The sequence below is a fragment of the Argopecten irradians genome, chromosome 6, assembly GCF_041381155.1.
Source record: "Argopecten irradians isolate NY chromosome 6, Ai_NY, whole genome shotgun sequence".
Classification (NCBI taxonomy): domain Eukaryota; kingdom Metazoa; phylum Mollusca; class Bivalvia; order Pectinida; family Pectinidae; genus Argopecten; species Argopecten irradians.
The window spans coordinates 8099025-8243203 of NC_091139.1; the positions used below are offsets into that span (position 1 = coordinate 8099025).

Sequence of the window (144179 nt, forward strand, 5' to 3'; positions counted from 1 at the left end):
ACATTTGTATCAATTGAGATGGCTTCTTATATGCGATATTTTCACTACACGAGGCTCCTGCGCTATTTGCTGGTCCGATTTTGCCAAACAAACTGTTGGAGTACCTGGCATATTCACAACTGAACACGATGGCATGATTATTTGGTTCCATCAATGCAATTCACACGAGTTCTATGTCTTCTCCAGAAATATACATTTTTCTCATATTTTACTGTATTTTACTCGCAGCTCCACAAATTACATATCAACAGTAAGACTGACAGTTAGCCAGGGTATATACCAACAATTAATGAAATTAGTTCTGTTCAATTGCAGCACAGTAATGCGTTTTAGGCTTGCAAAATATCACTGTTTAAAGCCATTACATGAACCTTAATATTAATTTAATATATTTACCACAATCCGACTACATGATAATGAGAAAAAAAAACTATAAGACTTAATTCTTTTGTGAGCCAATTATGACATAACATTTTATGACGTCATCTGTTACTTGCTTGATGGTTTAGATACTTCACACAATAGTACTTGGGAGAAAAGGTATATCAATGATAGACATATCAAAATTATGATCAAATAAAACGCAAGAATATGGCAATAAAGAAGAAAGCATGTCACTCTGCAGAGTCGGGAATTCATAAACTTCCCTTGGTCTCAATTGTCGTGAGAGACAAATTACAATTTCGTTGGGATTTCACTGGAAGATTTTTTTTTCTAGTGTTAAGACTATAATTTAAGATTGATATATGACCTTGGATAATACAACAATTTTAATCATCAAGCTTGGCTCAGATTGAAATAAGAATATTGTGGTTATTTTTAAATTGTTTCTGCGTCTGTTAACGGACATCAAACTGTAACTAGCGTTTTGTAGTTTACGTCGGGTGTGTTCATTTCAACAGATCAGATTTCGTGGAAACCTATTTCGGTTGGTTCATGTTAAAACACGAAAACCATGGAAAGGAAACCACCACAAAAACACATAAGTTCACAGTACAGTTCAACTCAGGACACTTCACTTTTTGTAAAGGCGACTTTAGATGAAAAGGAAGAAATAGACCGGGATATCTCTACTGCTTCAAACAAACATTGAGTATAGTTACCAAAAAGCACTTTATATTAAATTTTCCAAATTCTACAATGCGTGAAGACGTAAAGCCGACTAAACAGAAGATAAGATCGTTCCCCTAACGTCACTGCGAAATATAAGTGAACTTCCTTATCAAAACAAACATTTAAATGATACACCGGATTCCCCGTATGCATAAATGAACTCCTTAATCATTTAAATGCGTTGGCTTTTGTGTAACTTTACCCTCTACAGCGTCCCATGTCACCATGTAAGAACTTGTTCAGTCCTATTTGGTTTCATGTTCAAATTCAACAATGTAGCTTGTTTTGTTTATCATATTTTATTACGGATAAGTTCCTCCTCGTATCTAAATCAATATTTTATCAGCATATGAATCAAGATTTCGTTTAGTCCTATTACCTCTATGATATTACAACATATTATTTATAACATCCGTAAGTATAGAAAAATGACAACCCATCCGAAAACGTCAAACCTGAGATTTTTTATTGAGGTGAGAATTATCTCCCATTGACAGACCACCAGCTGTCAATCAAGCCGCCAGAGTAGCGCAAGTGACTTTGCATTTTGTATTGTGTATGGTACGATGTTTGTTTCGACATTGAATAGGTACACGTGCGTGTACGAGCACGAGGCGTGGCTGCATATCGTCTGACGATCGGCCAATTGCCTTTCTGAAATGACGTTTGTGTTAATATTTGCTTATTAATATTTTCAGATTCTATGAAAACCGCAACCACAATTCCAGGCTTTTTTAATACACTATAATAAAAAAAGGATTTTGCTATACCTCTCTCATTTCTCTTATTTAAGTTACTTCATGTTGATACACTACCTTCGAAATGTATGTTACAGTTGCCTTTTTGTTATTATATGTCTATATTATCCATCAACCTATCTTGACATTGTTTCCTATATACTTGTTATGCATTTGGAGGAAATAAATATCTGTCAAAACTGATAACTTCATTTCATGAAACAATTGTGTCCAAAATATATATTAAGAAATTCGGGGGTCACTATATATATATATACATATGAATAACAATCACAAAAAAATCTATTCACTTTAATGCCGATATTTATCTTTTAATGAAAGTGGTACCTGAATCAGAATAGTGCTCCACTTTCATAAAAATGTTTTGAAGAACAGACAGGAACGTTTCAAAGGCAACCGGATGTTTTTTATGAAAAGACAAATCAGCCGGTGGTTTTGAAACCAGCATGAATAAACATGCATTTATGCACTGCGCGGGCAAAACGAATGACAAATTCTGTACGTTGGTGGTATGGAGCAATGTGTCATTTACATGTTAATTACATTATAATACATAAATCGATCTCCGAATATCAATAGTTCCCGTTATACAGTATAGACGGGTTGGCATTATTGTCGATCTGTTTTCTTATGAGTCTGTACTGGGGTGTACCCAGTTCCTTTAGTTTATGCTGTACAAAAAACCTAAGTTCCTTTTATTCAGAAAATGACATATGGGTGTTTTTTAAAAAGATCGTATTTCGGTCTTTGTTAATGCGTTTTTATTTTCGTTCTAAAATTCGAACTTTTCTGTATTGTATCTACAAGGCAATGCGGTTCTTTACGCTCTAGACTTTTATAGTGATTTGCAGTATTGAATGAGTTTTAAAGTTTACTTATTACATAATAATGGTAAGACAGACTCGGTCACACAGAATGTAAAAATGGTAAATATTACGACTACAGAGTAAACTGTTTAAAGATATTTCAATAGATTTTTCATAACTCTCGAAGGTACGTTCTCCAGAAATGGAGCATTATGTAATACAAAGTAAACAGTAGAAGTAGTATATTCGTCGAATTGATAATGAAACAAGCATGTAATAATCGTAATGGGGTATCATTACAGATGTCGATCAAATACCCCACTGTCAGTCATCACTCAATAGCTAATAATTTTCATGCATACCGAATGATATCCGGTCTTCAGAAGCCTCTATCTTGGACTTCATGGATAAAAACAAAGGATCTCTTAAGGTTAACACGGAACATTTGATTCTATATTTGACTCCTAGTATAACAATTTTAAGTTACAGACAAAATAATATCATTTATCAGATTCTGTAGATTTCTGTAGAAGGATATATATATATGTAGTTGCCTTTTAATAGACCTGACGGAGTTGTCTAACTTTTGCTAAAGCTATATATTTTAGAAGTAAAACGTCGAGTACGTAACATATTATTTATATATGAATCGTCTGTCTACATATTATATCACCAAGTCATAGCCATCCTCGATACCCCAGGGGTTCCTATCACTTATTATCTCTACATCCCTTGGCTATCTCATATTAAAACTGAGGCAACAGAACAGAACAAGTAATTTCGTCCTATGATGCACATCAAAAGAGCCATATAACGGTACACTGTTGTTGACTGTGTAGCTTATGTATTCAAATATTTTTTGCTGGCCTAATATGATTGGTTCAGAATTTTCCCTCTGAGCTGCCATCAGTTTTACTATGAGATAGTCCAGGGGTATCGGGGATGAGTCATAGCTGTCTCTAGCCTATTATAATCGGACATAAAAACATAAATATAAAATGACTAAGAATAGTCTGCACTCAAAACCATTCATCAAAGACAAACTTTGGATTTAGGCAAAAAATACAAAGCTTTATATTCTCCGTTGACAAAATATTTCATACATTTAAGCATTGAACTGAATTCAGTTGGAAATAATAGGAGCATAAATGTCAATGGACAACGGATTCATGTTGAATTTGCCCTTGTCCAATTGGCATTTATAATTCCATGAAAATTGTCAACTGAATGAAGTTCAATATTTGCATTTGATAACAATTTCAAAATAAAATCGCGAAAGATTTTGCAACCATAATAAATAAACGATTCATTCTCGTCAGCCATCTTCCGTCAACTCTGGAACGACAAAAGGATATACCTATTGTACAGAATAATTTATGTGTCAATGATATACCTAATGTGCACGTTGTACGAAGTGATCTTCTGTTCTCCCTGCTCTTTGATTCCGTTTCCTACCTTAGAAAAGGAATTTATCACTTCATACCGTAGCATGAAAATTGAGATTTGCCTCCCTTTATTCAATATTCAGTATTTAATGTACATTTCATTTCGACAAAATTTTTCAACACATTATCTCCCTTCGATCGTGCAAAATATTTAAAACTGTTTTCTTGTTTGTATTTATAAGAGAGGTTTCTCAATATAAAAAGCTTATTAAGTTTGGTAAGTGTTCTTACAGGAAAACGTGTGCAGATATTATTTTACATTTAATTTTTGTTTTTCATCCACAGATGTTTCTTGACTGAAACTTTTTCGTATGTGATTGACGTTTCTGATAGAAGACATTTCATTTTGGAGTCTAAAGGTAGTGATTGTTCCTCTGAGAACGTCACTTAGTTCTAAATGTATAATCAACGCATTTAAACAGTATGTGTTCCATACTTGATAATGATAATAAACATTATTCAAGTAAAACAACTTTCAAAACATATAACAAAAATCAAATAAGTATGAACATTGAAACGAAATACAAATTCCATATTGCATATTCCAGTCAGCAATTATGAAGGGTTTTAGAATTAAAGATGATTCGTGGTGCATTTACACCGTTATTGTACCCCAGCAGTAAGTTACATGGAAATAAAAACATTTGAATAATTATCAAATAAAAAATAGATATTATTTCTTCAGCGCATATGTAAGTGAATTATTCATCAGTATATCTTTAGTGCAAAAAGTGGACTCTATGGGCGGACACGATATTGTCTACTGATTTACAGGGTTGTTTCCCCTTTTATTGGCATTAAAATGTACATTTGAAAATTAGATCGCATAAATCTTAAACAATTTTACTCTCACGTTTATTTCACGAAAAGTACCTTTTGCGATACCATCGAACTGCCAAACCAGCCAGGCGTGTCTGTAGTCTGTACCCCAAATCAAACATCAGGTTCACCCAGTCGAAGTGTTTTCCATAAAGTGACGAAGAAGGAGTCGTTAGACTGATGGATTTCCTGATTAGAAATGATTTGTGACATAATTGATGTTGACAACAGTTGTAGATCAAAAGTACCTCAACACTATTACTTTGTGTGTTTCTACAATTTAAGTGACTGTGAAAAAAATGAAACTCAAAGTTGTAAATCCTATGGAACGTTTCTCCTTGGGTAATGACCTTCACGCTGCATTCTGAAGGCTTTTGTTTAGAATCTAAAAATGAAAAACTTAATACGCACTTTCTTCGGACTGACACCTTGTGCAATACTCAAAACATATCAAATAATAAATCTGATATAAAAAAGTAAAACAAAATCAAAGAATATTTTATATTATTCAAGTGGATTGTTTTCATCTTTCCCTCAGATAAGTATATAATAATTAGACTATTCAGCATTAGAGAGTAAAAAACCTTGATGTTAAACAACTTCAAGCCCATAACATCTTATCAGTTATATATATAAACAAATCAAACAGGACAGAGAAAAGTTTTCACAGATGATAATAGTAGTTCTACCCATACATCTTGTGCTAAACTTATGCTGTCAATAACGTACTTAGTATTCATCATAAAATTATAAGGCTGAAACATATATGTCTGTTTAGGGTTACATTGGCACAAGAAATAGGGTCGGTAGGTCGGGATATTTTTTTGTATTTTTTTAAGTGTCTTTCACTCTAAAGTAATGGCTGGAACTGGAGTCTGAGATCGAAATCCCGACATTTATAAAAAAAAATCATAGAAAAGTGGGAAAAAATAGAGTCGGAAGTAAAAAAAAAAAGAATAGGTTCGGTCGGGTAACCTTAAACAGGCATAATCATCCTATTTACCTTGTGAAATTCTATATATCTACACTTATCACAGACCGTAAAATGTGTCTTTGAAGTTTAATTAAAATGGATACTGATAATAAGCGTACAAATCATATCTTAGGTATGATGAATCGTACAGAAAAGTAAGCTCTGATTTTGGCAAAATATTACATACCGGTTTGGGGATGTGGTGTTGAGTACTTTTCCCGATTTGGTAGTTTTTTCCTGTAAGGATAGTATTACCGTTACATCCTTTGTATAGAAAAAAGTAACATGAAAAAATGTGAAATACCCATTTTGAACCTGAAATACCCATTTTGAACCTCTTTGTGCCACTTTTAATAATAGCATCAAAAAGCATATCTCAGTGTATCCTCAGTGTTGATTTTGTCTCATTTTTTATAATTGGTTGTCGTGTAGATATCGGCAACAGAAATCACAGGGATGCTAGTAATGTCAGTTCATCAGCATGGAAAATACTGACTGGTTCACATCATGATGTGGCTTTGAACAATCAGGACAAATTTGAACTTGAACTTGATTACTTTTTAAATGTTCCTATTGTTCCGTTTACACCATAAGTTTTGTTGTTGTTGTTTTTTTTTGTTTTTTGTTGTTGTTTTTTTGTTGTTTTTTTTTTTTTTTTTTTTTTTTTTTTGTAATTTTGTGCTGTTGCATTGAACCCATATTCGACATTTTATTGATATAGTTGATGTCTCTAATGCATACATACTCGTCCTGATCAGCTGTGTCTATTCTCGCTTTTATTTTTATGGATCGCCATATAATTTATATAATTGTAATTCGCAGAAATCCAACCTGATTGGTGTTTTCGAATCTTGATAACAATTATGCTATAACGTTGACTTTGTTTCTTGTAAGTTTTAAAAAGATAATAACATTGACTACGCCCTGCCACAAAATCCGAACCAAAATAAATGCACACTGTATTGCTTCATACTTTAGGAAAATTTAGCATCCAATTGTCTAAAGACTTTTAAGACTGTTTATCTGATCTCAAATAAGTTAGGTTTGCACTATCATTGCAGTGAATAAGGCCTCTGATACAATTTTTCGACAAAAATTACACACAATATTGCACATAAGAGACTTATACGATATTAGCTATTTAAAAGATGCTAAGCAATATTAACTAATACCTCCAATGGTTAAAACTATATAACATTCGTGAAAACATTTATCAGTTTCTTTATTAAAAATAAACTTGAAATTAAATATTACAAATATTTACACTATTGAACAAAACAATGTGCAAGAAGACACAAATACAAACCAATCTTCAAATTGTGGATATAAATATTTGAATGTACAATTCAAAAGTGTGCATAGAATACAAACCTTTTATATTCAACAGTAGTAACTTTCGATATACAAATAGAAATTTAACGTACTCAATATAAATTACGATTTTAGTATATAAAAATAAATGTATCCTTTCATTTAGCATTTACATTATTCAGCTGACACACCAGTGGATTGATATAAAAACAGTTGGGTCTCCATAAATATAGTGATATCTTCGCTTCTATACATAAAATAACACGCAACGAATTTACTTTGTTATAAGCGGAGTGCGTTTTACACCTATCTTAAAATATAAAGGCACCTTGACGGTGAATGAATATTACTCTATTATATACATGGATTCGGTTTAAGCGTATTCATTATAAACGTGTTTTACTGTAATTTATGGTAGTCTCGAAACCAGCCTAAGCTTTTTTAGTTGATAAACACATTACGTAAATAATCGTATCTGTATTCAGACCAGCTGAAGCCAATAACATGGCCATGATACAGTTACGACACATAAAGCTAAGGATTATTTACATTCCTGTTTACGGGACATTGCTTGCTGCAAACAAGTTTACTATCGCGAAACACAATTTTTGCGTAATTTTGCGAAAAAGAAAATTAACTCGAGTTCAAAAGTTTCGCTAATGATTACGTAAAACGTATGTATGAACGTTCACTTGGCATTAAGAACCCTTGACCACAAATGTATGTATTCATGAACGAAATAACGAAGACGCAATATATCGTATACGTGAAAAGGGATATTGTCAGAAAGGGTTGTTTTCCATATAGGGACCGCAGAATCAAGCCAAAATTGAATATCTGGAAATCTCCTTTTGGGCACCAGATTTCATACAGGGTTGAATGTTTCGGCTGCTGATTGGGTATTCAAGGCGGACCAGTTTCAAATATTTCAATGGTACATGTATGTGAGACGACCTTCTTCAAAATTAGACTGGGTGACATGACTTGAAAAATCCATTTAAACTGGACAGCACCAAACGTTAACATTGTCGTCTATGGGAAAGAAGTCTCTATAACACTGAATCCTTATAGACATATGTCGTTAGGATGTGAATTACTTTATGTTGTAAATATTGGGCGAAGAAGTAATTCCAATAGTGTGGACAAAATGTTGTCGAACATTCGAGGCGATCTGTTCCACAAAAAGAACAAATAGAATTACATATTAAAGACGGTCATGGACGTTCACAAAAGCACAAACAATGAACACATATAGAACATACAGATAAACTACATGGACAATGGCGATGCTTGTTGTCTGGATGATTCATTTGGTCAGTCGCTATAACTAGTAGGGATAATACACACACAATTGTATGAATTACCTATGCATCAAAGGATTACATAGAATTGTCCTCGAACACTTTAACTCTTTAATATGCATATCACATGATCGTGATTGCAGGACGGGAAAGGGTTCCTTCCGATGCAATATTCAGCAGTTTTGACGGATGCCATAGGCGACGAATTTTCGTTGCAACGTTTTTTTTAGGAATATAATCGCACTTACTCAGTGTTGAACACGTGATCATCAAGCGGACGCCCTTATCTGTCATGTTTTTGGCTTTATTTGGGAGTCGTAAACTTTAACAACATTGATTATATTTAAAACATGGAAATTTTATCACTTGACCAGGACGAGGCCCACCGACATGGAATATATAATTAGCGTAATAAATCTTTTGTTACATAAAGAGTCTTTACTTTAGTTTACATGCATCTGTAGCATGCCATTATTCATCAAAAAATAGGAAACGCGATATCAGCCATATATTTCGAGATTTAATCCTTTAGAGTACATAATATGCAAATTAGATGTTCAAGATTGAGCCTTAGCATTTCAAATTATTACAATTTTTGAATATATATTTATGTTGTTGCTTGTAATAGAAAAAAAGACAAAAGCTGCAAGGGCACTTTCAAAACTGTGGTAAGACTCGTCGTGGCAAGTGATCATTAAAGTTTATACAATTTTCTATTATCCACTGCAAAATTATATCGGTAAAAATATACGACATACAATATACTCATTTGATCACGAATTGTTGAAAACTATTTTCTTAAAAAATCATAATATATATTGTTAAATGATTATCCTAAGTAGAAAAAAAATGAGAGAACGAACGGAGCAAGTTATTTTGAGTAATAAAACAAAAATAATATCTTTTCTAGTAAACATATCACAATTTACCAACAGCATTCATTGAAACAAAACAAAAAAGAAAAACTGAATTCGATTGTAAATATCTTTTATAATCTCTACAGCATTATTTTCAAATTCAGAGTACGTTTGCATTGTTTGGGATTACTGCTCTGAACAGTCAATAGAATTTTTGAAATATTTTATTTAAAACAACCGAAATGGGAGCAATTGCATAATCACTGAAATTAATGTATACTAATACAAAATTATTACTAAACTGCTTTTACAAATCTCGATTAAGAAGTTTAAAACCAAAGAAGACAATGTTATCACGTTATTATGTTTGTATGTGTTCTAAATGACAAATTAAATTATTTATCATATCGTTATGGCTCTTGATTGACTATGACATTTGTAAGCATTCATATTTACTTTCCCTCTCGTTGCTCTTTCCATTTCTACAATGTCACCATGTCCACATTTTTTTCTGAAATATAGGTCATGTTCCCTATCAATCGATCGCTACCCTATTCCGTGTATATCCAGATATTGATCATATTGTAAAACCTATCTTAACGACCACCTTTGTATAAAGACCACCTGCTGAATAAGACCACTTTTCTAGGGTTCCAAATGACTACTTTCAACGCAATTTAACCTGTGTATAAAGACCACTTGACTATGAAGACCATTTTTCCCCTATCCCTTGGATGGTCTTTATAGACACGATTGACTGTGTATTGTTTTTATTCGATAAAGTTTTGATTGGTTTGATTAGTTTAACGTCCTATTAACAGCCAGGGTCATTTAAAGACGTGCCAGGTTTTTTGGTGGAGGAAAGCCGGAGTACCCGGAGAAGTACCTGGCAACTGCCCCACATGGGATTCGAACTCGCGACCCAGAGGTGGAGGGCATGTGGTAATATGTCGGTACATCTTAACCACTCGGCCACCGCGCCCCCATTCGATAAAGAAAAACTATAAGCATTATATTTTTCATATCGTTATTAGTACATGTGCATATGTAACTTGAACTGCTTGATAATGATATTAGATCGTTATTGATCAACTACTCTTGGGATTCAATTTTCAACGTTTCACATTCTTGTACATAATTAAAATTTTATTACTAAAAAATACACACAGCAATTTTCAAGTCAACAATACTATCCTATTTATCATCTGGATGGTGATCATCCAGCCCCGGGAGAGGGCTGATATAGGCATTGCCTGTTGCCCAATCCCAATTGTAATATCACAATAAAAATATTCTGAAATAAAAATCCTATTTATCATCATAACTTGGTATTTAGTAAGTCAGCTACCTTGCTTTCACACGTAAGGACTATACCCCTCTCCAGTTAATGTACGTCATATCAAAATACTCGCTGCAGTCCATTTCATACGACTAATTCATGTGGAAAAAACACCTATTGTGCTTTAACCTTGGCGCGTAACCTTACAATATTTTCGTATTCTAAATATTTGCATAATTAGAGATAATATCTTGATATCAAATGCATTTATCTCTATAATGTATTTGTGAGTGAATATTAAAATTAGGGTGTTTGGTCGTGGGCGGATCTGATCTCGCTTTCGGACACACTACAATTTCATTTCTTATATCTGTAGTTACAATTCACAGCTTCCTGAAACCTCCATGTTGTTCTATTATACTTATTATTTAAAAAGTTAGATATGAATAAATTAATCATTATATGACCTGCAATGTAAATCTCTATATCCTACATCATCAGGTTTTTTGTAACTTTCGTTAACGTTTAGTTGCTGAGCACATACGGGGAGACTCGGATCAAACACATGTGTTGGTATTTATTTGTTTCATTTTCTTGTGGTAGGTGTACGTGTATTCCGATTTGAAAGAATGTTATGTTTGATGGTAAAATTCCACACCACCATTCGAGTTAAACTTCATTTTGGACATAAGGTCATCTAAGATTCAAATGAAGCACACATACATTGTACATTATTTTTTTTTTATTTTTTTTTTAAATGTGATAAGAAATTGTTTTCTTATATAACAAACGTGAATCGTTACCTATGATGAGCTATCATCATAACATTTATTTGTACAAGTATATGGTGTAAAGATAGTACAATCAACTATAACACCCTAACATGTGCAATGACGTCATGGTCAGTCGAGTCATATGTTCTTTCACTAAACAACAGATTGTTATTGTTGAATTACTCGTATGTCTGTGTTTTTATGTAACTATTCACGCTTATCGATAAGAAATTAGAGTTAATTCTCTATATACTACAGCAATGCCATGATATGCGGAACTAAATAAAAGTATACAGTTGCTGACTTGGGTTGAAGGCAACAGATGTTGTGTTTGACCCGAAGAAAAACTGTTGCCCGAAGCCGAAGGCCGAGGGCAACATTTTGAGAGAGGGTCCAACAAATCGACTGGCCGAACACCCAGTCGATAACTGTTTTGTTACACCCATTGACTCAAAACATTGCATCGGCGTCACGAATTGTGTCTGTGAGGTCACTCCGGTCCAACAGCACATTTTAACAGTCGATTTTAACAGTACTTTGAACCGCTCGACGGAACAGTTCATTTATTGGCATTTTTGTCAATAGAGTTTATACAGAAACTAATTTATAGGGATATAACAATTCTCAATGAACAATTGCTAAGTACTTACATCTATATTCACGACAACATAATCATGACACACACATGATACCATGCCGATGACGTCTTAACGAGTCAAAGGGTTCAATGTGATCCCGATTGATAAATATGATTTTACGAATGAGTGAGTCAATACTATTACTAAAATATTCCTAATAACGAAATCTCCTATGCTGAATAGGTGTTTAAAAAGACATTGCTTTGTTTGGTCTCTTGTTAAATGCGTATGGCAGTGACAAGATTTAGATCGCTTTCCCATTCACTCGAATTCCTCCATTAAATAGAGTTCATTATATAGGACAAACTTGTCATTCATTTCTGGAACTGACATCAGCTAGAACTTTTACTGTCAAATATCGTCATGTTGTTATGAAACGGCATCTTTATGATAAATGTTTGTAGTAGGTTAAAAAAAAGGAATAATGAAATGTTAAAATGATACATTTTTTATAAAAGATATAATAATCGATTCATACCATATACTGTTTTAAATATGACTGGTCCTACATGCAAAATAGAACGTTTCTCTTACCCAGTAGCCTGTAGATGTTAATTCTCACTGTTAAATTAAACAAGATGCAAGTATACATAAGGTTGTAAATTACAAACAGGTAGCAGAATATATAATTCACGGGTGTATCTGACGCCTTACTTCCAATCACGCTCAGGACGTGAGTATCTGCATGTAAACGTGACTGATAAATTTCTTCCAGAAATTATGTTTACAAACACCAATTAAATGCATTGTAAACATATTTTATAAAATTTGTCATATAGTACTAATGTTGACGGTTTTCGTGTTGAGAGGTATCCATGTCAACAGTCAGAATCACTCGGCCGGTCTATCGTGTTTTGGTCTATAGCTGGGTTTTAGGAGCATCAAACCTACTTTTGATGCCTTATATCTTAGCTGTCTAATCCAGTGACAGCTAAAAATCAGTTAGTTCCAAAAATAGTCTGTGCCCTGTAATGTTGATTTTCATATACTTATTTTAACAAAACCCGAAACGGTTGTGGTTTTGTTGTTTTTAGTGATGTTGGTGTTTATGCATGAAGTTCTTTGTACTAGTACAGCACGAAGTTATCATTATCTGCATAGAAGTTTTTATAATATATTTTAGCAAGAATTTACTTTAATGCAATGACTAAATCAAAAGCCATATATACACTGCATAACTTTATTATGAGATAAATGCAATCAGAAGATGGAAAAGCATATCGCCATGAACAGTGTGAACATAAAGTGACAACATAGTCGAACTTCCAAATTTCATGGTGGACATAACGTATCGAAATACCTGGACGAATCCCATCAAACTAATGCCAGAAGAACATGAAAACTTCCTATGAAAGTTATACGGCTAATTGATGAGCTGCAGGAGCATTATAAACTAGGCTATGGCTTCATAGACAAATAGAATTCTTCCATATAAACATGACAGTATAAAATGACCAGAATCATTAAGTATTTTGAAATAGTTGTTTGGGTTGGATTAACTGCTTATGAATAACCAAGATCATTTAAGGACGTGACATGACCTTGAGATGGAGGAAGCCGGAGTACTCACATTGCAAACAGCGCCCATCGGTCAGTAACTGTCATCTGCCCGTCACCTGTGGTCCTTGTTGAATTATGTGGGGCCTCTTAACATTGAATATCTTGAAGCAAATATTGATCTATATAAAAAAAACTTACTATTTAGTAGTTGTTACCATCGCCAGCTGGCAATGTGCCTTCGATTTAAGGATATCACTAAAATAAGAACGATTGAAAGAAGTGATAGATCCGGGAGCTAAGTCGATTAGTCAATTAACGACATTATTCCATGTTATCGATATTTAAGATAAATATTTGAGATTTTTTTTTAATGGAAATTTAGGGCAATTACGCTACAATACGACTGATAAAAAGCATTTTATTGGCCATAGTGTTACCATAGTAATACCAAGACATCACTGAATACAGCGACATAATGTTTAAGGTAAAAAATGAAGTCCTCTAAAATTATTTGAAAATTATCTGGATTGTGTATAGCTGTAATTAGTATTGGAATAATAAAATGTCCTTTCTCCTTATACATAGGACTGTATGCATCTATGAATTTGTCTCCTCTCTAATAACTCAGAAATACATTTTGTGTAAACTACATTGTGAAGCATTTTCTCGTGAAATGAAGTTCGAAGTATTTGTTTTGCTTGATATTTAATGAACCAGAACATTTGTGAGTGACGTTAACTACGAACACGACACGGATGAGTGAACTATGATTGATATACAAGTAGAAACCTCATCAACATAGTGTAATAGTGTAACAATACAACATATACTCGCCTTCGGCTACTTAATACATGTTTTCTATGATATACTACACCTGACCTTGTCTAACAAATCATCGTAAACATAATTAAGATAGGAATCACTTTTCTCACGCCATTGACTTTCCAGATGATAAATATACTTTCGTTTGCCACATACTTTACTTTAAAGGAAATGAATTCAGTAATATCTTACCTTTGATAAGTGTGAAAGTCACTGACCTGTCTGAAATAGACCGTTTACCTATGATGTCCTGACCTTTGACCTTGAGCCTGAACAGGTATTACGCTGACTATAAGTCCCTTTGTGGTCTGTATCATACTGAGGCAATCTGTCACTGGCTCTCTTTGAAATTTGATTCTTATCGCATAAATCATAATATATTTCATCCATGAAAAGCTCCGAGAGAAACTTAGAGGGTAACTTAATTGAATTTAGAACATTAACGTCAGACGATGGTTTTAATACAGACGATCGTATGGGTTGTTTATGAAGTGTGTTAATATACAAGAGAATATACATGTACTATATTGTACATTTACAGGCAATACCAAAAGGCAAAGTTATTCTTTTCACGAAAAAGAAGGAAAAGTTGAACTTACATGTTTTACATTTATAATATCAGCCTCATCTAATATGTTATTACGTCAAAATTATTTTCTATATATGTGATATAATAGAATAATCTATGTGATCATTATTTTGAATCTGCATTGAAATCATTATAGAGTCTAAATATATCTTAATATTGAGATATATATCTGATGATTCATGTAAAAGACTTTAAGTCACGATAAAAAAAAATCTTGTCATTATTTTCGCTATGTTTTAATGGCAAGCATATGTTTTATCAGAAATAAAAATTAAAGCAATAACATGTGAGAATTATTATTATGTTTTCTTTGATATTCTGTAAACCCATTTCTCAAACGTCAGTAATAAATTCAGAAATATACCGAGTACAGAAGAAGGGGAAGCAAGGGTCGAAAATCAAAGTAAATTTGAAAACGAAAATATGCCAATAAAACAGACCACAATATATTGAAATTATTATTATAGTCAGATGGACGCGTTTGGTTTACTTTTTAATCTTGATAAAAGAAATACAGGAATAACATTGTATCCCATATTTCAAGTTTGTATGACAGGTCCTCAGACAAAAACATTTACACTCGAATTAATTGATGCCATTGGTTACTGCCGGGTTTCAGAGAGCACCAGTTCATCACGGAAGTTCTGTATGAAATGTTTAACTAACGTCAAGGGTCGTCGATCATATTAAGAATATTGAGCAAATATGCTCGTTTAAATCTTTACACGTTTGTAAATATGTATTTCAGAAAACATTCTTCCGTTTGCAAGCTAAAGTTAGGAAACAAATACCACTGCGGTGTTAGAAGTTAAGACTACACGAAAACCCTTCGTCAGGGATAGCGAGTACTTATAAGGATGTGCCTATTGGGAATACAAGATAACTGTGCAGAATATAAAACGGTGAGCCAACTGTCTTTCGCGGCTTCTAAATGTTAATTTCGCTATCTCAGCTTCAAAGCAAGTTCGCGGGGATAACGCGGAATGCAAATTTATTATAAATTCATTTCAATACATATTTGGTATTTATTCATTCGTGGAAATACACTTTTTGCGAATTCACGTAGGTTGCAAAATTTGGGAAAGTAAATTGCACACGAAAGACAGTTGGTTTCAGTATCGGAATGAGGGAGGGATACAATAGGAAATCGATATCTATCTCATTAGTTTCTAAATAAAATTTTGAAAATGTGTTTTTAACCTGGTCAATGATATCCTATAATCTAAAAAGACACCTATGCATGCATAGCAAGAGCAATAATATCCGAAGAGAAATGCAGTGTTCCACATAACTTTTCGCAGCCAGTGTAAATACATGTGATATTATATTACCTTATAGTGATTTGTATGGTGCATTATTAGTATTGGATAATAGACCCCAGTAATAAAAGTCGATGTTAGGTTATGTATGTGATGGCATTATTTGAAAAACTGATAACTAGTGCCCTACTTCTTTCACTGATGTAATGTATTACATTTTGACACTTGAGATAGGTGAATTCAACACTAACGAGACTGCCTATTATAAACCCATAAAGTGATTCAGAATCCCGATAGGTAGGATTTAATGCTTTATATAAATTCATTGTTCTCGTAATCATCTTTATTTAGGTAATACGGATGTAAAAATTATCAAACCAAAATAGGTAGAATTTATTTAAATCAGATGTTTCCTGTCAAATGCACATTGCTCTTGTATAGTCCATGTGTCTAGATGTTATTGTATGGTCCACGCTGTAAATTATAAGTGGCTCCGATGGGCGTGTGCAATGTATCTATCATACTCCAGCCTACCCTGGGGAGCTCAGCTCTGACACAACCGGTCTCCTGTTACAGGACTCTCTACTCGATCCTATCCAAGGTAGCTATAATATAAAGGAGTGAGTGTTGTATAATTATAGAGCGGGTCCGGACCTATTATACGGACCGTCTTATTAAATATTGGGGGTTATGGATATATAACCCACAAATAACCTTGGATTTAATTGGATATAAATGTTTGACCGTATTCCATTTTGTCATAGCTGTAGTTTTACTGAAGTTGACGTTATAATTTGTAACATAAAATCATAATCAATGGAATATATTATATACTTATAACATGAACAGATTCGAATGTATATTTGATCGCTGAATAAACTAATCTCAGAACTTACAAAATAATACCTATTCATTTGAAACAAAGATTTCATGTATCACACATTGTCAAAACAATCCTGTTCTGTGACAATAAAATCCAATGGTATTGAGTCTGTATAAAATAACGATCACTTTTCTTTCATCCTAAGTAATTAGCAGTAATTCAACCTTTGCCTCTGTCTTCCATAGTGGTGATGACTTGGTCTTGCTGGTGCATATTTCCAGTTTGGTTTCCTAGCCATTCTGTTTGATACTGTATGATGCAGCACTACTTCTTGTCATATCTGAAAAAAATAGTATATAAACAGTATTACCACTAAATGAAACATATGTACATTCTGAATTACGCACCAACACAAACTTATGGGATACAGTTCATCGTTCCTCTTTTGTTTCAACATACAGGTTTTGTATTACATACCATTGTTCCTCTTTTGTTTCAACATATAAATTCTGAATTACACACCAACAAAGGGATATGAGATATTGCTCATCCTTCCTCTTTTGTTTCAACATATACATTCTGAATTACACACCAACAAAAGGATATGAGACACAGTTCATCTTCCCGATCTATTATTTCATTATTTCATTATTGCTACTTCTCAAATTTTCTATTATCTTGAGTTCCCATGGTAATTTTCAAAAATATTTTCTACAGAAAGTCTTACAATGGTAAAACAGCTGCATGTTTTATATTCATAATTTAGCTTCATGTTGTGCTTATGAATAAATTCATATTCAGATTTTCTATACAGTTTGTGTTTGTGTATTATGTAGATGCTATTACGATTGATAAAAGGTGTATGAGATATGATTATACAAAAATTCAGTAATGGGGGATGACCTTATCTCATCTTCATAACAAAACACTAAATAGAGTTTACTAGTGGTGTTAAGTTTCTTTTCACTCTTTCATGCCATATTTTTAGTAATCAGTGGAACTTTGGTATGATTGACAGATATGGAAATTGAGGGAAGCCGTCAATATTTGTCTATAAAAGCATCGCAGAGTATGGCTTGTAATTGTTCAAGGGAAAAGAATTTCATTTTTTAATTTATACATATAATCATTCAGAAATTTTGAATCATATGTCATGTATTCTTCTCTGCCTAAACTATCTAAAATTATATCATATTAGTATATCTGTGGGTTCCCATTTATGTATAAATGGGTTCTATTTAGAACATCCAATTAATGATCATGCATCCGTGTCGTATTTGCCGCAAATACTCAGACGCAGACACATTATAATTAGACCAGGTGTTTGACATGGGATTACATTACATCGTCTCTTACTCCGTATACCTTACATAAAAATATCAGCAGGTAGGACAGACCACAGTGTTGTGTCGTTTCTTATATTCATATTATGCAGAGTCAGATGGCGAAATATAAAATATGTTAGTAATAAGAAATAAAATAATTGTGTCGACATATTCAGATAATCTCCATAAAATGTTATTTTAATCCATTGTAGCACTACATGATCATGTAGATGCTAATTACCGTTTCACCTGTCTGAGAATCGGTGAAGAAATGCATAACAGTAGGCAATTTTGTATTAAGGAATAATTCTTTTCTAACAGTAAGTCTTAAGCATGGCTAAAAATTGTAATTAGAGTCCCTGCTTAGGGCAAGACTCTTGACACCGAGAACACAACTCATCGGTAAACAAGGCATAGCAAAACATATGTAAAAAATTATCAAATTACCCATGAGTAAGTTAGCGTGAGTAGCGAAAACAGAACTATTGGCAACTCAGCATTTTAATTCTTTGAATAGATTTGTTCACGCGACAAAACAATTGCGTGAAGTTGTCTAGATTATCGTGACAATGGTGGCTTGTTAGAGCTGACCGGGTAGAGCGCTGAGGGGAAGGTTTAATACTATGTACAGTGTGTAATGCATATACTATGTACAGTATGTAATATAGACTCTCATTGAAGGGGTAGATAACTTATCTGCTTCTTCTGTATCACCTAAACTCCCAATAAAGCAGTGATGACGTAGGTATATACATCCAACATAACACCTTGATGACAATTAAAGACATATTACTACTTTGAAAGGACAGACTAAACAAAAATGTTGCTCCTGGTACAGCTGTCGAGGCTGGAAAATTTTGTTTAATGACAAATGCAACACCAACATTGTTTGTTCCTTTTCAGATGGTGATAAAAGTTTCCTTTAACGAATACAACTTCAAAATCGATATATTTCATTATGTGTTGGGTTTTCGTTAAAAATGTATTGTGATATTCTACAACTTCAAAATCGATATATTTCAAGATGTGTTGGAGGTTCGTTTATGATGTATTGTGATATTCTAAATACTAGAATATGAAGTAATACGATAAAGTTACTCAATGAATGGGTAAAAATTCTAAATAAGAATCGAGCTATGATGAATTTTACGAAAGTTATATAAAAAGATGCTTTGAAAAAGGAACGTATCATAACTCATAGTTCCGCCAGTTAATTACACTTTTGACGAATCATGTAAAAACGTACAAGTAATTTTGTAATCGTAATCGGCTCCGTCAAAGCGAAATACAAAAAAAGCAAAACCAGAAATAGAAGAGCATCATAGTTGTGTTCTAGGATAAATCTTCTTCAGATGAGTTCCTGGTCATATTTTTTTCTTATTGAAGTACATATTAACTCGGCTACCTTCAGAAACAAAATAGTAAAAAATGTTTATTTTTATGGCTGAAAATAATCAATTGACGTATCGACCAAATATCAGTAATAAATTTTCTTGAAAGAAGGTGACAGAGATAATCAAAGCAATAAACTTTCATGTAAGGTGTTTCTCTTTGGGAAAAGTTCATGCTTCCTATACGGCATCAATCATTTAATCTAGGGCGATGATTTTTATGGAGTTTTAGGTTTAAAGGATTTGGTCGAAACAAACGCTTTCAACTGTAATGTGAGAGCTAGGTAGTGCAATTTCTAGTTTCATCATTGCCTTCCTGAGATAATCCGGACCAGAGATCTGACAAAGGCAAAATCGACTACAATGTCATAACGTAGAATGTTAGATGTCCGCAGACAATAAATCAATCATATTTCTAAATTTAAATGCAGATTTTAAGATTCACTTTAATTTGTATTGTGAAACGTTGCATCAGTAAAATGTGATCTTGATATATGAAATATTTCCCCTTGGTATTCTTACGGATCTGCTGTGGTGAAAATTCAAAATTTTCTGATGACTTACATTTTTTCTTGTATATGTTTTTGGAAATAGGAATTCATACAAAAGTTAAAAATGTAATAAAAATAATATGATGGTTTTCTTGATTTTAAGCTATTATTAATCAAAGATGGCTTTTTGTCGTAAATTGTGATTTTACCGGAAATTCACTGTTTTGAGCATACACATGAAAAACTACAGCAATATTTTGCAAATTAGTTGTCTGATAAGTATGAATATTCGCAAAATTGACAAAATAAATGTTTTCTTTAAGACAATAATAAGATCACAGTCAGCTCATTATTTTTGCTTAGAACAGCTGTTTATGTTACCCTTCTATTTTTTAAAGATGAAAATACCTACCGTAGTTTTGGCAGATTCAACGCTCCACAGAAAAAGTTCCAATGACTGACTTTTTCTAAAATTTTGCACTTCAAAAGATAACAAGTAGCCGTTTCTAATAAAAATGTGTGCTTGATTTTTGTCCCGATACAAAATTTGTTATTTTTCAGCATTTTTTTTTTTTTGCTAAAAATTAAAATCACTTTATCTTCAATAAAATGTAAAAAAAATTGAACCAATGGGTTATGATTCCAACCTTAAATGCTTATCGTTTTCATCTCAGTGAACCTAAAATAGATTTACAGCAAAATTTTACTTGATAGAGCCAAAACTGTTGTAGCACCGGCAAGTTAAGTAAAAATATTGAAGTAAAAAAAAATGAGGAATTTTACCTCTCTAAAAAATGGCCGCCATATTGGTAATTTCTTTAAATTATTGTATAAGATATTCTACAAAAAATAGAAGTCTATTTTTTTTACATTTACCATATGGCAACTTGCTACAAATTGAGACAATTAGTTTTTGAAAATCACAAAAAAAAAATTTGATTGATGTTGAAACGAGATTTTTACGAGACTGAAACCTCACCAGAGCAGATACTTGAATGATCTAATAAAGTCTGTTATTTTTTTCTCTAAACGATTTGAGATTTAATAGCACGTGTTGCAATTTTAATAACTAAACCATGTATGTGATGAGGTTGGAGATTATAATCATTCAGCCAATCAGATTGTAACCAATATAGTAATTTACGTCGGCGAATACTTCGTCACTGAAATCGGACAAAAGAGGGGTCAGTAAAACTAGCTCATTAAAAACTACGTTATCTTATTACAATAAATTCAATCAAGTTTGTAGTGTCATAATGAAATATTGTATAGTTTAAGTTTCATGCTGGGTTTATATTACTGTCTGGAATTTCTTTTAAAACCTTTCACGATGGCTTTTGCTTCTGCACTACTTTACCGAAATTCGGCGAAAGAATCATCAAAGTTGACATTAAAGAAATGATGTCAAAATCATATAAATCATGAAACATGAAACTAGTTTCACAGCAATTACGATATTGCTCGAGATATATTAGCATAATTTGCGGCCATTGCATAATACTTCACCGGCATTTGACTTCTACCAACATGCCGACATGCCGACATGGATGATGCAGGAATAACATGTATCAGATTGCATGGATTATATCCAAACATGCTGACAGTAAGTCATAGAAACATTGGAGCCATAATATCGTCTTTCTGAAAGTTGTCATCGAAAAACGATCGTGCAATAAACAACTACACATTATAATTTAATGGTTTATCCGCGCAGTAATAGGTGTATATTTAAATAATATCTTTACATTCTGGAATTCTGAAAGAAGTGGGGCATATCGGGTAACTTGGAAGGACGACGACCTTTTTTAAAACATAAATTAGCTGCGCTAAGTGTTTCTCACATGCAATCCATTTGGCACCTCTCGTTAACCGCCATTAAATCTTTGAGGAAAGGATGTGGCGTGTAACCATCTGATTTTATCATAATATATGACTCGTGAATAAAGAACAGTATTACTTTTTACATCCACTGTAAATACGAAAATACGACACACAAGTTGTCTACATTTAACAAAACCTAGAAGTCACTAAGAAAAAGGCAAAAACTGAAAATACAGCATACCATTTTGTTTTTTACGAGCCAATGACACTACAGGATTTATGTGAAAAGCACAAAGGTGACAATAGCCGAAAATAATTGGATGGTGTGTCAAGGGCCCAGTTTCAGCAACATTCCTTCACTATAAAGAATCCCTTAACTCAAAATTTCCCATAGGAAACAATAACAGAAGTAAGGAAGAGCTCCTTAACTTAGGATTTCCTACTTAACTTCTTAGTAGAAGTTTTTCTATCGAGAATTTCAATTTAGGGAATTCCTTCTTAAAAAATAAAATTTAAGAATGGTGATAAACTGGACCCAGGATTTCCATACACTGAAATAATGCATTATAATTACTTTGTCTTTTTTGTTCTTTTCAAACAAATCCAACGGGACCACAAATAACCAAACTAAAGGTTTTACTTCCATTTTGCTGACTTACATGTATGTATCCTAGTGTTTTCCTCCAAAGGTATGATACTTTAATATTAGCCTTTCGGTTTGTACAAGTGATGTCTGTGATAGTTTTCAATAGCATGACAGAAAATTACAAAGATTTAGACATAGAGAGAAAATCATCGTTAAAAAAGGTTATATAAAGAAATGAAGACAAACTCAAAACTTAATTTTAAATACAGTACCCAAGACCGATTGAAAATTTTAAAAACTGCAAAGTCAGGATGACAAAAATTGTCAGTAAAATCATAAATACAAAAAAAAGAACATGAATTTTACTTTGCACAAACTATTTCCATGTGGATTACAGTAACGTCAATATATATAGACCATGTAGGAAAAGCATTAAAAGATGTGGAGTGTAAAATTTTAGATTGGAAAAGCGATTTGTAATCGGAAAACACACTTACAGCGTTGTAACTACACAAAGACGAACTATGAAGAAAATGACGATGAGTCGACCAAGTCATAGGCCAGAATACAGGGAGAGGTAAAGTATGGTATGGTTAAAAGACTATTTCATATTTGAGTATGAAGGATAGGGATATTCTTCCCGAGGGTCACAAAATGTTGTAAAACCCGAGGTTTGCCGAGGATTTTAAGACATTTTGTGATCCCGAGGGTGGAATATCCCTATCCTTCATATTCAAGTATGAAACAGTATTTTTCTCTCATACATCATCTCTCTCATCCGACACTTTTTCTTGTCTATGTAAATGACATACCAGACATGATCAACTTTACCATCAAATTATTCGCTGATGACGCAAAACTGTCCAAAGGAATCCACTCTGACCTTGACAGACTTGATCTCCAAACTAACATCAATAACATGCGTGAATGGACACCAAACTTGGTTGATGAAGCTGATGGTATATATTTTGTTAAAATTGGCATATTTATAAATTCAGGAAGAGCTATTAAAAAAATTTTAATATTTTTTCTTTTTTAAGATCTTTTTTAAATGTTGAAATCTTTTTTAAATGTTGAAATCTCTATCAGAAATATAGGTGTGGAATATAAATATTCATTATTGAACCTTCCTATTTAAATTTAATTTATATAAATTAAATGTAATCAATGTATTTGCTGCTTTGCGTTATGTTTAAAAAATATTAATCAATTTTAAAACTGTATTAAAGCCTTAAAATATTTTAACGACGAATGAGTAACTGATACTGGAGATGCTTTATCGAGGTTTCCCATTATTGCTATTGTAATTTAATCTACACTAGATAACAAAGGTTGAAGTGAATCATCTATTCTGGGTGTCAGTGTATTTGGCTGAAGAACTTACACAAACTGCCGATCAGCATCACAACACACTCAATTAGAATGTAGATACTATTTCTACCTGGGCATTCTAAATATGTGAAGGATAATGAACGATTGTATTGTTTTTATAGGTATTATCGTAGATTATTTCACTACATATTCTATTACATTTATCTAAACATGAAGTAATTATCCTACCAAGTCCTCGGAAGGTTACCAGATCTATATCTGATGAACGTCAGGTTTAAACATTATGTAATGTTACGTGCCAAACATCTTTGACAGTGGTATCCCTGTTGTTCTTGTGGTAAACGATAGCCTTAATTTTTCCGACGTCCGAGTTTTTTCATGGGTTGTTGAGTTCGACTTAAGCGTTTTAATGTGTCAAACTATAGATAAAATCAATCAACTGGTATGACACAACGAGTGCAAATACCTACAGAGTAACGATATCCTTTACATTTCTACAAGCATATTCTTTTCTGAATGTTTTTCGGTTAAAAAAATAGATGAAACCGAGATAACAATAATGTCATTATCCATATCACTTACGTATATACATGGACAAGATGCTCCGAAAGAGTTACCGTTATGTATTTATCGATCTCATCATCATGGTCACAATGGCAACAAAAACACAAGACACATCACAAAGTACCGAGAAATCTTACCCAAAATGACACAGATACAGAGAATCATTCTTGTCAGCAGTTACCATCTTTAAACAAGGTAATCGGAAAATAATGAAAAAAGACAGAAAACCAAATTAATTTGGACACATCATCAATTTAGTTTCCTGATGATTGGATGGAGGTACCGGAAAGTGAAAATGTCAATTGGTGGTAATATGCATGCATGGTAATATACCAGATTTAGTTGTATGGGGAAAAGTAAACTGTCCACAATGACTTGGTAGGTTGACTATTAACAGTCAATGTCATTTAAGACAGACCCCTCGTGAATGTGGTGTGATGCATGCGTGTGTGGAGGCTGAACACTTTCTTTTGGAGACTGCAGTAAGTTCGTATTGTGAGTCTTTGTAATCGCGAAACTTTTTTTATAGTGCTATCTCACTGAAGCGTGCTACCAGAGACAGAGAACAACCACATCCAGTCTGGTCACATTCCTGACACCTATTAAAGCAGTCGTTCCATTCCTTTATGATGTCGCACAGAACATTAGCATAAACTACCACTTGTATGGACTGTGATGTGTCTCGGCTAGGGAACAGAACCTAGAGGCTTCCTCACTGTGACGAACGCTCAACTCATAGTCAGACATGAGGCAGTGAAAGGAGACGTTCGGAAGAAGAAAGGCAATTGGATTAAATGAAAAGATAAGATCCTAATATTATTAAAATCATGCAATGAGCGCAGCAGGTACGATTCTTACACCCACCTCACAGAGCCATCCACAAACACTAAGATAAGGACACAACAGTTGAGAGATATAAAAGGGATGAATATTTGAATTTCAACATTATTTCTGTAGAATACAAGAACAATTATATATGTTTAACGACGATAACTATATCATGATATATTATCTCTAGCCCTGAAAGTATGGAGGCCAAATGATACAAAAGACATCTACTTTTACTGTTCTATCGTTGGTCTGAGTGTCTTGGGCTAGGCGTATTATAACAATACACCTAATTATAATTTGATTTGGTCAGCACTGCTTTTGTTACTGTGTTTAAAATGTTAGTGAATCCCATTGAAAATGTTAGTCTACAGATTGGAGACCCCTTATTGTTTGTAAAGTGTAGCGTGTCATTTAATATGCAAATGGCAATGTGTCAGTCAAACAACGTGAGATGTGAACTGGCGAATGTAATTGTTTACTCTGACAAACAAACCCGGGTGGTGAGAAGGACCTAGGTCACGTGACTACAGACACGAGACAATGATCTGTGACATCACTTCTTGTTGCCTTATTATGGGGTTTATCAGATAACACAATATAAAGAAACAATTTGGAGCGGGAAATATTGCTAAAATAGCCGTGAGAATTATCTGTTGTATATATATATATATAGGACAGAGGGGTGATCACTTCTGAGGTGAAGGTCACTTACATTGTACAATCAAGACTATAGGTATATGTATTCAAATCTACAAGGTGCTGACATGTCCACGTCTGTTAAGTATGTATAGTGACTCCATTGTTCTATTGTTTTGTATTCTTGCCATATTCATTCGGAACAAACATTGGCCTTTAATGACAAATACAATTTTACACCTCGATAAGAGTGCAGTGTCGGAATATATATATAGATATATCGTGCCATTCTGTAGCACGCATGCAACTGCTCAATAGGACCCTCGTCAGTGATGGCTATTGGCCTGAAAGTTATATTTAGAATCCCAGATAGTATTACTGGGAAACTTTGGAAAATATTTCTGCAAACCTTCACTTCTAACAATGACTATTAACTTGACCTACCTACTGGAGCAAAATGACGTGTTCATATTACTCGACATAAACACAACACACGTTTCCTGACTCAATAGACATAGCAATACCCCAACAGTGATGTATAGAAAATCATTGTCGCTGTAGACATCCCCTACTGGTACTGTTAAAGAAATACAACACAAGTATGTAATTGAAATTGTACAGTGTAAAGGGTTGAACAACTCAGAGAAACTTTGTCTGACATCATGTAACATACCTCCCGTCTAGTCACCATTACAATGTCCCTTCTGTAGAATTTTACCCGTATAAAGTCGATCATATATTCCAATGGAATAATAACTTTAAGTTGATCCAGATGATCCAGAGGAGTGAACGTTCACTGCTTAATCGACAATGCATGAACACTGATTTGCCAAACTGACAATCAGTTACCGATTACAGAATTAGACTCACTTTCATAATATCCACCTTCAAGCTTAGTTTAAACCTGTATCTCTTTGAACCGATTTCAATACCACATTCTGATATGTTTTCTCAGAGAGATAAATGCCAACATAAACATCAATAGAAGAAGTAAAAGAAGGAATACTGCTGCTTCCAATATATTTCGGAAGAAAATGCAACACAGATTCCAACTGAGCCTCATTTGAAACCATTGAATGAAGGTAGACGGTCACATGGATAGTCTTGCAGACCAGAAACAAATATACATAGGGATTGGAAACTCCTTTATTGTCTTTCCTTGCGACAGAGGGACCTCAGTTTTATTAGGAATGAATACTAGTAACTACTTTTAAGTTTATTCATTTAACATGATATTTGTGCATAAACATTAAACAGTATATCATGATCTGCTATGACAGTATTTCCGATTAATATGTTTTAATATGACCTTTGAAAACATAAAAATAAGCAATTGTGTGAGTATATATAAACCCTTAGCACAAACAGAAAAACATTTGCCGATCGTAAAAATGGTGGAGTTGCCGATCGTTTCTGGGCAGACTTTCTGTGAATTAACACTAACCATATATACTATTTCAGCTTATACTTTGGGCATCTCGGTTATTGGATAACATCACTTTTCCAAAAGTGTATTTAAACTCATTACTCTTTAACGATGCTCCATCGCTGACAAATGGATTTTTTTTATTATCAAAAACAGGAGATTTAGTATTTTTCTCCAGCTACAAAAGTTACTCACTTTACATCATTACTCATTTGAAAAGTTTGAGCTTCTAATTTTACTTCAAGTTAACGCTATTAAAAATAATTGATTGCATCCCAAAAAAATTCCGAGGCACTACGGTCTTTATGGAATGAACTACTTGTTGCGGATACACCAAAAGCAAGATAGATTATTTTATATTTTTGTGTTAATTAGACATATATATACATGATTACACACAAATTATTGTTCATATAATGAACATCGTTTATGCTCTGTCGGCGGTGGAGCATCGTAAACGTTGGTGCCAGAGAACAATCAGTCCACCAAATGTTTCGTGAGGTTTAAAGAGAAGCATACAGCTGCAAGACACCATGATCATCCGTCACCAATGTTAAACCTCGCGCTTTTATGACTTTCCCAAGAGTTCCTTCATCATAGATATTTCATATCCGATTAATGCAAGTCAGAATAAACAATCGTATCTATACGAGGTCAAGCTATTCATTAATTCATTAACAAGTAAGGATGAATTCGAATCTCTGTAACTGAATGCAATGAATGTTTCACTCATTTACAGAACATGGTCATGATGAATGACCTTCTGTTAACTTCAAAACAAAGCAAAACAAATAGAAAATGTATGAAAACGTTACCAACAAGACCTAGTCCTCAACATAGAATAAACGATTAAACATGAAACAATATTTAGCTCTCCCCCCCCTTCAATTTATGAAACCTTTGTCGTAGTTTCAACACTAAAAATGAAACAAAACTAACTAACCAAATTTTTTCTTCTGTAAAAGTACTAAACATTAACGTATCAACCACTAAACTTGCCTCCTCTATAAGTACTAAGTATTAAATAATCAACCACTAAACTTGCTTCCTCTATAAGTACTAAGTATTAAATAATCAACCACTAAATTTGCATTCCCTGAAAGTACTGACCATTAAATTATAAATCACTAAACTTGCCTTATCTAAACGTACTCATCATTAAATTACCAACCACATGACGGATGTCCTTGCCCCATTGTCAACCATTACTTCAAATGAAAACAATTTCGAAATGAAAAAATGACAACCAGGTATTGGTTGAGTTACGTATAAGGTTTATTAACCATTGTAGAAAAAAGTCCATACTGTCACGTACGGAGGTTAATAGTAAGAAAATAACATTGATACAACAAATCTACCTTCTGACTTGATAACCAAGGAAAACTATGGATCAAATGTCGAACTGTTCCCATATGAAAATAAACAAACTATTACTTATGTAGAAATTCCCCTCGCGTACCACAGAAGATTACATGAATCCTGACTTTCACTATTTGACGTTCACAATTTTGCAGTGTGATACTTTCTGTCATCTGAAATTTCTTGCACATTATATCACTGATACCTCATTTTGTATATTACGGGTATTCTTGTCCTGATTTGACCAAGATTTTTTGCGCCTGTTGCCATATATGATTAAGAAGACGCTTGTTTCTTGGAATGCCTGGTCTGTTTTTGTTGTTGCCGTAATGTTTATGTTTTGTTTACATTTTTCTCACGTTGATTTGATCTTACTGTTTTGTTGGCGTCGTTATGTTTATTTTCATGAATCGATTTTGTTGACAATGTATATCAATTCGCAACCCTTACATTTAAACCGTGACACAGCTTAGTTCCTTGAATCATGTGCTCGTTCTCCACTTGATGTTATTGTTTTCACGAGAATGACAGGTGACAGGCCTTTGTTTACTTTCACTCTTACATAATTTATATTTCGATCATCTCTTTGAATATTAACGCCCCGTGGCGTCTGAATATTTAAGTGACGATTTGGACAAATACAAATACATGCGCTTGATAAAATATATCATTCGCAATTATTATACATAACTTGTTCGCCGTATTTGTTATTGAACTCTTGAATGCTTTCAATATTTTTGTTCGTATACTTTTTTTAATTACATTCATTATATCATAAATCATATTCCCTTCGCGCGCCCCTGTCCGCGCCTCACAAGACTTCTAAAACATGTTCACTCATGCTTGACCAAAGCATTACGGCTCCAATGCACTAAGATCTATACGCTACAAGTTCACCACACACACACCGCCTTCCAAGCCTTGTTGACAACAGGCACACATTTTAATCCAAGCACGAATGAATATTAAAAATGACTGAAATTTTATTCAGGCAGAGGGAGTCGTATACAATTGTTTTACCCCAAAGTCACAGACTGTAGGAACTGACCAATTCCAATGTCCAGTAAACGATCACCCCAGTAGAACGTGCGCGGAGACTAGTCACCCTAGCAAGCCCATTACTCTATACAAAAGCCTATTTACCTGTGGGACGATTCGCTCTATGCCACTGGTATTTACCTGCATGCTACTGTAGGTCGACGGTCGTATGTGTCGCTTTTCCCTGCGAGTCCCAGAACACATGGTGCTGACACGATGGAGTTTATCATGGCAATGAATGTCTGGGAGTAACATTGGACTAGAACAGGTTTAGTGAATACCTGATTTACTAGAGAACTTGAAATACTAGTTTTTCCGGGTTTGGACACAATGAACGGGAGACCAAACGCAGCCAAAGAGGCCACGAAACGTAGATCTACCAGGTGAGTGGGTACAGCATTAATCGTTATTGATAATTGATATAGGTCGTGTTGGAACCCCCCTTCCGAAAGGAAATGCGATATTACACCATGGATATATTATAATGTGATATTGTGTTTATGTTGTGTGCGGTTCCATAATATCTGTGGTATCCATGAATATTGTAATGTGTATTGATCATGCTTGGTGATTGGAAATCACAGGAGACAATTTCTTGTTGATTTTACACGTGACATCGTTCTAAAACGATACGATTTTTCACGAGGAACTTACCATGAAGTCTAGTGTCATAATATTCTATTGAACACACGGGATTTATTTATACCAAACTCACCGGCTAAAAAGTTCATTGGTATGTAAATTATTGTATGAAATATGGATCACACCTTTACGTTTAAATAACTTACATTCAATGTTACCTGAGATAGCTTATATGTTACACGCTATGTTCGCCGTATACAGTGTTGTGATGTCCACAAAACACGAGAAGCACGCGTGCATCGTGTTGTAATAACTGATGTCAAAAGCCACGCGACTGTTTATGTGTTTATAATTATTATATATTTAGTATATATACTGTAGATATACAGAATGTTTATATTTTGTTCGGAGTCCAGTATAAGCACGTGGGTTTTATTACCAACCGACTCGACCCAGACCCATTTAAACTAGAATTGACAGTAAGGCGTTCCAAACCGTCACGGGTCACTTCAAAGGGATGAAATACCCGTTACCATGGCAACAAATACAACTAATACACACTATCACCTGTACTCAGACATATTAAAAATACATATTTCGTCATGTCGTGTCATGGGTGGAGATTTATTTTGAGATTCAGATGAGAGGGGTCTAAATAAAGCTTATACTTACTCATAGATCGAGACGTAAATTTTACAAAAAAAAAAAGAAATCTTTGTTTTTACTCCCGCCGATTGATTTGTCATTGAAATCGTTGTTCCAAACATATGGTATTCGTATGAAACTTGATTTACAATAACCCGTCTCACATATAATTTATAATTAAACCACGATTTTCAACGTTTTCGGCTAGAATAAGTTTCATGACAAGTTCATGAACACATTTTCTTGTTTTGAGAAGAACATCCGATTGTTAAGTTTCAGACATATGACATGTCATGGCCATATGATATCTGAACATTGTCCTACTAATGTATTGTAAATCTAATAATGTATATATATATATAAGTAAAAACTCGTGTCAGTCCATTCACTATATATCAAACTCTCCAATGTCTTAAAATTAGACACCGTCTCAGCCTCTGAAGCCGATGTTTGGCGGAACCGACCGGGCCTGTCGTAACAAGTCTTTTGTTTTAGCGTGACAAACAGACTAGATCGTCTCTCTCGGGAGATCGATACCGGAGCTTGATAAAATATTAATTGATGTATTGATCGAAAATAATGGGCAATTATAATCCATCTATGATCTCCAGTTATTAGACATAAACCAAAAGGTATGTAAAAATATCCTACTTCATAGGACCCATACACGTGTGTGTTTATAGGACATAAAACCAATATAAATCTAAGTCTTACATGTATGCACGAATGGAGCAAGCCTGAAAATGTCATAGAATTTACGGAAATAAGCTTTTATATATGTAACTTTTTAAAATCTGTACTGCATAAATGCAAATGACAAATTATGCATACATTGTAATATGTTTCAGTTTTAATAATTCAGTAGAATAGTTTTGCAAGTGTTTCTGAGACATGTTTTTTATAATCATAAAAAGAATATTATATTTCCTATATATTGAATATTGAATAGTGAGAAATAAAGTTTCATAAAAAGGGCATCTTTAGGATGTGCGAAACTGAAGCTATACGAGTAGTTGCATCAAAATTAATAATTGTTGCATGTCAGAGAAGAAAAACTATGTGTGGTGAAGGCTAGTTTAGTATGTCAAACATAGTGTGATACATTCAATATTGGCAAGGGTGCAAGGGTAAATATATCTAATGGTACGTTATAAATATGTGTTTCGTGAAGACAATGAAAATCAAAATAATTTTAGAAGAAGCTTGAAATGTGTCACATTTTAACTGCAAATGTTTTGAGGAAATATAAATGAACCCGAATCCAGTATAACAAGTATATGTGTGTCGCTGTGACGTGTGTCTCGGTAACAGTGCCCTAATCAGACAGGTGAAAACACTCGTTGATTACAGGTATGTATTGGGGCTATGTAAATTAGACTGTGTCGACTGATGTTTTATGTATACACTGATTGAAGATGGATTGAGGCTTTTTGTTCACTGATGTATTCATGCTTGATGTAATCACATAAAAACTGTCTAACCGCCCCCCCCCCCCCACACACCTAAAACTAAAAACTAGTGGGGCTACAGACTGCTGTCAACAACAACAGGTCATAATTATAGGTTAAACAAAGACATTTCTTTATTGTCGAATGTGAATTATTTTCTGAATTAAATAGTAGTACATCTATCAGGACGTCGACCACTATATTGAGTATTCAGTAATGCTACATATTAATCAAAAGCTGAATTATTCAGAAGCTGAATTATTCTTTATTTATTACTGTTACGTTTCTGTTGATCTGCTCTCGTTATGCAAAGTCATCATACGTACGTAGTCCTTGAACCCAATAGAATGTACAATACGTGGAAGTTGTCGGTGTTTTCTCGAGTTTCAGGATTTAAAATAGTGCCGTCACAATGATGTCAGCTACCCACAACGTGCTCAAATCACAGTAATTTACATACATGTACATAGAAAAGTTAGGTAATATTAAAAATATATAAATAAAATAAAACAATAAATAAAATAAATAAACCACCAATATACGTGATGTTCCGGTTTGCCGTATCCGTGTTCCCCCACCATGTTTCCTCTAATTTTAGTTAACACCATGTTTTGTCTTTGATTTTCCCAATCGATTAATCTCATAATAAATCTAAAATATATGACACTTTCCTCGAGATGTACTTAATTATATCTCTTGTTTGCTCCCATTTATCTTTCATGTGCTTATAATCTTAAAAACGATAGAAGACGCTTTAGACATTTGTTAATTATGATAATTGTTAAAGTTTTGCTTTTGATGTAATTTTAATGTATTCAGTTTGTCGGCTTTAAATCCGAGTATTTCTATGTGTTACCCACGTGTATTGGATTAGAAAGAATATCAACTGAATTTAATTGCTTTCCCAGGTAATTTCAATTTAGTCAACCGACGTCATTGACAATAGTAGTTTGTTTCTGAATAAAAATGACAATTGTTAAAGCAATTTAGAATTCATTTAGTATCTGACATTTTTGTGTTTCGTTCAATGAATCTCACAGGATCTTTAAATGAAACAGTACGAAAACTGCCATTACGTTTTAATGAGCTGGGAAATCCTATTTCAAAATTTACACATAATTTATATAGCTAAACAGGCACCCAACTGGGAATCAGGGTGTAAATAACATAGGTAGTACACAATAAAATTATACATCACAACATTAATAAAAACACCTCTCGACAAAACTTCGAAGTATGTTATAAATAAAAGTTAAAATTGAATCAATATTACTTGGTATGATAAGGAAATGAAATAAATAATTTAAATTAAAAAAATATATATATATTAGAGCTGAACTTTAGTTGTATTGGTGATATATTTGTTTCAGTCGTGTTTGTTGCATATAATCAAGAGACAAGTGATGGAATATTATGCAAATCCTGTCAAACCCGATATCTAATACTTAATATAGATATATCCCGTCATATTGTTATTACAGTTTATACCTGGCATGTGCCAGTATACATATTCCCTTATGCTGTCAAACTAGATGCTCAATTCTTTAAGTTACATGAATGCCAATGAATCCAATGATGTCAATGAATTTCCCCGAATTGTTGGTGAAGTTTTGTTTACTCTACATGTGTACTTATTTCCCTGTTCTGTCATGGCCTAATTGACATGTGTACCTACATGAAATATACATGTACTGTTGATTGAATTTGACAAGATAAGTGACGGTATTATTCCTCTGACTACTCTCGGCCCAATCACCCGATCTCCTATCGGCTTATCTCCCCTGAGGGTTACACGATAGTTTAACCTGAAGGTGGCGCTACCGTCAGTTTCTTTTAAGATACTGTTATTGCCCGGGGATCACTACTAATCAATGTTTGTCAATACCGCTAGGTGGATTTTATGTAACATTTTACTATCTCAGATGGAATTTCGGCAACTTTAAATAAATCTGTACCCATCGCTGAATAGCCTTTCCCGACGGAAAGCATTTCATCTTCTAAGCGGATTAAGCCGATGTTTCTAAGGAACGTTAGGTCAGAAATGTTTAGAGCAGTAATTTTGTCTGGTTCTGCGTCAGTTTGTTAGCATATAACACATGATTATCTAAATAAAACCTAAGTTACTCGCATAAAACATTTCGATTAGAATTTTAAGATTTGATGTACTCCGGAAGAAAATTTCTAAAAAATAAACAAGCAAAATAATGGAACAAAATCTGTCCTTTTGTCAGAAGTGTGTCCGGTTTAATTTATAAAGCTTTGTTTTAGATGTAAATCTAATAGTCTAATACATTTTGCCTACACGATCTGACCAGCTCTTACCTTGACAGATCTGCATCAGCAAGGAAATAAAAGATATTGCAAAACAGTCAACAAAAACGGATGATCCGCTAAGGATTGGCCGAATCATGCTCTCCGTAATAACAGAGTTTAAGCTGACCATGTCGTGGCGGACAAACTCATTGTGTCCGGATTGGTCATCTGACCTGGCTACTGAACTCTAGACAGGAGAAAGTGGCCATTACAGAATTTCTATACACATCCGATAACCACACACACAGGACCATATAATCGGGTATCAATATTCAATGGTGAATGGAGACAGAGACTTCCCGCAGGGCATGGATTCCACGACAATTGAATAGAGGGAATCAATGTCGACTGGGGGTCTCCGAAAGGAGGAGATCACCATGATTAGGATTTTAAATTAAAATCCTCGGATTGGTGAATTAAGATCTAGAATAACTTATTCAACACATGTTGCGTACGTTAGATAATGGCCTCTAAACTCTACTAAGTCATGACGGGTCAAGCCTGAAGGTCAAGGCGACATATTTGAACTGATTGTCTGTCAGAATTGTTTTTCTTTAATTTCCTTGGACAACGGTCTCCGTGTTACGAACATATCATTTAGACCTATGATCCGGTGTTGGGCTAATGAAACACGTGTTTTGCTTCGATGGTCATTGTTAACCCTAAAAAAGACCAGTCCAGGTCTAATGCACCAACATATTTAGATTACATTGTGATTTCTCACACGTATAGTTCACACCTTCTTTAACGTATTCAAGCAGGTTGTTCGGAAGGGAAGACAATAAAAAATGTTCTGAATTTTTCATTCAGAATGAAAGCAATTCAAAAGACCCTCAATGCAGTGGGGCACAGGCATAGGACCACCCAATGATTAGATTAAATATGGAGGTTCCTGGGCATGACATTAATGGTCCATTGTCACAGTAAACTGAGGTCATACAGGACCAATCTAGTATTTTGATATATATGCTATCAACACATGAAGTATAAGATACACTAGGAAATAATAAATTAAAATAAAAAAAATATTGAAGTAGTTTATTAATGTTATATCGTGGAAGATTCGTTCTTATAGAACAGAAAAAATGAAGGCATTCCTATGTATATAAATACAGCATATCTACTCTGCTCTTCTAATGAACTGAGGCGCTCTTGAGTTATGTAGAAAGTATTACGCAAGTCATCCTGCGTTTTAACGTGATGTAACTCGGAATATCAACAGATATAAAAGTACAGTGAAGGTTTATAAAATGTCGAAAAAATTCTTTATGTTGCTGTGTTCAGATTTAAATGCACATTAGCATTGTTGTATTCAGGCAGCCGTCTGGCCATTACTCAACTAGACGTCTTATCGTGTTGTCACTCTGCATTTACTGCCATGTGAACAGCATATTAATAATATAGCATGTGTAACAAAATTGTTTAATGTATACACAGGATCTTGATAACACTTCCTAGCTCATCTTTTCAGATTATGTTTTTTTCCAAAAGTTACATATTATACAGATGTCCCGTTTTTTTGTTTTGTTTTGTTTTTGTATTTTTGTGTGTTTTTTTTATTATTATTATTATTTATTTTACAGGGCTTTTTGTCCTTGCAATTACAATGTAGGCACTGTATTAACTGGGACGTCATTATAAGAAAATTAACATTGGAGTCAGGTTGCAATTTTCTAAGGCGTTTATTGATATCTGAACCCTGTGTACTCAATAGAGATGATGGTCTCTCTGAGGAAGTACATCTTTAAACATTTGAGTTTTCTTTCCATGTGTTTAAACCTTGGGTTATGGTTCAATAAAATCTCAGATATTTCTTTGATACCTTTGTATTGTAGAATTCTCCCGACATCGATTTAGTACAATTCAGTGCAGCCTTATATCATGCTGACTGGACACTTAGGCGTGCATCACAAAGAAAGTAATTGTATTTTTACACTGTTCGACGAGACATCAACTATTCAATACAGAGAGCGATTGGAATATCCTTCTTAATAATCCAGGACTATTAGATTGGCCGCATAAACAACATTTACACTAGATAACAGTTGACTAAATATATTTTCCAACCATGATCGACGATAGACTTATTTTCTTGTAACAGTTTACACCTCAATCTCGCATGTAACGGGCATTTACATTGGCTTAAAGTTTAATTTATCAACCCGTAATGCAAAAATATGGGGTTGCAGTTTGTAACGTCGCCTCTGATTGACTGAAACAATGGCGTAATGATTTCACAGAAAAAAAGTCCCCCTCAATATATTTGGATTTTTGAAGAGATTATATTATCTATAGTACATGCAGATTGGTTAGAAGGAATATTTTGAAAACATTTTTTTTTGCTTTATGGAGATATAACATAAAATCTGTATTAATCTTAAGAATACGTTAATTAGATATGAAGTGACGTTTGCTTAGTTGACTTAGTTGTATTGCTCTTAAGAGAGTGCACCATTTCCGATACAGTTTGAATAAGAGAAATGTAAGTAATGTCGTTATAACAACGTTGAAATGAAATTTTTATTCACTTTATCAACAGAAGAAGATCCAATCTAAAGAATGAAGATTGTTGTTGAAGAAAAGCAAGTTTCACGCACATTAGCGGTAGCATTAAAACTTCTATGAATGCATTAGCAACAGATGTGATTTACATCTTAAACTTGCACTTCGTTCATGCTGAATGCACACTGTACATTGTATGTCTTAAGTTTAGAATATATCATTGCCATGCATCCGAATTATATACAAGATTGGACATCTTTATGAAATGATATCAAAATACACAGAAAAAGCGCTGCAATTTCAAGGACTGATGTGAAATAGCAAGTTATCTACCGGTCTTGTTTGGGTAATTCTTGTAGATTTGTGGAATAGCCAAGTCTTTTCTGAGTTGCTCTAATGATACACATCAGCATTGTACTTTGAGAGAATCTCCCTCGGCGATGTAGGAGGCCTTAGCTGAACTTCATGTAATCTGTGCATGCTAAGCAAAAGTCACATTTTTTTATTGAAATGTAACTTGATGTAAAGTTAAACCATTCTTTTAATAACACAATTTTTAAAAAAAACTTCTAAAATAACAAATCTAACTTTATTTCGCAATCTTATTTCGCACAATATCATTTTATTCTTGAAAGCAACACATTTTTATGAAGCACAATGGTAAAAAGATTGAAATCAAGTTTCCCGATTTCATTCCAGTATCATATATATTGTTGCAAGAAGCCAAGTCAAAGATTTTGGGATGTCCAATGTAATTTTCCTCTCCGGAATCATGATAGGACTTGACAAGTGTCCATGTAATTTTTTTTTTATAATGTCATATACTGCCAAATGATTAACAACCAGCTTAGCTTAATTCCGTATGAAAATACTAATTGTTTACTAGCAGCAGACACAAAACCATTCTACTGTTATACTCTAAACTGTTATATATGAATTTATAAATACAACCACAAGTTGACATTGTCGATTGTGTTGCATACACACATATGGAGTGAAAGTTTGCTCTACTGGAGTAAAGTTATGCTTTCTTTCTCATTCTTTCGTTGAAATTTTCACCTGGAGAAATACTGGATTTACCTAACTTGTATCTATATATCATATTAAGCTGATTGTCCCATCGTATTATACACAAACGAAAGAGGGCCGATAGAGCTCCCATGGCCCAGTTTGAATCCGTCACGTGGTGTGAGTGTCCATTGTTAAGACCACTGTCCACTACCTGTGAACTGACCATGAACCTGTCAGAGAGCCTTATATTTACCATAAAATGAATAAGGTGTGAAAAGCAACTTTGTAAGAAACAATAAGCTATACCATATTATCCGGCTCCCCAGAGGCAGACTTGGTCCCCAGTATATGGTAAGACCCCAAGATTTCGGTAAACGGTGTACTTTAGGCTAAATCCACCCCGGGTGGTTACCGATAACTTGCCAGTACCCATGCTCACTAATGAGCAATTCAATCCCCCACTCGATTAAATTTGAACTAGAGATTACTGTTTACAGAAAAGCTTGGGAACGGCCTGACCCCAGTCTGCTTTGCTCTCCAAATTGTTGACACTTATTCCACGATTCTATATCTTTGTTGACACTCCGAATAAACGCTTTATAATTATACACCATTTTGGTACGGCGCGGACACCCAATGGCCGCTCAGTTTGCTTAGCGTTTAGCTGAATTAAACCTACTTACCACAACCGTAAAACTAGGTGGTCTACCCATGGGAAAACGGAGGCGAGAGTGTTTTTACACATTCGTCATAATTGTCGGACTTCTGAGTAGATGTTTGTCCTGATGAATACGGAAGTTTTATATCAGCAGCCCTTATTTACATATACGGGTCAAAGTTTAGATTGGCAGCTCCCACTGACACAAGGGGACAGACCGGCTTTCCATATCGGGGTAGTAGTAATCCATATTCGGGTAGTAGTAATCCATATTGAGGGAGTAGAGATCCATATCAGGGTATTTGTAATCGATATGGGAAAGAAGAAATCCATATCAGGGCATTTGTAATCCATATGGGATAGAAGAAATCCATATCAGGGTATTTGTAATCCATATGGGATAGAAGAAATCCATATCAGGGTATTTGTAATCCATATCGGGGTAGAAGAAATCCATATCAGGGCATTTGTAATCCATATCGGGGTAGAGGAAATTCATATCAGGGTGTTTGTAATCCATATCGGGGTAGAAGAAATCCATATCAGGGTATTTGTAATCCATATGGGATAGAAGAAATCCATATCAGGGTATTTGTAATCCATATGGGATAGAAGAAATCCATATCAGGGTATTTGTAATCCATATGGGATAGAAGAAATCCATATCAGGGTATTTGTAATCCATATGGGATAGAAGAAATCCATATCAGGGTATTTGTAATCCATATTGGGGTAGAAGAAATCCATATCAGGGTATTTGTAATCCATATTGGGGTAGAGGAAATTTCTTTCAAAACAGACATTAGAAGGTAGTTAATTTCAGATTATTGGCAGTTTCGTGATAAAAAATCACAAAGAGTGTATACCATTTCAAATGAAAGAAACAAAAATAGGGGAAAGCGATATGCCATCTTGAATTTATTATATGTCGTCATTGTCTACATGCAGGAGACGACACTGTCATACGTCACTCGGTTATAAGGGGGTTATATAATGAAAAAATATAAATAAAACAACGACGTATATAAATTAATGTTATTCTGTTAGCCATGTTTAAGCCATATTTCTAGTATGTCCATGGCGCTTAATTAAATGGGACCCACATGTTTAACCGTTCAATACCTACTTACACAGTTAAGTGAAGTGAGTATACCTTAAAGCAGATGTACTCCAGACCTTGCCTTCAGTACTACCCTCTCCTGTTAAGGCATATCGACAAATAACGTCAAAATAGAACTCTTTGTAACTCGACAAATAGCACACTTGAGACATGTGAAAAGTTCTCTTACATATATATATGAATCTGAAAAGAATTGGGGAAGCTTTATTCACGAAGAAATTGCATGTTTAGTAATGGTTCGCCCTGTGTCGTGATCCGCATCCATTGACAATTTATATAAACCTAATTTTACATAGAGCTCTACGCTAGCTTCTCCGATTCAAAATTGTGGTCAAAATGTCAGCTTCAGAGCATTGTTGTAAACTAAAAAGTCTGCATTTTTTGTTGTGGTATAGGTCAATGTTTTGTCGGAATATAAGATGTAACGCATACATTCCCCATGGTTTATAGCATCAATCTGTTCGAATGAATATAAATCAGTTTAATTCACAGAAGCAACAGTCGACTGTTTGTGTGTTTTTTAAAGGAAACCAGACACTACAGGTCATTCCAGTCAATCGAAATGTGTACTACCGTTTCAAAATTAACTCATTTCATCCCAATTTCCTTTTCGGGATAATATTTCACGACAAGGTCTCGTGCTGTCTCCATGCTGCATCAGCATGGCGTTCGAAGGTCAAGGAGTAAGCGACAACACATAGCGTGTTGACTTTCTACCCCTTTTCATTTCGTAATGACATCGCGACACACAGTAGAGATATGCATGGAGTTAGTGCTAAGTTATTTTATTGTGCTTTGTTACACACCAGGTGTAAATGTTGATATGTAGATAGTACTAATATAAAGCGAAAAGTTACATGACGTGAGGTTCGTTTCTACATGTTTAAGTTACATCTGTCCTTGAATTTAAATCCCAACTTTTTTTTCTGTATCATATCACTTTCTCTGATTTTAACAACAATAACAACAAAAGATCGGTTCGCTTGACTAAGAAAGTACTCAATGTAGATACTTTTAAAATAGTCTAGCAAATAGCATAATATGCGGTTTTAGAAGTTCTGAATTCTTATTTAATATTACGTATTTAACATAGATCTGAGAAATATGTATTTAATATCTGTATTGTATCTGGATGAAATATTCTGTTTACATTAATCAGTCTCGCGTGTCCTGCTAACTTTTCACAGGTGAGTGAACAAACCGACCGCCATCAGACTAGCTTAGGTCTCATCAATATTTCAGACACCATTATCGTTACGATTGTTCTCGCTGTAAAGATGTTATGGTCCGCACTTCCTGGCGGCCTTCTCTTTGATTGGCTGATAATCAATATTTACCTTCCGGAAGTGCCGTAGCTTAAGCTGCAGAGTTCCATCAAGTTGATACTGTTTTTACAATCAATATGTTTATATGTCATAATTTTACCAATAACGCTTTCGGGTGTTATAATGTTTTATTCCAATCGATCTGAAAAGTTGGTTAGGAGAACAAGCACTGGTGATATGGTAGTTAGGTACTTCGCCCCACAGCGTCCAATAACATCATCGTGATAAAAATAAAAAAAATACATTTGTACACGTGCTTTCAGAACATATACATATACAATTTTAGTTGCTGTTTATAACCACACACAAGTTAGGCATATGGAAGACGCGGTCAGAATTCCATTATTCGGTAAAGTTATTTGATAACCTTGTGATAAATCTGTGTTATCGAACTACATATAAGTGTAGTGATCGATGATTCTTTAGAAGCACTTGCCATGGCTGAGACTAGACTAATATTTATATTGCTGTAGCTTCTCGTGTAAAGTACAGACTACATTTATTGGGATTTGATTACCTTTGTTTTTGGAATAAAGCATTCGAATAAAACAATAGGTGAACGTTTGCCTAGCCTAACGCCCGTGACTTCATGTGACTGTGGCGATGTCCGTGAACGGGTACATCAATCAGAACTGGAGGTGGGTCTGAGAAGTCTGTGTCCTAGGCCTGTTCATTCAGATTCCATGTAGGTAAATATTGGTATGAATTAGGTAAACTGCCTACGTACACAGCTCTGTTTGTCCGACGACGATCCTTCTTGTACATAAAGCACTTCAACAAACACTTTAACTTAAAATTACATGTATGTATTTCTTACCTAAACATTCCTAATGAAAATAAATTTGTCCCTGACTTTTATAATCACATTCATTTACTCCTAATGATACATCGTCTGATACATCTTCCCTATTATTTCACTGGCAATATTTGAGTTGTCCAGAATTTTGTAAATAATTTCAGATTGGATATTGTTCGAGAAGTACATGTATTTGTCAATATGAAAAATATTTGTTGATAAGATAAAATGGCTCTTCCCTTTTCACTGCTGTCGCAGATTATTCAAAATATCGATGACTCTATATATCCGATAAGCTTTTCAGTGTAGCATGATATCAATATCCATGCTGCTTTATTTCCAATCAAATGCATCAAATTAGAAAATAAATACTTTCTAGGGAAATATATTTGTTCATAGTCAGTCTACTTAAAATGTTTCAAAATGCGACATGTGTGTGTTGAGTTCGTAGTGACTTTTATATTTGACAATGCTCTGCTGGGACTTTACTTTTGTAGCTTTGTATTTAACAATGCTCTGCTTGTAATCATTTCAGTCACACTGATTTTAAAGCTGTTAGAAAATGTTTTTTTGTATCACGCCTTTTCATTCATATAAACTTACATGACTGTTTATTGAACAACCACGTAAAAACCACGTAAAAGTGATGTGTCATATTAATGTTCATTTGTCAGGATGGCTGTTTGTAGTTTTGTATTATTAACTTACGTCAAGATAAGAAGTGTTTCTCTAGGTTATTAGGTATGTATAATTATAACAATTCTTAATATGTACTCTAGTAGTATAACGTGTCTCTTGGCCAACAGTCAATGACTGACTCTCACTCGATGGATTCCTGAAGGGAAGTAGTCGTGCGGAATAAAGGTAAAATGGTTTTATATGACACGATAAATGTCTCTTTATGTCGGCTTACGTCAGAAGCATATCATGGGGGATATCTGACAAGATAATCAACGTTTTACTTTGGTGTCTATGTCCAGGGACAAAACCTTCTCTGGTATCCAGAGCACTTTTTGTAGTGTTATGTCTGAATGTGAAACGTTAACACTGAAAATGACTTTGTACTTTATAGCATTACAGACTGAAGTTAGTTTTGTATAAGATAACAATGGGTTTGGAGCATACAATTATTCATTTACAATGTTTGTCTTCACAACTCTTTTTTTTATCATCAAGATGATTTTTCTGATTGCAAAAGGGCACATTAAAAGACTAAGTGACATATAGGGTCCATATTGTTCCTGCCGTTGCAGGGTGGATAGGTCGGCAGCCGAGGTGTACCGACAGACACCAAAAAAAGCCAACTCGACAATCATTTGGAAATTGATGAGGGTGGCTTGTCACCGAAGTAATATTACACCTTCTTTCTTTGAGTGTAAATTGATTTACATAACTCGAGTTGTACCCTTTAAAGACCATGTATTCTTTATTTAAATGTGGATCAAGGTTGGAAGGCTTCCTGCCACCAGGAGATATGCTTAAGGGTGTCGCTGTGAGATCGGTATCGCTCACGCCGAAGTAGAGTGCGTCTCAAACAGTTTCAAAGACAATCAGAGCAGGGCGTATTCGATTTAAACGCCCACCCGTTTATACATGAAACACCAGTAGGCTTACAATTTGAAGTTAACCTTTTTAAAAGACACCGTTAAATATGAATTTACTTGAGTAAAGAATCGCTTTTGTAGTAATCAAATAAACTTGTTGAGTATTTATCAAGAGTCTTCTTTTCATCTCGCCAGGAATGCTGGGCCATACTTTACATTTATCATTTTTATTCATAAACCAAATTAATTTTATGCATATTCATATTTTTTTCGCGTTATCATGACTGTATGTTCAGGCTTCGGAACGATCAGCATTATGATCTATTTATGTATAGAATATAAGCCATGATTACGAACTTGTAAAATTCACGATTTTATTTTCTCTCACCTTTCTCCACGGATGGTCAGATGTAGCTGGTAGAAGAGTGTGGCATCCATGTATGTTCACAGGCGTGTAAAGCATCACTTATATGCACATAAAACTGGGGAAACTCGATTGAGTACACAGTGTAATGGTTGTGTCGGGTAGTGTGTGTGGATCGTGGAGAAACTGACATTGCTGGACATGGATAATTTATGTATATTGTCCAGTGAATTACAGATACCTAAATGTGAACTGGAGAGAGAACTTCGGACTGTCATGAACAGCCTGTGGGGCGTCACGTAGGTATCAAACGGCAATACAAAACTTACTACCGAATGTTCTACCCGATAGTTTCATTCATAAGTTTATATAAAGCAGAAAATGGTCTAAAATAGCATGTAATATGTTTAAAACAATTTTAACATAAGTATAAGAGTTTAAAAAATAATTTTAAGAACCAAATTTTTAAAAACAAATAAATAAATATTATATCACATGATTTTCTGGCATCCACCACCAATCAAATAATTTATTAAATCTTTAAGCAAATTTCACTTGCAAATTTAGCACCAATTTCGATGTCTTTCGTAGAAAAAAAACATATTATAAACCATTTTCGTCATTGTACAATGTTTTAACATCGCATTGTATAATAAACTTGACTTGAACACAATTCTGTTTGCAAAAACATTTCTTTTCTAACTACTTTTGCAATATTCACATGTTGTTGTTTTTTTGTCTGTGAGAACACCAGGTTCGCCAATGTACCGTACTATGTATATATTGTCTGTTCTCTTGTTGTGCTGACGGGCGTTTACACATTAGTGTTGTCATGCGTTTTATGTCTGCGATTAATTTTCACTAATATTTCATGTTGTTCTTTGAACAAAACTATCCACAGCCAAAATTAATACTTGAATATATATCGCCTACCCTGGTTCGGAGAGTTGTGAATTTTGTTAATGCCTTGTTTACGTTTATGAACATATTTATATTCATACATGCATCGCATGTTTATATATCATCTATTTAATGAGCTGTTTACCAGACAAAATCGATTACGAAAATATAATTATGATCAAAGTCCTGCATCGATTATACTACTTCGATTTACCTAGGGCAAATGTATTCATGAAAATCTATTTAACTGGAATGCTAACAAGCAGTTTTTTATTCATTAACAGTATCGGAGAATTTACAAATGTGCTTGAATTCGGGTTCAATAACAATGCCCAACAGGTATAAACAATGTCTTCCTGAGTAATTATTTGAAAAAAGTAACTCGTTGAATATAATGACATGTTTTATCAAATCAATAAGATATTTTATCTACGTGGTACTTGGATGTGACTTTTGATGGTAATAATAAAAACGGTATTGACATAAACTGATGTAATTAATATTTACAGATATATTAACCATGCTATCGATAAAGCATTTACACTTTAGTATTATGCCATCATACCATCTCTGTGTAATATCTATTTTCAATTTGTCCCCATATGTACACAGTCAACGTATAACCAATTATTACGACACTCAGGAATTCGGCATTATATTCATATTATCAATAACCTTTTCATTCCATTAATGATTTTTCGAGAATTTTTTATTTATTGAATTCCTCTTTTTTCACAACCTTGATTGCAGGTGCGCTTTGCCCGCCCACTGTTGCCCTGTCCATTGATACCATGAGTCAATGATCATTATACTCTGACATAGAGAGGAGACACCGAGTACTCGACACAATAATCTCTCTGATGTAAACCCCTTTAGGATTGACAGGTTTTATGTATATTACAAAGCCTACCCTAGGTGTACCTTGTCATACTCGAACATCTGTTTTACAGCTCTCTCAATGTTGTCGTCCACAATAATGTTATGGTGGACTTTAATTTGATAGATAATTCCATATTCAGTGACCACATTAGTGACAGGTCTATTAGAAAACCAACTTACTTTCGCGTGCAAGTAATTTTTGCGTTTTTCATGGGTCCGCAAGAGTCCGCAATATAAATAGCCGCCAAGATGTACTACAATAAAAATATTGAACTACAAATCGCCAAATTAATTCAGTTGTTAGGTTTGAAAACACGAGATTAAATCGTTTTACAGTACCTTCGATATCTGTCTATTCTTCAACATATTTTGACTAGACAGATATTATTATTGAAGGTGTTTGATCAAGTTCGCCTGGCAATATCATCATATGTCTAATCTGTGGGCTGGTGTATCTTTTTCTCTCAATAATAATAGGCGTTTCGGATGAAATAAGAACTAAAAATACCAGACTATAAATAATATAATTGATAAACTTTTGTCGTTTTAAGTGGGCGTCTTTTTAGCAGTTTGTGTTTTTGGTTGGACTGGGAAGTAGACAAAAAATAATGAGATTCTTTTCCATAAAAAACCTAATCATAATCTTGAATGCAGATCAAAATTACTACCAACATAAAGATTTATGTAACAAAAAGATTTTAAAATAAATTGTTTTATGTGCACGTATTGAGAAAAATATATTACTTTCTCAGTAGTATGTGAAGTGTTAAACTACAGTGAAACGCATCCACCCGATCCTTGAGCGTTGTTTCATGCATATTCACATGCATACGGTTTCACATAAAATTCCAGCGGCCTGTGTGTTTCAGTAAGTTTTATTGGTTTATTCATGCGTATCTAGTGAAAAGCGCTATAAATTGCGGATTAAGTCCTGTAATTACTTTCAGTATGTGCATATATTTTAGGTCTAGACATTAACATGTTGACAAAGGTCGACACCGTCTCGAGAGGTGTACCGTCAGTAACCTTCAAAGTAATTACGTAATGTGACTTCTGTATTCAAAACTCTGCACTTAAGTGAGACTAAAATGGCCAAGACCGCACCCCATTAAAAAAAGATGATATGTTACATTTTATATATAGGCGCAATATGCATAAGATGTGCATGTTTGATTTCAAATTGATCTTGATGTACTCCCACACATCACATGTCACTCTAGTCAGTGGAGCTGATTTAATGCTTTTCTCTTTTACTGTAGCCTCGATTTCGAAATCATGGCTTTGTGCAAAGTAGTTTGGTTGATGTAATGTGAATGTGAAGTGAACAGAACCATTAAGTATTTATTTAAATATGAAACTTAAAAAACTAGTAATATGTTTTCATAAAAAATATATTCTAATTGTATTGTATATTTTGAAAAGTTTGAGTATTTTTTTGTCGTTGTTCGACTGACGTCTCCTTTTTGAATTAAAAGTTAATGTCTTTATTTCACAGTCTGTAATCTAGTCCATAATACTTATTCGGTAAGCTATCTTTGTGATAAAATGAAGAAGCCATCATACCATTTTGATAATTACATCCGATTATACAGTTCAGCCCTTTACAGGTATATAAGTCGCTGGGACAGTATGGGTTTAGATGGGATGCTGTGAGCATGTGAGAGTATCTACCTGGGAGCCTGATTAGGTGATCAGGTGACTGATGTGACGTGTGGGTTGAATGATCGATTCTAGTAGGACACTCCGACACCCCGACACTACGTTAGTCGTGTGTTACCATAATCGGCTCAATCCCACCCGCCCAATTCACTTCCACTTGTAGGTTACATAAGCTTACTCTATCGCGGTAACATATTTATAAAATCACTTGTTGATGTGTCACATGTTAATCTATTTTTGTTAATAGAATGTTAAGGATGACTGCCTTTCTTTAGCCCAATACGTTCTTTTTAGACTCTACAGGTCGTGTGTTTTTATATTAATGCACCCCGCCGGGAAGCTTTCTGTATATCAGAACAGCTGAGTTTCACCACACAGGTTTTATATAGGTTTCTGTCTCATGCCTGAAAATTCATCGTTACGGTTTAAAATGATTTCAGTGCAGATATGCTCGTTTTAGGTGTGTGTATAAAGTATATTTAACTGAACTTGATATACGGTATCATGAAACACCACGTTAAATCTGATAGGGAAAAAGGTACAGTTGAAATCAATTAATATGAAACAACTATTCAATTTGAAATTAACAAGTGTTCCCTATTCTTTTATCAACTTTCCCTGTTGATAAAGGGACAATTCAGTGAGGCTAATTCGTTACATAACCATGAAGCAAAATGTGACATAAATGTATTGTTCTACGTTCCTTATGAAACTTATGACAAGAAATAGTGACAAATTCCACAACATTGTTAAGTATTTTGATTAATACCATTGAAATTCCAAATCGTTGATCAATACGATTAAGCAGGTACAACATGTACGCTGTACCCTTACCAGAGCCAAAGTCACGCACGTTAAACAAATGCAATACATAAGCACTGAGGAGTTGATAAAATTATTTTTAGACAAGAGCATGCATCATATAATGTCAACACAACGGTAAGAGCGATTTGAGTAGTTCTAGACAAAAAAATCTGTATTACACAGGCAAGGGTCAGGGTTCGGCATACAAGACTATGTGTAATCGCGATTGAACATTTCACATACAATTGACTACAGTGGGCTTTTCTGGCATATCACAGTAAAACCAACTAATCTAATTTCCATTAGAACTGGTTTGTTTCCGAAATATGTGCAAGTTTTAATGTACTCTTAGACCGAATTGTCCTTTTAAATTGAACCATTAGATCATCAATATGCCCTTTTTCAATTGCAATAAACATTTAATAAAGCATATAAATTGTTTTCAACTTTTTTTCAACATAAGGACTAACAAATCGCAATGTATCTTAATGAGAAGTCATGATGCCAACAAGTAGTATCGTATATTATTATTTATCTGGTTAAATACCACCTCATTTAACAGTACATCCTCTTTCGAAGCTACTGCATATTCTCACTAACTGAACACCTCCATGAAAGTAACATTAACATATCTTCACGAAAATTGGTAGAATGAATGAGAAAAAAATTATATCTCCTTAGAAAATCAATAAATATTTAGTTTAATTTCCCCTTTACAATTCTAATCATAAGTTGTCCAAAAAGACACAGAAAATGAATAATTCATGTTTATTGGTATGATTTGCTTTTTAATGGCTAGTTTTTTTAACGAATATGATTTTTTGGTATTAATATTTTCCTTTTTCGTTCTGTCAACACTGTTGACCTTCTTGTTGAGGGTTAAAAATACTTACAACAACTGAACCAGAATTTACAAAATATGAAAATAAATAATTTTCCGGTTAAGACGCTGCGGCGAACCATAGTTGTTTTTCTAATGAAATGTAGATTAAATAGAAGTTATAATAAAGAGGGTTATAATACAAAAATAATACAGATCCTCGCATACTTCAAAGTGAAACCATATTTTTATTTCCTTGAACAAGGCGTCCAGTGGTTGCCTGTCTGCCTTCACAATCAGGTACCCACATAAAACGATGGGAGAGCAACACAAAATGGCTGTAAAGATGGTCTGATTACAGGTTACAATACAAAATGTCCTTCAAGCGTGGCCTTGTTCAACCTGTAGTTTTATACTCGCCTTTTATCTAGCTATGGTGAAGGTCGATATTTAAGATTCCTGAGACAAGGTCATGGTCACTAAAGCGAGACGGCTTCATGTTTTTTTTCTCTCTAGAATTTACTACTTTTTCACTTGAATATTCACTGATAGTAAGAGGTCATAGGGGGTAAAATAATAATAAAAACAAACAGAGCCAAATACACAAAAAAGGACGCAATGAGAATAACATTATTGTGAGTGTAGCAATTTAACATTTAAATTGTTTATTATATATTAAGCCTTGTACACACAAGGGATGGACAAATTGCTTAGTTAATGCAAATAATTAATTAATTTTGCTTACAGACATGTATATGCTATGCTTTTATTTAGCACACTAATGTGATAATACAAACATTTGTGAAGGGGTTCTTGTCTGAAAACCAGGCTTGTATGTTTACATATAGTTTATAATGATACACAATTGTAATGTTTGAAAGTAATATGTTAAAACGAGTACTTTAGGCTCATTCCGAGATCACAAACCTAGAATTCGAGATTAAGCTAAGAACGATTTGATTTCTATTCCGTTTTACAACTTATAAATAGTCTGGATGTAATACGTGTTCAAATGCGTGGACAATGACATCCACTAATACTTGATCAACCACACATTCCAAGTGACTCTTAAAAAGATTATCAATAAATTCATATCACAACCTGATTTGATTTTTTTTTAATTTAACTGAAAGGTATTGTTTAACTGAGATCCAGATAGACGGAAAACATTTTTATTAAAATCATATCGGCTTATCACTGATTTAATATCGTTCTTACCACTAGATGGTGAAGATTTGTCACCACCTTATCAAAATGCATATCACTAAAACTCGTAAGCCTGTATACTCGATTTAGACATTAATTATGTTGGACCAAAGTTTAAATAGATTGTGCAGGACCGATTATTATTCATGTATTGTATGCATTTCGTATGTACATTTGCTATGTCTGTACATTAGTTTAGGTAAAGACGGATTTCTTTAGTGATAAATGTTTAAGATAATATCAAAATGCACACATTTATTTTTCTCGGGATATTTTCAACTGAATAAGCAAGATCTGCATCAGGTTTTTTAGCGAGTTTTTAGCGATTTACAACTACTAATATGTTAATTTTCTGATGAAACTTATTTAACAGCTTTAACTCATTGCTAGTAATTTATTTCAAACTAAGCTCTCAAGTCTTTTGGAATTATATCAGCTGAAAGAAACACATTCTCTGCTACAAATGGCGCCTAAATTTACCATTTTACTACATGTTTGGACACAACTCATCTAGGTCACGGACGCGATACTGTATTTACACTTAACAAAATTGTACACATACTAGTAATATATACGCAATTGAATTGAGTATGTATTTGGTAAAAGTTAAATATTTGTATTCAAATCTAAAACTAGTCCTACACTCATTGTTGTCTATCGATAGCCGTAACTCGAATTAATAATGTAAATTATTTCGATCGAACTAATTGTCAATAGTAACCGTGATAATAAGGGCGTGATCTTCACGGGATCTCTGACTAATATGAATTACGCTCTTTCAATCGGGATCAATTATGTTTTTATGTAATCACGTGGTTATACAGTGAACGCCTACCATTTTAGTCCGGACTTTTATCCACGCCCGTGTGTTGCTTCTACGGATTAATATCTTATAATACTTACACGATAAAAAAAAATTGGCTATGGTCTATTTTAAATTTTACTACGCACTTTATATGATGTGTATATATTACCCGTAAGAAAGTTCTCAGTAACTATGAGTAGCTTATAATACCACTTTTTCCTACTCGAGACGAAATAGATTTGACCTACTTAACTAACGTAACACGATTGGAGGTCACGGTCATATTCAATTATCCACAGGGAGATCATTGTACAAGTATGTGTTTTAAACTTAGTTGCTTACGTCTGTGACGCCAATTCTCTTTGACGAAAAGAAACACGATATATTTCAGATTTCTTTGAAATACAATGTTTGATGGCAGAAGTACTTTTAGTTGTTCTGGTGAATACCCCAGTAAGTAACTCGATACTAGCCATGGTTACAAAGTACAAAGTATTTTGGCTGTCTACGTTGACTAAAGATAATCACTGCACAGCCATTGGTGCACCTTATCAACTAAGTTGAAGTATATCAAAGATATGTATAAAATCATAGAAGGAATATGACAGGTACCGTTTTAGAGCCTCATTAGAAGTATAACAGTATGAATTTTGACATCCCTTTAACGAACTTATTTTGAAGTATTTATTTAAAAATTCTTAAAACATTCAAGTAATATATTAAACTGGTTCTATATAAAAGTTTCTTTTTTCAAGGTAACAACTTGAGCTACTTGATAATTTCTGGCAGGTAATAAAACTTGACTGACAGCTTCTTCAATTGAAATAAACAGCTACTTTCTACATAACGTGTGCAATAAACATAAAAATTAAGTCTGAAAGTGAAACTAATTAGAATTTATGATCGGTTTGGGTCCACATCAGTAATTGGGGGTCGGTGACGTGGAATGATGGTGTACCCAGTAAGCTATTGATAACGACGATTTATCAATACGGAATAGCACCTCACTAGGTAGGGGCGATGATCTGATACGTTTGTTTTTTTACCTTAAGATGTATTGGGTTATTACGTTCTGCCCCTAACAATAACATTCCACGACGCCATCACACTAATCTCACGTCAAGCTTCACGGCCATGATGGATGACGCTCATCCCAGGCCTATGTAATCGATAACGCCGGTAAGGTCGATGGTCTTGAAATCATTGATTTCACGTGTGGAGTGTGGCTCTGTTCTTCATTAGTATAAAGTTATATCGTACCCAGCGATTGATTAAGCTGTTATTATAAAACCAGGCGTGTACGGCGCAATTTCATTCCGTCTGCTATTTGCATTTTATAGATAAAAACGTTATCTGTTGATGGTAATAACCTGCAGGGCAATAACAAATATGCTAATTGAAATAACTTCCATATATTGACTTGTTTACAAAAGATATAGCATTTCTTCGTGTATTCATACTGGTTCATAATCATATGCAGAAAACTTTGCAAATTTTAAAACATAATTAAATTACAAATTTTGTATGCAAGATGTGTTAATCGTGCAGGAATATATTATTAAATATGTTTTGTCAAAATTTTCATAATTTTCCATTCTTGTGGTATTACGTCAGGAAGAACATTCCATAAAATATCGTCATGGTTACAAACAAACACCCCCTTCCCGCCAAGAAACAAAAGTTTCCCTCACACCTGTGCCATAGTTACAATCAAACCAAAAAACAGTTTCCCTCCCACATGTGTCGTCATGGTTACAATCAACTAAACAACAAACCCCTCCCACCTGTGCCACGAGGAAAGGCCGTTATGTAATCCATCAATTATCTCGTTAAGGTAGATCTACAAAGACCTACCTGTATGGGTGTAGAGGTAAATACAACGTCTGTTTATTCACATCAAGGTGATTTGTCCTATAGTAGATATTTAATTATCCATGTAATGCAATTCATTCAAAAGATACATTTGGGAAACAATTTGGAATGCATTTCGTTAATCTTACCTGGAATAATCCCAGAATTTACCCTTGAGTTTAATCAAGTTTCTAAAAACAATTTACTTTATATGCATATTACAATTATCTAATCATTTTTACACAACTGTACACTTAGTCAATCCATGTATAATAATGCTTGAAAAAAATAAATGTTCAATAACAAATATTAAACATTGGTTGTGTTGAAAACTATGCTTGTTTAAGTTGGTGACGTGCATTCCATTTATAGCAACTATTTAATGTAGTCCGCCATGTACAAGTGAAGGGTTGTTGAAATTTGTAATTCATTGCCTACTAAACATCAATATCGTTCATTTTATCCATACCCATAGTTTCAAAGTTTAAATAAGTATGACATAAATGGAAACGTGTTACTATGCTTGTCATTATTACGGCAAAACTATGTCAATAATTATATAGTATGCCTTATGGTATCGCAATCTTTGTATATAAGAACTGCCCTCTCGTACCACACTGAATGTCGAAGTGGTATATTTTCTGTTCAGTGGACAAGGCCTTGCGTGAATATGAACTACATTATAAGATTTTCTCATGTACTTATATTTTCACAGACATTTGAAGACCCTAAAATGAGGTCCCATATTTATCTATTATATGCCCTATGGGGAAACCAGCCAACATGGTACTCTCAATGAGACGCCATTAGATCATAATGAATTCTTTGTCCTCATTACTATAAAGTGAATTATGTCTTCTTGTGCAATATACTATATACAATAACTCTATACGTGTTATTAGATTGTATCTATCAACTATTGATGTTGGTGTATTTGTCACAGATAGACGGCATCATTTTTTTTTCAAAATGACCTCGTTTTTTTATAAGAAAGGTACTTTGTGAAATGAAGGGTAGCTAGGTATACAGTATAATGTGTGTTGGTAGTGATACGTATCCTTTGAAGGCCGGCATGAATGTAATCGTAATTTCTTTCTTTTCATAGAATTGTGTAAATACCTTTTTTACGCTACAGCAAGTTCTAACTTTGTTCATAATGGCGATATTTTCAAAGTGTAAAAGAGTTAGGAGAAAAAAATCATTTATGTCATTGATACGTATGCATACATTTTCTCAACTACTGAAAAATGGATTATGTTGTATATTTATATTTGAGTTCATTTTTTAAAATAATTTTCAAAATTGTGATAGGATGATTCAAATGGAGCATTGATATATAAGCGACGTGTATTTTGAAATGACCAGCATATTTTATGTTGTCTTGTAACTGAATCTTTATTTTTTTTTTATTTTTTGGTCTGATTTGACTTTATCTTAGAAAGCACAAGAAAACCACATTATTGATGTAATTAGCATGCTTAGCTCACTGTGTTTAGTTTAATACTGAATGACTATAAAATGCACGACATTATGTCATTAGATTAGTAATGTATTACCCAAGCAAATAATCCACCATGAAGAACTCTTTATATTTATGCGATATATAATAAGTAACTCTTACAATGATAGACAGATAAGTGTTACAACTTTAAGCATGTCCCCAACTGCATCGCTGTCTTTTTATATCATATTCAGAATCTGACACTTGTAACCAAATACATTAATGCCTGTATTAAAGATGGAATGAGAAAACACTTAGTTAGGTAAGCGTAGCACGTTTATGATTTAACAATAAATAAACAATAACAAAAAATTGTTACCAAAAAATTGAAGAGTTTGCATTTTCGAATATATCACCGTACAAAAATCCAGTAAAGCGAACATTGTGGCTTTTAATTACGTAATTTGTGATGTTTCTTTTAAAAGCATATCATTTTAATCCCGTTCCAAAGACATCAATTCAAGAGAAAGTTCAAAGTGAATACATATATATATGATTATCTTTTTATATTCATGATTTTCATTCAGCACAATTAGATATACAAATACACTCAATAGACTCTCAAACACATACATACTTACTTAAAAAACATACACTCATATATTTAACACATGCATATACATTCACATCCATACAAATACGAAGCTTAAATTTCTAGTACATAAGGAGAAAAAATGATACACATTAGGAGTTTGGAGATGAGGGGAAAATTATATTGTACTGAATATTAAGGAAAGGAATCAAAGACAGGATTAGAAGAAAAAGAAAAGAGTGATAGAGTTATAAAGAAAGAAAAAGGAAAATGAAAAAAAAAGTTAAAAGAGTCTAGGTAGGATGGAGACGGAGGAACAATTATAACTGTATAAAAAATCTTTTTAAAAAAAATGCAATTTCGGCTAAAGTGAATACAGATGAGCAAAGATATTGCAATAAATATTGTATTGAAGGACAAGTTGACAACATCCCAAAAGTATTTGTTGTTCCTTTTAACATTACTTTCGATTTCAATTAAAACTTTATGATAATGTAAATGTACATTTTAAAATGCGTATGGTACAATATTTTAACAACAAGGATGTCTTTTATTGTGATGAATTTTGGTCTAGTGTCTTTTTAGTATATCTTTTAGCGTTTGTTTCACTAAACACCGTCATTGCTTCCAGCGAGTCTGATTTACTTCTTGTTTGCGTTTTCTGATGATGCGGTACCTGATTTTGTGTAAAGGTGCGGAACTTAGCTATCAATGGAGTTACGACCTGTCGACTATATGTGTAAAATTTGTACAATAAATGTCCTCTAATTTCCCCGTTCAGTGTCACTAGACTTTATAACGTAATTATACCTATAACACTAGGGGTTTCCTAATCAAACGCGCCTTTGATCATTGACAAGTAACAAGTTTGTTAAAGTAACCGTTTTGGATTTATGTGTAAAAAGCATCTTTACATTATTTTTATTTTTTTGATTTTGATTTTGTTCAACCTTTTTTACTAACCACATTAAAAGGATGTTAGTACAATGAGTCATGTGAAGAGATAGACATCGTTCATCTTTTTTAACATTACCTAAAATTGTCTACTGTGATAAGGAAATACAGATGGGAGAACCTAAAAGACCTACATTGTTTTTAAGGCAATGGGTACATTACTCCATTACAATTGTCCTCATTGATGTGTTTTAGAGTTGAAATGTGATTTTTAAATACATTTCTACGTCATCCGTGACAATACGCATCATTGGATAGTCCTGTGTATGTTCAGAACTGTTTCTCAGTCCAAATGGATAGTCCTGTGTATGTTCATAAAAGTTTCTCAATGCAAATGAATAGCCTTGTGTATATTTAGAACTGTTTCTCAGTCCATTCAAGTACAAATACAATGTTTAAACTGGCGATAAGTGTGTATTAATAACTACCAAAGAAAATATTGAATGACTTGAAAACAACTACTTGCGGTGTTTGCCTCACTGCTGTACCTTTGTTTTATTTTGGTGTTGAAAGAAGAAATCTACCCGATGTACGTATGACTAGTGTCAACACTGTTGGGTGCCTGTGATATTCAGTAGTAGAAATAATCCCTCACCACGCCTTGTTCTTAGGCTTACGTTGATTGGGGCCCGTGACGGATCCTACTCTTACAATACACGAGTAGGATCACACAATACAGCAATACCAAGGACGATTACGATAAGCGGACAAACGTACGAAAGCGATTTAGCCATGAAAGGAAGTTTTGTTTTGTTTTCCGTGCTGTAGATTGTTTACGTTCAGATTCCTGCTGACTGAATTGAACTATTTCCGGCTGATTGTCAGATATATATCTATTCGGTCCAGTACCCCTGTGTGTGTTTAGGTCACTGTGTTCGCTTTCACCTGGTTCCATAACACAGGCACGAATTAAAAAGCTTTTATTACCTACATAATTGAGGTTTGGACTAAAAGTGTTTCGGATCCTCTATTCGACGGTAAAGGACTCATTGCAGTGGATAAGGCATAGGAAAGTTATTTGAGTGATTGTGTTAGCAATTTGGTTTGATGTAATGCAGTTTTTTGCTAAACTTATGTTCTTGTAGACGACTTCCCCATACGACTGGATGCAATAAATGGTTTGATGGTCGCATGTTCTTGTAGACGTCTTTTAAACAAGGTTGGATGCAGACAAAAAAGAAGGAAAAACACAGTTGCCGGATGTAGCATTTGTATATTGGATCTGTTTTGAAGACCACGTGGTTCTTACCTAACTTGAACATTGTAACAATCGTCTAAAGGTACATCGAGACGTTCATTCAAGTATGGTGCTTGGTTAGTGCGCGTGGGTGAAGAAGACAATGTGCCATTGTGTTAGGTAGACTGCCTCTTTAGACAACGTGTGATTACACATCAATGTTTATTTATCACTAGGATTTAACCATAGCCTGTTCTGTCTTACATCCGTGACCTTAAAAGGAATTTACAATTATGCTTCTCTGCAAAATATGACATAGGATCTTATTTCCAGAATTTCGAAATTGGATTTTAAGTGAAATTTCTGGCAGAGCAATGAAGATTTTAAGGACACAATTAGTGCCTTACAGGTACAGCGTTTCTTCGTTCTAAATAGGTTATCTGTCTACATCATTGAGTCTGCATCCCTAGATCCATGTAAGACTATAAATACCTGGTACCAAACTGTCCCTTTCTGTTTTATGACATGTAAACTGTACTTATCACAGTGTTCGATCGATGCGTTTTCATGCACCGGTACCATTTCCATAAGTAAGATATTGCGATACATTTAAGCAATGCACACTAATGAATTTTTTTGTAATTCCATAGTTACATATGTTTATATTCTATTTATACTTTATTTTTCATTTCTTTCTTTCCTTTGGTCTAGTTATCAGCAGAACATGCTCGACAAAATACTTTGATCTTTTATTCATTTCCCTTACAACCTTAGGATGGAAGTTTCCAAGGATGAATTTTGTGAAATACTTGCTATTTTGTCATCCGTCTTTACACGCCCAATAAATTTATTTCGTTAATCTCAATCTCCGATATGTTTCCCTTTGGGGAAAAACACGTGTATTAATGAATTTATACGGCATTTGTGTAATCACCTGAGCGTGACAACCACACCGTGATGCCACTTATGATTTTCTGCTGTCAGGTGTGCAGCTAACATTAATTTAGTGTTTTAACACCAATGTAAGGTATTGTGACATCTACCTGTATTTATCAGGATCATGGATTACCTGTAACAATATTAGGACCCCAAATCATGGCAGATTTGTGTTGTATTTATAAATCTTTATGATGGGTTTCATTTGTATGCAGTATAAAGTCAGGGTCCTTTTACACACCCTAACTCAACAGTGTGTTTGACAAAACGGCTATTGAAGATTAATGGTTTGGTCGCTTTCTTATGAAATCACATTTAGTATAAAGTGAAAGAGATGTTTATCGAAGTGTCTAGAAGAGGTGGAAAAAAGCTCTGAATAAGTCTAGATCACGACAAGTGGTGCGTGTCCTTTGGACTGTCACTAACGCGATATGAATGGTTTATTTTGATATGATGGTTCTAAAGTGGGATATAGGTGTGTGGGTGATGTTTTACATTGCGGACAAGTGTATTGACTAGATCAGGCGGGTAGACGTGATCCATGAGGATGATTCTAGATTTTACGTTGAGTGATGTTTCCATAGATATGGAGGATTTTGTTATATTACATGACCTTAAATGGTAAGTTATAAATTTCTCTAAAAAATATTATAATGAATATCTTTTTTTGGAAAACGATTAATTCTAAAATCATTGCAGTTGACACAAACACGTAAGGTTAATTTTGCCGTTTATCTATTTTTTTTGGTCTTTGGTTTTATTTTTTAAGCTTAGGTGACAGTTACGGCTGTGAATTTCTGATGATGAAAGGTAGATAATTATTAATGGGTGTTGTCTGTTGTGTTTTGGAGTGTACTTATGAATCACTTCGGATCATTGCTATACTTTCGTATCTTGTTTCAAGAATATCAAATTCCTCTGTGTAGACTCAAATAAAAATAAATATTTAAAGGACCACTGAATACTCTCACAAGGATATGACGATACGTTTTATCATTTATCGACGACAGTGAAATCAACAATTGATACTCTAAAGTGCCCCGACCTTGTGAGTAAGACAGGTCGGTAGTTAGAACTTGTCTCGACCTTGATTGCTTCTATAACACATATTGAATGTTCTCCTCCAAAGATTGTATCGCTAATTGCAAAGCTGACCGACATACCTGACACCGGAGTCGGTCTACCTTGTTTATTGTCGTTCGGATTTCTATCGTCAATGGAATGCAGACGGTACAAATTGCAATTAAAAAAGTATTCTTTCTAGTTTTATATCCTTCATGTAAAATGTCAACTAAGGTATTTTGAACCCATTAGCGTCATCCATTTGTACGTACTATGAAACACCGGATAAAATTTCATTGATGTTTTGAGGCTTTCACAGAAATGCACATTTCAAAGTAGACAAAATCATGCTTCGACACGAGAGGTTCTAGGTCTATAATCGTAGTGGATTGAATAGAAAAGGGTCAGTTTAATTCTATACTTCGCCCTGTGTGTTTGGCAGAGTAAAACAAGCCCGTAACTGTTGTTAATGTTGTAGAATGTAGATATTACAGCAAAAATAGTTTACTCTTTCGGAGCCCAAGGTCTCATTCTCTCCAAGAACTTGTTCACTACTGTATATTTTGTGTATATTTTTTCCTTGTTCAACAAATATTTTGTTTGGATTGTATAATTCGTCTTTGAATGTGTATTTTTCACTCCAATATTTATCACAACAAAATAAGTATTTACATATAAAGAAAATTTTCAATATTATCCTAATTATCTCAATACACAATACTCAATTTTAATAACTTTATAACTTTCTCTAACTTAACAATGTGTGTTTTTATGTGTCTTTAATGGGGCTTCATTTACAATTCTGGTTTCCTTTTGCGTCTTTGTTATCAATTTGAGTTACATATTTTTAGAGGTACGAATAATTAAAGAAAGTACCTTGAAAAATATATTGAAAAGTCAATAATATTTTCTTCAGAGTGAATGGTGATTTATGACTAGAATAAAACTATTTTTTACACCTATTGTCAACAAATAGCTAAATCAGAAATGGAAAACGAAAATCTACGTGAAATTTCGAATACTGAGTGGTTATGTATATATCTTAAATATCTACTGCCTTAGGCAAATATCTGATGCTAAATCATTTAATTGAAAATTTGATCGTCTGAGCTCATTGTGCATGGTGCGTAACACCAGCACCTGTCGTAATTTGTAGGATATCTACACACAATACACTTCTGATATTAAGTATTTAGAATAGCATGCAACATGTAAACATTTATCATTGTAACTAAATCGCCAACTGCAATCGAAACCTGGAATCCATATATTAAAAAGGGCCTTGAAAATCGCTCTTCGCGTGCTGAAAGTGTCAATAAAATATGCATCCTTTTCAGTTCATGTTACGTCTTTCTCGCTTATCTTTACAACAATGACCTTATAGCGTATTTTGGGTAAATGATTGGAGCTGTTTAAGATAAATGTATAGTAAAAAATATATACATAAATATATAATTTCTTTTTCAAATTACGCCACTTTTCTTATATTTGAATCTTATTATTTAACATATTTTTTTATAAATGATGCATACACATTTTGTATGTATATATTTACAACATTAATAATGACTTAAGTTTGGAGGTGGTCGCAGGATAGACCAAAAAGTACCTGCTAAGTAATTAAAACGTCATTATAATATCACATACAGTGTAGCATCATTAGATTAAATAACATTTGGAAAGTTTGGAGGTGGTCGCAGGATAGACTAAAAAGTACCTGCTTAGTAATTAAAACGTCATTATATCACATACAGTGTAGCATCATTAAATTAAATAACATTTGGAAAGTGAAAAAGCCATTATTAATGTATTTAATGAATGTTGAAGATACAAATCAATAATTTATAACAATAAAAATGCAAAAGTGAAAAGTAATGGTATATTAAAACGATGGAAATCAGATTTATTCAAGATAAATTTCTTACGGACTTTTCATGCAAAAATGCGATATTTCACTATTTACCATATGAATTACCACATTATACTTCAAACACACATTATGCTAAATGTTCCACTGTTGAGTTCCTATAGGTTCCGGACACAAAGTGAGTCATGATAAATACGTTCATGGTTCGATGAATTCCTCCCACCACTAAATTTAAATCTCACCTCGGTGCAGATATGCCAGCTCCTAATTGGAAAAGGTTCAGTTGTCCCACCGTCGATTGCGTGGTATAAGGGCCGGCTTCCATTTCGTAATGATATGTTTCAATAAGATAAAAAATGACCATAAAATTGTTTGTGTAGGTAGATACTTATATACAGAGGAAACCAAACTGTTTAAAATAGGGCCGATGAAATGTCGTGATAATCTGTTGTAAACTTATACAAAATACGGGATGTCAGCTCGGCTCGGTAGCAAAACATTACGATTTACATTGTCGGATTGACAGCTTCTTTATCATTGAGTAGAATTTCTTACGCTTCATACGTCTTGTTGGAATAATAGCGTGTTCAAATAGCTGAAAGTAGCACCTGTCTGCTATAGACACTGGTGACCACCAGGAGTCTGATTCTATCTCGTGCTGTAGGTGGCCTTAGTTTGAAAACACTGGTAATTAAGACTTCGTCACAATTCGTCAGACAGCCATGAATAGCAGAGGTGGGAAGCTATTTCTGTCTGACATCGAATTTGAGAAAGCAATACTGGATATTCTGTACTCACCATTGTTCTTTGATTTAAGGTAAAATGTTGCACACGAATTCTTCACTCATTATGCATTCTGCATTTTCAACCATTGCAGCAGATTTATTTAAAACCAATGCCAATTATGTAATGAAACTTCTATGACAAGTTTAATCAATTGATAACATTTCTTTTATATTTTGATATTCTAGGACATCTGAAAAAAGCAAGCATACAAAGAAAGATGGTCCAAAGGATTCCAAGCGCAGATCTGAACAAGATGGGCCTCCGGATGATATTCAAGCGTTCTTCGGACATCCTCTCACCGCGGCCACCACCGCTATTAATGGCGAGGATAGCACTAATGCTTCAGCTGCAGCCCTCTTCCATGAATACATTAACCTACCCGCCATAGAAAAAAGTGAATTAAAAATTGGAGACAAAATCGATATTGAGAAAATGGCACATATATACGAGGAAGAGACTGAAAGGTAAGTCATAACTAATCAATATTTACCTCTAGTTCAGGTTCTGCCTGGAGCTAGTACATGTTGTATTTTCTATAAGTGATGGTTCGGTGTTGTCGCGAATAAAAATGTCCTAATTTATGGAGAAAACATTATCGAACAAATTCCTATTATATGATAATAGCATAGATTTCACCCTGACCTTGGCTATGTAGGGACTGGAATATGGTACGATTGTGTTTTTAGTGTCTGAATGTGGTTCATTGAAAGTAAACCTTCTTACGGCGGACACACAGTGTGATTCTGTGAGTTATCATTATCCGGGTAAAACGACAATGAAATCATTGTATGCAGACGTTTAAATATATCATTGTGGAAGGCTCATGACATAACAAGAAGTACAATATACCGGTATATATCATAGGCATTTGACTACTTTAATTACTTTCAATTATCCCTGCTGAATACACAATCTTGTTGACATGATCCAATATCGAAATCGATTGTGTAACGTGTAATGTAAATATTGTAAATAGCATTGAACGTTTGTTTAGATATTGGTTGCTTCCGTGGTTGCTTTGGAAACATGAATACAAACAAACCATTTTTTGTTGTTTTTGTCACCAGTGTTATGTTGATAACTAGGACCGCTAAGACCATTACATAACTTGAAAGTTATATCTATTCCACAAAAGACGTAATTTTTCTGATGGCGTTAAAGATGTAGGACCATTTTACTTGTATGATTCGTGTTTCATGGTATAGATGTTGATATCTTGTAAATGACTTTCTTATAAAAAAACATTTACAGCCTCGTTATTATCCAAAAAGAGGATGGGTTTACCTGAAATTAAATTTTGCCTTTTAAGATGTGGTCTTGACCTTGTATCTAGCGGTTTTGGAGATCCGGTCTCATAAACATTTGAAACCAGCCTACGTTACTGCTAGCTCATACTATACCCCAGGATTTGTATTACGTAACAGTAATTATTGGAAGCATCACGTCAAATAGTTATTCTCATATATCAAGGTTTGCTCAATAGTTTACATTTTATGGGAAGGTCGCGCTTGTAAAAAAAAACATTTTTTCTTTCGTTATCTTTAGATTACATTCACTCAAAACCTTTTACAAAATTATATTATGTACAAATATGCCTGGAGGGGTTTGCATGCAAAGGAAAAGAAAGAATTCTTACACTAATGGAAAATGAATTGTTCTAATACATAAACTCCATATTTATTAGTAGTTCGTAATTGGGCGGCATCAAATTAAAACCACAAAAAATCAGTAATCTGTCTAAAATTTGAAATACCTTTTTTATAACCCCATACACTTCTGGTCGTTTCCATTTAGCAAACATTTTACATTCTGTAGCATTGACAAGTCGCAGACAAACTAACAGATGCATGATGCAATTCCATTTTAAATGAGGCTAAAATATCGAGGTTCTTTTTTTATATATAAATGTATAGATACAACGAACCTTGCCTTTTTAAATTAACCCTCGTGTTTTATGGTTAGGAATGACTTAAGTATCATGTTTTAGTACCTCTATGTCTAGAATATTCATACTATTGTAGATTTATTCATTAAGGTAATAAAAGATGTCCATTTTGACGAACTTTACTAGAAGACTCAGCTTTTAAATATGTGATCTAATTTACAACAATGGAAATAAAAACCAATAAAAGTTGATAAAACTAATAAGCTTAAATGATATCATCTTAAACGTATGTGTTATGTAGGTGTTAGTAATAAGACGGTTTTAATTATGAAAATGAATAAATTAAGATGATGATAATGTAGACCCTCTGTTTTGTTTGCTAAGCCATGCATAACGCCTCCCTCCCACGACAGGTCGGATGTCTGTCGTCATGGTCTGTCTGTCCTCAGATGAATGAAAAATGTTCGTCAATATGTATATATGCGTAATTCGAACTGTATCAAAAGCATACCCCTTTATCATGAACAGTTTCTTGGGGTTTGGTTGCTATGACACACATGTTTGTCCATTTGTTACAGTGTAAACAAAAGAACCCATCCAGGGACATTATACATGTGTATTTTTCGTGATTTCCATTTTAAGTGATTATACCTGCATGTTATCACCAACCACGTACATCAATTATCCATTTAAGTGTTTTAATGTGAAAAGAAATGTTAAGATATGTTTAATAACTACAAAAAACATCAATAAATTTTAGACATATTTAGCTACATATGAATTCACATGTAGCATAATTGTGAAATGGGAGTATCCTATATATTATTTGAACCTGTAGATGATCCATCCATATTGTGTGTTTGGTATGACGCGGGATTCGGTATCTGTCCTTTACACGGGAGACGTTTTTTACCTGTGTGGTGTACTTTTAAACATATGACATTATTGACCTCCACTTTCTAACTTCACCTCTAAGCATCAGGTCGGAAGTCTCAGTAGAGGTCGGTGACATTTAATAAAGAACATGAAGGCACACAGAGTTATCGATTTAAATAATCTTTTAAGATTAAAAGTGGCCCAAGAGCTGGTTCAAGAGGTTTTTTTAATGTTTACTTATTTAGTTCAAGGTTGACTGGATATATTACTAACTTTAGTTGGATATGAAATCTCATATGCAAACAAACTACATTAACGATGTTAATACATACACGTTTTTGCGATTGTCAGCAAAACACGTGAAAACCAACATTAAACAATTACACGTATTACAACTTCAGACGAGGTGAAATCATGTTTTTAAGATACTTCCTATTTTGGCTTCTGACGATTCGCTCTGTCCTTTAAAAATCGTTGGTGATGATGACGTTCGTGATATCCTGAAACAGGTTTTCCCTTTTATCGTAAGAACTTTTATATAGTCACTTTTTAGGAATAATCAGAGATGATAGTGTCACCCCCTTCAAAGATGTTTTTCTCAGAGATGAAAGATCTCCATTCTAGGATTCGTCAGAGCTGATAGTATCCCCATTCTAGGATTTGTCAAAGATGATCGTATCCCCATTCTAGGATTCGTCAGAGATGATCGTATCCCCATTCTAGGATTCGTCAGAGATGATCGTATCCCCATTCTAGGATTCGTCAGAGATGATAGTATCCCCATTCTATTATTTGTCAGAAATGATCGTATCCCCATTCTAGGATTCGTCAGAGATGATCGTATCCCATTCTAGGATTCGTCAGAGATGATCGTATCCCCATTCTAGGATTCGTCAGAGATGATCGTATCCCCATTCTAGGATTCGTCAGAGATGATCGTATCCCCATTTTAGGATTCATCAGAGATATTATTTTCCCTTCGAGGAATCTAGCATCTACGAGTTTATTTTTAGCTTTTCAGTGAAATTACCAAGTCATGATATGATGTTTTTCTCTTTCTAACTTTATCTGATTATCTTTGCATATTTTGAGTAAAAAAAATCCACATCTTATCTATGAATTATCAAGTGTAGTACTTAAATAAAGAACAAAAAAAAATCATTTGAAATTTTCCGCACCATGAGGCCAAATATGCAGTTCAAGATCCATAATGATTTTATTTGGCGTCTGATTGCTTCAATAATTACTTTTCCATGCAAATTTCGTACTCTATATGCCTTTTAACTTATTATATATAATAGTTCTGACACGGACAGCGGCATGAGATATCATTCTTTATCTCACCATCTAACTGCAATGTTTATGTTATTTTTCGTCACCGATATATCAGCAGAAGTTTCATTGTTATGACGATCACGTTCAGGAACTCGACATGGCTGTATGGCGGCATTGATGATCATGTCACATGGGCATTTATAATTTGATGACGTATCAGTATTTTTAATCTTGATAGGCTGAATAGAGCAATGAGGAATTTCTTCCACGTAATTTAGCAGATGTAAATACGATCTACCTCTTTAAGTTTTTATTCTGCGTTTGACAGTGACTGTATAGCTGTTCTATTCATTCCTCACTTACTGTTTTTTCCTGATCATGTGGCTGTGTTTTGTTTTCACCTGCCATCCTGAATTGACTCTTTATTTGTGAGATTGTGTTTTGTTTTGCGTAACGTCCTACTATCGGTTAAGGTCATTCCAATACTGTGTTCCCTATACGTCACGTCTATGTGACGCATAGACTTTTTTGTCTCTTTTCGATAGAGAAATTTGCAATTTATTAAAAGGAACTAGTGCAAGTGTACTGTAATGACACAAAACTCTCCGTATAAAGACGTTTTTTATTTGATTTCAATAAGTACACGTAGAAGAACAATCATTTTTGAATGGTAAAGTTGTCAGTGTCTTGCGGATGCTTGTTGATTGTCATTGTCCCATATATGTTTGTTGATTGACATTTTCACATAGATGCTTGTTGATTGCCAGTGTCCCATAGATGATTGTTGATTATAATTGTCCCATAGATGATTGTTGATAATCAGTGCCCCACAGATGCTTGCTGATGTCATTATCCCATAGATGGGCGTTGGATGTTGGTGTCCTTCTTGTAGATTATATATAGCGTTGGAAGTATGATCCACCCGAACTGAAGGGTAACACCTTGTAAAATGAGCGGCTACCTATCATCTACAGTGTGTGATATAATCAATTATTTATATCTGCTGCTCGTGATGGTCTCTCAGTGTTACAGACAGTAAATCATGTCTGTAATTATAAACTAGTGTTACCAAACCTGTCCTCCTAAATCTGTCATCAGCCACTACGCACAGATACAATCTCTAATGGACGTCTTTCGCATTTTTTTTCAATTTTTTTCCATCAGTTCTGGATAATCTTATGGTTAAGCATATGTGACAATGTTTCATTATATTAAATGTATACTCTTTTCTAAATAAGGGACGGAATAATGACATTGTTGTGTAATTTTCCTACCCTTGATGACATTAGTTTGAAGATGTTCTGATTCACTGTTGCAGCCTGTGTGAGAGGGGGGTCCGTAATAGTTTCTCTAAATATTGCATCTAAATTAACAATGTTAAACATATCTCCAACAGTAGTACATCAAATGAAACGCAATGTCGTATTGTGTAACCCTTTGATATACCAGATGGTTTTCAATTGACTTTATGCGGGTACATCTATTTTGCATCCATTTTATATGAAGTATCATGATGTCTTAATCGGCACCATTGCTACGTACCTTGATATAGTGACCAGGCCAGATTCCATGCAGTGTGGCCCTTAGTACCGCTACTCAATAACCATGTCTAAATCTATCTTAACATTGGTGACGGGTATATGGGTGTCGGAATCATAATAGTAGATAAAGTCTTTTTTATTTTTTAAATCCTCCTCTCGAGTAAGTGTGACTAATTGTTTTGTCCTCATTCCCCTTAATGTCGTTTTGAAATCATTTGAAATTTTCCGCACCATGAGGACAAATATACAGTTCAAGATCCATAATGATTTTATTTGGCGTCTGATCACTTCCATAATTACTTTTCCGTGCAAATTTCGTACTCTATATGCCTTTTTTATTTTTTAAATCCTCCTCTCGAGTAAGTGTGACTAATAGTTTTGTCCTCATTCCCCTTATTGTCGTTTTGAAATCATAACATTAATCGGTACTTACCGTTGATAAATAATAACTTTCACTCATCATTAGGTTTCAATTTATCCAAACACATGTCCATGTGATCTCATTTAAATGACGTGGAACTAATACAACAACAAGAAGTTTATATACCTGTAGTATATATCATCTCCGTCCTTCCATGTAGGTGCTATGTATTGCGTGTGGGAATGCATATGTGTTTTTGGAGGCTGCGGTATATTCGTGATGATTCTCTTTGTAATAGTGGAACTCTTGCCCTTTTTAAAGTGCTATCTCACTGAAGCATGCCACCACAGACTCCAAACAGCATACCTCAACCGGTCACCTCATACTGACAACGTGTTAATCACTTTCGTTTTAAGTGACCCTAGCTGTTGATAGAATGTTAAGTCCAATCTAGCAACCAATCGATTAGAATCATCTTTAGAGACTATTTGTCTTTGTCTTCAATTCAGTTTGACTTTTTTTTTTACCTGTTTTAGTTTAGCGTTATGAGTAAGTTGTTTTTCGTCTATAACATTGTTTTCACGAATTTCTAACATAGTCCAAGAATGGCATTTCTGTGGTTCGGTTATTTTGCTTTAATTCTTAATGTCTTATGTGATTATTGCCAACCTTTGCTGCTATTTTTTTTATTTGGGAAACTAATGTTCGCTGTTGCCCATATTTACTGAACATTTTGACAGTGTAACCTTTATAGTCGTTGTGTTATTAGAGTGTGTATTTGAACCATAACTAAGTGGTATATAGTTCAGTAAGTAACGACATCGAGTGGTTCTACCTGAATGAATGTTTTATCACTGCAATCACACACAATATTGATATTACACCATAAAAATTACAGCACAGGTCCCATACCTCTGAAAAGGAAACATGGGTGTGAGTAGGGCATAAAAACTACTTTAACAGGGACATTATATTTCCCTAGTCTATCCCTCAATCCGTCATGTACATTGTACCTACTGATGCAGATGGATCCAGTTGAAAGCTTCATTCGCCTTCCATCATTATTTCGTTCAACTCCGCACTTCAAAGTCATTGGAATGTTTCTTTAATATTGATTTTTTTCTCACAATTTCCCAAAATAGAAGTATGTCTTTTTCAACGTTTTCTTCACCTTGCTGTTGATCTTACCTCATCCCGGCTTTGATCTGTCATATAAATCTACGTTGTTGAACTTGGGATTCAGACAATTACCTTTTCATACTTAACAGATTTAAACATGGGGCATACATCCGTTTACGAAACAAAATCAGATAATTACACACGGAGATACATGTTTGTACTCCTCTCAACTGCTTTTGAAGGTATTCTCTATAAGTTTGGGGTCTTTTGTTGAACAGTGGTATCTGATGACTCTGTTAACCATAGTCTTGTGAATGGTATCATTTTCATTTCTGATTTGTATTGAATGCCTTTTTTGTGGCTGTCTCTATCTTCTCTATAATGAGACTCCTTTTGGAAGTACTTGTGAAACTATGAAATCTGGACAAATCACGAGTGCAATGAACACTTGAGGAGACGACCAGGCCTTGACCCCTAGACAGAGCTACGGTGTTTTTTATTTCTTTACAAATGATTAAATGTGCGTTTATTTCGGTTTTTGAAGCATGACGAGGTACACATTTCGTGTACAAGTGGTATTTTATCCGTCAGTTTACAGATGGGTATGTGACGTACTCCCGAGAAACTTGTGAATAGACACAGCCTCTGTCACCAACACAGGTGTTAAGTTTTCACAGGGCTTTCAGAGACCCTCCATCGGCGGCCGGTTAGTGTCATCGCCGCGATAGTGTATTGCGGGGGTTTTAAATCAGCATTTTATCTAGATTCCAACAGGCAGTGAAGCGGAACGGACTTTTCCGCGTCCATTGGAAATGTTTGTTGACAACATGGCTACAACTGCAGAGAAAATGTGAACATATGTGCATCAAGATTGTAGATGGAGGAAAGCTTGGACATCTTGTTAAGATTTTTTTTACCTGGCGCACATCATACCCACTTGATTGCTTACCTAGACATGTAATTTATGCAGCGAAATGGAACGTGAAGTGTCCTAACGATTTCGCCGACGTCTTTTAAAAAGTGTATCGGAATGTTCAACAGCAGATTAGCATTCGTACATTGTAGAGGTAAGAGGGATACACATTAGCATGTTCTAGTTCTTATTGTCTCCTATAATTGTACACATCATGAATGAAATTATCGCTAGATAGACATCCGATTATTTGTAACACACTATATCTTTTAATGAATGCTCGTTAATGAATATTACCATTTTTTTAATGAAATCATGCAAAATAAAATCGATCATAGTCTATATATGGAATGTGATAAAGGATAATAAGTTTGCAGATTGTATGTGCGTGACGTGCAAGCAAGTGTATGTATATGTTTGTAATATGCTAGAGAGTGTGTGCGTGTCACATGTATGTATGAACATGTTTGTAATATGAAATATGAATTATTTATGCATACATTACCGGTGTTGTCTAGACTAGTTACATAATGGACTACCATAGTTTGTAAACATATCATCACTACAAAAAATGTAGCATTTTCTCCAAAATGAATCCTCCGTTCTTCCTTTAGTAGGTTTTTGACATTTGTTTCTTCTGAATACTTTTTGTAACATATTCTGCATAAAAAACCAATTTGAGGGTATTTATGCTATGTTTAAAGGTGCTTTATTGATATTTTCCTGTCTCCTCATTCGTCTTATGGTTTAATTTTAATGATATTATGATTTAGGCATTTACCTATGGAATACATGTGTCACATTCTTGTATTCCCACACGACCTCACTGACTGGGTGGTAAGATGTCTAGAAGTATATGACCGGACAACCATCCTTTCCAACACATCTCATATTTATACTCCAGATAGCAATCTGTGAATTTCTGGAGAGTTCGTCCTCCCATTGCCGGGCTTAGCCCACTGTGTATACTTTATTAAAAGTTTGGATGACCTTGTCCGTTCTTTGGTGATGAACTATCTATAAAACTTAATATAAACATTTTATTTCGGTGCAATTACTTAAGCATGTGACCTTACCAAGCTTTAATTTCAAGTTATCACGGCATTGCCTGGTGTGACGACATTCTCGATGGAAACGGCGATGGTCATGCACAACAATTATGATGGAAGTTGAAATGGCTGTTTCCGCTTTCACAATAGCAATAAAACGTAACATGGGTCTGTCAGATAGACAATTACAGGATATCTCAGCCCGAGTGTAAGATTGCAACTAACCAACACGATGCTTGCCGAATGCTGATTAACAAAAAACACAAAGGCGTATTACATCTCTTGTTATATGATATAGTTGTGTTTTCCTTCGGCAACCATTTAATAACCATGTGGATAACGTGGAAAACGTGCTACTTTTGAAATTTTCATAGAATTCCACAGTATAAACCCATACCCGGGATATCCCTAGCTATACCCTCTTCCCTGAGTTACGCTGACAGCTAAGGTGGCGACTAATGGCCTTGTAATCACCAATATCTGATCATCTGTCTATTTAAGGTGTAAAACGATCCCCCTCCCCGCCCGGGCACGGAGTACATGTTAAAAACGAGGCAGTCACAGCGTGTACGGGGTGATGAACCAGACAGTGTTGCATTGTAAAGTAAAGAAGACGAATTGTTGTTCGTTGGTGAAAGGTCAAGTGATACATAGCAGTTTAAGACAGTAAATATAAGTATAATGTAGATAGGTGTCCCCAGAATCACTCCATTTTATTTTAGAATTAACGAGGTCAAGGAACTTATTCTGTACCCAATAATTATCAGGTACAACACGAGTTGTTGACATCGCGGTTACCATGGTGACGACTGGGTGGAGATATATCAATAACATTGCTAGAATTTTTGACAGTAAATTTATCAAATCTTCCTTTATTTCTAAAGAAGCCTTTGACATGAAGGTCAATTGTTGGGACTATGAAGATAGAATTTAAGTTTGACATCATCTTCTCAACATTTATAGTGGTCTATAACATTTACGAGATAACCAATGTTTTAATACAAACTGGTGGTTTAAACTTACCTGTGTTTTCTTCCATAATGTGAAGTAAGTTTAGCGGTTGAAATTCAATTTCTGTGTTAGGATGTCGTGAAGTGTTTCATATGGCAGCAAGAGGATATGTTAGTAGGAGCTGTGCTGATTATTTCGGCTCGTAACAACTAGACCGTCAACATCTCACTCATGTCTGCGGACAAAAATCCGCAGAAAATAACATCATCCATGTCTACCAGTGGCTGTTATTGTTGTTTGTTGGATAAAAATTAAAACGATTTACGGAAAGAACAAATTCCGGAAAATATGGACCAACGTTGTGTTAATCCAATTCTGTTTTGAAATAAAGCATTGGTTGGAGTACGTAATTTCGAACACTTTCGGAATTTATTTTATTGAACTCATTTCAAAACAAGAAAGACTTGCTTAATTTGTAACCGGTGCATGTGCTTCACGACGCACTTGTAAGTAACCGGATGTGCACAACTGTATCTCTGCGCATGGGTGCTATTGTTAACTTGTGGTTATTTTTTAAGTGTGAAGACTTCGGGAATGTAATATCGCACACCCATCTAATTTGCTTGCTTTTGAAGATAAAAATATTTTCTATCATTTCGTAGTCTTAAAATGACTTTTTTTCTTTTTGTCGAAATCACTTACTATAATAATTATTATATTTCAAGATTAGACAAACATTGTAAACTATGTTCTGTTGTATATGAGTGCAAATTGCTACCATATATATCACTAATGTATGAATAATCCTTCTAAACGTCAGCGGGGTGATGGTGAGGAAAAGCACGTTCCAGCGTGTACCGGCAAAAGCGCTGCCTGCAGTCCCTAAAGCCTTGCGAGGCTTGCGAGGCTTTAGGACAAAAAATAACATCCCGCCGCCATTTTCGTTAATAAAAGCAATGTTAACAAGTGGGATGTCAGCGGAAAATTGTGTTTTCGACTATACGTGATGGATTTTCATACAGTTTTCGATTTATTCTGAATATTTTTTTTTAATTAGTTATAACGTGTTTCAGTTATCTAACATGCGGAATAACTTTATACCAATGCTGTATATCATAGAATACATCTTTACTGAAAACAGTCATACAATTCTGGGTTTTTTTCAAAACAAAATTATTTTGAAATGTTGCCGAGGGGAAAATGTGAAAATCGTCGAGTGTGAAAACTAATGTGCGAATCATCCTTCAAAATTAATTCTACAAGTCGTTTGAATGATCTTTCATTAAAGGATTGTTTTAATAACAAGTTACATAGATAGTAATATACATTATAAATATCTAAATCTACATAACATTATGACTAGACTTTGTCGATATCATTCGCTGATGTTCTTTATTGTTTCATCAAGATGTAATTTCGGTATACAGGAATTCGAACCATGTCTCAATGAACTGTTTAACTGTTGATTTAACATTTTTAATGTATGTATATGATATCATACAAGTTGTATTTGCGATATAAAGCAGGCGACATAAGCTTGCTATAAGTCTTAAAATCAATCTTCTTTATTTCTGTCAGATATCATATGTAATAAAGAATATTGTGTCATTAAGTTATATTTGTGACGATCAAAAGGGATAATTCAGTCTAAGAGTACATCAAAATTGGCACACATTTTGAAAACAAACCAGTTCTGTGATATGCCAGAAAGGTCAACTGTAATGAAATGTATGTTGTTCAAACTCGCTTACTGTCCGCCATTACACATAGTGGTCGGATGTCTTGTATGCTGAACCCTGGCCCTTTCCAGTGTAGTATATAATTTTTGTCTAGAACTACTCAAATCGCTCTGTCAGTAATGTAGTTACTTATTAGATGCATGTTCTTGTTTATAAATAATTTCACCAACTTCTCAGTAGTTATGTATTGCATTTGTTTAACGTGTGTGACTTTGGCTCGGGTATGGGTACAGCGTACATGTTGTACTTGCTTAATCGTATTGATCAACGATTTAGAATTTCAACAGCATCAATCAAAACACTGAACAATGTCGTGGGATTTGTCGATATTCCTTGTTATATATTTCATAAGGAATGTAGAACAATACATTTATGTCTTATTTAGCTTTGCGATTATGTAACAGAATTAGCCTCACTGAATTGTCCCTATAAGGTATTAATATGATATAATGTCTACTAGGTCACGTGCTTTACCTCCTCCCCCCTCCTCCTTCCCCCATTCTTATCAATACCATAAATAAAGTGTAAACATAAGCATCAAAAATAAATAATAAAAATAATATTCGTCTATCCGTGCTATATCATCGCGTGAGCATACGCTAGTGTGATTATTTATAACCATTGCAGAAATTTAGGCATTCAATGAAAAATGTTGTGTCATAGAGATACATATCTTATTTCTATATAAAGTGTAGAAACTAACACGACGGGACGTATGCTATATACATTTCAAAGATGTTCACGGAAAAGACATTAAATTTCTGTAGAAATAACTTTTTTGCCATAACATACCTGGTCTTTTCAAAAGTTTTAGTTTGTACGCAATACTTATCAGTTTCTTTTCCCTCCCTTGTCGTCTACCGGACACTTTAATTACACCGTTTCTGTAAAAATGGCGAACGCTCGATGGGGTTTTAACTAATAGATGTCGGGGTAAACATTTTTAAATTGCGGAGTTACGTAAGAGAAAGTGCGGACCTAAAACGCATACAGCCTGATAAGCGAATCTGTTGAATTTAATCACCGGGCGCGTACACGCCGAACCATCAGATATGTTTATTATCAAAGTAAAATTTTCAAATTTTGCAGATTTTTTTTATTAAGATTATGTCGTTTTATTTCCAGTTCGCTGATCAAAAGGGAGGATCCAGCGGTGGTAGTGTTACCAGCCAACGGAACTGAAAGTGACTACATGGCTCTCCTCCATACTGATGTCGATAAATTCTTAAATGGAGAAAGCACACAACACAGTCATCGCGACGATGAGTTCAAAGAAACAGACATCGACGATAGCGATGAAAGTTTGACGAAACAATCAGAATCAAAAATCGACATTTCCCCCGACTGTCAAGTAAGATAATATTCTTTATAAATAAAAATGATAAGAATCTCATTTCCTCAATTAAATACAGACAACTAATTATTGGATTTATATATCGACATTGATCAGATATGACCGTGTCTGATTGTTTAATTACGTTTCCCGACAGGACAATGCTGATCTGCTATTGTCTCTGAGTGGAACGTTTAGAGCAGCAATGATTGTTACTAATATAGATTAGCTCTAATCTGATTAAGATCGCGACCCCTGGGGCCAGAGTCACGCCCCCGTGCTATATTGGTTCGATGTAGTAATATAGAGTATATCTCCTTACTTTCTATGTGGGGCCCCGGGCCTAGGTAGATGTATTTCGTAATGTTGACATGTTGAATTCTTTAAACAAATTAGCGAACGTCTGTGTCAAGAACAACACTCTTTTGATTGACAGCTGTAACATGAAATCTACATTCTCTTGCTTTGTCAATAATAAGCCGCAGATATTGTCGGGAAAAAAGTTCCTTTCTAAATATTTGCGGAACTAAAATGAAATTTCTATTTTACAATTTTGAGTTTCCTGTTTAATATCAATATTTAATAAATAAAAAATGTCACTTTTTAACGTGAATTGAAGAACCCTTTTATAAAAAACATTACTACAAACATGTGATCTGAAATACGAATCCATAATTAATTTCTATGACAATAACTTACGTAAACTTTGGATTGTCAAAGAGATTTAAACTTTTTAATTTCCAAAGATACGTGTACGTAAACAACTATAATCTTATTGTATCGTTAAGTCACATTATCACCATAGTTTCCTGTTTGTTGTAAGCATGTCACATAACATACATGCACATGTAAATACGAATTAAAACATTAATTTGAATATACATTAGCAGGAAGTTGACGTTATTATGATTAAAACATATAACGTCTAGAAGTTTGTACTCATCACAAATGCATTAAGCTCTTATGTCATATAATAAACAAGACTTTTAATCAATCAATTTTTTTTTTAAGTTTTGATTGGAATTTAAAAATATAATGTAGTTTGCTTTGTGTTTAGGTCGTTACCAGCCAGGGTAACTCTAACAAGAATGGCAATAGTATCAAAAAAAGTTCCGAATGTCTTAATGATACAGTAAAAATTCTAGGAAAATATATTTACACACAAACGAAAAAAAACACCCCAAAAAAACATGCGTATTTCTTCAGATATCTTTATCAATATCTTAATTCAGGTTTAATTTACAAAAAGAGTATGGCAGTATGTACGTATCCAGTAATTTGAAAATTTTCGGCATTCAAAATGTAAAAAAAAAAATAAAAAAAAAAACATTTTGTATGTGCTCAAACCTGTAACCAAAACTAAATTAATGAATTACGTAATACTAACAACATACAATATATACTACTTATATATAAAATGTTCTAGCATATGTGAATTTTCAAAGTCAAACATTTCCAAAAATAAACTCTCATGTACATAAATAGAAACCCAGAAACCAGCGTTTTAAAGAATATATTTGATAATTTTTACAAGTATAAGGGTAAATTGATTGTTCATTAAAACTTAACAATTAAACTTCATCATTTTGAAATATTTCCAAATGTTTTATATGTAAATTTAAATCATAAGCAACACTTGTGGAGATGTTTCTTGTGTCTAAAAAAGTGGATCGTTCACACAAAAAAAGAAGAAATGCTCAGATTTGTTACGTTTTTGTAAATCAACAGTCCACAAACATGTTTATACACCAGATCTATCACAGGAAAGGTAACAAGAGGGAAAAAAAGGCCGTAATTAATTATAAACAGATAATTTTACAACAAAATGACCGGACTGTGGAGACGTGTAATAAAAAAAAGACGTTTATATGTGTATGAATGACAGGTGTGTTAGCGATAGTGAGTAAAACACACTAAATATGGCTGTAATGTGTTCACTTACAGAGAAACCCATACATCACACCAGCACCTCCCAGCTCCCACATATACAACTTCAAACACTCTCTCAGATGCACCCTTGCAGCAAAAATAAGTGACTTGCATTTGATTTTGAAAAGTTTAAGTATTACCCTGATTTATAGCAGAAATGCACTTGTGTGAAATATAAATAATGAGGCCATTTTTATTTTATATAGAAGGTAATTATCATGTTTTTGTGGTAATAAATTATCCTTATTTGTAATAAAGAATAGTTCTAAAGTAATATAAATCATACATCTGAACGTATATTTCTAAACAATCAATTTCTGAAATATCTTGTAAAAGCCAACTGTTTTTATTTTATCAAATTAGAGTAATTATCTGTCAATTATTTTTTTCATAGACCGAAGAAAGCCAAAGTATGTCTTTAAAAGGTGAACCTTTGGAAGACACAACCTTGCTTGAAGCAACTACAGAAGATGCCTTGAGCGAAGCGCGGATGGAGACAACCGCTTCACCTACGTCATGCTCGGTTCCGTCCGCCAGTCCACCGGCGTATCCGGTAGAAAGTGCGGCTGTAAGTCCGGAACAGTTAATACAATTGGTGCCCTCAGGCGAGGAGGTCTCGCCTTATAAGGACTGCATACCCGTAACTCACGCAATTACTTCAATTAGCAGTGTAGAGGTAAAAACAGTTGACACTGTGACCACAGAAACTGCCCAGTATAGTGATACTTCGGACACTAGTGCAACTGACCAGCCAAAGACAAACGGTGTGACTAAAAGGATTTCTAAAGCACTCAACGAGAAAATCTTAAAGAAACTCAATCAACAGACCATGGTGAATAACGTTAATAATTGCGGTATGGCTGTGTCGTCTGCTTCATGTATGAATGGATACGTGCAGGACTCTCAAGCCAACATGCATGTTGGTGGTAACATACCTTTATACCCAGTGAAATCGGAGATAATGCAGGAGTATTCTCATATGAATGGAGATGTGTCCCCCGTGGAGGATACTTCCATGTCCATGTTACCGTTAAATACGGCCATAGCGACGTCAGTGATGACGGACCACATGGTCCAGAGTGCACCGTCCTCGGTTCTGTGTGACACAATGTCCGGACTACAAATGCCGGTGAATACGTCAGCACTCCAACAGCATCAACAGCAACAGCAGACTGGACAGTATACGTATTCTCCCAGTGTCCCGCCGGTGCAGATCATCCAAAACGTCCACACGACTTACCAGTCCAACATTAACGCTAACCCGTCCCATAACGTGACGCCGGTAAGGCAGAATTCCTACCCCTCATCATATCCTAGTGCTAACGGGTACATGTACCCGGCCCTCAGCAGCCCCTCCTCCGAGGGCCAGACCCCGGAAAGAGACTCCATGTTGGAGCGGTATATCCAGCAGCAGCAATATTTCCACGAGAATCAACAATTATATCCGTATGTTGTCAAGGACAACCAGAATTACGCCATGAAGTCTCCGGATAGCGGATACCAGGAGCCGTGTCTGTCACCTAACAACGTCAAGGCTATCGTGAGTATTCTTTTGACAATATGTACTTACAGTATAACTTAAAGTTGTCGCCGCTAATATTCACGAATCATTAGATTTGTAGCCCAATAAACATGAGGTTCAGGAAATCAAATTGCAATATATATTAAATTTTTATATGTACACAAAACTGAATCATATTTTGTTTTTTGATCATAGGAAAATTATTATTAATATTTACCATGTGATTTTAGGTGAACTGTTTCACACATAGAAAACTATCTGTTCAAGCAAGAGATTTAGATAGCATACTCAATATCTTAGGCCTTGATCAAACCCTTTAATTCAAAAATGTTTACCTCTTCATGCCGTAAAAGCTTCGTCATTTCGGGGGTTAATATTCATAATCTGTATAATGGCAATAAATCTAATGAATATGTTACTTATTCGGCGGAACGCACGTGGTGTTTTATTTACTATAAACACACTTTAGATTTTTTATCGACAAATGTTGTAGATTAATGGATGCAGGTGTTTGGTACAACGCATGCAGTATCTGCAAAATGATACTATGAATATTGGTTATGAAAAAAAGTGATTTATGTTTCCGATTTAATTCATATGTGTTGTCAGTTTTGAAGATAATATTATGGTGATTCCATCTTCTAGACAGCTAAGGACATATGCTGAATCATATTAGTACATTGCACATAATTGTGCACCAGAGCATTTAGCGACCTTTTAGGATATTACACTCTATCGTTTTAAAAGCTGTGTCGTACATCGGCTATATAAAGCTGTTAATCTCGAGTTTTATGTTCATTCGTTCATAACAACATCACGTTACCTCAGTCACATAATTGTCATTCGTTGACAGGTATATGTTTGTTATCTACATCAAACTTAGACTACATTTCGTTTGAGGGAGACAGAGATATAAAAGCCGATATGTATCAAGAATAAAAATCTTTTAGATTCTTTAATTGAATATACATTTAAAAAATATTTTGAAATTGTGATCATTTTCACCCGAATCGTTGACTTATCACCTGGTATGTTCGATCGCATTCAAGCGATTGAAATGTAACTCGAATGCAAAAGACAGTAAAATATATAATGATATTTTTATTGAAAGTTTCTTAGACGTTTATGTGTATATTTCTATTTTCCCTTTCAAGATATATATTTTTATTAAATGTTAAAGATGTAAAACTTCTTTCTAATGTTGAACTCATATTCCAGGTAGGTAAATAGCGTGGAGATACACTAGATTTGTTGACATTGTTTTTTGATAAGTAGACATCAAGGACTCCTAATTATTTCCTAATCACGTTAATCCAACATGTAGAATAAATAATGATGGTCTTAATAAAAGGCCTTTGGCGCCTCGGGGCTCCAAGGGGCGCCGACAAGGGGAGATAACCATGACAAAAGTCACACAAATTATCCTATTATATTCCAATCATTGTTCATTAGTCGACTAGCCCCGGAACTGACCCGCCCGCGGGGTCGGGGCCTATTGTCTACCACTTAGCGTACCGACGTTTGAGTCTTTTGTTTGTGTGAAAGTTACCTGATAATTGATGTAATTACGGTAATTATATTGTCTGTGTTATTACGAGACAAACGATTAGGGAAAACAATACTCGTGTCATAGGTCGTGCTCCGTGGGAATTTTTAAATTACAGAGTTATATCATCCTCAAATTAAATTATTATTATTAATGTTTTAGATTTGAAATAGTTCTGACTCTGAAGTACACTCTGTTGTTGTTACGCGATTTTGATATGTAACACTCAAATAGAAATAAATTGTATCATTATGTAAAGGAAAATTTTAACAAGGAAAATACAGTTATGGTTTAGAAAACAATGAAAATCCACCATAACTATAGGTATAAAGAGATAAGATTTTGATAAGGGTAATGAACATGATATTGTAAGGCTAGCATACATTTTGACAATTTTAATTTTGTTACGATAGGCGTACAAAGATGGTAATTCCAATTACCAAGAGAGTGCCTCAAACGGTACCGCAGCGGGACAAAAGCGGAGACGGAAGTCGGCCACCACCAACTATCCACCAAAAGGATGCGCATTCTGGCCCGGAAATGAAAAAGTCAACTACAACACGACCATTCCGAAGCTGTAAGTTTTTATTTCTTTATTAAATTACTCACTATTTCTAGATTTTAATTTCATTTTAAAATTAATGTGATCCTCGTCCTCATTTAGACTCTTTTACATAAATCTCCCGTTTTGTGTTTTAATGTGTTTATATTCATTTTTAATGGTGCCCATCACTTGAAGATGTTAATTCAGTCGGAATAACACATCTAATATATTTACCTAATCACGAACAAAACTATTTAATTATATGAATTGATATGTAAGCAACATGGAATACATTTAACATTGCCACTTAAGGTGTCAAATAACGACAATGAAATGTCCACACACACCTGCACATTAACTACGCGGCTTAATTAATATAAACCCCGATATGCACGGGAATATGAAGTCCTGACAATTTTATGCCCCATCATTGTATATTTTCATAAAAGACGGTTATGGCGGGGGCGTAATTTGGGTCTAAATTCAATCTTATGTCAAATAACATGACTCATTTTTAACGACAATATAAAAATCGCTCCATCAACGAAATAAAAACCGCTGAAAATCTTTATGCTTTTCCGCATTTCAGTGTGCGTCTCGGCCCCGAGAACAAACAGGGAACACTAGCTAATTGTCTTGATCTGTCAATTTGGATTTTATATTCTTGTTTTATATATTTTAAAAAATATATAAAGCTATTAATCATAGATCTGTGATTGATATTCCGCCTATTTTGTAAGAATAGCGAGGGGCTTTATACGAAACTAGCGTCTATACATCTGACAATAGATATATATATATATAAGTGACGGTGTCATCTTTCATCTGTTGTCACATTAAATTCGGTCGAAGTTAGAGAAGTCGACTGTATATAAATGTTCTTTTGTGATCGCATTAATGCTGGCATGTTCACTTATAAAAATCAATGGTTTCGAATTTAAACAAAAACTCGTTCATTCACTTTTATTATACATTTTTCAAATAAAATAAAATGAAAGAGTTTAAAAGACCATGAGAATCGCTTAAGTTAGAAATCGTATACTTTTATACCAGAACTAAAGAAATGAACAATAAATGTAATAGGATCTAACGAGACACTGAAACTCAGCATGCGTTAGGTGGGCAATCAAATCCACACAGTAACCTTCCTGACGAGGAAGGGGTATGTTTTGAAATGCCGATCTTGGGTGTAATTGGGTTTTGTGAATAATCATAACAATCTGACGACTTTGTATTTTTTAACTTTGTGCTGCACCTGGCGCAGTTGTGACGTAATTGCGTGCAGTGGCGTACCGCATCGTGTGTGGTCGGTTAAGTTACAGTACAACAAGTGCGACAAAAGTTATTTACACAATATCGAAATTTGAACTTTTAAAATATGGAATAACAACTTCACACATATGTAACACCCAAACTTTCTTTTATATTTATTAAATTTAACTGCATGTCATCGTACCCGAATTTCGCGCTCACGTGGACACACACACGTATCACCGGAAATACAAAACTAAAATAACACCCATTTCGTCTAAATTGAAATTTTAACCCTAACTAGTATCTCTGACATTATAATATACAAACAAAATCAAATATTGAGTTTAATCTAAATAATTTTGATATCATTGGAAGTTAATTTATTGGTTTCATCCTAATTGCGTCCCTACAACGTTTTACCATTTTATATATAGATCAGCGTTTTAAGCAAAACGCATATGCATTAAAGTTGTGTCAAGTCCCTGTGTTCCCTATTGACTATATGTTGCTAAGTAACCGATGTTTTATTTTGTCAACACAGGGAAGTGAACACGACAGGATATAAATACACCATGGAGACTCCCATCTCAACATCTGTACGTGTGGAAGAGGACCGCATCACATACCTTAACAAAGGTAAATATTCCTACGCGTGAACTACTTTAATATTACCACGAAATAAACACGTGCCTCATCATTCATTTACTGATCGCAAATAAATTAATTATTTCTTTGTTAAAATGTGTTTATTTCCGTGCTATTTATTGACTTTAATTCATCCTCTGATCGAGTTATTTTCCATAGAGTGAATGAAATATGTTACATAAAGATCTTATTGAAAATTTAAATCCTGCATTGTTACCTACAAATGTAACACATTATTCCCCCTGTATTTCTAACCATGTGTGTTCATTACAGGACAATATTACGGTCTGACGTTGGAGTTTAACGCTGACAGAATTCCACAAGGCCAGTTTGTTAAGGTAGGACAAAGCATTCAAAGCTTGACATCACATTATATCTATTTCAGTGCATTTGAATCTGAATATCTATACTTATTGTTATATGCATCCCGAATGAAGTTAGTACTAATGCGTATTATCCTTGGATTTTTCAGTCGGTTATCATGGTTGTATTCCGCGATGACAAGTCTTTAGAAGACGAGCGAAAAGCCTGGGAATTCTGGCATTCCAGACAACACAGCTACAAACAGAGAGTATTAGATATAGGTAAGTACCTTCATGTGATCATTACCTATAAAAACATATCAATATTTCAAAGTAGCCTGTTGTGAATGTTGATAAGGAGATTTCTTTGTTAGTCTTCATTACATCAGGGAACTTAAGCCACATCAAAGTAGACTTGGATAAATACTGAATATTTCCACCAATTAAAGTTTGTCAGTGTTTGAAGACGTTCAACACGGAGTCAATAGTTGAAAGATGCTAGCATATATGACTTTTATGTGTTTTTATGAAAGAAGTTCGAATTATCTATTTCAAACGAAATAGATTGTTTGCTTTCTGTGAAGAACATCAAATTGTTTGCCATGTCAACCTGCCCGCCTCGTACACGTGTTTAATTAGAGGTAGTTGGGTGTAACGTAATTCCATGTTCGGAGTATTTGTTTACATGTACTTCAATAGCAGCCTCAGATGTTTGTTTACATGCTTTAAGAATACCTATGATATACGACATGGTGTCGTTTGATAGTTATTGGTAATGCATGTCATAAAATAACCTAATTACTGTTACATACATTTTCATTTTCTATTCATCTGAGATGAATTTTTTAAGATTTATTACAAATGTAAGACACATAAATCATGTTAAGATTGAGAAGTCAGATTGTTTTCAAAAGCGTAAAATAGATACGCCTTTATCATGAGAGACATCTCAAAGCATTCAATATTCTTTCGCACTTTTGACCCTTATAAAAGAAAATGGAACTCTCTTTTATATCCCGGCGTTAACTTCCGTACCATATAGAACTATACCAGAGAAACTAATAAAACCCGCATCTCTCCTCCTTTATTGCAGTTTTTATGAGGAGAAGAATATGTTTTTTACTCCCTATTATACAGTCATAAACCGATAGACGATATTGTTAATAACCCAACGCCGGGTTCCTTAAACGTTTTCTTATTCAAATGTTCAACAGTGTTGAGACGTTTTACTGTTTGTAATTTGACGTAGTCATTCATGGGTGTTAGAAATAATTAATGTTTTGATAAAAAGTAAAATGTGCGTAACTTTTTAAAATAAAGTAATTGTATCATTTAAAATTGGATTGACAAAGGGAGCCTAGTACTTGAGTTGGGCGTTACATTCCTTCATACAAACAACATATTTATTTAAAAAAAACAACCTTTGGATTGCTTTAGTAAGTTATAGATTCTAAACATTACTGAGATCTCTCTTTATTGGATGTAGTGCTGAAATTTAATTGTCGGTTTTTTTTTCTAGATACCAAGGATAGTCAAGGAGTCCTTCCAAGTAGCATAACGGAAGTGGCTTTCAACGCAGTTGCAGTGAAATGGAACCCACGTGACTCCCCAGTCAAGGTGTGTAGGCATGTTTTTGGTCAACCCACGCTTTTTTTAGATCTAATTCGAAATTCACAATTATGACATAGTGACGTTTGAATGTTACAATTCATATATAATATACCAAGTTTTCATTTGTACAAATAATCTTGAATGTTTCTTGCATAAAGTAATGAGATTCCCTTCAACAATATAATGTCGACAGATTTGAAAATTTCTCTTTGTCCTTCATTTCATCAAACTGTATTTTATGAAGCGATGTTTACCAATATGATTTGTTTTATTATACAGGTGAACATAGCCGTCCATTGTCTGAGTACAGATTTCAGTAACCAGAAAGGTGTCAAGGTACCTAGCACTATTTACTTATTTAATATGGAGACAACCCTCCGAATACGTCTGTCTCCTCACACTCTTGTGTAACTTCCTTTGTGTGCAGACATTTTAAAGGTGTCCATTGATCATTTTCATTTGATAATCAAATACTCGATAAACCGATGATCGTTTGAAATAAGACGTGTATACATAAAATCTATGTATACAGTAATATAAAGATTTCTAATTCCTGAAGACGTCACAACTATACGTTAAAAACTTTTCTTTTGTTTGTTCAGTGCTGAATAAAGTGCACATTCGATTCTACGTTGATGGTTCATCAAATAATGTAAAGAGCAAATTAAATATTCAGATTTCATCCATTATTCACGTCACACAGAAAAAAACGTTTTAAGGAAGTTTATTTTGCCGTATAAAATGCCTATTTGTATTTGGCTGTCTATGATTTTTATCTTTTAGAACTTCATATAAATATTTTACCCACCACTATGATCACCTGGTGTCTTTTTGTTTTATTATTGACTTAACAACTGGTCCCATGTGACATTTAGATTTTGATAAATGTTTCCAATGACAAAGGAATAACTAATTACAGATCATCAAACAAAGGACTTGATTACATATTAATGTATTTACTTTGCCCTGTCAGATAACGAGATAATTAACATGCTTGCTGTTTATTTTCCAGGGATTCCCCCTTCATGTACAAATCGACACGTTTGAGAACCCAAAAGACCCCTACCCTATCCACAGGGGCTACTGCCAGATCAAGGTGTTCTGTGACAAGGTAAGTTTGACCCTAGTAATCTCATGTCGACCTCTGACTCGTAATTAGTCTGTATAGGTTTTAATGTTTATGGTTTTCAATTTGCATAATATTATTGTAATTTATTTATTCAGTGTATAACAATAAGGCTACTGTTCTTGATCGGTAAAACGTGACGTCTACATTTTTCAACGAACTTGTTTGTGGTAGAGTTATTTTGACCACTCAATCCAATTCAATATGCAATTTACAATGTGGAATTTATATTAGGATGTCACACTGTTCATCATTGCTGGTCACGGACTAGTGGTTTAAGTTTACATTGACTGTGTTTACTTGTGTACAGTTAACTTCTTGGCATTCAGTGTTTATTAGAACTTATGTTTTTTATTTATGTGTGTTCCTAGGGAGCGGAAAGAAAGACTCGAGATGAAGACAGAAGACGAACGAACCGCGCCAAATCTGAAGTCTCCCATTCCTGTAAGTGTAGGTTAATCTTTACTTTGGTGATATTGAATTATATTGTCTGCGTGACGCTTGGTTTATTATCAATTCATAACAAACATAGACTATAGTATAGCATATTTTTAGAAATGTTTATTTTACTTTTCTAGCACGTAAGCTGCTATAATATAACATGTTAAACAGCGTTTAGCATTGTTTATTTGACTTTTTCAGTACGTAAGCGGCTTTAATATAACATGTTTTTAGCATTGTCTATTTGAATTTTTCAGTACGTAAGCGACTAATTTATAACATGTAATTAGCATTGTTTATTTGACTTTTCTAGCACGTAAGCGAGCTGAACAGGAAGTGTATTGGCCACCATGTGAAAGGTCTGAGTTTTACTCCATGGCTGAGACTCAAACGTTCCCAGTTCTCTTCACTCCTGCCACCGACCAAGAGGAATCAACCAAGGTAAATTTTTGAAAATAGATTTGTCCATGATAAACACGAGTTTATAATTAAACTGTACTTCCTATAAGGTCTTTACCAAACTATAAACAAGGATTTCTCTCGTCAAAGATTTTCCCATGGTAATTATTTCTGTTGATTTCCCATCCCTTTTCAGCAATTACTCTGTTTTATTGATGTGTTACCAATGGCATTTGAATCACGCTTGAACGATTTTGTTTTTCAGTCTAGTCCCGTCAATGGTATTCTACAAGATGATGACGGAAACTCCAGGTAATTATCCTCAAATTAGGCCATGGAAGCGTTAAAGATAACACTTCATAAAAATACAATGAAAATCGCACTTAAGATAGTACTAATGTTCATATAAAAATTGTCGGAAATTTGAAACAATTTTACTAAATTTTTAGCATTATTATTGAATTTGCTTATCTAAGTTGTCTTAGTACATGAGAATTTTGTTTCCGAACAATATTTGTTGACAACATTTTAAAAATGTAAAAGTTCACAGGGTTCTTAAATTATAACTAGCAAAAGAAAGAAGAAATATGTTCGATATTTTGTTGTTTAAGCAGTACAGGCGTATATGTAACTAGTAAAACGAAAGTAGAAATAAGTACCATTTTTGTTACAGTTTAAATAGCACTGGTGACTGTCTGGAAGACGCGTTGTATCCTTTAGCCAAACGACAGAGACGGGACTCCTATGGACAATATGCAGACTACCCAAAAAGTATGCTAAATTCAATTATAAATTAGAAAATAAAAATGCAAAACCAAGAAGCCAAGTTCTTCTGCTCCGTATGTCTCGATAAACATTCTTGATATTGCCATGTTACAAAACTAAGAAAAAGAGTTGTTTAGAATTTATAACTTCAATACAAACGTATATCTATTGTCATGCAACTTATAAAAAAATGTCTGTGTTTATTTATAGTCCTCCTCTACGTACGTGAGCAGCATGAGACCGTCTTTACTGCCCTGATGTTACGTCAACCCACCCTACTAGGTCTGCTACAGTCGGTAAGTCATCAAACTTTCAAATACCGCCTCCATCTTATATCTGAAATAATTATGGTAGATCTAATTTATCTTTCATTCATGTCTCTGGACTCAAACTTTTCAAAACAACGTATCTTTCTGCATCATGTCAAGATTGTAGTTTTGTTGTTTGCCCTTACTTCTTTTAATAATCTTATGTTCTACCACTTCATCATTGCGCAATAATATGTATATTCATGTAAGATGTTTGTAAAACCTGATTATATATTTTTTTCTGCAATTGTCTTCGTCTGACATTAATATATGATTTCATTATACAGGTGCAAGAGAAATATAATGTGCCAGCCTCAAAAGTCAAAAGTACCTACAAGCGATCGAAGAAAGGGTATGTATATTTTGTAGTTATTTGCAGATCTAAGTTTACTTACATTTCTACATATCAAAGGTCTGATAAAACGCAGATTTATGTTTCTAGTAAATTTCTGAGGTGAAACATTAAATAATGTCCTTCTATATATTAATGATGATTAAGGATGCTGCCACACTTCCCAATGGAATTGTTGTCCTTTTTAAAACTTTTTTTTTCTTAAAAACACCGCTGAAAAAGTAAGAAAAATAAGAAAGTCTCCCTGCAATATTTTCCGTTGAAGAATTTCAATACATGTTTATGTCTTCATCATAATTTAATTCCTTTCGTTCTAATTTTAGAATTCTGGTGAGAATGGATGACAACATTGTGCGACACTACTCCCACGAATCCACGTTTATGATCGAGATTAATGAAGTCAACGAAGACAAAGATTACGAGGTGATACTCACAGAAATAGACCCTAATTAAGGAAGCCAGTTCCAAATCAAGGTCAACATACCCTGATTTAGGTCAATGGACCTTAATTGAGGTCACCAGGTCGCCCTGGTAACCAACCAACAGTCCCTCACTGTTCCCGCCATGCCGTTCCCGCCGACGCCGAGAAGGACACCAAGGCTCACGTGAGCGATTTGATCTCAGGAAATCAGCCAATGAACACAAATGAAATTCACGGATTGAATTAATGAACAATTTTGTTCCAGTTGGACTGAAACATTTATTCGTATTGCGTAATAATGGAACAGCGGTACGAGTAAAATGGACGCAGCGAACATTCCCGACATGCATAATACGAAGTGGAGCAATACCGTTAATGTGAATCTGAATTTTGATACTAGTCAAGCGAGCATGCAAACTGCTGATGGATATATATATATATTCAAAGCATGCATTGATGCAAATATGTATGTTATCCATATTAGGACATCACACTATCACGAGACTGGGACTCTTTATATGCATACATATCCATTCTTCAATTTGTCTCATATTGTTATCAATTGTTTTCACGTGTTCCTATTGTTGACTGTTATATATGTTTCCCCTATGTCTGCGAGAGAATAATATATCGACTATTACCATGAATACGTCATAAATTGTTTGTTGCATATAAAACTACAAAAACCGTTGAAATTATACTTTATATATTCTATATACATATATTTGATTTGTATCAAAATATGTTGTTGAGATGTTATTTGTACAGAACGATATTTGAATACTCATAATACATGTGTCACAAAACTGAAAACAAAACACAATGTCTCTTCTTTTGTTATTAGAACTCTTGTATTGAACGTACTGTGTCATTAATACTTACAAAATATCTGATGATTTGCAAAACATGATCGTTGACAATGAATACGAAATATCTACTGATTACGAAAATCGTTGACAATGAATACGGCAATATTAGATAGAATTTGGCCTCAAAAATAAATTACCATGTAGCAGGTAATTTTTGCGGGGATGATAGTCTCGCAATGTCGTTAAATATTGCTATATGATCGCAAAAATGAAATATCTGACCCTCAAAATATTGAGAAATGTTTGAGCCATGTGCTGTATATACCCTTAAAGGTAGATCGCGAAGATTTAATTTTCTGGAGTTTGTTTGCTAAAATCGTGAAAATTTTGAACCACGTAAATACTCGGCTATACGGTATGGTAACAAAGCATGTAATGATACCTCAGACGTAGTGTAGACACCAGTGTCCTAGCAACCAACAGCACTCCGATTGGCTATCTTAATTATGACGTCATTTATTCATAAGGTCATGCTCATTTTAATGTCACAAACTTTCCTGAAAATCGGTAAATATCTGACAGATTAGCGTTGTTAAACTTATTACTATGTCCAACTGCCTTTTTAATTAGAGATTTATGAAACATTCCATTGCCTTTATAAATGTTGTAACTGATGCTGGTTTCAGGGTTGTACTAAGTGACTGATATACGTGTTAATTAATTAGCATATGTTTATACGAGTTTTAATACCATCTGATCAAAATTATCCATCCATGACTTGTTTGTTACCTCTCCATTGTGTAGTACTTAGTAAACGAAGCCATGGACGGATGATTTCAGTCAGATTGGTTTGGAAGGAAATAAAATGAGGAGACAAAACCATAAAAAATTAACATTGACGCAATCTTAGTAGATCGAGTCAAACAGATGAACTATAAAAAGTGTTGTAAAATCTATTATATTTCCGTTTCAAATACTGTTAGTTCATGTGCATAATTATATCTACAAATCGAAGAAATCCATTTTCATCTGTATAGTTCTGTAAATACATTTGTCCAATCAAGGATCAAGTATTGTTTGTAAAGTCCTGTCACATAGACAGCGGATAATATATATTTATAAGACATTGCTAAACCCAGGGTCCTCTTATCAGAAGGCTTCAGGTATTCACGAGAGATGAAACATTTCTTAAGCTGTATCCTATGAAGAAGATAATATCTATTGTCGGAAAAAAACTTCAATTTAGCTTTGCATATTATAAATATTACTGGAATATCTCCAGTAGATCAAAAAACATTCTACAAACCTTCCCATTAGAAAGTCTAAGTGTAGAGATGTTTTTGTGTACTTTTAGTTTGTTAAAACGTAATAGTTTGTACCGAGGTACACTAAATGTGATTTTTTCTGTGATTTTTGTCTGAACGTTATTTCCATATTACGTTAACTATAACTTGAAGCTATTGAAACTATGCACTATATGTCTGCTAGATTAAAAAAAGAAATCTTAAAACCATCCATCGATAGAAACATAATGCCTTTTTTAATGTTATTTATCTGGCATATTATGTACATTAGATTTAAATGTTTACAGATAAACACTCATTATTTGTGCTATGCAATTTGAGCTGCGTATTATACAACAAAATTCCAATAACTCCAGAGTACTTGTTAGAAATCTCCACTCCCAATCAGCATAATCAACATTTCCTATGTGCAATGACGTATACACTGGAATTTTTTATTAACCTTTATAAGAGCAATATTAGTAATCTGGGTTCATCAGCGTATGAACTTACAAACGCTCAGCTGATTATTGTAAACCATTTCAATTATCAATATGCATTTTTGCGCAATTTCGCAAAAGTTGCGCGAATAATTATAGAACGTTTATGTGAATGCCAGATTGTGGGTTAAAGCTCTTGATAACGACTCTATGTATTTTAAGTATTGGCGAATATTCTGGAATTGGTCAAGACACAAAATAACATAAATTAAATGGTATACAATAATTGTTTTATCTTTTAATGTCACAATACCTCTGTCATTTGTAAGAATTAGATATAATTCCATTATTTACTGTTAAAAATACATTTGTGATGATTACACAACATTATACAATATGTTGACCTGCTCCTCCGCTATTGGTATTTTTCGTTAATTAAATTGACGTGCAATTTAAGTATTGGAAACGTTTTGAAGATTGTTATAATTTTCAGTCATTTTATTCACTAGCTGGCCTCTTAACATTCATAGTTCATTACGATTTGTACATCATCATGTCATCCATGCTGTCACAAAGAAATTGTATTATGTATGAACAGGCCAGTATTATCCTATCTTAGGGAGAAAAATTATTTCTGTAGCAATAATACTGTTAGGAATATCCCATTGTTCTTTTGGGTCTACCCCCTCTATGACGTCATCAATACCTTTAAATTCATCATATTAGTAATTAAAAAATTTCCACCATTTTTTTTCCAATTTTCCACCATTTTTTTCCCAATCTGTCTATATATCATTCTAGGTCAATTACCATTGAAGCAGCTGTAGTGCAGTTTTAATACGCTGATGTTGATACATTGTTCATATTGAAGCTTAAACTGATGAAAATGTTGACATGGAATGTTGGCATTGTTGTAAATGTGCTATTATCATGATTTCTGTGAAATAAATGGTTCATGAATCAGTGTATATGTAGCCCGATGTGAAACGTGTTTATGATTTTTGTCAAATGCATAATAAATACTTGTCCATACTCCATGACTTAACACGTCTCAAATATTTTATTTTAGATATTTTACTTTGTTGACATGTGAACTGTATACAAACAATAATAAAACGTTATTTACAATCTAATTTCTGTATTTGTGTTGTCAGTTTTACTATACATGTCATGGTATGTGGGTTAGTTGCCAGGTACTGACCGCTGCTCGGTGGTTATTCCCCTGGTACTCCGATTTCTTCCAACGATAAACCCGACACATCACTTGCTGTCAGTAGAAGGATAACTTAAGACAAAGCAAAATATGCAATTGTATATGGTGGATTATTTATGTTAATTATACGCTGTGTAATACACAATAGACAGTGTAAATCAACATTGATTGAAAATGTTATCAATTCGCTTGAGATTCTGGTACTAAGACCACAAAGACCCCTCGAGCGCTTACATCCGGGCTATCGAAAGTGATATGCTTAAGTTGTATAACTTGCTTCGCGTGTAAAGTAAATAAAGTTTGATGTAAGAGTCGTTGGCACTTTTACCTCCGGGGATGACGACGCCGTTTTTTACGATTCTGAGTGCATATATTTACAAGGAGAGTAATTAACAATTAATATCAACATGCAACTTTAAAGATGCTACGTCGCTGACGATGATGTTTTCTTCTCTATCAAAACAGAAGCAGTCGAATTAGTATTTAAATTCAGTTACTTAAGTCACTTACTGTACACCATTACCACCAATGGAAAATTTGTGCTTCTTATTTTACTTCAATATAAAAAATAATTAATTGCGTCCCGAAAAATTCCATGGCACTATGCCCTATATAAAATGAAGCACTGTCTGATTGTGCATGCACCAAACGCAAGACAAATTACTTTATGAATTATGTGTTTTTGTGGTAATTAGACAAATATATACACGATTAAAAATCAGCTATTGTTCAAATAATGAGTATCGTTTATGTTCTATCGGCGGTGGAGCATCTTTTAATTGCGAAGTTTTAAATCTAAGACGAATTTGATAACCATTGCGAGAGCACTAAATTATTACTTTTAATACAGTGTTCAGTATTTGAGAGGTTCAGAATCAGTGTATAAAACAATCCGAAAGCACATTTATAATACAAGATGCTGTTTTAAAGGGACAATTCAGTAAGGCTAATTCTATTACATAACCACGAAGCAAAATATGACATAAATGTATTGTTCTACAATTCTTATGAAACATATAACAAGAAATATTGAAAAATCCCACGACATTGTGAAGTATTTTGATTGATACCGTTGAAATTCCAAGCAGGCACAACACACGTTAAATAAATGCAATATATAACCACTGAGGAGTTGGTGAAATTATTTTTAGACAAGAACATGCATCTTATAAGGTAACAACACTACTGAAAGAGCGATTTGAGTAGTTCTAGACAAAACATTCTTTACTACACTAGCAAGGGCCAGGGTTCGGCATACAAGACATCCGACAACTATATATGTGTAATGGCGGGCTGTAAGCTAGTTTGAACACTTCACATATATATACATTTCACTACAGTGGACTTTTCTGGCATATCACCATAAAACCCAACTAATGTAATTTCTATTAGAACTGGTTCATTTTCGAAATATGTGCAAATTCTGATGTATTCTTAGACTGAATTGTCTCTTTAATCTAACATTTTTTGGAATTATGATACTTTCAATGCAAACTTGATATCTAATGTCAATCATGTACCCCCTTTATATCCCAACTGTCAACCAGAGATCATCTCGCTGGAAGTGATATATAAACGATACCATGTTTTCAATGCCAGGATTCAAGGCACCGCTAAGGCAGTACGATCAATACAAAATTTATCTTATAGATAAGTTTCATAAAAATTGCGTTGTACTCCATAACAATGGCTGAATTTGATCATATACCAGTACACTGCCCCTCCAAAAGTTCTGTAACATATGTTAAAATTTGCTGACAAGTTATCTCTAAAAATGGAATTAATGAGTAAGACAAGATAAATAAGTTGATAAATAAGATAAACTGATGCCTGTAATACAAGGTATACATAATCTTGTACTAAGTTTATTGTAAAAATGCATGTGTAACAAAACTTTTGGAGGGCAGTGTATAACACGTCACTCTTACACACATTTGAAGTCGTTGCTATGGCTACCCAGATTGTACATTTTATGAACGTGAAAATCGTTTGTGTTAGTATCCGTAATTTTCGAATTTCCATTACAACTTATTTCTGAAATTAATTATCAAAATTTGTATTAGTTATCTGTGTCTAAATGATGTCTAATGAAGATAAAGCATGATGTCGTGTGCATGATATTGTCTTGGTACTGCAAAATGCTGATTATCAATAGACGAGAAAATGAAATAAAATGTTTTGAGACTAGATGCAAATGTATATTTACTTTATTTAAATGTAAAAAATGATAATCTGGAAGATTATGTTGTTTGATCACATTTTTTCTTCTAAGAAAAAGAAGAAACTTTTAAAGTGGTAAATATGTACATAGATGTACATGTATCTGTTTAGCAATATAACATATCATTGAATTTGATCTTCAAAAGGATAATCATAAAATGATATCTTTATTACTATAATATGAAAAAATTCTTAATTTTCTTCAGACGTGTTAAATTTTGAGATACATATCTTCATCAAATCGGATGTATTAACTGTAAAATAAAACGTAACTAGTCTCAAAAGTAAGAGAAACGCCTGACATTAAATTAAAATAGGAATTTGGTATGTGCAGCAAAGCAGTGACTAACCAACATTGGCAATGTTTCTATTATATTGAAATATATGCCAGTATTGTAATTATGGTAAAATATGTACATATCGTATACACACAGGTGCATCGCTTTACTCACTTAACGATTAGCATTTATCATTAAAGTTGATGTTTTCATTTTATAGCCCCATGTTGTTATTTTGTTAAATTAATTGGTTGATATTTTTTTTCGTTTTGAAACCAGGCATCTGTTTCTATTGTTATTTGTTATATAAATTAGTTGAATTCATACAAGAAGATAAATCCTTTAATTGAGGAATAATGTATTAACATCTTCTTTAAAATTTCCTAATAAAAGTAAAACATTAAGTAATAGTGTATGCAGAGGGGCACTGTGTGGAAAATAAAACTTATAAACAGATATGATGGATTATCCAAGAACGACAACACATAAACATTAAACTTTGCACGGGAATAATTACAGATAGATACAAAGTACCTATATATTACAATATAGGTAAATTATGGTTAATGTAACGACGTGAGATCAAAGGGTATTAGACCAGTCTTTATTGTAAAATTTTATGGCTTGCATTTTTGCATATGTTGATAAGATATATGTGTGTTAGAGGAACAGATGTTAAATCATAAGCAAACACCCCGTATTGTGTAGAGTATTAGCATATTTAATAATAACCATTGTTGTATTATCTCAAGGGTACTACTGAAGTACTGCGTCTTCGTTTTAAATGGAATTACATATTTTATTTAAAGTAGATAATGCACATCGCGAACACAGGTGTCTCGATATATTGGAGCTTATAGAAAACGTTTTAATGTTCTTTATAGGTTTAGTGATTGCAGCGAAATGTTTTATATAAGAAAAGAATAAATGGCATTCATATTCAAATTTTGGGTATATTTTTGTGCAATGCTTTTTATGGGTCAGATAGACCCTTATTATAATGTTTATTTACAGGACGACTAAAAATCAAAACCGAAATATACAGAAGTCATTCTAAATCATCTGGTGAGGATGGAAAGTAGAACCAGAAAATTATAAATCACATCAAACTCCTAACATGAAAAAAGCTTGGTCTCATATGAATGCCCGATGGTATAGATCATAAGCCCAAGACATATTCAAATCTTTAATTTGACACTAAATAATAAAACAATAAATTCCTAGATTAGTTAACAATGAATCCATTTACTTATTGTTTTATTGCAGTTATTAATTAAACCAAAATAAAGAAAAAAAAATTGTTAATTCGATTTAAACAACCTTGGTTCACATCTTAAAGATATAGTCATGTAAAAAAGCATAAAAATAACTGACACCAAAAGAATACTACTAGCCCTGTGTCATAATTAAGAGTAAAACACATGTGTTAGGGTGTTCTGGAGTTATTTTTATTTCATAAATTAAACTTAATTCGTATAACTTGAAACAAATATTTCTACCTTTTCACACATAGTGTAAACATGTTCGAAAAAGCAGCAGTACGCTTGGACATAGTTTTTTTACTTAGCATCACTCTTGAGTATTTAACACTTAAATTTCGAAAATAAATGTACGCTACATATACTTGTTTTTTTTATTTGTTTAGAAATTATATTACACATGTACATGATGTCGTCTTGGAATTTCAAGGTATCCCTCTCTTGCAAGTGCCTCTATTAGTGAACGACAATGTTTGGGGTAATGGAAGAAGGAATGTTGATCGTGTTCTCAAAAGTCACCTTACACTTCGAATTTCGCAATCTACCCGAGGCGAGAAATTCTCCAATCCACCCACACTACCTAGAAGGCGTTGTATGAACATCATTACTAACAAAGGCTGCCGTTTTTTTCTTGAGATTGTTGACTCTGGGTCGAACGGTATCAAAGGAGTTTAAGCCTATACACCCACTCTTTTAGGATAATTTGACTGAAGAAATACTGTACTTATAGTGGTAGCATTGTTTCAGGCCTACTCTACGGTTTTCAACAAAAGAAATGTTATATTCTTGCTCTGGGGATAAGTGAAATTTGATTTAGGTGTATCCTGTAACTAGTATATAAAAATGATGACGTTCGTGTTAATAGTGTTGCATTACACTAAAGCCTATCGAATTTTGTTTATTTATTGTCACTACAAAAGACAAAAGGATCGGGCAAATGTTATTGTAATTTATAAAAGCCTTCTCCTAATATACAATGACGAAACAAGAGGCAATATTGATAGAATATTGATAACATTTGATACAAAAATTATCATTTTTTTACTGGACTTTATAAATTGATGCACGTGTCTGAAAATACTATGGTTTACATGATCAGCAAATAACTCGCTGTCAAATAGATATATAGTACAAATTTGAAAAAATAACATCAACATTAATGTTTATTCAGTTATCAAATAAATAATTCTGCCATTCACATACTTTGGAAGAAAAAACTATCGGCACTCTCACACTTATGACCACAGATACAATTCGGACTATTTGCGAGGTTTGACTACATCTCAACTTCGTATGTACAATATTTGTATTTCTGTCACCAAAATTGTAATAAGCTGGACATTTGTCATCAGAATTATGTGATATACATGTTTTAAAAATTGCTAATGAAGGGGATGATCTATTCGCTTCATCCAAGTCATTCCACATACACGCAGAGAAGAATGTATAATAATATATATTAGTTAGAGAAAGTCTGTGATGAGGAATTATATGATTGCTATCAGTTCTTGTCGCCGACTTTGGGAGGAAGAAGTGAAAGGAGACAATTAGGTGCTAAAGTATTCTCGATTTTGTAGATAAAATTAAGTTTTCTTATTTTTGTGTCTTTCAGAAAGAAGACAACTTAGTTTAGTCTATAAAACTGAGAACGATTTAGCACCAAACTACATGTATCTCTATTCTCCAGGTAGAAGTCGGCATCACAAAACGTTACTGTAAATATCATAACAATGTATTTCAGCTTATAACGAACCAATCACGATTAATTGTATCAATTAAACAACGATACATAAAACACAACATATCTATGTAAGAAAAATATTATGCTCAGGGAAAGGGACCATTCTCCGTTTCATTACTGATTCCTGCCATTCAAATCGGAGTGCAAGCAGACCTAAATCAAAATGATTTTCTTGGAAAAAACAATTAGGTTTATTGGTTTCATTATTTAAGCTAGCGTCAGAATATACAATTCCGAGCTTCTTATAAAAATGTTTTGTTGACATTGCCATAAACGATTGTTAAAACTATATATCAATGGTTAATTGTGATAATTAACGTCCAGATTATTTTGAAACCTAACTCAATGAATTTATTTTTACTTTAATTGACTTAATAATAGATAATCATATCATCTTTCTGTTTTGACAAAATAACTCACTCATCAAATGAAACTTTTTTATTTGTTTGTTATTTCTTATCACTGTTTTTCATTTTTTTACCTTTTTTTATTAACTGTCTTTTTTTCTGACATGGGTCTTGTTTGGTTTTTCTGTGAGTTCTTTTGGGTTTTCCATTGACGTATTCTGTCATCATTGGTAACGAATATGCTTGTGGTCATCAAAAGAAGATATAGCTGCTTCCGTCTCAAACATTACTTAGAATCTTGTTAAATCCTTATCCTTTCTAACCACCTACGCCTGTCCGGGAAGTGGAACAATTAAGGAGCGTGTTTTGTCTGCGTCGCCTAGTGACGTATTTGGGGGGTCTAAGCTACGCCCTGGTTACTAGACACACCTGCTCGCATTAACTCTTACCAAATGGTAATGTATTATAGTCGATAGGAATGCTTTTCGCTTGTTAAATGTAACTGATGCCCGTTTACAACTGTAACTACAACACATACTCAATTAGGAAATCTACGATAGTGAAATACGAGAATACAGTTATATGTGGTTTAAGTTCTCACATTTGCGGTTTGAGCATTTTATGTTATGAACATTTACATCTGTATTGTATCTATATGATAAATTGAAATAGTCATTTCAGCTTATATGAAAATGCTTAAGTTAGATATGTCATTTGGCATGTTAATTTTTCTGTGGTAATCTATTGAAAACCCTATACGGTTTGGTGAATTAAGCTGTGAAAATAATTTAAATGGACAAACAAACTTTTAACCTGCCTTGTAAACATCAGTTACGACATAGATTTCATGCATTCTAAAATTATTGTTTTTTATGCCTTACTTATGTTTAGATGGAAAAATACCTGCAGAAATCACTTTACAATAACTAAAAAGAATATCAAAATGTAAAATGAAATTATAGACCTGCAACTTGGCTTCATGGTCGAACCTATGTACTTTCGCTGCACTATAAACGTAATTTTAATGCTTTTTAGCATTAATGGCAAAAATCATTTTCAGATCTCGCTTTTACTAATTACATGTTTAGTTTGCATATATGCTTACATATTTGTAAAATTTGTAAAACACTATGCTTTATAAGTATTATAATTCTCAAAATGTTGGTAACTGTTGGTGGTTAATAACATATAATAAGCTATTCTTGATTCGTGAGTATGCAAAATACGGCACATATTACTTTTAAAAACATTATAATTATATACCAACCGTTGTAAAATGACCTCGTCTATGTAGCGTGTAGTACAGTCAAAATACGTCATTATGTGCCATTCTGAGGATTCGACACTTTTTATATTACTGGCTGTTTTGTTTTTGGTTTTTTTCTTTCCTTATTTATCTATTTATTTATGTATGTATTTATCTATTTATTCTTTATTTATTTATTAAATTTTTTATTTATTCATTTATTTATTTATTCATTTATTTATTTATTTATTTATTTATTTATTTATTTATTTATTTATCGTTTTTCTTGCCTTTGATAAAACAGTTGGTGTAATGCGGTATATATATATACATGTAATTAATATACCATTTTTCTCTGATGTCATGCATTATACTCATGTCGTCGGACACTGTATCACATGGCTACCCATGCAATACAACTCGTGACGTCAATGCATTAACAAGAGTGCTGCTTTCTTAGTAGAAGGGCTTTATTTCCCAGAAACAGACGGGTTAAACTGAAAATTAAACCGAACAACGGGATTTACAATGAAATATAACTCATCTCGCACGTCATTGCAGCGATAGATTTCAAAAATGACGGGACATTTTACTTGCGAAATTGTCATAAACACGTCGAGGTATGAGAAATAATACCCATTTATATGTATATATTCCACCCTTATGGTCACAAAATGTTGTAAAAACACTCGGCAAGCATTTTCCACTGCATTTTGTAATTCTCGGGTAGAATCTCCCTATTCTTCCTACAGAAATGTATCTTCATATGAAAAAGTCTTATAGCATATAATTTGATTATATAGCGCTTTTAAAACTCTTTGTTTTGGTCCTTGCAATCTTTTACTTCAAATTTCCTTTGAAAGCCCAACGTCAAACAGCATTCCTTATGACATAATGTCAATCGTGATCAAGCTGAGGCGAGTTTCTCAACAGCATTTTGAAAGTATAAATAAACAGAATTCCATAATTATATATTTTGTTCGTGTGTGTACATTTCGAGGCTGTGAAATAGATCAGACTATCTAAATCCCGGATTGAATATCATCAATACAAAATATGTATTTGTATAGTGAATATCACCAGGACTTCAAACATATACATCGCTAGGAAAAAAAATGAAATGAATACTCGTGCTAAAAACCTTAATACGTTCACCAACATAAGCAACATGAATTTTGTGGATTGGAAGTTATGTTTTAATATTTCTGAACGACGAAAATTAAATCAGTATGTTTGTACCTATGAATTTATTTTGAAAGCATCGTAAATGACACGTTTATTATTTCAGACGGGCGTTATGTTATGTTTCTCTATGCCCGAAGATGACCAAGCAGTTTAACGTTTAGAAATAAAAGATACTTTAACATATACAGGATATTCCTTGTTTCTTGATAAATACCAGTTATATTTCAACGAGTGAGGTGGAAACTTTGAATTTTTTCACGAGTGCGCCCACCTCACGATATGAAATATTTCTGGTATTCATCAAGAAACAAGGACTATTCTATTTGTTACATTTGTTTTCTCACTTTCATTTACAGAAGACCACCACTACTAGTTAAGCCAAAGGTTATTCCGCCATTGTATTTTACAGAGTTATTTGTGCCTTTGCGATTATTACGTCGTATTTTTGGGAGCATAACCTCATATTTTTACCAAAAAATATGACATCATTTTGTGCACGACCTATTGACGTAACAATCAAAATGATATGTTCACTCTCAATGCTATAATCCGATTGGTCAAAAGCAAGTGAAAATATCAAAAGTGATATTTTCACTGAAATATTTTCACCATACTGTAAATGAACTTATTTTAGCGGTAATCTTATATCTGCGGATTCAGGTTAGAAATATTGCGCTATAACATAATTAGACTAGTTTTTCTGTATATCATTTATATAGCCTTTATAGTGATTTCACGTATTCATCGCTGCTCTAAAGTGTTCAATATTATGTTTGCGTTTAAAGGACTAAGTATGGTTTTGGACCTTTTTGGCCTCCAAATTCATCAAATTTCAAACAAAAAAAGACAAAATTGATTGTGATAAAAGTACGTTTACACTACATAGTCCCATCCCTTCATCTATGAAGTATAGAACTCGTCTTGAAGGTACATGTATACTACGATCAGCGAGTATTCTAGTGTGTCAATTACAAAACTCTGTGAGTATCCTTAATTATAACAGTCTTAGATTATTTGGTTACTGACGGTTCATGTATAGCAAACTCAAAGAATTTAGTACATCTATTTTCTTTCATTGTCCATTGTGTTGTATGTTGATCTCAGGCAATATATTATGTCAGTATATAGTCTTGTAGATTCGTTGATTTACAAAAACAATGGTCTATTGTGTGGTAATACATACTTATCAGGTGATATCAACTTAACAACATTGTTTATCCCGCCTCAGACAAGAATCTTGTATTCCTATTGGTTAAAATGACGTCACGTGATATCCAATATATAGTCGTATTAGGTTAGTAGAAATCGTATTAGGTTTGGACGATAGAGTTATCGTTCTTTGCCCCTAACGTCATTAGCAACAAGATGGCGGTCAAGTAACGCTTCGCGACGGCACTCAACGAGATGGAGACAAAATGTTTGAATGATAGCGCTGATGACCACTTTCAAAGCAAACCGAAATCGGCAACACTTATTTAGGAATATTTAACAGAAATGGACCATGAAAACGCATTCGATTCTTCAATGAGGTGAAAATTGTTTTAAGATTTGAGTCGCATTGGTTTCCATACTCAGTACATAATGCATTTTGCAGTTACTTCGTTGAAAGGGTCTTCGACGAGATAAATTCGTTACACAGTTTGTTACTGACCTAATACGGAAAAATATTGGGTCCGTATTAGGTCACTAACAAACTGTGTAACTAATAATATTAATCATGATTACCTGTACATACATACAATGAAAAAAGATTCCATTTGATATAATTGTCATCACTGTTGGACCAAAAAAATATGTCTGTTTAGGGTTATATTTTGGGATTTTTTTTTTTTTTAGTGTCTTTCATTCTAAAATAATGGCCGAAACCGGAGTCTGAGATCGAAATCCCGACCTATTTTTTTTTTAGAAAAGCGGGAAAAAAATAGAGTCGGGGGTAAAATATTAGAGTCGGTCGGGTAACCCTAAACAGACATTTTTTTTTTGCCTTTAAGTAAATTCCCACGACTCTTCTTCATTACTTCGATAGACAGTGTGAGTATGAATTTTTTACAACCTGTTTTGCTATGGACTAATGTACACATGTATATTTCATTCTCTTGTCTAATCTGTTCGTCCCTTGCTTGTATCAATTTATTCCTAATATTGTATTTATCATTGTATGTACAGTATATTAAACATCTTTATATGTATGTATTTGGCATACTAAAATAAATTTGGATTGAATCCTTCCCCCTTAATGGCAATTATTTGGAGATGTATTAATTCATTTCTCTTCCCCTTGTCAATCATAGGTCTGACTTTTTTTCAAATTGCCAATGCAATGTCCCTCCTTCATCGTCAAAATACATAGGTTATTCTACATCTGTCTACCCTAAGAAACATTGACTGCCTTCATCTAGTTAAAGAGTATGGCACGGTATGTATGGTGAAATAGACGTGGGAGTTTGAGAGAGGAGAGAGAGGAACAGATTTATGGTCAAGTTTATGGAGGATATAGGTTGTGGCAGGATGTTCCAGTCCCCGTGGTCCTTGGCAACAAAGATTGTTTTCGTTTGTTTGTTCTGCATGTAGTTGTTTGAAAGGAGCTCTGGTATGCATATCTGGTTGGGCGAAATAGATTGGTAAGAGGATCTTCACGTATATTTACTTTGTCGTGTGTTATTTTGTGGAGGAGTGAGGATCGCATTATTGGTGACAAATCTGACTGCTCTATTGATTTGTTTCCCGATGAGTGTAGAATAAGCCCATATGTTATTTATAAAAGGTAAATTGGTATTGTATAACCTTAAATGTGAAATACTGAATAAATTATTTTTATGTAAACATTTAGTCCTTGATAGCAATGACCAGTCATTCTTATTACCGTGATCAGCATATTATCGTGATTTTCCAACTTATAATGTTTAAAATATAAAATATTAAATCTTTTTAGTTATATGTTTTCAGATGTTTTGGGATTTTTTTAAAATACATTTGTAAATAAAAAAAAATTGAATTACGATAATATGATCGTCACGATAATAGGCATGCACCCTGATTTCCCGGTGGTATACGTATACTGACTTCAATGGTTCATACATCAAACTTATACGGAATATAGTACCTGAACAAATAAAAACAAGCATCTTTCTTATTTCAGAATTTAATGGTATTTCCTAATAGTAAAATAAACAACAGTTTTCACCTACCGTGAGCAGATTACACTCTCCGTTTCTACTGGTTAACATGAAAGAGGTGGGAAAGGTGCAGGAATCTATATATTTACATGTTTTGAATACCAATAAGTTAAAATACATCAATATTCGATTTTTGTTAAAAATGTCACATATTTAATTACATATCGTACTTCTTTACCCCTCTGCGTTCATTCTTAAAAATTGTGAATGAACTTCCCACGACATTTTACCAGACAATTATATTGCGTAAGTTTACACAGAGACACAGTTTAATAGCTACCCTCCCACTCAGTGCTACAACAATACGGGTATAACCTGGTGCAGGTTTGCTTAAGGGGTAATTTGTGAGGAATAAAACACAAACTGCTGAACCCTTTACTAACTTATCGGAAATCATGCTCTGTTTATCATGATAACGTTTTGGTGGGTAATGTTTATTTCACAAACAATATGACTCATTCATATCATACAACCACAAACAAAACACATTTGGACTATTTTATACGAAACTTCTAAAATTTAGATAGTTTGTACAATCATATTTTAAGTTGTTTATTGGTCATGGCAAATATTCAATAAAGACATTATTATATTAATAAAGGTTTTACGAACGTCTCACCAACTTTGAGAGAAGGGCGGAATAGCAAACATTGATTCCCCCCACTCCTGTTGAGTTAACTGTAAGATGCTGAGTATTTAAATACTTGCACGATGTGTGTAAACGCCCCATTCCTAGAGAGCTACAACCATGGTTATTCATTTCTGTGTACAAAAAAAAATGAGGACCTGAATATTGCATTGTTCTCGTTCTAGATTACTACGACCACAGTTAAACATTTCTGTCAGTATATCTTTATATTTATTGTCTAAACACTGGACTGAACTTTCCATTTATAGATAGTTACGTTATTGGTGATTTATTATATTAAAGCTACGCTGGGCCCGTATTTCACTTGTTGTCCCTTATAGCAACACTTTTAAAATTTTAACACGCACCAAGTCGACTTTTTTAAAACACAAAACTTCTTTTCTGCACATTTGCTTTCATTGTTCGTAATGACATTTTTGTGTGTTTATTGTCTGTAGTTCAGATAGCTTTCTAATCCTTACGGCGAAATACCAAGAATCTTAGAAATGGCTTAAAATTAAATTGATTATTGAAATATTTCAAGCAGCTGCGCACTGTCAGACAAATTTCAACGCGTAATTGAGCTACAAATTGATTGACAATTTGTATTTTGTGCCCAAAACTGACTAGCATTGAGCCCAGCCTTCGTCCGTTTATTTCGAGCAGTGAACACGAAAAGAGCGGAGAAATAAAAAAAATAGAAAAATCAACGTACACATTTACAAAGAATAAAAGTAAGATAAAATTTAGAACATAGCATCTTCTAGGCATTTTGCAATTCTCTTTATTTTGACGATTTGTGTGTAGGATGGGACGGAGACATGGTTCGAAGACTTCCTTTGTCAACAACCCACGCAGTGTATTCTGGTGTAATCACCTTAACTTGGAATGAGTTTGTTCTTTCTGAGAACGTTTGGATACAATCTTGATGACGTTCTACTAAACCTACTGTTACCTTTTGAGTGTTGTTTAATAGATGACATGTTAAAGGAAGAGATACGTGGTGGCCAACTGTCAAATTTGATTTATGTATCATACTATGGTGGGATAATGCTAAATAATGCCATTCTGTACTTTAAAATGAAAATCGAAAAATACCGTCAAGGCAAAATATGATTTATGATGTGTGATTCTCCTAACATCACTCAACTAAAATCAAAACAAGAAATCCAATGTGAATTGAAAATTGGCCGTTTTATTACCACAAAACGACTTGAATAAAATATATAAAACATATATTACATAACAATGACCCATAACAACAAAAGGTCATTAAACAAAGAAAACCATTCACAACATATGTAGGTGGGGTGCAAATTTAACGCCTTGCAAAGTGGTGCAAAACCACAGAAGAACAGACTTCAAATAAATACATTAAAAAACATACATTAAAAAGTGGTGCAAAACCACAGAAAAACAGACTTCAAATACATACATTAAAAAACATACATTAAAAAGTGGTGCAAAACCACAGAAGACAAGATGTAAATTGATAGAAATTGGCGCCAAAAGCCCCGAAATTTGTATTAACATCAAAATAAAAATTTGTATTTACACCAAAAACCACAGAAGAACAGACTTCAAATACATATATTAAAAAGTGGTGCAAAACCACAGAAGACCAGATGTAAATTGATAGAAATTGGCGCCAAAAGCCCAGAAATTTGTATTAACACCAAAATAAAAATTTTGTATTAACACCAAAAATAAAATTCTTGGAAGGCGCTTAAGGGGATGGAGGTGGGTAAAACATGAAAAGGGGATTCTTACCTATGGCCTCTGCGCTGATATATGAAGTGACGCTAACCGCAGTCACGTGATCGGAATTCATGCGCTCAAACGGTAAAGAGGCTAGATCCCTTACAGAGTACCAAAGGCAAGAAATCCCTCCGCGAAGAAAATAGTGTAATATAAACATGTAAAAAAACAACATTACATATGTAATCCACATCATAAATGTAATTAAATTGACTTCGTATTTAATTATGATTTTTTTTCTTAAAACATTATACCACCTCTTTTACACTCAACAAAGGTCGATGATTGATATAAATACATTATTTTACATAGTGTAGCTGCAATACTGTAGCTCAAAAGACTTCTAGACAGATAATGGTGTCGTCTTTAAATTTCACTTCAGTTCATTTATTTACGTTAAACCATCAGGCCTCAGGATCATAAAACAAGTCCAAAACTGTCTAAAGTTTAGTCTTAACCAACCAAAGATGACGTTACCAACCGTTACGTCCTTTCTGATTGGCTAAGCCAAAACTTAAGCCTAAGATTCTTTCGTGATCCTGGAGCCAGGTTTATCAGTGTAGATACAGGCATGAAAGCATAGTAGGACGGCTATGTATATATTCGTTCTAATTAACAGAAACATACAGTATATACATAGAGATTGGAAACTCCTTCTTTGTCTTTGTTGACAGGCTGAGGGACCTCCGCTTTATAGCCATTTTCCCCTTGGCTAACTACTTTTAAGTGTATCTTTTTAAACATGACATTTCTGTATCAACAAAAAGTTTAAACATTATATCATGGTTTGACATAACCAATTGTTCCGATTAATACGACTTCATTTTTCTATTCATTAGACACCCTTTCTCTGGCTCATTTTACACCATAGCATTACTCCCCTCTCTCCAGCTAACTCACTTCAGCATCATATTTCAAGCTCACTCGTCAGCTCACCGTGGACTATGGTCACTCAATACTACAACAAAAACGGGACTCGCAAGGAAAAGTCACCTAGACATGAATATTATGGACCTCGGATCCACGCATCAACGAAGGAGTAACACTACATTTGCGTTAGGGCAATCATACGGGAAGGCCAATCAGGGTTTGTGAGAGCTTTGATTTCACCTTGGTACATTATGCACCTGTGTTTGAAAGAAGAAAGAAACATACTAAATAACAGAATTGAACTTCATTATATATAGTAACGAAAATCGATATCTGTCCAAAATTAAAGATGCTCCGCCGCTGACAAATGGTGTTTTTTTCACTATCAAAAACAGGAGCAGACGATTTGGTACTTTCCTTCAGTTACAAAAGTTACTTACTTTACACCATTACCACCATTGGAAAGTTTGAGCTTCTAATTGTACTTAAAGTTAAAAATATGAAAAATAATTAATTGCATCCCGAAAAAATTCCGCGGCACAATAACCTATGTGGAAAGAGGTATTGATTGCGCATGCACCAAAAGCAAAATAAAGTAGTTTATATCATTTTTTAGTTTAACTGTTAATTTGACATATATATACACGATTAAACACCAATTATTGTTCAAATAATGAATATCAGTTATGCTCTGTCGGCGGTTGAGCATCTTTAACGTTTAACTATTTAACAGAATACATTTAGGTAAGTTTACAACATTTATAAATTAACTTGCATTTATATCGACACTTACAAAGTGGAGTCGGGACATTTTTCACTTTATTTTATTACTCTATGAAGGCAATCCCGGTAACTCTAATTTCTTTCTATTATTTCTGTATACCCTTGTGATACTAGTGATTACTACTACTAACCCCTGTAATTATCGCCACCGATAGCTGCAACAAAGTATTAAACAGGTCCATGATAGTTTGGCTTGTTACAATGATTATATATGGTAATATTTAATTGTACTGATTCCAAGATAATTATGTAGAAAGTCGGTAACTCTGCGATTAATCGTGTTTGTGCTCGGGTGTGACACCGACTTATCAGTTATTGATGTCGACTTCTAAACTAAAAGATGTCGACATCTGGTCTTGAAAGTGGAAATCAAAGGCCACTCTTTCATAAAGCACTGTGTATATGCAGCAAGGCACCATACAGCAGAGATCGACGTTGATTTTGTTAATTCAGGTAAGTTTTTATTTATTTGATTTCAAAATTAAAAATTGTGATCCTGCACATCCCGGTCATGCAGCTGTAGCCTGCGTGTACGTAGCTGTTAGTCCGAGCTGAGGAAGTTAGAGTGCAAAAGCACTCTGCTTTGTACAACGAATTTCCCTCCATCATTTATTAATATATATAACCGTGGGTTGAAAATTCGTTTAAAAGCTGTGTGTGTGTTTTGTGGATAGGCATTCGTACCAAGTCCATGTGGTACATACCGTACTACATGTATACTATATATGAAAAAAATGAGTGAAAGTGAAAAATACAGAACAATGATTTTTTCAAATTTTATTTTCTTGCGAATCACGAAAAATACCAGTTACGTAATTTAGAAAGCCATGAAGGTCACAGTACAGGTACACAATACACATTGGGAATCCAGCTTTACTTGTTAGCTTGCCCTGTCCATATACATAAATATTTACATCCCTCGATACACTTATATAAATGCACAACGAATATTTTGTTATATTTAATGGCCAAATTCACCCTTTTGGCTAAAAATCCTCCTGGGACGCGGTTTTATACTCCAAACTCGGAATACATCTGCATCTATTTTTTGTAGTAAAAACACGCGTTCTTTGTAGTCAAACGTAGTAAAACAAATCACGTGCTTATACCTCATTCATGTCATTGGTCGGAATATACAATTGTATTATGGGTAACTAGTGATCACGTGATTGTGTGTTTACTTCCAAATATGGTGATAGTTTGCTTGCCATTTCTTCGGGAAAATTGATTTATTTGAAAATATTTAGACCCCAAAATGTTATTAATATTGCATGCATATCATTTTGAATTGTACATATGTACAGTTTTACTATAAATAATGAACTGAAATGAGTTGTCAAACTGCCATTTGCACGTTTTGTAAATAAATGAAATAATGTGAATTGATCAATTCAATAGGTCTAACCGTGTTATCTAGGATCAGCGAAGATCGGCTACTCCCGGCTAAATTCGTAGAATTCTAAATCTATATTTATATATATAATTACCTGCTTAGGTTTCAGAACAGATACATAGAACACAGAGAAAAAATATCTTCGTCAAAAGGCCAAATTACATATATAAAATGTATATATACTAAATACCAGGTCAGCGAAATCACTATATTTGGAAGTAAACACACACTCATGTGATCACTAGTTACCCATAATACAATTCCATATCTATTTCGGCCAATGGCATGAATGAGGTATAAGCACGTGACTTGTTTTACTACGTTTGACTACAAAGAACGCGTGTTTTGTACCATTAGGGTGGAAATCCCCCGCGGATCGTGGTTTCATTTCCACCATTTGAAATTGCTAAGCAATACTATCATATACTTATTTATTTTCCATATTCTTTCCAAACAAATGGTAAAGTTTCCGCGTGCATGTAGCCCACTTAGCTTTTTGGGAATCTAATACATGTGTACACATACTAAGGAAAATGATGTGCATGCACGGGCTTATGTGCTTACATGGAAGCTTCGCGCCTGGTAATTATACAAATTGGGACCTAGGACCTAACTCATTATGCTTCGGCAGGTTCCGTACGAAAATGTATCATTTTGTTTGTCAGAAATACTCTTCATAGATTGAAAGTTCTAAATGACCTCTACCAATACTGTGAATTTCATGGCCCTGGGGTCTCGGAATTTTCCCCAGGGGAGTGGGTCAAATTTATCATAGTTTATATAGGGAAACACTTTTATGAGCATCATTTGCTCAAATTCATAGGAAATGTAACAGATGTAATGGAATCAAATACTCTTCATAGATTAAAAGGTTAAATTGATACCATCACTGACTGATTCCATGGGCCTGATAGGCCAATATGTGGTGCTTATATACAGTGTATGTCTTTGTTTCATTATGCATCCGAACTCAGGTGACCAGTCAGAAAAAAACATGCCGCTGACAGATCTATGGCTATGGTTCTTTTTTTATTACTGTTATACTTCATTTTTAGTTTTCCCATGTTATAAAACATTTCTAAGAGGAAAGAAGAATTACAGAAATAGAGAAAAGATCCATTTTTATTGGCATGATTTAAATCAGTCAGTAGTGGGTACCAAGTTCATTAAACTTTAATGTGCAACTGCAAGGGCATAGGAAGAAAAGGGTCCTCCTGCACATTTTTCGTGCTTCATTTTAGAAATTTTGCCGCTTTGCGGCGCATTTCCTAAAGTACGTTCAAGCACGTAATGTTCAAACCTTTAATATTGAAAATTCAATAAACATGAACTAGACTAAAAATGTCCATCAAGGGATTCTACTATTTCAAAAATGTTTCTTAAAATATTAATTTGTTAATATGTCTTAGCAAGACAATTAAATCAATTCATTATATGTTCAGATCGAGCAGGGTTACATAATGATATGACGACATTCGCAATTATAATTTCTAAATGCAGTTGTTCTTGGAACGCTTATCGAGTTTATCCACAAGCACAACATTACATAATTTGCATAATGTAGTCACGATATGTAAAGTCGAGAAGCGTTCCGAGGGAAAAGTGAACATGGCGGTGACGGTTAAAGTAAGTGAGCTACACGATGTTTAAATGGAGTTTCTACAAAGTACGTGTCATAACACCTCCAAAGGAGATTGTGAAGGAACACAGTTATGGATACTGTTTACCACCACAAGCGTAGATTTTGTGATTTTGGCTTGGTTTTTGTGGTAAACGTGTACTCATTAGAGCCAAGACGACATTTCGACCGCCGACAGGGAAGTGTCTACCTAGGATATTTTTCGTAAATTTCCCGATTCATCAAGCCATAACTTCGTCAATACTTGGCCAATTTTGTTCATCAAGCACTCAATGGAAATAAATTATATCCGTCAATGTTGTATAAAACCCATTTATTAAAATAATCACGGTTTAAAAAAAATAGGTCCGTTTTTCTCGACCGCCGAGTTCATACCCTTGATACTATAATATATCTATGTATACTATATTGGTTAAAAATTTTCGTACCAGGTCCCTGTGCTCACCAGGCCCACAGACAACACACCTCATCCTGGCTGCTGATTTGTTTCATAAGAAATGTCTCGTTGACAGGCGCTGAAGGTTGTCTCCCTTCTTCCTCCTTTAGATTCTGGTCCTGTCACATCAGCCTCCATGAAAAGATGACAGATAATTTCTAATCTGAAATTGTAAAATTAATAGATTATGAGAATGTTAACTTTCATGATTACACATAAAAATCTTTTGATGTCAATTTTTATGCTCTCATTTAAAGATGATCCTCCGCTGGCAAATGGTAATTTTTTTCTCTCTCAAAAACAAAAGCAGACGATTTAGAATTTTTCTTCAGTTACAAAGTTACTAATTTTACACCATAGTTTGAGCTTCTCATTTTACTTGAAGATAAAAATATTGAAAAATAATTAATTGCATCCCGAAAAAATTCCGTGGCACTATGTCCTATATGGAATGAAGTACTGATTGCGAAGTAATTAATTATTCTAAAATATTTTTTGTGTTAATTAGACATATATACACGCGATTAAACACCAATTATTGTTCAAATGGTGTGTATCATTTATGTTCATTCATATGTATATGATCAAAGCTCCGGATTTTTTGTAGATTATATAGGAATATGACTGCAATGCCAAGGACATGAAAAAACCTTCCATCATTTCAATGTCCAGCTTAGGAACAACCAACAATACTTTAAAGAATTTGAAATAAACTCATTTACTGACATGCGCATTTCCTAGCATAAGTGATCCAGTATTTACAATGTAACCAAATCTTTTTCAACAGATAAAATTTTAATAGATTTCATATTATTGATCTATCAACAAAGTATTTATCTGTAAGAATTCAATTTAGTCTGGGTATTTGACTTACCTGTCTACTGCTCCCACCCGCTTGTGCAGCTCAAAACACAGTCAGGCGGACAATTCTGTTGCCATCATGTTGATTCCATTACATCAGCAACATTTCCTATGAAAATTGAGCAAATAATGCTCATAAATGTGTTTCTCTATATAAACTATGGTAAATTTGACCCTCTCCCATGGGGAAGATCCGGTGGCTGATTTATGCCATTCCGTCTTTTCGTCTTTTCGCCCCGAAAAGAGGAAAAGACGAGATTTTTGTAGGCGACAAGACGAGAATCAAAGTCGCTAATAAGCGTGTATCACTTTCGTCTTTTCGTGTTTGACTTTTCGTCTTTTAGCCGCGAAAAGACGAAATTTATTTTTTTTTAAATTTCCGAAATTGAAATTTGTTAAATTTCGTCTTTTCGGTGAGAAAAGACGAAATGGCACAAATCAGACACCGTACCTTGAGACCTTTCAGTCTATGACGAGTAATTTTGACGAACAAAATGATAAACATGTACTAACAACCAGTAGTATCTAGGCATTTTCGTACGGAACCTTCCGAAGCACAATGAGTATATATACATATATATATGTGTATATGTAGGTACCAATTTAGCAAATAACCCCGTGCATGCACATCATTTTCCTTAGTACAAATTCGTATGTGTACAAGTACATGTATTAGATTCCCAAAAAGCTAAGTGGGCTACGCGGAAGCTTAACCATTAGTTTGTAAAGAATTTGGAAATTAAACAATGATACTTGTATGATAGTATTGCTTAGCAATTTCAAATGGTGGAAATGAAAGCACGATCCGCGGGGGATTTTCCCCATTATGGTACAAAACACACGTTCTTTTTAGTCAAACGTAGTAAAATAAGTCACGTGCTTATACCTCATTCATGTCATTGGCCGAAGTAAATTATGGAATTGTATTATGGGTAACTAGTGATCACATGAGTGTGTGTTTACTTCCAAATATAGTGATTTCTCTGACCTGGTATTTAGTATATATAATTTGGCCTTTTGACGATGATCTTATTTTCTCTGTGTTATATGTATCTGTATATGAAACCTAAAGCAGATAATAATATATATAAATATAAATTTTAAATTCTATGAATTTAGCCGGGAGTTGCCGATCTTCGCTGATCCTAGATTACACGGTTAGACCTATTGAATTGGTCAATTCGCATTATATCATTTAATTACAAAACGTGGAAATTGAAGTTTTATAACCCATTTCAGTTCATTATTTATATTAAACAGTACATATGTGCAAATCAAAATGATATGCATGCAATATTAATAAGATTTTGGAGTCTAGATATTTTCAAATAAATCAATGTTTCCGAAGAAATGGCAAGCAAACTATCACCATATTTGGAAGTAAACACACAATCACGTGATCACTAATTACCCATAATGCAATTGTATATTCCAGCCAATGGCAGAATGAATGAGGTATAAGCACGTGACTTTTTTTTACTACGTTTTACTACAAAAAAAATGATCCAGATATATCCCGAGTTTGGAGCTAAAACCGCGTCCCGGGAGGATTTTTAGCCCAAATGTTGAATCTGGCCATTAAGACCGTAACAAAAATTCGCTGTGCCTTTATATAAGTGTATCGAGGGACGAAAATAGTTATGTATATATATTGACAGAGCAAGCTAACAAGTAAAGCTGGTTTTCCAATGTGCATTGTGTACCTTTGTGGCTTTTAAATTACGTAACTGGTATTTTTCGTGATTCGCAAGAAAATAAAACATGAAAAAAATCATTGTTTTGTATTTTTCATTTTTCACTCATTCTTTTAATGTAGTATGGTACGGTGTGTACCACATGGACTTGGTACGAATGCTAATCCACAAAACACACACACAGCTTTTAAACGAATTTTCAACCCACGGTTATATATATTAATAAATGATTATGGCAAAGAGGATGGAAATTCGTTGTACAAAGCAGAGTACTAACAGCTACGTACACAGCTCGGACTAACAGCTACGTACACACAGGCTACAGCTGCATAACCGGGATGTGCAGGATCACAATTTTTAATTTCGAAATCAAATAAATAAAAACTTACCTGAATTAACAAAATCAACGTCGATCTCTGCTGTAAGGTGCCTTGCTGCATATACACAGTGCTTTATGAAAGGGTAGCCTTTGATTTCCACTTTCAAGACCAGATATCGACATCTTTTAGTTTAGATGTCGACCCCAATAACTGACAAGTCGGTGTCACACCCGAGCATAAACACCATTAATCGCCGAGTTACCGACTTTCTACATAATTATCTTGGAGTCATTATGTGGGCAGGTACATGTGGTAAGTCGACATGTTCTTCTGTTTATGTCGATATCTTCATATATGATGTCGACATAAAGCCTTAATTATGTCGACATCATTAAGTCGTAAGTCGGCAACTCGATGGCAGAAAGGTGCGTTTCATACTGCGACTCCATGGATAAAGGGAGCTAACTCGAGGAAGAATAGCGCTTCACTTGAGAAAAACTATGGAAGTACCGTTAGTATGGTACAAGATTTTTTTTGTCTTGGCTTTTATAAACGTCAAGCAATTTATTCACTGTGAAAAATCGAAAACGAGTACCAAAATGAAAAATAGATTTTTTTTTTCATTTCTAACCACTAGTCCGCTAAAAATACCTACACGTATATATATATAAGGGGGGGGGGGGGGGGGGGGGGGGGGGGGGACCACAAGATTCTACTGATCTAATAAATCTGTACAAAGCAGAGTCCTTTTGCCCTCTAACTTCCACAGCTCGGACTAACAGCTACGTACACGCAGGCTACAGCTGCATGACCGGGGTGTGCAGGATCACAATTTTTAATTTTGAAATCAAAGAAATAAAAACTTACCTGAATTAACAAAATCAACGTCGATTCCTGCTGTAAGGTGCCTTGCTACATATACACAGTGCTTTATGAAATGGTGGCCTTTGATTTCCACTTTCAAGACCAGATGTCGACATCTTTTAGTTTAGATGTCGACATCTTTAACTGACAAGTCGGTGTCACACCCGAGCATAAACACCATTAATCGCCGAGTTACCGACTTTCTACATAATTATCTTGGAGTCATTATGTGGGCAGGTACATGTGGTAAGTCGACATGTTCTTCTGTTTATGTCGATATCTTCATATATGATGTCGACATAAATAACCATGTCGACATCATTAAGTCGTAAGTCGGCAACTCGATGACAGAAAATGCGTTTCATACTGCGACTCCATGGATGAAGGGAGCTAACTCGAGGAAGAATAGCGCTTCACTACTCAAGGAGGACGTAGGTGAATCGTTGGTTGTAACAGATGTCCGTTAGTATGGTACAAGATTTTTTTTGTCTTGGCTTTTATAAACGTCAAGCAATTTATTCACTGTGAAAAATCGAAAACGAGTACCAAAATTAAAAATAGATTTTTTTTTCATTTCTAACCACTAGTCTGCTAAAAATGCCTATATTATTAGGCTTTATATGGTGGCATATTTCTGCCATCGATTTGCCGACTTACGACTTCATAATGTCGACATCGTTTAAGGCATTAAGTCGAAATCATATCGGAATATGTCGACATAAACAGAAGAATATGTCGACTTACCACATGTACATGCCCACATAATGAATCCAAGATATTTATGTAGACAGTCGGTAACTCGGCGATTAATGTGTTTATGCTCGGGGGTGACACCGACTTGTCAGTTATTGATGTCGACATCTAAACTAAAAGATGTCGACATCTGGTCTTGAAAGTGGAAATCAAAGGCCACCCTTTCATAGAGCACTGTGTATATGCAGCAAAAGCCATACAGCAGAGATCGACGTTCATTTGATTTAAAAAAAAAATGTGATCCTGCACATCCCGGTCATGAAACTGTAGCCTGCGTGTACGTAGCTGTTAGCCCGAGCTAAGCAAGTGTACAACGAATTCGTTTCAAAGCTGTGTGTGTGTTTTGTTGATTGGCATTCGTACCAAGTCCATGTAGTACATACCGTACCATACTATATTAAAAGAATGAATGAAAATAAAAATAAAAAAATAAAATAAAAAAAGATTTTTTTATGTTGTATTTTCTTGTGAATCCCGAAAAAAACCAGTTACGTAATTTAAAAGCCGTAAAGGTTACAGTACACAATACACGTTGGGAAACCAGCTTTACTTGTTAGCTTGGCCTACAGATTTAAATGTAAATCTCTGCCTCGATACACTTATATAAAGGCACAACGAATTTTTGTTACGGTCTTAATGGTCAGATTCAAACTTTGGGCTAAAAAATCCTCCAGGGACGCGATTTTAAACTCCCAACTCGCGATACATCTGCATCAATTTTTCGTAGTAAAAACATGCGTTCTTTGTAGTCAAACGTAGTAAAAAAAAAGTCACGTGCTTATACCTCATTCATGCCATTGGCCGTAATATAAAATTGTATTATGGGTAACTAGTGATCACGTGATTTTGTGTTTACTTCCAAATATGGTGATAGTTTGCTTGCCATTTCTTCGGAGAAATTGATTTATTTGAAAATATTTAGACTCCAAAATATTATTAATATTGCATGCTTATCATTTGACTTGCACATATGCACTGTTTTACTACAAATAATGAACTGAAATGAGTTGTAAAGCTGCCATTTTCACGTTTTGTAAATAAATGATATACTACGAATTGACCAATTCAATAGGTCTAACCGTCTAATCTAAAAAAATCAGCGAAGATCGGCTACTCCCGGCTAAATTCGTAGAATTCTAAATTTATATTTATATATATTATTACCTGCTTTAGGGCTCAGAACATATACATATTACACAGAGAAAATAAGGCCAAAGTATGTATAAATACCAGGTCAGAGAAATCACTCTATTTGGAAGTAAACACACACTCATGTGATCACTAGTTACCCACTAATACAATTCCATATTTATTTCGGCCAATGGCATGAATGAGGTATAATCACGTGACTTGTTTTACTACGTTTTACTACAAAGAACGCGTGTTTTGTACAATTATGGGGAAAATCCTCCGCGGATCGTGGTTTCATTTCCACCATTTGAAATTGTTTGCAATACTATCATATCATAGTTTATTTTCCATATTATTTCCAAACAAATAGTTATAAGCTTCCGCATAGCCCACTTAGCTTTTTGGGAATCTAATACATATATACACATATAGTAAGAAACACGGGCTTATGTGCTTACATGGCAGGTCTCAAGGCCCTCTACCAATATTGTGAATTTCATGGCCCTGGGGTCCCGGAATTTTCCCCAGGGGATAGGGTCTTTACCATAGTTTATATAGGAGACATATTTATTTGTTTGTTTAAAAGCAAAACATTATTCATAACTGTGCATATCGGAATTCAGGTGACTGTTAGACATTCTCAACTCTCATCCATTTGTAAAAAAATTCAAATTTTAACAAACTTCTTCTCCACAACACGGTTTTTCTCATTTTACAGCAAGTACAAAAACAACAACAATCAAATTACAATCATGAATATTTTGTATTGATATTATTTTTTTTGCAAATTTTCAGCAAAAACAAACATGTTTCAAATTAAATTAATACACATATTTGATTAATATATTTGATCTGCATTCATTATTGAATTTTAAAAAAAATATAAAAAAAATTTATAGCATAGCAAAGGTACATGGTTTGTCATTTTAATCAAGGGAGATAAATCCGATTTGAAGGATTTTCCACAAAGTGGAAAAGTTAAAGCCGCATATAATCCGTATCTTTCAGGGTCCGTAAATCAACAAAAGAAAATTAGTGTACACATATTATAGAAAGTTATCAACTTTCCCCTAATTACACACCCAAAAAGTCCCGAGTTCAAAAGAAATTAATGATTAAAAATTCGATATCCAGAGTGTTTGAATAATTCACTTTCCATGCATTATTCAACCAAAATTTAGACTGGTACATTTCCTGGTCAACATCATAATATGTTATAATTTCAACACAAATTTATTAGATGATGTTTCAAGTAATTGTCGAGTATATATACATGAACTTTGACATCTGCCATGGCACAACATGTAATCTTCAATTTATGAATGTTCACAATCAAAGTCTACTCTAAGCCTTCTGTTTCAAATGGTGGAAATGAAACCACGATCCGCGGGGGATTTTCCCAATAATGCACAAAACACGCGTTCTTTGTAGTCAAACGTAGTAAAACAAGTCACGTGATTATACCTCATTCATGCCATTGGCCGAAATAAATATGGAATTGTATTAGTGGGTAACTAGTGGTCACATGAGTGTGTGTTTACTTCCAAATAGAGTGATTTTCTCTGACCTGGTATTTATACATAATTAGGCCTTTTGAAGAAGATCTTATTTTCTCTGTGTTGTATGTACATGTATATGTTCTGAAACCTAAAGCAGGTAATAATATATATAAATATAAATTTAGAATTCTACGAATTTAGCCGGGAGTAGCCGATCTTCGCTGATCCTAGATTAGACGGTTAGACCTATTGAATTTGTCAATTCGCATTATATCATTTATTTACAAAACGTGAAAATGACAGTTTTATAACTAATTTCAGATCATTATTTATAGTAAAATAATACATATGTGCAAGTCAAAATGATATGCATGCAATATTAATAACATTTTGGAGTCTAAATATTTTCAAATAAATCAATTTCTCCGAAGAAATGGCAAGCAAACTATCACCATATTTGGAAGTAACACACAATCACGTGATCACTAGTTACCCATAATACAATTGTATATTCCGGCCAATGGCATGAATGAGGTATAAGCACGTGACATTTTTTTACTACGTTTTTACTACAAAAAATAGATGCAGATATATCCCGAGTTTGGAGCTAAAACCGCGTCCCGCGGGAGGATTTTTAGCCCAAAGGTTGAATCTGGCCATTAAGACCGTAACAAAAATTCGTTGTGCCTTTATATAAGTGTATCGAGGGATGTAAATATTTATGTATATATATGGACAGGGCAAGCTAACAAGTAAAGCTGGTTTCCAAATGGGTATTGCGTATCTTTATGGTGGCATATTTCTGCCACCGTGTTATTTTAGGTCGAGTTACGTAACGTAACTTTGTCGAGATAATTATGTCGACCTGTCGAATTATCTCATGACTTGTTGAGATATCTATGTCGGCAAGTCGACTTACATCACGGAAAGTCGACTTACTTCCTGGAAAATTGACTTGCCTTATTACAACAAGATAACTCGACTTTCCAATATGATTATGTGGATTTGTCGTGTTAAAGCTCATCTTACCGACATACATATCTCAACAAGTCATGTTATAACTCGACTGGCTGACAAAACTATCTGGTAAAAGTCGAGTTACCATAAGTCGACCTGAATTAACTCGATGGCAGAAAATATGCCACCATATCTTTAGGCCTAAAACATAGCAATATACATGAATGTAAGAGGAAAAAAGCCACAAGTTTCTACTGATCTAATAATGTCTTTAGAAGACAGATTTAGCGGACTAGCTATAATCACCAAAAGCTAATCATAAAACAACCATGTACCAGAGATTTAACTGATCTCTGAGATAGCGTTTCGGATATCGATAGCTGGCGACTGGAAGCCGAATCTTTATTTTTTGCACTAAGATGGATTTTTTATCATATTTCATCATATTTCTTACTTTATTGAAAAGTAATTATTTATTCTTCTTTGTTTTTTTTTATTATTGGGCATGGGAAAGTAGAATGTATGTATGTCAGATCGGATACAATTTTAATTTATTATTAATTCACTTTCCTTATTTTCTTATGTTTCCTTTTAATCATCCTCTTAATTAGCTTAATAATATTAATTATCGACTTCGCGTGTCTCATTCGTCAACTTGGTGGGAGTACGTGCCCTCATTAAATTAAGGGGAGTTAATTACGCCTCAAATCTCGTGCAGTCTCGTCCTCGAAGAAACAAAATGGCGTCGGCTCTCTGCAGAACAATTTTGGGCCTTACAAGAAGGACGGTACTCACGCATCAAGTGAGGGCATATGGCAGTAAAGCTGATGGCGGAAGAGATCTAGGTGTTAGCGGCATGCACTCTATATTTCCTCCAGAAGAAAGTCACGAAGGAAAAGTTGGTATGTGAACCCGGTCACTGAAAGTCCTTTGGGCATGGAGTGGATGTCACGTTCCTATGGTTTAGCCGGCGTTATTTGTAGTGTCTTTAGTATTTAGATTCGTATGAACAATTAACGGAACTAAATTGAATGATAAATAATAAAATAGCAATATTCTTTGCGCTTAATTTCAAAATGTTAATAAAACATATGAAAAATTACGTGACTAACCCTTCTAATAGAGGACATTGTTCAAGGTTATTTTTGGATCGATAAAAGTTCATGTGAAACAATAACCTCGACTACAATTGTATACTAACTTTACTTTTATCAATGATGCTCAAAATCAACCGGAAACATCAATAAATTAACCCCGCAACCGAAATACCGGTACTGCCACTCACTGATTAGACTCGTATAGTTTTCGCCAAAAGAAAAGGAAAACAAGCACATGCTAAATGTACAAGTAGAAAATGTGAAGATTGTTCATGGAATATATGAAAATAATGAAGACTCCAAATTAACTGATTTTAAAAAATTTAGGCCAACTATATCCGTCCTCATTGATTTGAAAAAATATTGGGCTGCCCAAATGTCAAAATGTAGTAGCTGAACTGTAGCTGTCGGTTATAATTGAGGAAGGAAAAAACAACTACTCAGCCTCAAAATTCACCAGAATGCAGGAAATTGTATCTATAGGAATTGAACATTTTCCTAAGGAGGAGGGGAGCTTCCTCTATACTCCAGAGGTTACTATTACTATGACGTTATATCCACCCTTGGACTAATCAGACATGTTAACCTTTGGTGAGCAAAAAGAGGTAGATTTTTGACTCCAAAGCGGTAGCATTACACGCGGCATTTTTCGCGACGCGTCAGATATGTATAAATATCAATAATATGTAAAACAATTACAAAAACATATTTTGTTAACAAATTATGATTTAACTTTAATTATTACCATAGGCCTTGCATGGTGGCTCATTTTGTATTTTTAAATGTTAATTAAGGCTTACATTAAATTTAGAAGATGAAAAATGCCAATAAATACATTGTATACTTTTATTTCAATGCTATTTATCACCTTTTTTAATTATACATTTTGTCTATTTGTTTTGGGTTTTTTTCACTTTTTTTTTTTGTAATACATACTGGACTCATTTTCTTTTGATTTATGCAAGAAAAAATACAAATATTTGTTTCTCAAATTTACACCAATATTCTAGAGAAATTATCACTCTGAAAAAAATAATAACTTTTTTTTAGTGATATCCTGAAAAAATATACCAAAATCCGGATCCTTTATTAGAATCACCCCATTCCAAAATGGCGGCCATTACGATTGCAAAGTTTATGATTTTCAGTAGACACTGTATGCCTATTTTACATTAAAAACGTGAGTAAATCATTTCAATTATAAGTAGTGTTTGTTTTTGAAATGATGCTTACTAGTTTTAAGCACAAAATTTATTGAAAGGCCAGATGATTGTTTCCTTACGGTAGGCCTACGTAACATACATCGTTACACTCAGACACAAGTGACACCACCAAGCCAAGGTGGAATAAGCCCCAGGCTGCTAATTAGCACCAGTGGGTGTTGGTCAGGGAGTGTTCACACCTCCTTTGTTTACTTAATTATGAAGCAAGTTATGGCAAATGATCATGAGCAGAAGTAGAGTAGAAAATTTCCCATTAGCTATGTCGAAAATTTGGTAAAAATCACACTTGGCTAGGAACTGTACACAAACATTTAACTTTTATCAGTTGTGCACGTAAACAATATCCAATTTGTGACTGAGAGGAATTTCAGGCTTGCCATGATAATGACGTGACGTCATCGGCTGGTTCTAATTGTTCAAAAATAGTGGAGTTCTACGTCATATTTTTTTCAAGATCACATTTTGTGATCGACAACACGCTTGGCCTCTCTAACATAGATTCCTGTGGCACTCAAAGGGTTAATGTATTGACATTAATTAATTATTAGCAACATATAGCTAACACGGAAGAAATTCGTTGTCAAAATACTACTTTTCACTACTTAATCACGTAAGCACGTAGCGGTACGGGGCTATTAGCGGGGTCCTTTCTGACGTGTCAGTGTTCTAGTTTTACAATTTATCAAGATATTTCTTCTCGGATATATATTGTAAAGCTTTTCTCATGCTTCATTTGCATGTCTGTAAGAAGATAAATAAATGCTCCATACCAAATCTTTTTTTCTCTTTTCTTCATGATTTATGTCTGATATATAACGAGGCCTATTGATATTATAGTTACTCCTGTGACGCCGTCTAAAGAACGTGGTAAAGGGAAGGCAGCTGAAGATGTCATTTGTATGTTTTCTCCAGACAAGCCGTAAGTTGATTTTCCAATGTCTTTCCACCAATATACCTAAAAGAAATTGAATAGAGAAACCTAGATAGTTTTCATAGTTTCAGACTGTATTTAAGTCATTAAATAATTCCACCTATATACCTAAAAGAAATTGAATAGAGAAACCTAGATAGTTTTCATAGTTTCAGGCTGTATTTAAGTCGTTGTAAATAAAATGAAAGCCTCAGTATAATGTGACCGGGTGGAGTGTGTTGCTTGATGTCTTTGGCGGCATGCTTCAGTGATATAGCACTATAAAAAGCAGCAAGAGTTCCACTATACAAGAAGACACAACATGAACATACTGCAGTCTCCCAAAACACACACCACGTAATACTTACACACTACTTACCAAGTTACCACATACTTGGGAGGCCATCCTTACATGACCCTCTCAATAAAAGGGAGGGGCGTTTATTTGGTCAATTATGGTATATAAAAAGATGATAGAAATTCAGAATAATTAGACTTGTACTGTTGACAGCATATGCAGCTCTGGTCACCTTTTACAGTAGTGCACTTCCTTACAGAAAGCAGACATATTATTTCATCATATGAAACACAAATGTTTGTAAAGTTTTAGCAAAATGTCAAATTTTGTGTGATTGATAATTGCAATTACAAATAAACACATGTACAAAGAATTGTTTATCATTCTAATCTAGTAAAGATTAAAAGGACTCCATCTTGCTTTACATAAAGTACATACACTTCTAATGGTCAAATAATTTTTAAAACAAATGCCATGCCTTCAGTATACATTTACTTGGTACTTGTAAACAAAGATTTAGGAAATAATATTTTATGTTTCTTTTTCATTTCAGTCTGCCGAAGCAAAGAAAATGGAATGTTCACTCCCCAGTAAGTTTAATACTTGTTTCAATTCTCTTTCTTACTTGAGAAGATTTTTTTAGCTTTAGCACATAAATCCTTACACTATTTCCTACGCTTCTTGTAAATTGAACAACATATTGGAGGTCACATGTGGTGACATGTTCACTTCAGTCTAGCAATATGTTAATATGAAAAGCAGATAGATGTGACCTATATTTTAACTTTTGGTACATATAGGCCAGGTTGTGTCACATGTACCAGAAGTAGGTCACTTTGACCTATATTCTGACATTTGAATACAGTGTTATCCATGCCTGTCTAACTATCGTGTTCAGTTTCAATATATGAAGTAAAAGCAGTAGACACAATATATGAAGTAAAAGCAGTAGACATTAAATACCAGGTAAATTAAATTATGAATTCCAATAATTAAAAAAAAAGCAGTATCTGTGAAATGTTAAAAATGAGGTGATATACTTTTTGGGGGTTTCATTTTATTCAAAATATTTTATTGTATAACAAAAGGTTTGTATATAACAGGCAGTGCCTATATTGATCATTTCCAGATTTTGTTGATACATAGGTGTGAATACAATTGTGAAACTACATTAATTTTAGCGTGGGGGTTTAATTTCGTTATATCAATAATTTATGAATGCAAAATAAAACGAATTTACTATCCCCATGCAAAATATATAGAAATCTACAACAGCCCCAAGTCTGTAAGTTTATAGCGTTCAAGAAAACATTCACAGGAGAAGCAGTTTATCATTCCCTAACTAAATAAGGTCTAATTTTTTGGGACAAACACGACAAGTTAAAAACAGACCCACTAATATAAGGAAAAGTGGACGTTCATAACAAAGACCCCGTTAATAATCAAAATTTCATAGACGTTTCATCAACATGTACCAACAAATTCTATTTAAATCATGAAAATCAATGTGACACTGTTTGTTGAACACTCTGTAAAAACACTTGGTGAGTTTTCTAGATTGTAATTGTAAGTGGTCTGTTTGTGAGAAAAGCTGGAAAGTTCCGCTTGAGAGCGATCAAACAATACAAGTGACAGTGTCGACTATAAATTTTAGGTTGAAATATGTAAGGTCTTCTCACCAACGAAATTTCAAGTGCCAACGAAATGTAAAATTTTAGAATCCACGAAATGAAATGACTTGAATTCAGCCCAACGGGAATATGTATGTCATTATAAAAACTGTTAAATACAATGCTTGAATCATACATATAATTGCTACCATAAGTTTTTTTTTAAATCGTTTAGTGGATTTTACCTGTGTCAAATAATCATGTAATGCATAGTAGATGAAATCATGTTAGAAAATGTTCAAATTGGGGGTTTACTAGATCCCCAACAGAATCCAAGAAAACTACACGTACAATTTACTGTTGAATGATTAGTCCCAAGAAAACATCACAGAAGACAGTTTATCATCCATAACGAAGGGAAAAACTCGGCAAATCAAATGATGACGTCATAATAATAATGGTGGGAAAAGTGGACGCCATGGCGTTAATAATAAAATTGTATTTACGTTGCGTTTTAGGATTAAAAAAGTCTAATTTTATTAAAAAAAATGGACACTGTAAAAAAGACCATTGATATTAAAAGCATGTGATTTTTAAATAAAAAAAGGTCTGTTTCTCATAGAAAAAGTGGTTTCTTTGTAATGGAAATTACTCATTACGGTATAAGGTAAAAGTTGACGTTATTAAAAAGAATTTTCCCCCAATAGAATTTTTATTTATATATAGAGGTCTTGTTTAGGAAAAATTTACGCTATATCAGAAACAAAACTGATTCATTTTGGGAATATGTATGTCCATATAAAAACTGTTAAATAATAACACCAAAACTATCATCCTGCACAAGTAAAGCGCTTCTAACAAGTGACCTTTTTTTAAAATATTTAGGGCTTTACCTGTGTAGCTGTATTGTTGGCAATATAGATGTCCTAGTCAAACTTCTTCAATATTGGGGGTTTCAAAGCTTCCCAATGATTCGCTTCGAAAAGTACAATTTAGTCAGTTGGTCTTCTCCCAACTTCCAGAAGTTGATTATGACATCAGGAAATTTAGCCGCAGCTACAAATGATCTTAAGCTTGTCTGCTTCTCTTCACCAGATGGTTCTTGTGGACATATCGGCGGTAAAATGTAGTTTCACTTCTCTTTTCCTACATAGTCAAGCATTTTGTAATTTTTAGTTATTGGTCAGCCCCTATTACGCCATAAGATTTGTTTTATGTGTTTTGATAAACATGATTCAATAATCAATGGATTAACATGTCAAACGGTATCCTTTCCTGTTTTGAGTTATCAATAAATGTGCAATATAATAATGCCACTTGCCTAAACTAAAGTCATGTGTCGATCAAATTCTCAACTCTTTTAATATTATCACTCCTGTAAGAGCCACTATTTCATCTATAAAAATTAAAAAGGCATCAAAATGAATATGATATCCTTGTCTTTAGATATTTTAAAGAGACAATTGTATCTACATGAGATCATCTAACTTGCACATAATTTCGATAAAGGCACTCACAGTCCTAACATGGAATTATTTAGATTAGTTGTACAATGTAGTGGGAATTCTGTGATTTCAGATAGGAAATACTATAGTGAATATATGTATATGACCAGCTGTATTTCAAATCGTTACCAATTAGGACATTGGTACATGTTAATTTGAAATTCCTTCTATCAAAGACATTTGCAAAGCTTCCAAAACGACTCTTGACAAAATGTTCCAATATATTCTGATGCATGTTAAACATAGTGAATTAAAAATAACCACGTTTGGGATCAACTTTTACATGGTATTGTATTGCTTGTCATGTTTAAAGTGGACAACTTTCACTCAGGATCTCTTTTCTTTTACATAACCAAGAAGCAAAATTTCTGTGCAATAAATGTATTGTTTCTACAAGTTCTTATGAAAATATCATATTATAAGAATTGACTAAATTCCACGTCATTACAAAGTTGTATTTTCACTAATTGATTACCGTTGTAATTACAAATCGTTGATAACAATACATTAAGCAGGTTACATATTACGCTGTACCCATGAGCCAAAGTCACGAATTAGTTAAACAAACTGAACTACATACCACTTTAGAGGTGCTATGAAATTGATTACTTCTAACCGACATGATCCTCTAATTTCAGTGAGGGGATTAATATAAAGGCATTCACAATGTTCCATCTGTAATAGCGATTTGAGCAGATTCTAGACAATGTAGTTAGAATTCCTGTTCGAGCAAGGGACTGGGATCGGAAATAAAAGGAATATTCGACCAGCTGTGTAGTTCTTGTTAGCGAGTATTTAGGACATGGTAATTTGAAATTCTTTCTATCGATGGGATTTGCAAAGCTGTCTTGAAGTACAACTTGATATAATTCTAATTTCCATGTGATAAACATAGTGATTTTCCGATATAAATACAAATTTTAATGTTCTCGTAAATGAATTGTCCATGTTAAAGTCAACACATCAAAATTGTCCTGATTTTACGAAAATTTACAATCTATGTAGAAATGTAAAAATGTACAGATATCCTACTGCAAAATACAAGAAAGACAGGACCTTGTGCTCTAGGAGGAAAAGCGTTCCGTGCCTATCATATAAATGATCCAGTCTGGGTCACATCCACTGATCAGAATCGGGTTGTAGTAATGGAAAAACATCTCCAACTTTTTATCTTCCTTGCTAAGAAGGTCAAGTACAAGTACTTCAATGTTTTTACTTTTACCATTGTCCATTCACACACATGTCTGTGTCATCAAATGGACTGGGGTGGCCGAGTGGATAAGATTGTCCATGTGGACATGATAACACAAACCCTCAACCTCTGGTTTACTAATTTGAAGCCCACATGAGGAAGTTGACACGTACCGACTACAGTCCATTGTTTTTGGCTCACCTGGCCATGACAAGGCATACATGGTCAGTCTACATTGTACTTTGGATTATTGGATTTACCATCCTATTAACAGAGTCATTAAAAGACTGGGATATATTTTGTTGTGTCTCCTTATGATAGTGGATCTCTCTTTTTATCGTCTAGCTACCTCACTGAAGAATGCTTTCAAAGACGCCTAACAACTCGCCCAACAAAATTTTGCCATCGTGCGGGGAGTTGAAATACAATGAATTCAAATAATCCTATGGTTCTATCAGAATAGGGGAGATTTATTTTTCTCCCATACTTCACAGGGATATCCCGTGGTTGCTAGGGAAAAGATAACTATCTTACACAGAGGGGTGTAAGACAACTCGCACGCGCTGGACAATAACGCGACGTCATAAATACATGCGGCGTAACTGCGGCCCGCATTGTAGATGACCCATGTAAGAAAATACAATTGACCACTGCTCTTCTAAATGTAGAGTGTTTACCGATTTTAGTAGGATGTGGAGCCACTAGTCCAACCGGACTGGTTCATTATAATTGGTACTAGTCCAGCTGTAAAAATTACTAGTCGTATTAGGGCATCGGAACTAGTGCTTAAAAGTCGCTCTGACTGGAAAACTATGGATTCTCAGTGAAATAAATTCTGTAATTACTGGGGAGCAAGTTCAAGGTGCATATCAAGGAAATGTCAGAATGTTATTCTTGAAATATAGATACTTTAATATCTGGAAGACTCAGGAAATTTGAATAACACAAGCTAGTACAGCAAACATAGTTTTGGTGTGTTTGTGTTTATACTTTAGTGGAGAGAGGACAGAGAATTCCTTAAACTATTGTTGTCATATAACATTCTAAAATTTAACAAAATTTTGGCCAGAAACATCCTTGATAGAAAGGGATTGGATTTTAATGTACAATGGCTGTGACAGACCCCCACCCCTAGTACCAGAGGTGCAATAGATGGAATTTTCTTAAAACTACTACCTGGTATGGATTTTTGATGAATTTCTCTTCCAGCAATATCTAATGATAAAATGAATCAAACGAAATCATTTTTCGGATCTGTCAATATCGGCATACAGGAAAATAGGATTATAATGAACATCTGGGGACAAACGAAGTCACTTCGTTATAAGCATAATTTGTTATACCCATCATTACAGATATATTATAACAACCTTGATGGGGAATCAGAATGAAATGTACTACATTTTAACCATGAATTTGGCACCAAGCATATTCGTTATAAATGTTTTTTACTGTACTTACTTACTAATTGCGTATAAACAATTTTAAAAATATGTTTCCAGGTTGAATCTTTATTTGTTGCGTCGTAGAGAAGATTATATTTCAACAAAATATCAAGCAATAAAATGTAAATCAGAAACTGGAAAAAAAAAATAAGGATCATTTGAGCAATTAGCACATCACAACTTATACAAACGCCAAACTATTTATACCTCCATGCAATCAAATTAGTCAAACAGTATAACTGATACGGCATCATGTAGAATAAGAAAGAATGCACAATTACAAATGTAGCAAATTCACATTTATTTTCATGTTATCACTTGTGACATTCGAGAATTTGCAGATTGATAGTATAAAAATGGTCTTTATAGCCACGCAACATCGTTTAATTGGTTTCATACAATATTTCGCTAACATGAATTATTTTTTTACTTGTCGAACGTTCAAATATAAAATGTCAAAAAAGGGTTCTTGAAAAGTTTGCTCAACCCCACAGGAACTGTGGCATACATTTTTTATGTGAACAGTATTACATATTTATGTATTTTTAGGACCCTTAATATATATATTATATATATGATACTAATTGCGTTTAAAAAAAAAATCATGCCAGGTTTGCTGTGCTCAACCCTGTTTCTGTATGTCATTATGTCATTTTTAAATGTCTACAGGATATTGATTTGATTGGCTAATATTCTAATATGTGTCATGATGTTCTCTATTCATGTAGAAGTGGGAGATACAGTTAATTTTGCGAGTAATTAAACGCCCTGTCATCCCCATGAATTGTCAAATTCCAAACTTTCTAATTCAAAGAGCAGTAGAGGTTCATTTTTTAATTTTCAGGGGGAACAAATTAATACTTTGGTTGATATAAATGTAAAACTTGAAAGAACTGACATAAAATGTTCACAAGTTTCAACGTGATGTTTGATAAAAGAGATAACGGTATATTGGGATCTATTAACACGCTAATACTATTCATGACGACAGGCATTACACACTGTATTCTGTGTATTGAAAAGAATAAATAAGGCACAAGTATTTAGCTCTTGCATGAACATGTAAATGTAACTTAGGGTAACATTGCTTAATTTGTAGTATTTATCCACTGGTTGTCCCATCCTTGAATATGTCCAGAGGTTACTATCACTGTCTGTTGACATCTCGAATCCCTGGAATATGGACATGTGCAAATGTCAAGGCAGTTATGTGGAAGGAAGAAAAAAAACCTACCATCACAGGCCAGAACAGAATAGATTTCCTTTAAAAGACAACAGAGAATGACGCTCGAACTCTCCAAAACCAGCTGGTACTTTTACAGCTATTCAATTCTTTTGATGTACATACATGACCAAATGTACATCAAATGACCAAACTACCTGTCCCCATTTTGTTTGTTGTTTATTGCACAATGCACACAGAGCCTTCAGTTTGCATATGGAATATTCCATGGGGTGGATATAATAACATACAGTGATGGTATAACCCCATAGGAATATTGAGAAATGCCTATTGTGATTGCTCTTATTGCTCAATGACCTTGTAAAATCTATCTATTCCTATAAATTATGGGTGAAGCATATCTTAGGATGGGATGTAGTCTATATAATTCCTTCTTTGTTGGGAAAAATTAAATATCTCATTCAACTTTGTTCAATTATATACCTATACTCCTTTTTATATTGATTTCACTCTACAATAGTGTAAATCTATTGAAAAATATTGTAAATGAACCCTCATTATGTAAGATTCAAAATTGGAGGGACCCATTTAAAAAAACTTTGACTATAAGTGTTATTGAAAGATATGAAGCAAAGTTTGGTCAGGGCCATCAAAAGCCTTCAAATTAAGCAAAGTTTGGTCATGGCCATCAAAAGCCTTCAAATCAAACAGGGTCCTTTGAAGTGATAAGTGACATATAAATTCAAGATTAATAAGGTTTCAAATGTCATCTAAAAGGTTAACGTCAATAAAAAAAAATCTGTTTGCCTTTGTATTGAAAACTCCAATAATCACAGGTAGCTATAGAAATAGTGTGTGTTTCTTCGTTCTTTCATCAATTTAGTTTCTCTCATCCAAATATTTTTCACTGGAAGACATTCAGCACCATGTTTAGAGTGTTCAATATTTCTGCTCCTCCGTCGGAATGACTGTCATAATATCTCTTCTTCATAGTCCTATACTTCATCAAAAAGTACAATGCTTCTATTTCCTTCTGAACATATTCTCCTTTGGCAATTAAGGCATCAATTTGTTCAGGATCCGAAATGTTTCTGTTATTCCTAAATGCCTTCCTTTGCCTTTCCCTGAAGTAATCGTATCCCTTTGGATATTCCTTTCCCATATGCAGCAGCTGCAAATAGTTAACGTTTAAAGTGAACAGTCGGGCAAGGATGGCTAAAGTCGGTAAAAATGGTGTGAATGTATCCAGTATAATTTCTTATGAAATGGAAAAATAAAATCTTTCGCCAAAATCTGTCTGCGTACGAAGAAATTAATTTAAAGTATAGGAACCTAATACGTCCTCCCGGCTGACTATGTCCGTGGTTACATTTACACGCAGCCTCGCTTTCAATACTTTCAACTTTCCTTTACTTTAATGGTCAGAACTGGGAAACGGAAGCAGAACTTGGCCGTCGTATTAATATGTGAGAACTTTTGGAAGGCCAATGAACGCATTTAGACTGGTTTTCTTTGCCCGGCTATTCACTTTAAAGTCAGAGATGTCATCAGAGTTACTTCCCTTTATTTAACTTCGTCAGTACTGACAGTAAAACGAAGGGAAGTAATTTTATAAACTTTTGATAGATTTAAGACAAGAACATATGTTGATGAATTATCTCCCCTTCAGTCAAGTAATTGATGGATTATCTACCTTTATTGAAAGATGGAATCTGAAATCTTTGTGCACCATTTTCATTCTCTACACAATCTTATCTCATTTTTTTGGTGAGATTTAAAGATTTGGCCTATATGACCAATGCTTAAGTGAAGGTCAAGGTAATTAATTTGAAGGAACTTAGTAGCCCTTCATCCCAGCATGCTACAAACCCAATATCAGTTTAATATCAAGACCTTTTTTATCGACAATAAGTTATTCAAAGATTTCAGGTCTATTTAACCCTTCACAATTGTGATCTTGAATGAAGTTCAAGGACATTCATTTGACACAATTTTTAGCCCCTAATCCCAGCATGTCACAGGCCTAATATGACATAATATATAGGACTCTTAGTTATTTAAAACCTGACGAGTTGTTCAAATATATGGAGTCTGTTTTCAATATTATAGTATTGTTTTACAAACTGTGACCTTGAATGTAGGTAAAGGTCATTTCATTTTGAACACACTCGCATATTGGAAGCCCTTCATTCAAATAAACGTTTTTCAGATGCAATAAGAAAATAGACCTTATTAAGTAAAAGTTTGACAGCTAGACGGATATACTGCATTGTATGCCATAAGCAGACTTGCCCTGTGGGCAGGTAAATTAAATTTGTTTGCAGAGAACGAAAACAGAGTGCAAATTATAGACTATAGAAACCAAATAAATAATAATGTAAACATGCAATATTTTTCAACACTTCAGGAACAAAGGAAAGACAATCAATTGTCAAAAAAGTTTACAGAATGACATCTAAAATGTAAACAAGAATAATAGATAAAGTTGAACCTTACAGTAGCTATTATAGAATATACTTATACAAATCATGTTTAAGATGACTTACGTTTTTATAGAGTTGAATAACTCGTGATCTCTTGGCACTGAGCCATTGTGGAATTTGCTGGTAGAACTAATATATATATACAGTACAGTACTGTCAGTGGCGGTTAGCAGGGAAACCTTGATTTGTTTAACGCTTTAATATACAGGAAATATGCGCGAAATAAATAAATATATATGCACCAGACCAAGACACTAAAGATGGAAAAAGAATAAGTTTTTTTTAATTAAAGATTTAATGGTAACTGGAACATATATGAACACGTCCCTCTTAAAACTTAAATATAATAAGTACTCGTTTCAACTGATTCACTGCCTTAAAGTCAGTAACACTGAATGAAGCCATCATACAATGTTCGTTACACAAAATAGGCCTAACCACAGGTACGCTGACCACATTATCAGATAATTTTTCGTGTCTCATTGTTCGAGTATGTTTATCTTTGGAAAGTGCTTAACTTTTAACATGGTTAGGACCCAGAAATACAAATAAACATTGAGAAAGAGATAACAGGTGTTACTTAATTACCGCGTTATCTTACACAAGATAGAAAATATGTGGCGAATTTTCAGTTACAATGTACGTGACGGTTTGAAAGGTAAGGTGGCTGTTGATTTTGGAACTCTTTTATTGAAGTTTAATCAAAAACGTCTTCCCTAAAAAAACCCCACACGCTCTGCAGTAAATCACCACACCCTGCACGCGTGTGTGAAATTCAAATAATATTAGGCTCCTAAGTTGATTCTTTTTCGTTAATTTGAATTTTGCAAATAAAAAATGTTATGTTATGTAGGAGGTCGAGACATTTTTTCAACCCAGCAAACAAGCAATTACTGCAGATGTCTGTAATGGACCCCATGTTTAATTTACATGCAAATCTACTTTATCTTTGATGTAAAAACAAGTTATTTCAGTAACTTTTTACAGTATCTGTTCATATATAGATTTTTAGGTCTAAATAACACGTAATACCCTAAACTAAAGGTGGTAGCAACTAGAGAAAAAGGAGAACCGTTTCTAGAACGTTGCTTATGAAATATCCCACATTTATTACAAAATTTTACCATTTATAAAGCATATACATGTATAGCTGCAATATTTGTAGCTCAAAACGGACTTTTAAGACAGAAAATGGTTGTCGTCTTCCTGCCGAAAGTTTATAAGTAGGCCGGGTTAAGTTATAATCGTTTCTAATACATGGTACAATTTTATTTTGACCTATTCTTGCGGAGGCATAACATGAAGTAAACATCTGAACCAATCTATCCTAAGACGTTTATATGAGAATCTTGACCCATATCAAAAGTCTGCGAAAAATTTCCTTTGAAGACTAACACGCAGAAAGACGAACGTCGCCCGCAACTTCAATAGCCACATATATAGTCGCTCTACAGTGTACAGTTATACACGGCTATATCCGCTGTACATCCAAAGGACTAAATTACATGAACTAGTTTTTGTTTGCCTCTATTTTGACTATGAGATAGGTCCAAGGGGTTTTGTGTAGAGATGCGTGTGTGATCGGAACTCTCTGGAGCATCGAGGATGAGTATACGTAAGCTTTAGACTATTAGACCGTTTTAGGTGTCAAGATAGAAAAAAAAAATGGTTGAACATCAAATTGTGCATATTTTATATCTACAGAATGGTACTTGCTTGCTACATACTGAATTAAATCAAATATTTATAGTACGTTAACACGTTAGTGAAGTTTGTAATTTTTTTAATATTGGTATCTACATGTCATGTATATATGTTGTATATCCGCCATCCTCTGTTATTATTATGCGGTTGGGGGCTAAAACCATGTAGCCCGCCCCGAGCCCGAGCTTTAAAACCCGTGCCCGAGCTATGGTTTATTTTCGTTTTTGACTCCTCCAAAATAGCACGTATTAAAACAATGTTTTGGTACAAAGAATCTTTGAGGTATTTTTGTTTATCTATACATATAATTCATATTTCATACAAAATTAATGTGAAATTTCATAAATCGGCCTTTAATCACTTTTCAGGGGGCTCTAAACCATATGTAGCCCGCAAATGGAGCGTGACATTTTACGATTTTCCCAATTATGTTCAAATTTTAAATTTATGCTTTATTTGAGGAAGAATTGTTTTAATCCAAGCAACAAGGTAAACATAGCTCGGCCATAAAAGGTATAAATTTCAACATCCATATCAAATTATTTCATAACGAATTCTAGCTTTTTTGTAACCTCGTTGACCTGTCTCCGCCGATCCTCACTGTTTACCCCGAGCCGAGCCCGAGCTAAGGTCAGACAACTCTCCGACCCGAGAAGCGATTTTTAATGACTGTAGCATGTAAAATGCACACGTTATTTATTATTACAATATTGTATAATGTTATTAATGTATATAAGCAGTTTTATATGTTATATTAATATTTGAATTTTAATTTAAAAATGACATTAAGTACAAAACTTTGACTAAATTTCAAATGAAATAATTAATTAGATAATTAATAAACTTTGTAGTCCAGTGTATGAAATAAACATCAGTTATTCATGATATTGTTTTATTTGTAATTTCAATAATAATGTTGGTTGTTTAATATTGTTATTTATATTCTACAATTATTGAGGTTTCGACACGATAGATTTTGAAAGCGATTTTTGTAAAATTTATGTTAGGATGCATTTAATGGTGTAAACTCTCTTCTGAGGAAGTGGAGTGAACCATTTGTAGATTATATTCAGTTCTAATATGAATGGAGATGTCATAAATCGATCTTTATAAACTTTTCAGGGGGCTAAACCATGTAGCCCGCAATGGAGCGTGACATTTTACGATTTATCTCAAATTATTTTTAAATGTATGCTTTTTTGAGAAGAATTGTTTTAATCCAAACAACAAGTTAATACATAGCTAGCCTGATAAGATATAAATTTCAACATTAATATCAAATTATTTCATAACGATTTCTGCTTTTCGTAAACCTCGTTTGACCTGTCTCGACGACTCTCACTGTTTACCCGAGCCGAGCCCGAGCTAAGGGTAGACAACTCTCCGTTCCCGAGTTTTTTCTAGTACATGTAAAACATTTAGCCATTCTTCAAGTAAGAATGTTTCCAAGCTCTGCACTTCGGTGACGCAACGCAGTTCTACAAAGAATTTTCTATTCAACTTCATCTTTGGAAATTTAATTAAAAAATCCATAGATGCGGTCTCATACAATCTATGTCGAATTTTAACTCTTCATAACCTTTAAAACCATTGAAACGAAACTCTACTAAATTAGCGATTGCAAAAACCCCACAGTTGACCCCGTTTGTCTGTTGCTGTACATAAGGTAAAATTTGCCTGTAACATTGTCCAGAAAGCCCCATTAACCCGTATCCTGCCTGCATACCATTAAAGGCCCACTTACCTTTCCGGAGCAAAAAAAATAAACGTTTCTTTGAAAACATTAATAACAGCAGAAAATACATCAGATGGCCTAAGCTGAGGTTACAATACCAAACATATGCAAGATTTTCCTGCGTAATATATGATAAACAGTCGAAAGAAATTCCGCTGTTTTGCCGTCTGGCGCAGTGATAGTCCACTACCGCCCGGTATTTAGCATGACGGCGGGAAAACATAAGACGACCCGCGTTATGAAAAAATTAGCGTTTTATTTATATCAATCAAATTGTTCAGAAGGTGATGATAAACGTAGTATTAATACGGTTAAAGTTAATAACTTTTGCGACTCTACAAAATTATCGATGTCGTTTTTACCTTCCCCATTTTAAAAATTAAAAGCCGTTTCGGATAAAGGTAGTGGCCCTTTAATATTAGAAAATTGCTTCTTTAAAATGTGCTGAAAGTAACACATTGTATTTCCACAAAGTTTCTTATCCATTGAAATATTATTCTTTTCCTAAAAATTAATTGTACTTTTAACATTATTCATCCGGTTTCTGAGAAGTATACATAGAGATTAGAAATTTCTTTGTCCTTGTTGACAGGCAGCGGGACCTCCGGTTTATAAGCATTTTCCATTGGCTAACTACATTTAAGTGTATTCTTTTAAACGTGATATTTTTGCATCTAATATAGAGTTTAAACATTATATCATGGTTTGATCAGACCAGATTTCCCGATTGATGTTATTTAATATGATTTTTGAAAGCATGAAAATTATTTGTAATACCCATGTACTTGTTACCCATACCGAATTCAGTTAGTACCCACCAACCTGTATATTTCACTATATCTCCCTTGATATTAGAATTGAAATAAACTACAAATGGTTCACTCCACTTCTCAGAGACCTTATCTAACATAGTTTTAAAAAAATGCTTTCACTATCAAACCTCAATAATTTAAGAATATCTGCCAAATAAATAAGCAACATTATATTGAAATTACAAATAAACAATATCATGAATAACTGATGTTTATTTCATACACGGACAAAGTTAATTATCTAATTAATTTTCATTTGAATTTAGTCTAGTTTTGTACTTAATGTCATTTAATTAAAATTCAAATAATAATATAACATATAAAACTGCTATTACATTAATTAACATTATACAATATTGTAATAATAACGTGTGCATTTTTACATGTACAGTCATTAAAAAAAGCTCGGGTCGGGGAGTTGTCTGCCCTTAGCTCGGGCTCGGCTCGGGAAAACAGAGAGATCGGCGCGACAGGTACTTGTCATCGCAGTTACAAAAAGGCAGAATTTCTTATAAAATAATTGGATATATATGTTTAAATTTATACCTTTATGACCAGCTAGGTTTACTTGGTGTTTGGGTTACGGCAATTATTGTCAAAAAGTCATAACATTTTAATAATATGGAAAAATCGTAAAATGTCACGCTCCATTGCGGGCTACATGGTTTAGCCCCTTGAAAAGTGATAAAGGTCGATTTATGAAATTCAAATTAATTTCATGAAATATTACTTACATAGAAAGATAAAACTTAACACAAAGAAATGTTGTGTCAAAAATCGTTTTAATATGTGCTGTCGTTGTGTAGAAAAAACGAAAATAACCAAAGCTCGGGCTCGGGTTTCAAAGCTCGGGCTCGGGGCGGGCTACATGGTTAAGTCACGAAGGAAAATTTGGTTTGAACCCGGTCACTGAAAGTCCCTTTGGGCATTAGTGGATGTAACGTTTAACTTGGTTTAGCCGGCTGTTATTTTAGTGTCCTTAGAAATTTTAGATTCGTTATGGATGAACGGAATTAACGGATACTATAATTGAATGAATTTTCAATAATTAAATTCGCAAGTGGAATACGTTAATTTCAAAATGTTACATAGAACACTCAGAAAGTTTAGTCGTGACTAACCATTCAATAAAGGACATTGTTCAAGAGTTTTTTTTGGTTCGATAAAAGTTCATGTGAAACAGTAACCTCGAACAAACCATGACTAATAACTTAAATCACATGATGCTCAAAATGGGCCGGAAACATAAATAAATTAACCCACACATACCGGTACAAGACTCCCAAGTTAGGACATGTAAGCCAAGGAAAAGGAAAATCAATTATAGGACATGCTAAATGTTTCATGTAGAAAATGTTAAGATTTGTTCACTGAGTATTCTCCTGCCTATAAAGTGTCACCCGCCATGACAGAAAAATGTGTCCTGAAATTTGCAAGGGTGATTGGTCAGATATAACATCAGTAATAGTAACCCATGGAACAAGGATGAGGATGGGGAGGGGCAGAGTTAAGGTGAAAATAAGTTATAATAAGTCTGCATAATAATGAGAGCTAATTATCTGTCCTTGTGTCCATCAATCATTTTCAGATGTTGTTGGGATCCAGATTAAAATTCAGCAAAAGTTGTATAAAGTGATGAAAGCTCATTATGTCAAAAATCTGTATTGTCTGCATGTATTGGTAAAATTATAATTCTAGATTACTTTGGTGTGCATAAAAAATGACAATGTTTGAAAGGCTAATATTTTTTTTTATTAAAATCATGCTACATAATGGAACAAAGTATTGTTACTATACATCACATGTGAGCATCACTGTTTCATAACTGGCACCCTATTTAAATTTGCGCCATGTCTTTATTTTCATGCAGGACGTAGATTTAGACCTGTAGTTTTAATATGTTCTCCTAAGCCTATCAAGCTAAAGCTATAGTTGGATAAATATTGATAATGAGAAATTAAGTTATTACCCTAGTAATATAATTTTTATGCATTAGACTTTTTATTGCCATTGCATTGAGCTGGATTCTCAATAATTAATTTCAATATGTACTGTATTGTATTTGACCTTCCAGTATTGAGAAAACCCCTAGTTACCTTATTTCTGTTAAAATCTCTTGTATAATATAATCTACATATCATGGAATACGTTTTGGCACTTTTCCGTTTTATATTTCATACCTCACGTATTGGTGACTAGCTATCTACCATTATCCAGTATATGGTTTACATGCATGTTCAGGGTTCTCGTTAAAAGCCGGTTGCCAGCAAAAACAGCCGTCTTTTTCCTTGTTTACAACCGGCTATTTTTGTCAGAAATAAATATTGGCCAACACTGGGGCCTGTAGCCCCCAACCACCTATAAGTAATTTTTAACCATCTATTAAAAAAACTTAGCGAGAACCCTGATGTTTGATGGCAATTTCGAACTTAATTATTTAAGACAATTTCCCCATCAACATGGACCCTGGCAGATGTTATTGTAAGCATTTTAGGAGCAAGTCATATTTTAATTGATAACAGGATTTTAGATTTAATATCGTCGCTAATTGTTGTATTTGTTTGACAGAATCACCCGACTCCTTGATGCCCAGTAATCTCGGTCACATGCTTGGTGAGGAAAGAGATGAAATTTTGACAGAGTTGGCTGGTGTTAAGGTGAGGTGATCTCCTCTTTATATGGACGACACAATTTAGACAAATTTAGATTACCAGTGGTTATGTATACTAATAGCAAAATCTTATTTCATTATTCATGATGATATGATTTGAAAGTATTCAATTTGTTGATATAATGAGAGTAGTTAAATAGCAAATATTATTCTCTTTCATGCTGTTTTCTTTTTTGTAAAATCTGAGTAAGATTTGATAATGTTTATTAAAGCCTTTTATTTCCTTCTTTATTTAGGATCACTATGACTTTGATGGAGTTCGTGTAAATGAGCGTGAAGGAACCAGGGATGCCCCGATCATTGTACGATCCGAGAGTGACAACAGAATCGTAGGATGTCTATGTAAGTTTATCATGCTAGAGTACAGCTGACTGGAGCAGTTTTACTGTTAAAAGCTTCAATGTTGTATGCATACCCAGGGGTTTCAATATTAGGCGGTACCAGCTGGTACTCTTTGCCGATTAAACCAGGTTGTGGTACCACCTGATTTGGGCTAAATTACATTGATAGCATATACAGATTGTATAGAAAAGTACCACTTGAAATTGTAATTGTACCACCTCTCCTGAAAAATATTGAAACCCCTGCATACCTAAGAAGACATTTCTAATAACATTGAGGATTGATTTTGGATGATTTACTTTTAAGAAATGTCAGAGCACCTTTTAAGAACTTTTGAAGGGAATATAAATCTAATTAACAATCAAATATAATGTCAAGGGTAATATGGTAAATAAAGTTGTATTATTTCACACTGAACATATAAGACAACTTTGATAATGAGAAAATAATGGAAAGGAATGCAAATACAAGGCAGCAAGCACAATCAGAATATAATTTTGGCCTCTGAGCCCCGGTAGGGCAGGGTCAGGCATAAATCAATATAACTTGTCCTAGAGTTCTGCATGGTAAATGGCCACAAAAGTTGTATTATTTCACTATAAATCGCTACTTGAACATGGATAAACCAAATTTTGGCCACAAATCACAAACTTTGATAATGACCCCCCGGGGGCAGGACGGGGGGGCGGGGGGGGGGGGGGGGGGGGGGGAGGGGGTGCCCAATAGGGGAAAAATAAAGGGTAAAATAATGGATCATAGAAAGGAATTTCCAGGCAAATACTTGGGGAAGAAACAGCTTGTATAAATTTTCTCTGTTGACTTTCCTAGAATGGGAGATGCTCCACTTGTATAAACGAGCCCCTCTGGGGCAGGGTTGGGGCGACCAATAGGGGAAATAAAGGAGCATAGAATGACTTATTCATCAAAATATTTGAACAATCAAGTATGCATGGATTGTGACCAAATTTGGGGGCCACAAACATCCTTGGGAGATAAGGGAAATAGTAAATCCTATTGTATAGAAATTTTGGCTTCTGACCCCTGGGGAGGGGGCATGACCCCAATTAGGGGATATATTAGGGCAATCGTACTTGTCTAGGGGCGGGGACCAAATTTTGGCCAACAAACCCTTGGGATAGGGCAATTGTATAAAATTGTGACAAGGTAAATCCTATAAATCGCTACTAGTCATAGAGTTCTGCAGAATGAATATTACCATATTTGGGCCACAAAACTCTCCTTGGGGGGAAGGGGAAACAGAGCTTGTATATATCGTTGCGCTCTGACCCCCAGGGGGCAGGAAATGGTGGGGGCCACATAGTTTAGAGGTTTTATTCCAATATTTTCTTCTGAAAATAAACAATGAACTTGAACTGTATAATATTATTGGCAGTACAATACCCTGAGCGTGCGACTACACTTTTCATTATTTTTAACTTGAAAGTAAAATTAGAACCTCAAACTTTTCAATGGTGGTAATGTTGTAAAATAAGTAACTTTTTTAACTGATGAAAAATACTAAATCCTCTGCTACTGTTTTTGATAGTGAAAAAAATACCATTTGTCAGCTGTGGAGCATCTTTAACAGAAGTCAAATCACAATTTCTCAGAAATCTGAAGTCGAAACATTTTTCAAGTAGACATGAGCTTCAAGCTCAAGAGTTAAATCTGATTTATAGGAGTCAAAAACATACTTACAGGGGTCTACTGGATATCCTGAAATATCTACAAGTCATTGTTCAACTTCATCTGTGGGGTCTACTGGATGTGTTTAAATACCTACAAATCATTGTTTTACTTCATCTGTTATTGTTAAACGATGGGCAATGCACATAAAAAGTTATAGCTTTGACTTTGTTGTATCTTGTTGACATATAGAGAAGTCCACAATAGAGGAGCTTATATGAATAGCTCATAGCCGGCATTATGAAATTAAGGCTCATGCCACTTGTGGCATATCAAATTATTAAACTTGTTTAATAAATTTCATATTGCCTAGCCACGCATGTAAGATTCCACTTATCTCATAACTAGTGTTTAGGCCAAACAAAATTAATTGTTAGTTTCTCAGGCCACTTTTTTTAAAAAGTCAGTGCGGGCGGCGGGAATATTTTTTATTTTTTATTTCTCTGAAAACAAATGCGGCAGATAACATTTTATTTTTATCTCACTTGAAGGACATGAAAATCAATGAAAACATGTGTAGAAAATGTAATTCTTACTCAGTCTTAAAGAACAGCTTTTAAATATCTCAATCCTCACTATATCCAAAGAAAACCAGTTGAAAATACATAATCCTGGGAGGAAACATTCCGTTTTGAGCAATGCTGACATCGGCAGCCATTTTTTACCGGAAATGAAAGGTGCATACTAAAATTGGAGCCAATTTCCAGGTGCGTTTTCGAATGGAAATTGCGGGCGAGTTCGAATGGAAATTTGGGGTGCATTCGATGCGGCGGTCTCGATTTTAATTTTTAAGTTATGGTGCATAAAAAAGTTGGTGCGGGGGGTAAATGTCGATGCGGCGGGGCCTGAGAAACTAAGAATTAATTTTTTTTGGCCTTATAGATGTATGGACAAATCTTGCTTACATTTCAATGTAAGAGAATCAAAATCGGGTTCCGATCTGTCTACCAATACAAACATGTGACATCATAATTTGATTAGCATGTTACAATAGTGATATTACACATGTGTCTTACAATATTCATGAATTTGCTGATTGTGTTTATAGTTATAACTTGAAATTGTTCTTTACAGGTGATGATGAACAAGTCCACATTAATTACATGGTTTTAACCTCTGGGGCGCCCAAGAGATGCATGTGTGGTTTCTGGTATAAACTTATAGAAGCATAGTGTCTAAAAGAGGATAGAGATTTTACCTCAGCTGTTTTATCATCTGCCAGAGGGAGCTGCACGTTGATGGGACTACCGTTTGTCATCGTCATTTTGTGATGGCCTCAAGGGACCTACCTTTCGTCGTCTTTTAATGATGAACAGTGCTGATTCAGTGTTTGATTTCTAATTATTTGCAGAACTTGATAAGTATTGTGCAGCCAATGTTAGCATCTACATGTGGAAGTGTGACTGAATTCAAAATATTGAAATAAATTTGTTCTAAGTTATATTGTTGTTTTATTATTGTTACATCTGTTACTTGTGGTGATTTGATATTCAACAGGTACAATGCTTTTGTGGATATATTTCAAGCTTCTGAGTTCCTGTGGTAAGATTAAACACAATTTCAAACAAAATTGTGCTAGTTTCTAATACTTCTTTTGGAAAATCTTCTTTTAAATGAATTGATGCTATATTTAACAGGCAGCTATAATCATTATTTTCAAATTAAGAAAAATGACATGGGAGCCATTGTGTAAATTTTGTAATGGGATACAATCTTTATTTTTCTGAATTTTTATCCGTAGGTTTAAGCTTATATAATTACCTTTACTTGTTCGATACGATCCATACTAGATGACTTGTTTTACATAATCCTTGAGCTGTTATTTTTGTGGATTATCTGAAATCCAAAATGACCTTGATGGTCAGTATCTTATAAATTACTACAAAATATCCATGAGGAATCTTTGCGCCAAACCCCTGTATTTGCAGACACGTAGGATTGAATGTTATTGACTTGAACGTGCGTAATACACTGTTAAATTCTTAGTGTGATGTTGGTCCTGTCCAAACATTTCAGTGTACCTAGATAATTATGTACAGTGGACCCGCGATAGTCTGGAACGTAACAATTTGGATACAGAGGCGTTTAATTTTGTTAAACGGAGGCTATGCAAAACGTTTTGGATGAAGATGCAAAAGTTAAGGTTTTTTTGTAAAAAAAAAAAAAAAAAAAAAAATCAAATAAAACTGAAAAACGTACCTGGACACTATATGCAATTATCGAGGATCCACTGTACAATAAACTAAAACACTTCAAAATGTTACCATGATCCTGCAGACAAGGGAGGGTGCAAAGCTTGATGTGTCTTTGATATGTTTGGTGTATACATGTACCATACAGGAAACAGAAAATACACTGACCTCCATGGGATGGACAGCAAACAGATTGACAATATGTATCATTGATGTGAAACCCATCATGCGTTCCATTTTCAGATTTTTACCAGTTGTACTAACTTGATACGGCACAGTCAAATGGAACGTGTTTGAATTTTTCCATGATGGCGGCACCCATATGAAAGATACGTTTCGAATATAAAAGCCAAGTATTTACGATGTTAACAATAAAATGGATATATAAGTAATACCTAAATAGTTTCGACATTATCGAATATAAATATCCCGTGTCTTGTTTTCAAAAAAGAAAACATTTCTATCACAAATGAAAAATCTTGAGTTCGCAATCTTGGATCCAAGTGGTAATCTGAAAACGAACAACTTGTACCGGTAGGGCACGTTCCAGTTGAGATACAGCAGATTTGTATAGATACAACTAATACGAACCTGCAAATGGAACGCACGGCCAGCCAATGGGACGTTGATCGACCACGAGTGACGACTGGTTGAGGTGTTCCAATATCACACACCTACCTCTTGGTTTCCAGTTTGAATCACATGTGGGGCAGATGCCAGGCCAAAAGTTGGTGGTTTTTCTCTTGGCACTCAGACCATCTTCACATATAAACCTGGCACATCCTTAAATGACCCTGGCTGTTAATAGGATGTAAACAAAACAATGAGCTGTTAATAGGATGTAAACAAAACAATGAGCAACTGCAAGCCAATTGTTTCTGAATTAAATTTACTGAATATAATGTTGTTGCACAAGAAAGACAAGTCAAAACATCAAAATTTATTCATAATCATTTTGGGCTTTATTCTTGTTTTCATTAAATAACAAATACAGCATTTAAATAGGATTTGTGATACATTCATACTTCTTACATTTATTGAAAAGTAATAATTTAGTAACAGTCGAAATTGGCCGTATAACATGATGAATACAGTCTTCAGCCCAGAGGGTACACTGGTCATATATCACCATGGAAACCAACTAACCAGCTCTCAAAGTTAGCACATCACCACGGATACAGTAAACAT

The 144179-nt window shown here is 34.0% G+C and overlaps 2 protein-coding genes and 1 long non-coding RNA gene across 7 annotated transcripts; 2 read left to right on the forward strand and 1 right to left on the reverse strand.

Annotated features, from left to right (window-relative positions):
* Positions 1-13239: 13239 nt before the first annotated feature.
* Positions 13240-30147, reverse strand: LOC138324878 (uncharacterized). Its single transcript, XR_011208694.1, has 2 exons — positions 30008-30147; positions 13240-17406 (listed from the first exon to the last, which is right to left on the reverse strand). It is a non-coding gene; the product is annotated as an uncharacterized lncRNA (long non-coding RNA).
* Positions 30112-91785, forward strand: LOC138324877 (grainyhead-like protein 1 homolog). 5 transcript variants are annotated; one of them, XM_069270098.1, is made up of 18 exons: positions 30112-30249; positions 62099-62377; positions 74748-74973; positions 77279-78424; positions 80366-80529; positions 82292-82386; positions 82669-82733; positions 82868-82979; positions 84217-84314; positions 84588-84644; positions 85321-85419; positions 85806-85878; positions 86189-86316; positions 86540-86586; positions 86948-87045; positions 87250-87335; positions 87635-87699; positions 88023-91785. In XM_069270098.1, the coding sequence occupies exons 1-18, from the start codon at positions 30197-30199 to the stop codon at positions 88150-88152; spliced, it is 3021 nt and encodes a 1006-aa protein (XP_069126199.1). In that variant the 5' UTR covers positions 30112-30196; the 3' UTR covers positions 88153-91785. The 5 variants fall into 5 exon arrangements, with proteins under 5 accessions (XP_069126199.1, XP_069126201.1, XP_069126198.1 ...); XM_069270100.1 differs by lacking the exon at positions 30112-30249 and adding an exon at positions 56803-57671; XM_069270097.1 differs by lacking the exon at positions 30112-30249 and adding an exon at positions 58521-58819.
* A 27823-nt stretch (positions 91786-119608) lies between these two features.
* Positions 119609-142240, forward strand: LOC138324879 (cytochrome c oxidase subunit 5B, mitochondrial-like). Its single transcript, XM_069270102.1, has 4 exons — positions 119609-119805; positions 138669-138757; positions 139008-139113; positions 141874-142240. The coding sequence occupies exons 1-4, from the start codon at positions 119643-119645 to the stop codon at positions 141969-141971; spliced, it is 456 nt and encodes a 151-aa protein (XP_069126203.1). The 5' UTR covers positions 119609-119642; the 3' UTR covers positions 141972-142240.
* The last annotated feature ends 1939 nt before the right edge of the window (positions 142241-144179 follow it).

Excerpts from the sequence above, each read along its gene's own strand:
- LOC138324877 (XM_069270096.1), top strand. The coding sequence starts at position 61,850 with ATGAATAGCAGAGGTGGGAAGCTATTTCTGTCTGACATCGAATTTGAG. Across the intron at positions 82,980-84,216 it reads ACAGAGAGTATTAGATATAG|ATACCAAGGATAGTCAAGGA; the intron begins GTAAGTACCTTC and ends TTTTTTTTCTAG. Across the intron at positions 84,645-85,320 it reads GTAACCAGAAAGGTGTCAAG|GGATTCCCCCTTCATGTACA; the intron begins GTACCTAGCACT and ends TTTATTTTCCAG.
- LOC138324879 (XM_069270102.1), top strand. The coding sequence starts at position 119,643 with ATGGCGTCGGCTCTCTGCAGAACAATTTTGGGCCTTACAAGAAGGACG. Across the intron at positions 119,806-138,668 it reads AAGTCACGAAGGAAAAGTTG|AATCACCCGACTCCTTGATG; the intron begins GTATGTGAACCC and ends TTTGTTTGACAG. Across the intron at positions 139,114-141,873 it reads CAGAATCGTAGGATGTCTAT|GTGATGATGAACAAGTCCAC; the intron begins GTAAGTTTATCA and ends TGTTCTTTACAG.